Source organism: Rhinatrema bivittatum, unplaced genomic scaffold (genome assembly GCF_901001135.1).
Source record: "Rhinatrema bivittatum unplaced genomic scaffold, aRhiBiv1.1, whole genome shotgun sequence".
Taxonomy (NCBI): Eukaryota; Metazoa; Chordata; class Amphibia; order Gymnophiona; family Rhinatrematidae; genus Rhinatrema; species Rhinatrema bivittatum.
Genome location: NW_021821104.1, coordinates 1 through 107,158, shown reverse-complemented (window position 1 = coordinate 107,158; position 107,158 = coordinate 1). Strand labels below are relative to the sequence as shown.

Here is a 107,158-nt window from a genome sequence, read left to right as displayed (position 1 = left end):
AAGAAAAGAGCAAGGGCCGCAGAACCTAAGATGGCGGCGGGTGGCGCCGACTCGGGGCAGTCCCCAGGAGTGCCTCTGACGGTAGAATTGCTCAAAGAAACCCTGGATGCGGCTCTCGATGACAAACTTGCGGGCATTGCCCAAAACCTGACCGAAGTAAAAGCGACGTTGGAGGTTCTGGGCCCACGGATCGACCTACTGGAGGAACGCGTCTCCGGGCTGGAGGACCGGGAGGCGGCTCTAAACACTACTACTGGCGCTCAGGTGACTGCTCTGAAGGCGTGCCGGGACAAGATTGATGACCTAGAAAACAGGTTACGGCGGGACAATTTGCGGTTCCTGGGCCTGCCCGATGGGGTGGATGACCAAGGCCTAGGTACCTTTTTGGAGGAGTGGCTCCCTGAAGCGGTAGGTCTGCCCGACTTAAAGGGAGAATTGCGGGTGGAAAGAGCACATCGGATGGGCACTCGCAGACCCTCGGACAACCGGCCCCGGATCGCCATAGCCAAAATTTTAAATTCGGCGGTTAAGCAACGTATTTGGCTGGCTTATAAAAAAACCCCAGAGCTTCTGTATCAGGGCCACAAAATACGTATTACCCAGGACTACTCGGTCTTAGTGACTCAACAAAGGCGCAAATTCTCCCCGGTCTGCTCTAAATTGTTTGACCGTAAGATCAAATTTGCTCTTCAATTCCCTGCGGTCCTAAGAATCTGGCACGAGGGCAAGCAACACAGCTTTTCAGACCCCGAGGCAGCGGCACACTTCTTGTCCACTATTTGACATGGAGTGCTTTCCGTGATTTGTATTCTCTGCGTGAGGCTACAGTATTGGGATACTGTAACATGCATATGGTGGCTTGTTGTTTTTCATCTCCTGTTTTTTTGTTTTTTTTTGGAAGCAGCTGGTCCTACCGCACGGGGCTGCAGCTAGTTGGAGGCGGCCGCGGACCAGATTTTACAGGCGTTCTTACAGCGGACTGCTCCGCTCCTGTCCATCACCCATGCTTCTGCCAAGAGCCCAGACGCACTTTTCTGTTTACATGCGAGTTGGGTTCAGGAATAATGGCAGGGCTGGCTGTTTCTCCACGTTTAGAAGTTTTTCCGACGTACTTTGGAGCGGGGCACCCAAGCGTCCTATCAACGTGACCTCTTGACTAGACTCTTCCAGCAGGGAGAGTAGAGTCATATATCTTTAGTTTAAGGGACAGTTGGGTACATAGGTTGGGGGGAGGGGGGGAGGCTGGGAATTGGGGGGCGGGGTGGGGGGGGGTGGGAGGGGGATTGCATGGTTATGGGATAAAAATGTTTTGTATGTATGTATGCTACTGGGCGTCTACTGAGACAAATGTTTGGTATTTGACAGGGCCAACGCAAACGAACGTCATGTGGGTGCAATCAAAAGGGTTCAGGGAGGTGGGGCGGCTGGGACTCCACCCTCTGAGACAGTCTCTTTTCCACCGGTCTATTATATGTCTAAACCTGACAACTCCTGGCTAAGTTAGTGTCCTGGAATGTGCACGGGATGGGTTCACCAATCAAACGTAAGAAGGTATTGTCTCACCTACGGAGGCTCAAAGGTGATATTGTATGTCTGCAGGAGACGCACATGAATGAGAAGGAAAGTCTTAAGCTTAAGAGGGACTGGGTCGATGCCTGCATTTATGCTGAGGCTAAGAATAGAAAAGCGGGAGTAGCCATACTCATCAGCAAAACTGCTGGTTTTGTATTACATAAAACTATTGCCGATGAGGAAGGCAAGTACGTCCTGGCGACTGGAACATGGCAAGGAACACTAGTTACGATTTGTAACGTATATGCCCCCACGACCAATCCACAAAATTATCTTAAACAATTTCAAAATGTAGTGATGACTCACAGAACCGGTTTATTATTAGTAGCGGGTGATTTTAACTGTGTGGCTGACTGTACGTTAGACAGGTCAGGAGTACGGGGACAGAGTGGGAGGCCACGTGGAGAGGGAGTTGGCGCTTTTGCTAATTATTTAAAAGTGTTAGATGTGTGGCGCACTCTCCACCCCTCCGAGAGGGACTACACTTTTTATTCGCACCCTCACGACTCCATGTCCAGGATAGACTACATCTTGCTGGCCGAGGAAGGGTTTTCGAGGATTCACAAATCTGATATCGAATCTCCAGTGATATCGGATCACTCTCCTATTTCCATATTGTTATCCTTGGGCCCGCGTAGGCCTGGCTCTGTTATCTGGCGCTTCCCTTCTGAGCTTAAAGGAGACCAGGACTTTCAAAAGTTTTTAAGGGATAAATGGTCCGAGTATACAGTAAATAACAGTCAACACTCGGAGGATTCAGAGTTATACTGGGAAACTGCTAAAGCAGTATTACGGGGGGAAATTATTAGTTATACCGCATCCCGTGCCAAACGGCTTAGTCAGGAAATATTGAGGCTAGATGCTCTCTCTAAGCGGACCAAACAGCTATGGTTGCAACATCCAGGGGACGATAACAAAAAACAGTATTTCAGTGCCCTTAACCAATTGAACACGGCTCTGCATATACGAGCTAGTAAAGCATTACAAGTGGCCAGGCACAATTATTTTAAATTTGGGAATAAAATTGGCAAGCCCTTAGCAAACTTGATTCGAGCGCAGAGACCTAGAGCGGTTGTAGCCCATATGCGTAACACTCAAGGAAAAAAAGTATCTACTGTATCAGATATTTGTGAAGTGTTTCGCACGTTTTATGCCTCCCTGTATCAGGCTGACCCGGTCCCGCCTGGTAACCCAGAGCGAGATTTTTTCTCTGATATTTCACTGCCAAGTATCTCGGGGTCTCAGAAGGATTTTTTAAATCGCCCCATTCAAACATATGAAGTCACCCGAATCATTGATTCTATGCCCTTTGGTAAATCTCCAGGGCCTGATGGCTTTGCGTATGATTTTTATAAACTGTTGGGTACCCAGATTGCTGTTCCATTGACAAATTTTTATACCAGTGGTTTGGCAACAAACTCCTTCCCTAAGGATTTTAATAGTGCCCATATCATAGTTCTGCCTAAAGCTGGAAAGGATGCGGAGAAACCAGAATCTTACAGGCCTATTTCACTGCTAAACAGTGATTTGAAAATCCTTGCTAAGGTGCTGGCGGAGAGACTAAACTTAATCCTTCCACACATGATCTCTCCTCCTCAGGTGGGATTCGTTAAGGGTCGTAAGGCCACGGGCCATATATTAAAACTGCTCACGGCTATGGCCTTTTGTCAACAACAAGGTAGGCCAGCGATAGCCGTAGGCTTCGACTCGGAAAAGGCCTTTGACAGGGTGGCATGGCCATATATGTTTTCGGTTCTGTCAAGATACGGCTTTGATGGGGCGTTTGTTGATTATGTTCGATTATTGTATGCTACACCAACATCGAGGGTCATTGTCAATAACACCTGCTCTGATCCAGTGCTCATACAGAGGGGGGTACGCCAGGGTTGCCCTCTCTCCCCTCTTTTGTACATACTCTCGATTGACCCGCTTCTTCACAAGATTCAGGCAAGTGCAGAGGTGCAAGGGTTTGATATGGCAGGGCAATCATTCAAAATAGCGGCTTTCGCCGATGACGTTTTGGTTTTTCTAACTAATCCCTCACAATCCTTGCTCCCCCTACTATCTCTACAGGAACATTTTGGCTTATTTGCAGGGTTGAAGATAAATAGAGATAAATCCGAAGCGCTTGACGTTGTGGGTACAGTGCAACAAGGCTGGCAGGGAGTATTCCCCCTTAGATGGGCCCATGGGGAGCTTAAATATCTGGGAGTCCGCATCCCGGCCTGCTTGGCGGATATTTATAGGTTAAATGTAACCCCTAAACTTATATATACCCAAGACACTTTATACCGATGGCATAATTTGCCAATCTCGTTATCGGGCAGAATACATCTCTATCAAATGGTAATCCTGCCAAAGTGGCTATATACCCTTCAAATGCTACCTCTCTGCATCTCCACGTCAGATGCTCGACTTCTCTCCCGGGTACTCCAGACTTTCATTTGGGGAGGTCGGAAGGCCCGGATCCCTTTGAGGAGGTTGCAACAACCGCTAGCTGCGGGAGGGCTGGGTTGCCCGGACTTAATCTCCTATAACCTAGCCTGTAATCTCCGTCTGATCAGAGACTGGATGTTTCATACGTCCACTTACGTCCCAACCTCGACTTTCCTAGCGTGGTACGGGGTTGGGTCTTTGAACAGCCTTCTTCATATGCCGGGGGCATCCCTCCCATCCCCTTTAAAGGACCATCTGCTGGTGCAAACTTGTCGAGACACATGGTCCCGGGTGTGTCGCTTATTTCAACAACCTCTGGGAATTACTCCACTATCACAGCTGGTAGACAACCCCTGGTTTTCACCGGGAGAGGGTATATCCCCTTTTTTGAGATGGAATAGAGGGGGTCTCAAGTATATTCATCAACTCATTCACCCCCTTCATGGGGCACTCTACGCTTTTTCTGATCTCCAGCTACAATATGCTCTCCCTCGAGCTGACTTTTATGCTTATTTGCAGGTTCGGCACTTTATGCATAGCCATAAGCTCCATTGGGGGGACTCCAAAAGAACTCAATCTCTCATAGACTTATTTGCCGGTCCTATTAAAAAACCGCCTACGATATCTACTTACTATAAGGCGATACGGTCTAAAAGTAACCAACCCCACTTATTGCAAGCTTTGTTTGATAAATGGAACTCCTGGCCGAGGTTCACCCTCACCTATCCGGTATTCTTAAAGGTCTTCTCTGAGATACCACTATTAACTGTTAATGAAACCTTACGCGAAACCCAATTTAAATTTTTATGGCAAGGGTACATTACTCCAGAACAGGCATTCCGCTTCGGTATTGCTGATTCCCCACTTTGTAAGAAATGTCGACAATCCCCGGGATCTTACTACCACGTTTTTTGGGATTGCCCTGTTATACAGGTTTTTTGGGGAGAGGTGTTACAATTTTGTGCACTACTTTGGAATTGCTTGTTACCCCTAGACCCAGACCTATGGTTGTTTGGGTCCACTCTCCACTTAGGGGAATCCACCGCAAAATCAGGTATGCCGAACTTCCTTATGAAAGCGGCGGTGATTGGCAAGAAAGTCATTCTCACTAGGTGGCTAGACGGGGATGCACCGAATAAAGACCATTGGTTTCAACAGATGCTGACTCTCTGCACCCATGAGATGTATTTTCTTAAACATCACAATATAAGTGGTGGCAAAATCACTGAGGTGATATGGGCCCCATTCCTGCAATATCTGAACCCCGCCCCTTCCAAAGTTTCTGCAGGTGTATAGGGGGGAATTGCTGGATGGCCAGCACTGACCTTACATATCACAGCTGTAGGTGCTGAGAGAACCTTTTGTTTTTTGTTTTTACTCTATCTTGAGGCACACCCACCACCGCTACTACTACTAGTACTTTAGAGCTGGTTATATGAACTGAGACGCCCAACTCACATGCGCTCTGGCGTTGTTTCTAAGACATGCTTGTTTCCTAGCGACCATGCCACCCAAGGGGAGGGGGGAGGGAGGGGGCAGACAGATATTAAGGGACGGGGGAGGGGGAAAAATTCAGGGCATGTAACTCACCTTTGAGTGCATCTGCTATATGTTATGGTTGTAGTTTGGAAAAGTTCCTTTCCCATGTTTTATGGTACCCGGCGTTCGATTTTATGGTCCACTGGTAGGATGTTGGATATGGGGAACAATGTTACTGTTCTGAGGCAGATGTTTTACCTTGATGCTGATTTGTTTTCTGTTGTATGTTCCTGAATGTAAACTCAATAAATATATTACAAAAAAAAAAAAAAAACTAGTCTAAATTCAAGTGTTTGGTTTAAAGCAGAAGAGCTACCATTTAAAAGTTGAGAGAGGAAATTGAGTTTCATAATTTTTGTTTGGATTCTAGGTTAAAACGCCAGTGGTAAAGTCCGAAACCAAAGTCCTAGTGCCTGGAATTCCTGGGCACAGTGCATCTGTGAAATCCGGTTCATCTGGAACACCAGTATCGGAAGGCAAGAGGAAGCCTGGAGACAAGGAGGTAATGACCAGTGAAAGATTAAGATATTAGAATTAGAAATGTTCGTAGCATGCAGACTCCATTAACACAGTGATTCCTGACTCGTCTGGTTTTCAGGATAGCCACAGTAACATAGCATAAAGCATTTTAATGTCTTATTTGCCTTTCCACAGGGTGTCCAAGGCGTGGTACAGCAAATATAAATAGTAATTAGCTGGTGAAATTGCACAAAGGGCCACTATTTGCTCCCCCCATTCCGAGGTACACCCCAACTGCTTTCCCAGCCTGAGCTGAGATCTCTCATATCCCCAACACCCAGCCTGAGCACAGAACACTCTTCCGCTTCCCGCCGCAGCCCAACACACTCCAAACCCAATCCCAGAACTTATTACCCCCTTTCACCGGCGCACTGTCTTCCCTCCCATCACATCCATCCCAGATATTTACTTTCCTCCCATTTACAACTTTATTTATAACTTTTCTATACCGAAGTTCAAATAACAGAGTTAATTATCACTCCGGTTTACATTGCAACCATAAAAAACGGTGACAAAGTTGTCTTACATAGAACAGGGGGAGAGAAAAACTTGGATACAGCTTAAGCATGGGGAGTAACGTGTCAAAACTGGTAAGAACTGATAAGAGTTGGCTTTTTGGGGTAACAGGGTATTCCGAGGGAGGGGGTAGGAATGAGGGATTGTAAGGGGGTTGGAAGGTGGGGGGGAGGGTAGCTGAGGGTTACCATAGATTTAATGAAACTAATATACATATATTAAATAGCTTAGGCAGCGGAAGAAAAAGTGCTTAGGCATCTGAGCTTAGGAAGAGAAGGTCCGTGGAGGATGAGGCAAGGACGAGTGTTATGGGAAGGCTTGTCTTAATCCCAGCATGCTCATCTCACCCTCCACTTGACCTTGATCCAAGCAAGCTTGTTGTTTTTCCTCCTCCTACCCATCTGTCAGCTTCTCTCTGGTTCGGTGGCTCTCTTTGCCAGATTACCTATCACTGTGGCTCCACCCAGTTCCACGGTTCTCTGGTTTCCTGTACCCCTGCTGTGACAGTTCCTTTGTCCATTATATGCATAGACTCCTCGGTGAATGAGGTGTGCATGCATGCTAGTGCACACAGTGCAGCCCATCAGTCCCCATGTGCACTGGTCTTGCAGCAGATCGCACATGCATAACTCGAAATTCCATCTTGTCCTGTTCCCTGAACATACCCAGATCAGTCCAGACTTCTGGGTTTTGCCTTCCTTCTAGCAGATGAAGACAGAGAAATTTTCACAGGTACCACCTTATAACCCAGTGTGCCACCTGCCAGTCTTCAGTATTTCTCTGTTTACAGCAGATGGAGATAGTGCAAAACCTGCAGTTCTGTACCCACCCTAAAAAAAAAATAAATAAATAAAATAAGAGAAATTAATATTCTCATCAGATGTCTTGCTTCTCAGGGGATTGTTAGGTCCTGGTGAGACCATCCCCTGCGGTTGTAGGGATACAATGAGCAGGGGTTGGGAACCCCAAAATTTGCTGCTGGGGGTGATAGCTGGGGAACCAGCTCCCTCCCCTTCAGTCTGCAGCTGCGGCCATAGTTCAGGGAAGTATTCCTTCTCTTTCTGCTTTCTTTAACTTCACAAAAAAAAAAGCAGTTAAAAGTTTTTGAGACTCAGCCGGTCGGTCTGCGCTCCCGGCGGGGAGCAGAGTGACCTACTTGCGCAAGGTATCGTGCTTGGGGAGGGAAGCTCTTTTTAATTCTGATCGGGCCCTCTTTCTCCCCTCCCTCACCTATTTCGGCGCCATTCGGGGTCGGCTCTTGGAGCGGTCATGCCGCATGCAGGCTGCTGTTCTCTCTTTGGAGCACGGCTCTCCAGCCGTGCGGCGTCTGGCCCATGCGCTCGCTGCCTCCCCGGAGGAGAGGGTTCCTCCGATGCCGTGGCATCATAAGAACATGCAATACTGGGTCAGACCAAGGGTCCATCAAGCCCAGCATCCTGTTTCCAACAGTGGCCAATCCAGGCCATAAGAACCTGGCAAGTACCCAAAAACTAAGTCTATTCCATGTTACCATTGCTAATGGCAGTGGCTATTCTCTAACTGAACTTAATAGCAGGTAATGGACTTCTCCTCCAAGAACTTATCCAATCCTTTTTTAAACACAGTTATACTAACTGCACTAACCACATCCTCTGGCAACAAATTCCAGAGTTTAATTGTGCGTTGAGTAAAAAAGAACTTTCTCCGATTAGTTTTAAATGTGCCCCATGCTAACTTCATGGAGTGTCCCCTAGTCTTTCTACTATCCGAAAGAGTAAATAACCGATTCACATCTACCCGTTCTAGACCTCTCATGATTTTAAACATCTCTATCATATCCCCCCTCAGCCGTCTCTTCTCCAAGCTGAAAAGTTCTAACCTCTTTAGTCTTTCCTCATAGGGGAGCTGTTCCATTCCCCTTATCATTTTGGTCGTCCTTCTCTGCACCTTCTCCATCACAATTATATCTTTTTTGAAATGCGGCAACCAGAATTGTACACAGTATTCAAGGTGCGGTATCGCTCCATGGTGAGACCGCACCTTGAATACTGTGTACAATTCTGGTCGCCGCATTTCAAAAAAGATATAATTGCAATGGAGAAGGTGCAGAGAAGGGCTACCAAAATGATAAAGGGAATGGAACAGCTTCCCTATGAGGAAAGACTAAAGAGGTTAGAACTTTTCAGCTTTCAGATTTCAATGTGTTATCCACTATGACACCTAGATCTCTTTCTTGGGTTGTAGCACCTATTATGGAACCCAACATTGTGTAACTATAGCATGGGTTATTTTTCCCTATATGCATCACCTTGCACTTATCCACATTAAATTTCATCTGCCATTTGGATGCCCAATTTTCCAGTCTCACAAGATCTTCCTGCAACTTATCACAATCTGCTTGTGATTTAACTACTCTGAACAATTTTGTATCATCTGCAAATTTGATTACCTCACTCGTCGTATTTCATTCCAGATCATTTATAAATATATTGAAAAGTAAGGTCCCAATACAGATCCCTGAGGCACTCCACTGTCCACTCCCTTCCACTGAGAAAATTGTCCATTTAATCCTACTCTCTGTTTCCTGTCTTTTAGCCAGTTTGCAATCCACGAAAGGACATCGCCACCTATCCCATGACTTTTTACTTTTCCTAGAAGCCTCTCATGAGGAACTTTGTCAAACGCCTTCTGAAAATCCAAGTATACTACATCTACCGGTTCACCTTTATCCACATGTTTATTAACTCCTTCAAAAAAGTGAAGATTTGTGAGGCAAGACTTGCCTTGGATAAAGCCATGCTGACTTTGTTCCATTAAACCATGTCTTTCTATATGTTCTGTGATTTTGATGTTTAGAACACTTTCCACTATTTTTCCTGGCACTGAAGTCAGGCTAACCGGTCTATAGTTTCCTGGATCACCCCAGGAGCCCTTTTTAAATATTGGGGTTACATTAGCTATCCTCCAGTCTTCAGGTACAACGGATGATTTTAATGATAGGTTACAAATTTTTAGTAATAGGTCTGAAATTTCATTTTTTAGTTCCTTCAGAACTCTGGGATGTATACCATCCGGTCCAGGTGATGTACTACTCTTCAGTTTGTCAGGTCTACCACATCTTCTAGGTTCACCGTGATTTGATTCAGTCCACCTGAATCATTACCCATGAAAACCTTCTCCATTACGGGTACCTCCCCAAAATCCTCTTCAGTAAACACCGAAGCAAAGAAATCATTTAATCTTTCCGCGATGGCCTTATCTTCTCTAAGTGCCCCTTTAACCCCTCGATCATCTAACGGTCCAACTGACTCCCTCACAGGCTATCTGCTTAGACCTGCAGCAGACAGCCACACAGGAGCTCAAGATCCTTGGGCCAGTCCATTTCCCCTCAGCATGGGAATGGTGGCTATTTTAGGTGCCTTCCGTGTGGCTGAGGAGAGAGCAGCGGGGGGAGCCTCCCTCTGGAGTTATGTCCTGCCGATCTGAGGGCCTCGGGAATGTGTGCTGAGAGGTTATAAGGGGAAGGAGGTGGTCCCTCTGGGTTTGCCCCAGAGTTTATCCTCCTAATGCATCAGGCTTATTTGGCCAGCATTGATTGCTAGAGGGGGTATGCCCCCCCCTCCCCCCAGAAAACACCCCAGCTGGGGGATTCGCCGGCTGCGCTCAGAATCCATACTGTTCAGGCTCCCGGGGGGGGGGGGGGGGTTCTCAGGAGGTTTCCTCAGAGGGCTCGGACCCAGAAGAGGGCCTTGTGGAGGATCCTCCCCCTCTGGCGGATCCAGAGGCAGGAGATGACCAGGTCTAGCCCCCTGCCATCAAAGGGGATGATCCTAAGGTGATTTGCTTATTCCAGCACAATGAGTTAGCGCCTCTTATCCCGCATGTTCTGGCGGAGTTGAGCATCACGTCCCCCACTGACAGAGCCGAGCTCGGACATGGTGGACCTGGTTATGAACCTTCCCTTTACATGAGATGATGAAACAGTTGATGGTCCGGGAATGGGATACTCCTGAGATGGGCCTCAAAGTCAGCAGGGCTATGGATAAACTGTATCTGTTACCGGAGGTCATTCTGGAATTGCTGAAGGTTCCTAAGGTGGACGCGTCGGTTTCAGCGGTCAGAAAGAGGACTACTATTCCGGTCGCTGGAGTGGCAGCTTTGAAGGATTTGCAGGATCACAAACTGGATGTCCATCTCAAAAAGATATTTGAAGTCTCTGTGCTTGGCATCAGAGTAGCAGTCTGTAGCGGTTACATGCTGAGGGCCAGTTTGTGATGGTTCCAACAGATGCAGAGCGCTAGGGATCTACTGCCTCAGGAAGCTAAGCAAGCGGAGTGCTTGGAGGTTGCAGTAGCTTATGGAGCGGATGACTTGTATGACCTTCGGTGTACTTTGTCCAGAACCATAGTGTCGGCTGCTTCGGTATGGAGGCTGTTGTGGCTGCGTAGCTGGGTGGCAGACATCTCCTTCAAGGCGCAGCTCAGAGTGTTACCTTTCAAGGAAAAGTTCCTCTTCGGTGAAGATCTTAAGCAGCTGATAAAGCAGCTGGGAGAGAATTAGGTGCACAGGCTTCCGGAGGACAAGCTGAAAGGTTCGAAGGGTTCCCTGGCTCGTTCCCATTTTAGGGGCCAGCGGCAGTTCCGCCAGAGCAGAACTCCAGAACAGGCCAGAGGCAGACCTCGAGGATGTTTCAGGCTTGGTCCCATTCCTTTCGTGGCCGTAGATCCAACAGAGACGTGCCCGCCTCTGTAGCTGGTAGTGCCAAGTCCTCACCATGAGATGTGGCTGGCCCACTCCTCAGTTCCGCTCATTGGAGGTCAACTGACTTTTTTTTTTTTTACCAGGAATGGGCCAAGATCACGTCTGACCAGTAGGTTCTAAGCAACCTCCAAGGCAAATTTTACAAAGATGCCCTTTAAATATCACTCCTTTTCGGAAGCAAATTGGAAAAGCTGGCCAGTAAATGGGGCAAGTCTCCAGTTCCCCGGCTACCAGAAGATAAGAGAAAGCAGTTACAGCGCCCCTCGCCTATGAGGGGTCAATCCAGGGGCTCCCAATGCTTGTAGCCCTTACAAACGTTCGACATTTCAGAGATCTCAGTCCTTCCATAGTCAACAGCCCAAGAGAGGGTCAGGCTCAGGTTCGTCCTGAACCCCGCAATTAAAATTTGCCGACCCACCCTTGGAATGAGGAGATACGGGGTCGACTGTCCCTCTTCTACCAGAGGTGGGTCGAGGTGACTTTGGATAAATGGGTACTGGAGGTCATACGAGAAGGATATGCCCTGGAATTCCTCAGCACTCCTCAGGACGTATTCATATCATCTCCTTGCCACTTCTAGCACAAGAAGCAGGCAGTGGAGATTGTACTGCTAAGGCTCCTCAGGATGAGGGCTGTGATCACGGTACCCATGTCCCAGGAAAATAAGGGGCATTATTCAATTTATTTTGTCATACCCAAGAAAGAAGGCTCCTTTCCATCCCATCTTGGACCTCAAGAGTATCGACCGTCACCAATGGGTAACTCATTTTCGCATGGAAACCTTATGCTCTGTGATAATGGCCGTACAATTGGGAGAGTTCCTAACCTCCCTGGACCTATTCGAGGCCTACCTACATATTCCAATCCGGCAAGAACACAGTTTCCTACGTTTTTCAGTACTGGGTCAACGACATCAGTTTCGGGCGCTGCCCTTTGGCCTAGCTACCGCTTCATAACATTTTCCAAGATTATGGTGGTCATGGTGGCAGCGTTGAGGAAAGATGGGATCCTGTTGCACCCGAACTTGGATGATTGGCTGATCCAGGCCAAGTCCGTGGAAGAGAGCCTCCTGGTGACCAACATGGTGATTTCCTTTTTTACAGGAACTCGGTTGGATAGTAAACCTGATCAAGAGCAACCTCAAGCCTTCCCAGTCCTTGGAGTATCTGGGAGTCTGATTCGACACCAGGCGGGGCAAAGTCTTTCTTCCCGCCACACAGAGACAGAAGTTGATTTACCAGGTGCGTCAGTTGGTGAGCATGGTACGCCCGGCGGTGTGGAGATATATCCAAGTCCTCGGCTTGATGGCAGCAACCCTGGAAGTTGTGATGTGGGCGACGGCACACACAAGTCCACAACGCTCTCTGCTATCATGTTAGAACCCATGATCTCAAGACTATGCGGTTCATCTCCACGTACCGATGGAAGTCTGTTCTCGCCTCCAGTGGTGGTTGCAGGAAGCTCATCTGAGCAGGGGCATGTCCCTGTCCTCCCTGAACTGGCTCTTTTTCACGGCAGATGTGAGTTTCCGGGGCTGGGGAACTCACTTTCCGGAACTGAATGCCCAGGGACATTGGACGAAAGAAGAGTCCCTCTGGAACATCAACCACCTAGAAGCCTGGGCAGTCAGTTTGGCGTGTTTACCGTTCAGCCACAGACTCCAGAGTCAAGCAGCCTGTGTGATGTCGGACAATGCAACAACGGTAGCCTACATCAACCATCAAGGAGAAACCAAGAGGCAGCAGGTGTCACTGGAGATAGACTTCCTTATGGAATGAGCCGAAGTAATCTATTTATTTTATTTATTTAGGGGTTTTTTTTATACCGCATTTGAAGGTACATTATGTCGGTTTACATAGAACTGTATTAACAGGAAAAGAGAGGTACAGGAAACTGTAACATTGATATCAAAAACAGGGTTAAAGAATTTTAAGAGAAAGGAAAGTAAGATAATATGAGAGCAATGAGGGAGGTGAAACAACTGCGGGGTTACAAAAACAATGGATTAGGCATCAAACAAGATATTAATCACAAAGTATGATGGGCTAGTCATAAGCTTGTTTGAAGAGCCAGGTTTTAAGTTTTACAGATGATCTCAATCTCACACATCACAGGAAAAGACAACAGAGCAGACTTTCTAAGCAGGGAGAGTCTGGATCCAGGAGAGTGGAAGTTGTCTGCCAAAGTGTTTCAACTTATAGTAGACTAGCCGTTAAGCCCGTAACAATGGGCTCGGTCCGTTTCCTTCCCACTCCCTCCCCCTCATTCTCCCTCCTCCTTCACTCTCTCCCCCTCCTCTCACTTCCCCCTCCCTCTTCTCACCTTCCCCCTCCCTCTCCACCCTTCCCTCCCATCCAATCCCCCTCTCCCCTCTCCTCCTCCCCCCTCCTCCGCCCCTGCACCCCTCTCGTCACCTTCCCTCCCCCCTCCCTCCTCTCACCTTCCCCCTCCCCCCTCTCCATCTCACCTTTTCCCCTCCCCCATCCCCTCTCTCAACCTTCCCTCCCCCCCGTCCCTCTCTCACCTCCCTCTCTCTCTCTCACCTTCCCCTCCCTCTCTCGATCCCCTCCCCTTTACGATCGTCCACAACCAGCAGATCTCGGGGGGGGTTGCGCGCGGCGGCGCCGCCGCCACTTCTCCTCCCGCTCTTGCCGGCAGATCTCGGGGGGGGGGCGGTGTTACTCCCGCGCGCGGCGGCGCCGCCACTTCTCCTCCCGCTCTTGCCGGCAGATCTCGGGGGGGGGGGGGGGGTCACACGCCGCCCGGTGCCGCTGCTTCTCCTCCCGCTCCTGCCGGCAGATCTCGGGGGGGGGGGGGGTCACTCGCGCGCGCGGCGCCGCTGCTTCTCCTCCCGCTCCTGCTTCGCGGCCGCTCCTGCGGCCCCACCGCCATATTTTTTTTCCGGGCACGCACGGCTCTGACCAACGTGCTGGCCCGCACATGCGCGGTAGAGCTGCTCTCTACTGCGCATTTGCGGGCCGTCGGTCAGAGCCCATTTATAAGGTAGATTGCTGGGGCCTCCCATCAATTGACCTGGTGGCCGCATCTCGCAGTGCAATGGTCCCTCGATTCTTCAGTCACAGAAGAGATCCGTGGTCCCTGGTAATCAACACTCATCCAGATGTGGCCGGAAGACAAGTTGCTATATGCCTTCCCTCCATGGCCCTTACTGGGCAGGGTCATTCGCAGAATTGAACACCACAGGGGACTAAACCTTCTAGTAGCCCCAGATTGGCCCAGGCGCCTGTGGTTTGCGGACATACGGAGACTCCTGGTGGAGAACCCACTGCGCCTCCCACCGCACAGGGACCTGTTGCAACAGGGACCAGTCCTTCATGAGGACGAAGCAGTGATATTTATTTATTTATTATTTATTTGTTATTTTTATATACTGACATTTGATCTCAATTGAGATATCACACCAGTTTACATTCAGGTACTGTAGGTCTTTTTCTATCCCCAGAGGGCTTACAATCTAACAGCCCGATACTGTAAAACCGCGGGAGAGCGGACGAACGCCCGCTCTCCCGGTGCACGCACCGGCCCTTTGCCGGTGCGAGCTATCCAGTATGCTCCAGCATGCAAATTAGGCGACGCGGTGCAAACGAGGGAAAGGAGGCGCTAGGGACACTAGCGCGTCCCTAGCGCCTCCTTTTGGCCTGGAGCGGCGGCTGTCAGCGGGTTTGACAGCCGACGCTCAATTTTGCCGGCGTCGGTTCTCGAGCCCGCTGACAGCCACGGGCTCGGAAACTGGACTCCGGCAAAATTGAGCGTCCGGTTTTCGGCCCAACAGCCGCGGGCCGAATTCAAATTTTTTATTTTTTTATTTTTTTACTTTTTTTTACTTTTGGGGACCTCCGACTTAATATCGCCATGATATTAAGTCGGAGGGTGCACAGAAAAGCAGTTTTTACTGCTTTTCTGTGCACTTTCCTGGCGCCGGAAGAAATTAACGCTGACCTTTGGGTCGGCGCTAATTTCTTAGAGTAAAATGTGCGGCTTGGCTGCACATTTTACTTACTGGATCCCATGCGCATACCTAATAGGGCCATCAACATGCATTTGCATGTTGATGGCCCTCAACATGCATTTGCATGTTGAGGGCGCTATTAGGTGCCGCGGGTGGGCCGCGTGTTTTCCTCCCCTTACTGAATAAGGGGTAAGGGAAAACACGCGTCCAGAGCAGGCTGACAGTGCGCTCCGACGGAGCACACTTTACTGTATCGACCTGAATGTTTGTACCTGAGGCAATGGAGGGTAAAGTGACTTGCCCAAGGTCACAAGGAGCAATAGCAGGACTCGAACCCTGGTCTCCTGGTTCACAGTCCACTGCTCTAACCACTAGGCTATATTCTGCGGCAGTAATTGTCACCTTACTCCACACTCGGAAATTCTCCACATCCCTAGCGTATGTGTGGGTCTGGAGAGTATTTGTTGCGAAAAATGTGGTGTCCTCACTCGGATGGTCAAAATCCCACTTATTCTGGAATTTTTGCAGGATGGCTTTAATAAAGGTTTGACCCTTAACTCCTTGAAGGTGCAGATAGCTGCTCTCTCCTGTTTCAGGGGTGAAGTGAATGGGGCCTCCCTGTTGGCTCATCCTGACGTGAACTGTTTTCTGAAGGGAGTGAAGCACTTTCGATGTCCATTACGGTTGCTGGTTCCCTTATGTAATTTTAATTCAGTACTGGATTTTTTTGGAAGGTTGTTCCTTTCGACCACTATGCAGTCTTTCCTTGTGTTTATTGACTTTGAAAACGGTGTTCCTGGTGGCTGTATGCTTGGCATGTCACATCTCTGAACTGCAGGCATTGTCGTGCCAGAAGCCGTTCCTCCGGATGACTCCAGGGGCGTTACAGCTACATACTGTTCCATCTTTCTTGCCCAAGGTAGGATTGGAGTTTCATTTGAATCAGTTCATTTTGTTGCCATCCCTAGATAAATTCAAGGACGCGGAGGAATAAAGTCTCTTCCATCATTTGGATGTCAAGAGACTTTTAGTGCTGTATCTGGAAATCTCAGAACTGGTTTGTCCTTTATGGTGGAAGGAAGCAGGCCGAACCAGCTTCACTGGCTACCATAGCTCGCTGGATTAAGGAGGTGATCACGGGAGCCTATGTGGAGGCAGGAAAGCCATTACCTTCTCAGTTTAGAGCTCATACCACTAGGTCTCAGGCGGTCTCATGGGCGGAAGTGAGACTACTCTGAGCAGTGAGGTGGTCCTCCTTGAACACTACCTCTAGGTTTTATCGCCTGGACGTACAGGCCCAAGAGAGCACAGCCTTTGCATGAGCAGTGCTGACTGGACCATGGGCAGCCTCCTGCACCAATCAGGAGTAGCTTTTGTACATCCCAGTGGGCCAAAGTCCATCTGTCTACACGCTAGGAAGTGGAGAAATTGCTTTCCTGATAATTTTGTTTCCCTTAGTGTAGACAGATGGACCCAGCGTCCCGCCCTTGGCTGCCCAAGGACTGTGCCACGGGTTTTTCCATGGAGTGGGCCTCCATTCCAAGGGATTACAGGTAAGTGTTCATCCAGTCCCTAGATTAGGGTACCTATATTCTTACTGGCGTTCAGTGTTTATGGTTGGTTGAGTACAGTTATGGTTAACCATTTTTAATCACATTTTTAAGCAAGTTTTTTCACTAGCATGTGCACAGTGGCTTTTGAAGAGAGTACTGGAGGGCTGAGGTCACGGCAGGGTTATGTGTACTGTGACGTCAGCTTTGCAACCTTACTCAGTCTCCATCTGCTGGCAGGGGAGCATAACCCATTGGTCCTGAGTCCATCTGTCTATACTAAGGAAAATGAAATTATCAGGAAAGTAATTTCTCCATTAGAATTTTATTTTTATTTATTTAAAATCTTTTCTATACCATCGTTGAGCTAAATGCGTCACAACAGTTCACAATAAGGCACATAAATTAATGTTGCTAATTGTATTAAATTACCGTATTTTTCGCTCCATAAGACGCACCTGACCATAAGACGCACCTAGGATTCAGAGGGGGAAAATTAAAAAAAAAAAAAAAAATTTTTGTGCTAAACCGGCTCTGTCCCCGGCCGTCTGTGCATCTTATGGAGCAAATTAGGGGAGTGCATAACTTTTTTTTTTTCCCTCCCCATTTTGTTTTCGGGTCTGGGGAGGGCCATTTCGGTCCACTCCCCAGATCAGAAAACTTTTCTTTCTCTGGGAACCCCCCCCCCCCCCCCCCAAAAAAAAACCCCCATCCCAACCCTTTAAATTAATTAAGAACCCCCCACCGTCCCGACCCCCCAAGACCTGCCAAAAGTCCCTGGGGGTCCAGGAGCGGTCCGGGAGCGATCTCCTGGGCTTGGGCCATCGGCTGCCAGTAATCAAAATGGCGCCGATGGCCCTTTGCCCTTACTATGTCACTGGGGCCGACCAATGGCAGTGGTAGCCCCTGTGACATAGTAAGGGCAAAGGGCCTTCGGCACCATTTTGATTACTGGCAGCCGACGGCCCTTTGCCCTTACTATGTCACAGGGGCTACCACTGCCATTGGTCGGCCCCAGTGACATAGTAAGGGCAGCATGTATATGTTGAATAGTGTGGCAGATAGGGCTGATACCTGAGGAACTCCTGTTTGAAGGTTTATCTTTTCTGACATTACGTCTTTGATCTGTACTTGGAAGTATCTGTTATTTAGGTGTGATCTGAACCATTTGATTGTTTTGTTGCTTAATCCTATTTCTTCTAATCTATTTAATAGGATGTCATGATTTACTGTATCAAATGCCGCTGACAGGTCTAGCATCACTAAAATGTAATGTTTACCGCTGTCGAAACCTCTCATGATGTTGTCTGTTAGCGCAAGCAGTATGAGGTCCAGAAAGTTAAAAAAAAGTAAAAAAAAAAAAAAAAAAATTGAAATCGGCCCGAGGCTCGTGGGTTGAAAACCGGACACTCAATTTTGCCGGCGTCCAATTTCTGAACCCATGGCTGTCAGTGGGTTTGAGAACAGACGCCGCAGAATTGAGGTCTGCTGTCAAACTAGCTGACAGCTGCCGCTCCTGTCCAAAAAGAGGCACTAGGGATGCACTAGTGTCCCTAGTGCCTCTTTTTACCGTGGGCCCTAATTTAAATATTTTTATTTACTGTATCGCGCGCACAGGACACTACGTTTGCCCGCTCTCCTGTGGCTTTTACTTTATTGGCCCGTTTGTGTTCTGCTAATTGAATAGTTTTTTCTATTAATTTTGCAATTAGAGGTAGGTTTGACACTGGTCTATAATTGCTCAGGATGAGTGGATCGCTGGGTTTTTTTTTCTTGAAAATTGGTTTTACGATTGCCCGTTTTAGTGTATCTGGCATGGTTCCTTCATTTAAGGATAAATTAATGATATTTGTTAATATTGGAGAGACTGTGTTGGCCAGTTTTTTTATGTCTGTGGTTGGTATTTTGTCATATGCATGTGGGGCGGGGTTTAGCTTTTTTAGCATAACTTCGACTTCTAGTTCTGATATTTCATTGAATGTCGTCCATTGTTTAACGTCTCTTTTTTTGCATTTTAATTTTTTGTTTAGTTATCTTTGGAATCTTTGTTTTTAGGTTCGTAATTTTGTCATTGAAGAATGTAGCTATTTCATTACATCTATTCACTGGTAGGTTTTGGGGAGAGTCAGATTTCATTTGTGAGATTTTTTGCTATGGTAAACAAGGTTCTTGGGTTATTTGCGAATTTTTCTATTTTAGTGCTGTAATGTTTTTTTGCGTTGAGAATTACTTGTTTATAGTAGGCTAGGTGTTTTCTGTATTTAGTTAGGTTTTCAGTTGTTTTATTTTTTTTCCATTCTTTTCTTTTTTTCCTCAGATTTCTTTTGACTTCCTTTATCTTTTCATTATGCCAGGGGTTTGTTTCTTTGGGTTCTTTGATGCTAATACATTTTATTGGGTTTATCTCATTAGCTAAATTTTTGGTTGTTTGCATCCATGCTGTTGTTGTGGAGCAGCAGTCGGTGTAAACTATTTCTGTTAGTTTTTCTTCTAATTTGTCTTTCAGGGTTTCTATGTTATAAGGTGGGCGATATTTAAATTCAGTGGGATCTCTTTTTTGTGTCACTTGTTGTTCAGTATGTTTGATAGAGGATTGTATGAGGAATGATCTGACCAAGGGATCTGTGCATAGTCAGTTTTAACCCCTCTGCTAAGTGTTGCTCTCAGTTCCATTCATAAACTCAATATTAGTGTTTCACTATGTGGTAGTGTGATTTTTGAGGTTGGGGAGGGTGATGGTGATGGTGGGGGAGTTGACTTATTGTTGACCTAGCAGTTTCCTCCCTTGGGCATTCAGCTCAGTCGAAATGAAGACTGAAGTCCTGGTGCCATGAGCCTTCATTCACAACTACTTGGACATTTTTCCCCTATTTTATATCTCTTGATCATTGATGTGACAGGCCTGGACTGGGGGTATGCACCAAGGCTCTTTCTGGAACCCTGCAATCATGTGTGTTGAATCCAGCCACTAGGTGTCACACTTAAGCAATGACCCCCCCCCCCCCCCCCCCCCCCAAAGCCCGCTGTGAACAAACTATGTGATACTGTATGTACTCTTGCAGAGTCCAGACTAATCCTATTTGTTTCCTGCAGATCAGCATCGAGGAGCAACTAGGGGCAATGGATATTGACTCCATGAAAGCGGTGAGGAGAGGTGGTCTGCCTCAGACGGACAGCTTTGCAGTGCTTCTGGTGCAAGGACTGGAAAGCAACGATAAGAACATCTTAAATGTGAGTGTCTACAAGTTTAATGGGGGCTTCTCCAGGCATTGTAATAATGCATGAAATGCACTGGGAGACCATTTTAGTGTTGAGAGCAGGGGTACAGGTAGCAATGTGCTCTTCATTGCATGTCATGAACAGTACTTATTATGCAGACTGCATTCTTTCACACAATTGTACTGTCTAAGAAAATTGCAGAGCAGCTACTAATATGGAACTCACAGCCATTTTGTACTAAGTAGCTCTTCTGAATTTGGTCTTTTTATCCTTGGCTTACTGATTCCTTGTGGCAGAGAAATCTGTAATTTATTAGGTCTTTCAGAATTTTTTTTATTTTTAACTTTAAAAATTTCATCTATAGGACAGTAAAAACTTACAGATGTTGCAGTGATTAACTTGGAACATGTATGAGGTAGCCAGAACTGATTTGCAGAGGTCTGCAGCTCTGTCATCCTATACTAGCTCTGTACTTGGAGAATCGAACTTTCATAAGAAAATAAGAAATTGCTATGCTGGGTCAGACCAAGGGTCCATCAAGCCCAGCATCCTTGTTTCCAACAGAGGTCAAACCAGGCCACAAGAACCTGGCAATTATCCAAACACCAGTATTAGCAGAGGCCATTCCCTAAGTCAGCTTGATTAAGAGGTTAGTGGACTTCTCCAAGAACTTATCCAAACCTTTTTTAAACCCAGCTACACTAACTGCACTAGCCACATCCTCTGGCAACAATTCCCCCCCCCCCCCCCCCCCCCCCCCCCCCCCCCCCCCCCCCCCCCCCCCCCCAAATCCCCACAACCGGAGACAGTCTCTACTCAGCCGCTGAGACCAGGTAAGTAGAGAAGAACTCCAACGATCCAGAAATGAGGAAGGGCTTCGGGAAGTATTTCCTCAGGTCTCCTTGCTCAGCACACTGTACCTACTTCGTTCCCAATCTCCGTTCGGGCGAGATAAAGGGGTTCCGAGTTGTTGAGTGGCTACTCCAATGGGCTAGGCCCTGTATTCGGCGCGGTCGACTCTCCACGTGGCAATCCACGGTGGCGCCATCTTGCATGCGGTTTGGTGTGGTGCCATTTTCCCCCTTCGGCCGTTGATATGCGCAGTGCGGGCCGGCCTTCTGTGCACCTAACGTTCAAGTAAATGCGCGCATAACCGCACGCATAACTTCGCACACAATAAACCACTTACACATATGTGTATCGAGGCGAGTCTGTGCACGCACTATATACAAGAACGGCTAAACGCACAAACCGCACAGGCTATGGCACTTTCTCTGCATGGCCTGCCATATTAGAGCCGCACAGTCTGACCTGGAATCCTTCCTATATTCACTGTGAGGAAGCCCAGGGAGGGCTGGATTCTCAAATATTTTCCAAGTCCGGCCCATCCCAGTCACAAGACTGGGATGGGCCGGACTTTATCCGTTTCAGCCATGACCTTATCCGATAGCTCCCCTGCGCAATTCCGGGACAGCGTCCTCCCCAGGAGAGGGCAGTTCAGGGGCCCCTATCCCTGTTCCCCCTGGGACAAATATGGATCTGGCAGCCTTCTCTTGGTTGGAATTCTTTCAGGACCTCCAAGCCTTTATTCAGGCGCAGTCAGGCCTGGTTCCTGCCCGAGTTGAGCCCCAATGGGGAGGGGGCCTCGCTCTCCTGGCCCTGCCTGCGGGCCGCGAGACATGCCACATCTTACCAAGAGTATCCCTGACAGGGACCCAGATACCACAGATGATAACGGGGATGCACTGGAGGACAGAGAAATCCCGACAGGCCTGGAACCATACCGGACCATGCTTCGTTTCTTCCACAGAGATGAATTACCAGCACTAGTCTCCCAGACCCTGAAGACTCTGGGAGTTTCAGGCATGGACCTTATGGCGGAGCCAAAGAAGAACCCCATCCTGGTTCCCATCGTAAAGCTGCTTCTTCCCAATGCTGGAAGCCATCCAGGAAGTGATTGACCTGGAATGGGAAGCCCCGGAGGCAAGCTTTAAAGGAGGTTGGACCTTGGAAGACTTGTATCCTCTGGCCCCAGCAGTCAAGGAATGCCTGCGTTTCCCCAAAGTGGACGCCATCATCTGCGCCGTCTCGAAGCAAACAACCATCCCTGTTGAGAGAGGGGTGGCCTTGAAGGATGCTCACAATAGGCGGTTAGAATCCATCCTTAAGCAAGCCTTCGACGTGACAGCATTGACACTGCATTGCTTCCTGCTGTGCCTTAGTGGCTCGCTCCTGCTTGTCCTCGCGAGAGAAGCAGGTAGCTCTGGGATGCACACCGGAGAGGCGATTGAACCCGCCGCAGCCTTCCTGACAGATGCAAGCTCAGACCTAGTGCGTACCTCGGCCAGAGGAGTAGCCTCAGTGGTGGAGGCCAGAAGACAGCTATGGTTGCGGAACTGGTCAGCGGATGCAACCTCTAAGGCGAACCTCACAAAGATGCCCTTTAAGGGATCCTTCCTATTTGGAAGTGAGTTGGAGAAGCTAGCCAGTAAGTGGGGCGAGTCTCCAGTGCCCCGACTACTGGAAGTCAGGAAAAAGAGGTCTCAGCACCCCTCTCCTATGAGGGGTCGGACCATGGGCTCCCAGCGCTTCCGGCCCTACAGAAACCCATCGTTTCAGTCACCTTGGCCCTCTGGGAGGATTCGGTCCTTTCGGAATTGGCACCCCAAAAGAGGGATGGGCTTGATCCGAGCTTCCCAATGAAGAGAGGAGATAAGAGCTTGACTTTCCCTCTTCTACCAGCGGTGGGTCAAGATCACGTCGGACAAATGGGTACTGGGAATCATACGAGAAGGCTATGCTCTGGAATGAAGGGATTCTAGTGCACCCCTACTTGGTCAACTGGCTGATCTGGGCGAAGTCAGTGGAAAGAGAGCCTCCAGGTGACCAGCAGGGTCAGGTCCCTCCTACAGGAACTCGGTTGGGTCATGAACATGGAAAAAAGCAGCCTCAAGCCCTCCCAGTCGTTAGAGTACCTGGGGGCCCATTCCTTCAGATTTCGAATTCGGGCATGTCATTGAGGACGGTACCTTCCTTTTTACCTAAAGCGGTGTTACGTGAATCAGACAGTGGAGCTTCCAGTTTTTCTTGAGGTGGATGCATACACTCCCCATGCGTGGGAGTTCAAGCTGTTAGATGTAAGGAGAGCGTTGTTGAGGTATCTCAAGGTGACTAATGACTTCAGGAGGTCGGATCACCTCTTTGTTCTGTGGAGTGGTTCAAATAGAGGTTCGAAAGCATCTAAGATTATTATTGCATGATGGCTTAAAGAGGTTATTGGATCTACTTACATTACTAGTGGTCGTCCGGTTAATGAGGGTTTGCATGCTCATTCTATATATTCTCAGACGGCCTCGTGGGCGGAGGCTCAGCTAGTTTCTCCACAGGAGATTTGCAAGGCAGCAACTTGGAAGTCGCTACATACTTTTGCAAGGCACTATCGTCTGGATGTGGGAGGTACGGGTTCCCCATCTTTTGCTAAAAGTGTGCTGCAAGCAGGTCTCTCCAGGTCCCACCCTAAGTAGGGAGCTTTGGTACATCCTAGAAGTCTGGACTGATCTGGGTATGTACAGGAAAAGGAAAATAGGTTACCTGCTAATTTTCATTCCTGTAGTACCACAGATCAGTCCAGAACCTGCCCATTCTATTGAGGGGGAGAGTCGTCCGCTCATTCTGATTTTATAGCATTGAATACAGTATTGTTGAGATATATTTCAAGTCTTGAAATTTTGGTGGTTTGATTTTTGCTTGGGTACAGATTAACACTGAGGAACTGCAGATGGCACACATGGTTAAGTAGCAGTGTCAGTAAAACTTTCTCTGTCTCCATCTGCTGGCAGGGAGGCATAACCCAGGAGTCAGGACTGATCTGTGGTACTAGAGGAATGAAAATTAGCAGGTAATAACTGATTTTCCATTATGTTCTATGATAAATGTCATGTGGAGATATTGCTTTTCGTATGGAGGTACTTTGTGTTCGAAGAAGCTGCCTTGTGTGCAATGCTTGGCTAATCCTGTTAAAATTAATAACACCCATAAGTCTCTCCTGCTACGTGTAATTCTTTGAAAAGTTTTGGTTCCTGAAACTTTGGTTTCTGCCCCTCCTCCCTGGCTTAAAATTCAATGTCTTGAGTAATATCTGGCTCCCTGCCCTGCTTCAGCTGCTGCCATCTGGGAGACTGTGTTGACATGGAAATGTCACAACTGATCCAGGTCTCTGTTTTTCTCTCTCTCTCTCTCATTACAGAAAGTGTTTAACACCAGGAAGGAGAAACTAATAAAAAACACTGTGGCTCGACTGCCTGTGTACTCCATCGTACCCCTGCTGCACGAGGTATGAAGGAACCACTTATGATGTAGATGACTGGCTTACTTGCTCATTTCTTGAGATTTTCTCTCATTTGCATTTGAAATCGGGTGTGTAAATGGGCATCTGAAATTAGCATAACATTGTTTCCTGTTCCTATGCCGGATCAGTCCAGCAGGTGGCGCTCTTGGTTATGTAGCAGTACCTCGAAGGTTTGTTCTCTACCTCCATCTGCTGGTAGGGATACATAAACCCACTTGTCTGGACTGATCTGTGGTACTTTTAGGAACGAAAATTAGCAGGTAAGAACCAGTTTTCCTTTTCTGGTGAAGTCTCCCTTGCTTAGGAAGAGTCTGTGTAATTTAGTGCTGTGGCTTTCCTGTTTCAACAACTTAAGATGCAAAACCACTACAATTTACCAGCTGTTCATCAAATGCTGCCTAGCTGTTAGTTCTTGCTTCCTAGCACTGTTCTTTAAAAAAAAAAAAAAAAGCACCCAAATATCTTCTCTCTAAATGAATTCTAAGGACGCAGAAGAGCTGATTGCCAGAGGATCTAACCTGATAAGCTGAGTGGGTCTTGGGACTGTGTTGTCACTGGCCTGAACACAGCAGTGTGTTTCAGTGGCTGCCCGCTAATTTTATTTTTTCACAGTATCTGCATGCCAGGCCCTTTTTTTTTCTGTTAGAAAAGGAAACCTCAGTGAACATTTTCTAGCTTTTCTGTTTAAAAATAAATTTAAAATTTAAAGATTTAAGGGTTTCTCTGGGCTGGCAGCAGCTCTTAACAGTAGTCTGCAGCCTGACATGTGTAAGCAGAGCTGCCCCCAGAACATAGTGGGGTGGTGTCAGCACATTAACAAAGCCAGAATTAATACTGTTCTAAACTATTCTCCCCATTATACGTCTATGGAGAAAAATACTTAGTACAAATCACCCATATTGCTTGAAATCCTAGTTTCCTAGCATGTAACCAAATGGACTCAGGACCAATGGGTTATGGTCCTCTGCCAGCAGATGGAGATTTATTTATTTATTTTTAGATTTTTATATACCGGTGTTCCTGTATTAAAATACAGATCACATCGGTTTACATTGAAACATAAAAATTACGCCAAGAGGCGGTACATATAACAAGGTTATAAAACTTGGAAAACATGGAAAACAGGTTCGAAAAATAACATTGAGAAAATTGTATAGAGATGGAGTCAGATTTCAAAGCTGGCGTCACCTAGTTCCCTGTACGTACCTGGATCAGTCCAGACAGTGGGTTATGTCCCCAATCCAGCAGATGGAGTCAGCACAAGCTTTGAGGGGGCGTATCCATATATACTATTACCCCCTCTGCAGGAGTTCAGTATCTTCTGACTCCAGCAGATGCGAGTAGGGGAATCAGGCTTCTCCTCTTTTTCCTTCTTTCTCACTTTTTGGCTTTATTGTCTGGCTTGTTGCTGTCTTTTTCTCGTGGATCAAGTTTGTATCAAGTTTGTCTTAAGTTTAAAGAAAAAAAAAAAAAAAGGAAGGCAGGGTCCTTTCACCTTTTGGGGAGTGACTTATCTTCCTTGTCTCTTCTCTGCGGCCGTGCTGTTTATTTCTCTTTGCAGCCAGGGGTAAGTTGGTTTTATTCCTTTGTAGTTTTTCCTTCACAGCACAGCCCCCGGTGCCCGCGAAAGCCGGTGGAGCCGGCCTCTTCGTTTTACACTCCCTCACCCGCGGCCATTTTGCAGCTCCTCGTGGGCTGCTGCGGCGCTTAGGGAAAGACATCTGGGGCGGGTTGTGTGGCCGGGAAGGCCCCCCCGCGGCACCCTCCTCTATTTTTGGACAGTGGGCAGTGTGGGCCGCCCGGGCCCCCCCGCAGCGGCGCTTTGTGCGCGTGGCCCCCCCGAGGCTTTTTCTCATTTTTGGCGCCGTTTTTCCTCTCTCCTCCGGCGATGCCGCGGCCGTCACGCTGTGCGGCCTGTGGCGTCCCGGATTTCCCGGGAGGGCATCTGTGCACGATACCTTCCCGGGGGGGAAGGTACCTCACAGTCCCTTACTGATTTCTCTTTTTTGCACGGGCGGCGCGGGCCGGTCACTCCGCCATTTTTGGTGGGAACGGCGGCCATTTTACATTCTGAGCGCCCTGAGGCGCAGGCCACGAGGGAGAACGGCTCTCTGGAGGATTCTACAAGCGGGGGTGCTCCCCCGATTTTGGTGCAGGAACCAAGCACCCAGAGCCAGGGAGCAGGAACCACGCCGCCCCTCGAAGCACACCCGAGCAGGCCGGGGTTCTCTCCGGAGTTTATCCTGCTCATGCATACAGCTTATCTGCAGGGGCTGGAAACACCTGTGGGACCCCCCCCACCTAAGATCCCACGGATGTCGCCCTCGGCGCCGGCCCCCCCCCCGACCCTCCGGGAGCGGGGGCCTCCCGCCCTCCCACCCGGGTCCGATCTGCGCCCGCGGCAGTGGGGGCGGTGCCAGACCCAGCGGGACAGGGACCTGACCTCCCGGACGGGGGTCAAGGGGACGGCACGCAAGAAGGGGATGATCCGCGTACCCTACGCCTCTTCCAGAGGGAAGAGCTGGACGACCTCATCCCGCAGATCATTCAGGAATTAGATCTGGACCCGCCACCGGACCCGCCTGCCCCAGTAGCTCCCGCTGTCGTCACTTCTTCAAAGAAGGGAGATCCAGTCCTGGTGGCACTTCGGCCGAGGGCCCTGGCTTTTCCCATTCATGACTCGTTTTTACAACTTCTCACCAGGGAATGGGACACCCCGGAGGCCTCCCTGAAGGGCAGCCGGGCCATGGAAAAGCTGTACCCGCTCCCTGAAGATTTTCTGGACCTCATCAAGGTCCCAAAGGTGGACTCCGCAGTGTCGGCAGTCACAAAGAGGATGACTATCCCAGTAATGGGAGGTGCGGCATTGCGGGACACACAGTTCCTAGCATGTAACCAAATGGACTCAGGACCAATGGGTTATGGTCCTCTGCCAGCAGATGGAGATGGAGTCAGATTTCAAAGCTGGCGTCACCTAGATATACCCCTGCAGTGAACTCAGCCCTCCAGTATTCTCCGTCTCCAGCAGATGGTGGACATACCTCTCCCTATGGAGATTGCTGTACTTTTTGGAAAGAGAAATTCTACATTTAAATTGGAGAAAAAATTGAGCCCTGCTCTCTGATGGCGATACTTAAAGGTCCCTCCTCCAGTTGAGAATTTGAGGCGATTTCCGAGATCCCTCAGAGGTGTACCTTGGTCCGGTAGCCGGTTCCTTAAGCAACTGAAAGGCAGCGGGTGCAGGAAGCCGAGCACAGCGGTGATGGCCAAAACCCTCTTCCCCTGCAGCCAGAGACAGTCTCCGTATTCAGACAGTATTCAGACAGCCCAGGTAAGTAAAAAATTTAAAAATAAAAGCGAGAAGATTTTCCTCCTGATTCAGAGACATTTTGAGGGGTTTCGGTAAGACTTCCTGCGGTCTCCTTGCGCCATACTGACGAAGTTCCCAATCCTGTTGGGGTAAGGGGATATGGGCTTCTGAGTGGGTTGAGCAGCCTCCCGTGAGTTAGTCTCCGCTTTAGGCTTGGTCACACTGCGTGGTAGCCCACGGCGGAGTAATCTTGCGCACATCTTTCTGCGGGCCGTATTGCCCTCATAGAATGTTGGTACGCGCAGTGCGTTGGCTCTGCACGCACGCCACGCTCAATGCATGGGCTGTGTGTGCACCTCACTGAGCCCTGCCTAGGCGTGCGAAATCTGAGCATAGAAATTTTTAAGCGTGATCTGATCGAACACACAGTTACAGCCGCTAATGGTGCTGGCAGCCAAGAAACAGAAGCGCCTTTCTCTTTGTGCTGCTTGTCATATTAGGGCTGCACAGTCTAACCTGGATTCCAACTTAGGTTAGCACTGTGAGGAAGCCCAAGGAAAATTGGCTTCCCGGACTTTGCTAAGCCCGGCTTCTCCCAGTCAGAGGATGGATTAGCCACAGCCTTAACTGGAAGTACCCCGGATCTGAGTACTCCCTTAACTGGGTCATCCATGGGAGAGGGAAATTCAATAGCTTCTACCCAGTACCTTCTGGGCTAGACATGGACCAGGCTGCCTTCTCTTGACTGGAATTTTCTAGGGTCTACAAAACTTTGTACAGGCACAATCTACTAACTTGCTTGCCCCTGTCCGAACGGAATCTCAGCCAGTAAGCCCTCCCTCTCCCAGTCCTATCGGCAGACGTCGAGGCATGCCTCGCCTTACCAAGGGCATCCCCAGTAGGGGACCCAGATGACTCAGACGAAGAGGATGATCCAGACCCCTTAGAAGAAGGGGAAATTCCCCCTGGGTTGGAACCATATTGAACCATGTGCAATTTTTTCATAGAGATGAATGCGGCCTTGGTTTCCCAGACCCTGAAGACGCTGGGAGTCCAATTTAATGATGGAACCAAAGAGAATCCCATTTTAATGTTTAAAACAATTTTTATTGAGCAACAAAAAAAACACAAGAGCAAGTTGCCCAGGCTATGCAAACACTTCCACAGCCTAGAAATATCATGACAGTGATATAAACGTAGGCCCATTATAGATCCTGTGATGGTCGCCCTCCCCCCCCCCCCCCCCCCCCTTTCCTGGATTCTCTACTCCCTCCCCTCCTAATTAGGGGTGGAGATCAAAGACCATGCCCAATCCCCATGAGTCCCACAGCACCCAGTTTCAACTGAGCCAAGACGGGAAAGGTCTCCCTTCAGTCGTTCAATAGCAAACTCCACGCTTTGTGAGATAATGATTGTATATTTGCATTCCATATCTTCAAAAACTTCCGGCGATGTACTGGTGACGATCTCGATGCCAGACACTCCATGTCCATTAGTTTATGAAAGGCATTACGCCATATCCAATATAAATGAGATTCCGATGAGCGCCACTGAAATAGAATCATTTTTTTCCCCACCTGACAGGCTTTGAGAGAGAGCAACCGAGAGTTGGAGTCCTTTATCATAGAGGAAGGTATAAAACCAAACAGGGTTGACGGCGAGAGCGGAACCTGGATATCCATTAAGACCTCCAAATACAGGACAATCTTGGTCCAAAATGCTTGAATCTTTGGACAATCCCATTTTGATCTCCCTACAGAAAGCCTCTTGCTACTTTCTAGTACTGGAAGCCATCCAGGAGTTGATTGACCTGGAATGGGATGCCCGGAAGCAAGTTTTAAAGGGGGACGAGCGTTAGAAGCTCTATACCCACTGGATACGGCAGAGAGAGAGCATTTGTGTTTCCCTAAAGTGGATGCGCTGGTCTGTGCTGTCTCTATGTGAACAACTATCCCGGTGGAGGGAGGAGTAGCCTTAAAGGATGCTCACAATAGATGGATGGAGTCTGTCCTTAAGCCTTTGACGTAGTAGCAATGACCTTGCAGATTACTTCTTGTTGTCCCCTGGTAGCTCATTCGTGCCTACTCCTCTCAGGAGGTGGATGACTCGGGTGAATTCCAGAGCAGTTATGGAACCCGCCGCCACCTTTTTGGCGGACGCCCAGCTCGGATCTAGCCAAACTTTGGCCAGAGGAGTGGCCTCAGTGGTGGCAGCCAGAAAACAGTTATGGCTGCAGAATTGGTCAGCAGATGCAACCTCCAAAACCAATCTTACAAAGATGCCCTTTAAAGGATCTCTTCTCTTTGGAAGCGAATTGGAAAAGCTGGCCAGTAAATGGCCAGAGAATCTCCAGTCCCCCGGCTACAGGGGGGACTGGAGATTCTCTGGCCCCTCGTCTGAGGGGCTGATCCAGGGGCTCCTAAAGAAATTTGTTTTCGCCCTTAAAAAAACTCAACATTTTAGAGGTCTCAGCCCTTTGGGAGGTCTTCGTAATAGACAGCCCAAGAGAGGGCCAGGCTCTGGTTCATGTTCGTCCTGAACCACCGAATGAAATTTTGCTGACTCCCCCTTGAACAAAGAGAGAGGGGGTTGATTGTCAGTCTTCTACCAGAGGTGGGTCAAGATCACTTTGGACAAATGGGTACTGGAAGTCAGAAGGATATGCGCAGTAATTTCACAGCACTCCTCAGGACATATTCATGATGTCTCCTTGCCATTCCCAGCACAAGAAGCAGGCAGAGGATCTGAAAGGAATCAATCAACCTTTTGTGTGTGACTCATTTCAAAATGGAAGCTCTGCATTCCGTAATAGTGTCAGTACAAGCAGGGGAATTTTTCACATCTCTCGTCTTGGCGGAGACTTATCTACATATTCATTCCCATTCTCCAAGAATTTCAATGTTTCCTACACTTTGCCATTCTGGGGCATTATTTTTAATTTCAGGCCTGCCCTTTGGGCTGGCTACTGCATCCAGGACCACCTTCAAGGTCATGTAGTGGTGTCTGTGCACAAGGCAGGCATTCTATACCATCCAAATCTAGACGACTGGTTGATGCTGGTCAAAAGTACAGAAGAGTCACTTGACATCTAGCAAGTTTTTTTCCTTCTTTTAGGAGCTGAGTGGTGAACTTGGCTAAGAACACTCTACAGCTGACTCAGGCACTAGAATATCTTGGCATGAGTTTAGGTATGGATCAGGGCAGGGTGTTTCTCTTTGTGAGGACTTTGTACCACTAGTTCCCTGGCTGGAGTTGTCTCGGGATGGCTTGCACCCACCCAGATGGGCAGTCCCCAGGATAGTGCACTTCCTGAGCCCTGCCTCTGAGATCCCAACAAGCCTTTATTCTGGCAAAATCTTATTGTCCTGAAAGCAGGCCCGGGAAAAGATCTGCATTTTTGCTTTGTCCTCCAGTAGTTTATGCACTTTGGGCGGCTGAGACGGGGATAGTCTGAAGAGGTTAGTATCATCCGCCTATTTGCGGATGTTACTAAGATATGTAATAGAGTGGATATGCCTGAAGGAATAGAGAGAATGAAAAGTGATTTAAGAAAACTGGAAGAGTGGTCGAAGATTTGGCAGCTAGGATTCATTGCAAATAAGTGCAGATTTATGCATCTAGGGTGTGACAATCAAGAGAGCTGTATGTGATGGGGTTTGTAAGACTGTGCCCAGGCCAGGAGAGAAATCTTGGGGTAATAGTGTGTGGAGATCTGAAGATGGCGAAACAATGTGACAAAATGATAGCTAAAACTAGAAGAATGCTGGGCTGCAAAGAAAGAGGAATAAGAAAAAGGTGATAATTCCCTTGTATAAGTTGTTGGTGAGGACTCATTTTGGAATACTGTGTTCAGTTCTGGAGGCCATATCTGAAGTGGGATAAAGACAGGATGGAGGTAGTCCAGAGAAGAGTGATCAAAATGGTGTGGTTTCTGTGTCAGAATACCTATGAGGAGAGGTTGAAGGATCTGAATATGTATACCCTGGAAGAGAAGAGATGCAAGGGAGATATGATACAGACCTTCAGATACCTGAAAGGTTGTAATGATGCACAATCGTCAAACCTTTTCCATTGGAAAAAAATCAGTAGAATTAGGGGTCACAAAATGAAACGTCAGGGAGGGAGACTCAGAACTAACATCAGGAAATATTTCTTCATGAGAGGGTGGTAGATGCCTGGAATGCCCTTCTGGAGGAGCTGGTGAAGACGAAACAGTGAAAGAATTACAAGGCACAAGGGATAAACACTGTATATTCCTAAAAACTAGAGGATGGAAATGAAGAAAAGAGTTTATGGGGGTAACTTGCTGGTGCAGCGGTTACCACCCTTAACAATTAAGCCTACATACTGTTAAATCAACTCCATCATTGCTCTCTGCTTCAACGGCAAGGGGTAACCCGGAATTGGATTCAGACAGTAACCAACAAGGGCCTTGACTTTTACAATTTGGGAAACTGATAATCATGGGGGTAACCTGCACAGCAGATACTACCATAAGCTTGTTCGGAAAACTGGATGGACCATTTAATCTTTTTCTGCCGTCATTTCTATGTAGGCCAGACGACCTATGTGAGGATTTGAAGGGTCTTCGTGTCCTGCTGTACCATTCATGAAGTGCAGCCTATTCAGGCTACAGTATCCCATACTTTGATTTTTCTGCAGGAGGGTTTGGTCTGGCCTTGAACTCTGAGAGTGCAGATAGCTTTGGGCTGTCTTCGGGGTACAGTGCGGGGATATCATCTGTCCTCGCATCTGGTTGTATTGCGATTTCTTTGGGGAGTGAAGAATTTGTGTTATCCAGTGTGAAAGATCTGTAATTTTTGGAACCTTAATCTGGCACTTAAAGGAATGTGTGTGGCTTTGTTGGAACCACCTGAGAAGGGCAACTTTAACTCTTAAGGTGGCTTTTTCTGGTGGCAATTTGTTTGGCCAGGCGGATGTTGGAGCTCCAGGCATTGTGTGTCAAGATCAGTTTCTGCAGATTTCAGAGTCGGGGATGATGTGCATGATGTCCTCTTTTAGGCCTAGGATGATTTTGGCATTCCATCTTAATCAGATTATGGAACTTCTAGCCTTTGCAGATTTGGATTTCTCTGTACCTCCTGCAAGAGAACTGAGGCTCTTGGATGTGAGACGCTCATTGGGGAGGTATCTGAATGCTGCTATTTCTTAGCGTGTAGCCAGATGGACTCAGGACCAATGGGTTATGTGTTCCCCTGCCAGAAGATGGAGACGGAGTCAGGTTTCAAAGCTGACGTTACCCTAGATAAACCCCTGCAGTGACCTCAGCCATTCAGTATCTCTGTCTCCTAGCAGATCTAGATTGTGCCTTCCCTATCGGGAACACAGTACTCTTTAGAAGAGGAAATTTTACCTTTAAATTGGAGAAAGATCGAGCCCCACTCTCCTGCAGTGATTCCTAATGGTCCCTCCCCCAGTTGAGAGTGTGGTTTTGTGCGGCGCCATTTTCCCCCATAGACTGTAGGTACGCAAGGTGTGGGCCGGCCCTACTGCGAGCTTAAGTGCTTGCTCACCTGTGCGCTTAAGTACACTCATACATTCGTGCACAGCCAGATATTTATACTTACGCCATAGGGCGGATTTGTGCACGCTCAAGTTCAAGTGCTAGCCAGCTGAATGCACAAGCTGCACTGAACTATGGCTCCAGCAGCAAAGAAGCACAAGTGACACTCTTTGTGCTGCCTGCCATATTAGGGCTGCACAGTCTGACCTTGAATCCTTCCTGTGTCAGCACTGTGAGGAGGCCTGGGGAGGGCTGGATTCTCAGAACTTCTCCAAGCCCAGCCCCTCCCAGTCGGAGGACAGGTTGGCCATGACCTTATCTGGTAGTACCCTGGATTTGAACAATCCCGGGACCGCGTCCTCCTCGGGAGAGGGCAAAACTGGCCTAGGCATGGACCAGGCAACCTTCTCTTGGGTGGAATTCTTTCAGGGCCTTCAAACCTTTGTTCAGGCACTGTCAGCTGCTGCCCCTGCCTGTACTGAGTCCCACCAGGGAAGGCCTTGTCCTCCCAGCCCTGTTAGCATGCCTCGGGACATACCTCTCCTCACCAAGGGTATCCCTGACAGGGACCCAGACACAGACGATGAAGGGGATGCAGGCTTATTGGAGGACAGGGAAATCCCTCTAGGCATGGAACCATACCAGACCATGTTATGGTTTTTCCACAGAGATGAATTTGCCAGCCCTGGTTTCCCAGACCCTGAAGACTCCAGGAAATCCCGGCACGGACCCTATGTCGGAGCCAAAGAAGAACCCCATCCTGGTGTCTCTACAGAAAGCCTCTTGCTATTTTCCAATGCTGGCAGCCATCCATGATTTAATTGACCTGGAATGAGATGCCCCAGAAGCCAACTTTAAAGGAGGCCGGGCATTGGAGGCCCTTGTACCCTCTGGATAGAGGCCAAAGAATGCCTGCTTTTTTCAAAAGTGGATACCATGGTCTGCGCTGTTTCGAAGCGAACAACTATCCTAGTAGAGGGAGGCGCATCCTTGAAGGACGCACAAGATGGGCGGCTGGAGTCCATCCTTAAGCAAGCCTTTGATGCAACAGCAATGATGCTGCAGATCGCTTCCTGTTGTGCCGTGGTGGCTTGCTTGTGTCTGCTCGAGAGAGAGAGGCAGGTAGCTCAGGAACATATTCCAGAGACGCGATGTAGCTCGCCGCAGCGTTCCTAGTGGATGCAAGCTCTGGCCTAGTGCGTACCTCAGCCAGAGGGGTAGCCTCAGTGGTGTCGTCCAGAAGCAAACTATGGCTGCGAAATTGGTCAACAGATGCGACCTGTAAAGCAAACCTCAAAAAGATGCCCTTTAAGGGATCCCTCCTATTCGGAAGCGAATTGGAAAAGTTGGCCAGCAAATGGGGAGAATCTCCAGTGCTGCATCTACCGGAAGTTAAGAAAAATAGGTCGCAGCAACCCGTGCACATATGAGGGGTCGGACCAGGGTCTTTCAGTGTTTTCAGCCCTACAGAAACTTGCCTTCGAGAAGGTCTGTCCTTTCGAAGCCATCAACCAAAAAGAGGAACTGGTTCGGGCTCAGGTTCGACCCAAACTCCCCAATGAAGTTTGGCCAACTCATCCACGGGACGAGGAGATAGGGGGCCAACTCCCTCTTCTATCAGCGGTGGGTTGAGATCATGTCGGACAAATGGGTACTGGACATCATACGAGAAGGATATGCTCTGAAATTTTGCAGCATCCCTCGGGACATGTTCATGATGTCTCCTTGCCACTCCCAGCACAAGAAACTGGCAGTGGAATCTATGATAAGGCTCATCATTTTGAGGGCTATAACTCTGGTACTTACACCCCAGGAAAATAAGGGGAGCTATTCCATTTATTTCATTCTACCCAAGGAAGAAGGTTCTTTTCGCCCCATTGTGAACCTCAAGAGCGTCTAATCATCATCTGCGGATAATTCACTTCTGCATGGAAACCACTCAGTCATAATGGCCATACAACCGGGAGAGTTCTTAACCTCCCTGGACCTCTCGGAGGCCTACCTTCACATTCCAATCCACCAGGACCACCAGCGTTTCCTACGCTTTGTGGTACTGGACCGCCATTTCCAGTTCCGGGCGGTAACTTTGGTCTGGTAACTGCCCCCAGAACATTCTCCAAAATTATGGTGGGGGTAGCAGCGGCTTTTGATGAAAGAAGGGATCCTGGTGCACCCTTACCTAGATGACTGGCTGATTCGGGCAAAGTTTTTGGAAGAGAGCCTCTGGGTTACCAGCAGGGTCACATCCCTGCTTCAGGAACTTGACTGGGTTGTGAACATGGACAAGAGTAGCCTCAAGCCCTCCAAGTCCTTAGAGAACCTGGGAGTCCGGTTCAACACCAAGCAGGACAGTCTTCCTCCCCCACTCGAGGATAAGGAAGCTGATGGGCTGGGTGTGCCAGTTGATGAACACAATGTGCCCCAGGGTGTTAAGCTATCTCCAGGTCCTGGGCCTGATGGCATCGACCCTAGAGGTAGTGCTGTGGGCGAGGGCACACATGCGGCCACAGCAACGCTCCCTGCTGTCACATTGGAATCCACTGTCGCAAGACTACTCGATTTGCCTCCACCTACCGATGGAAGTATGTTCTCAGCTCCAGTGATGGTTACAGGAAGTTCACCTAAGCAAGGGTGTAAGCCTTTCCCCATCGAACTGGCTAGTCTTTGCAACGGACACAAGCCTCTGAGGGTGGGGGAGCTCACAGTCAGGAATTGACAACCCAGGAGCGATGGATCAAGGAAGGGGCGCACTGGAACATAAACCACCTGGAAGCCCGAGCTGGCAGATTAGCATGCCTACAATTCAGCCACAGACTCCAGGGCCAGGCGGTCTGCCTGATCTGGACAACGCAACAATGGTAGCCTATATCAACCGCCATGGGGGAAGCAAAAGCCACCAAGTGTCTCTGGAGATAGATCCCCTTATGAAATGGGCGGAGTTAAATCTACAAGAGGATCTCTGCCTCTCACATCGCAGGAAAAGATTGTCGGAGAAGACTTTCTCAGCAGGGAGAGTGTAGATCCAGGAGAATGGGCGTTGTCCACCAGAGCTTTCCAGCTCCTGGTAGATCGCTAATGCCTCCCATTCATTGACCTACTGGCCACATTTATTTATTTATTTATTTATTAAACATTTTTGTATACCGGCATTCGTAGGACACATCATGTCGGTTCACAATTAACTGAGAAAGGAAATTACATTGAACAAGGGGGTTTAACTGGGAGAAATTGGATAATAATTTGGATAATAAATTGGATAATAACATCACACAACACAAAGGTTCCCTGTTTCTTCAGTCGCAGAAAAGATTAGCACTCCCAAGGGATTGATGCCTTGGTCCAGACCTGGTCAGAGGAGGACTTACTTGTACGCCTTCCCTCCGTGGCCTCTGCTGGGCAAGATCATTCGCAAGATTGAGCACCACAGAGGATTAGTCCTTCTGGTGGGCCCAGATGCCCGCGGTATGCAGACATGCAGAGGCTTCTGCTGGAGAACCCCCTATACCTCCCTCCGCACAGGGACCTTCTCCAACAAGGTCCGATCATTCACAAGGACCCAGCTCTGTGTTGTCTTAAGGTCTGGCCCTTGAGAGGGCTCACCTGATGAAGCGTGGATATTTGGCAGCAGTAATTGCCATCTTGCTCCGCACGCAGACGTTCTCAATATCCTTGGCGTATGTGCGGATCTGGAGAATATTTGAGCCCTGGTGCGAGGAACACGGGCTCTCTCCTTGCTCGATCAAGATCCCCATGATTCTGGAATTCTTACAAGGCGGCCTGCACAAAGGACTGTCCCTCAACTCTTTGAAGGTCGAGGTGGTGACTCTCTCCTGTTTCAGAAGCGAGGTGAACGGAGCCCGCCTATTGACACATCAGGACTTGGCCCGTTTCCTAAAACGAGTTAAACACCTCCAACCACCCTTAAAGTGGCCGGTCCCCCTTTGGAACCTCAGTCTAGTATTGGACTTCTTAGCAGGGCCTTCCTTTCGGCCTCTGCTTCTATCTCTATGCATGTTAACGCTGAAGACTGTATTCTTGGTGATGATATGCTCGGCTCGTCGCATCTCTGAACTACAGGCGCTGTCATGTTGGGAGCCGTTCCTCTGGTTAACTCCAGGAGCGTTGCAGCTTCGCACCGTCCCTTCCTTCTTGCCAAAGGTAGTCTCATAGTTTCACCTCAACCAGTCGATTTCCTTACCGTCCCTAGATAGACGCAAGGACTCGGAAGACTACCACCTTCTACATAACTTAAATGACAGTAGGCTGTTAGTACGGTATCTAGAACGTACAGAACCGGTGCGCAAGATGGACCACTTGCTAGTTCTCTACAGTGGAAGGAAACGAGGTGAAGCAGCTTCACGAGCTACCGTAGCTCGCTGGATCAAGGAGAAGTGATCATAAGAGCTTATGTAGAGGCAGGGAAGCCTTTACCCCTTCAGGTAAAACTCATTCCACTTGGACCCAGGCAATATCTTGGGCAGGAAGCTAAGCTACTGTCTCCCGTTGACATCTGCCAAGCAGCGACGTGGTCTTCCTTGCACAATTTTGTCCAGGTTCTATCGCCTGAACATCCAAGCCCAAGAAGATGCAGCCTTTGCGAGGGCGGTGCTAACCAGACCACGGGCAGCCTCCCGCCCCATTTGGGAATAGCTTTTGTACATCCCATTGGTCCTGAGTCCATCTGGCTACACGCTAGGAAATGAAGAAAATACTTACCCGATAATTTTGTTTTCTTTAGTGTAGACAGATGGACTCAACATACCGCCCACAGCTGCCCTGAACAGCTGTATTTTAGATGCATTTTAGATGCTGTATTTTAGATGCATCTAAAATACATATTTTAGATGCACTGTATGTGCGATGTATTTTAGATGCATCTAAAATACATATTTTAGATGCACTGTATGTGCGATGTATTTTAGATGCATCTAAAATACATCGCGCACTGTATGCTGGGATTCAGCGCTTATGTTTGGTTGAGTACAGTTACAGCCACCAGTTTTAATCAAGTTCTTAATCAAGTTATAAATTGTATTCAAGTTTTTCAATAGTATGTCCACAATGGCTTTTGAAGAGAATATTGAATGGCTGAAGTCACTGCAGGGATGTATCTAGGGTGACATCAGCTTTGAAACCTGACTCTGTCTCCATCTGCTAGCAGGGGAGCACATAACCCACTGGTCCTGAGTCCATCTGTCTATACTAAGGAAAACGAAATTATCAGATAAATAATTTCTCCATTTTTTACATCCCGCAGAAGCGCCAGCTTTAGCCGTTCATGATTATCAAAACCTGTGCTCGTAACTAGCGCCTGTTTTGCCATGGGTTTTATTGCATTGGCCCCACTGAGAGGACTAAGATATGTGATTTCCTAAAGACAGTCACTTTTATCCAACCCTTCCTATATCTAAATGGTGATCCTGATCATAGCCATCTGGCCACGGCTCCATCTTGGAGGAGGAGAGGAAAAACCTTCTGATTAAGATGAAACTGTGATATTACCTTAGGAAAAAGAGATGGAATGGTGTGACTAGATATTGTTTCATCTGAAAGTCTCAACAAAGGTTCCCTGCACCACAAGTCCTGCAATTCTGATATCTGTCTAGCTGAACAGAGTGCCACCAAAAGCAATAGTTCAAGAGTTAGATCCTTAACCAATGCCTTTCTGAGCCGCTCAACAGGAATGGCCAGTGAGACATTTAAGAACCAAATTTAAATCCCCAGAAGGAACTAATTTCCTCTTGGGATGCCAAATATGCTTTGCTCCCATTAGGAACTGATATGGCCAGGGGTCAGTGTGGGGCATCAGTGGCCTGTCCACAAGGTAACCTCCGAAACAGGCAATAGCCAATACCTGTACATTCAGGGTATATAAGAACCAGATCCTTTTCCAAATCCTCTTGTAAAGAAAGCCAAACTAGATATCACAGATGCTTTCAATGAGTTCTGTCCTTATCTGGACAGCAGAGATCAAAAAATCCCCCTCACACTCCCATTCACCAGAAATGTGGATTCCTTCCTGGAGCATAAGAAGGTAGCCAGTACCACCGCTTCCCTCCAAACCACACACACACACATGCTAGTTTTGTTTAATCAGCCATGCTGTAAACAAGATGTCTGACAAAGGTTATGCAAAGTAATATATCCAATCCAATTTTATTGGTATTCCACTTTTCTGGAACTTCTATAAACATATGACAGCAATATGCTTCAAACAAGTAGAATATAAAATATTTCAAAATGTAATGTTTTATCTGTCCATAACTTAAATACTAAAATATACTGCAAATAAAATAAAATACAGTATGAAAATCCATGAGAAATAAAACAGATACAAAAACTGGTCTGTTACTATGTTAAGCTATATTATGTTAGAATTAAGCTTGTGCAAAGAGAAATCCCTGGGATAGAACTTAAGACCTAGAAAAAATGTGTGACACTTATTAGACTTATAGATCTGAAGATATACTCAGAGCCAAATGTAATGAGTTATTAAAGGATTTTTAATAGGTGCAATCCATCTTTTTCTGAGTGTAGTCAAGAGTAAGAACAGTCTTATTACAGGAAAAAAAATCTCAGTCCCCCCAACACGTCTGTGTTTCATGGGCGGCTGCTTCGGGAGGGACAGGCAAGAGAGAGTCTTTGTAAATAAATCTAAAAAATAAATTCAGAAAATACACAAATAGTATAGCATACAGATCAAAGGTGGCTAAAAGCGACTGACAAACTGCTGCTGATAAAACTTACAGGACTGGGCAAACAGCATAACAGACGAGTGTGGCAGACAGAGCACTGTAGAAAGCAGTTGATTAAATGTATACCAGCTACAAAAGCACACCAAAAGTGGATAATCTAAGGGACCAATCAATCAGCATTTACCTGAATGGTAAATTATGCTGCTGATTGGATATCAGAGGGGACAGATAGAGATTGCCAATCAGAGAGTGAGTATAAAGAACTTATCAATTGGTGAAAGCTACAGTTGTTGCAAATTGTCTTTTGTTCCCAGTGAGTCCCCTTAGACTTCCTTTTGGCTTGCCTCCTACCATGGTAACACAGATTTTTTACTACTTTTTTTTTTTTTTTTTAATTCACATTATGAAAAGCTAGTCATGTAGGGATCATTGCTACCTTATGTTTTTTCAGAGAAAGGTAAGTTTACATGAAATTCATTATTCTGGAATTCTATTGGGAAGGAAATTGTAGTTTAATGTGTACACTGTAAAAAAAAAACAATGACTGTGTTCCTTTTAGAAGCTAGGTACAGTGCTGGATCTTCTGCATTTGGGTTTTTTTTTAAATCCGTTCTTTTATTTACAGCTTACCACGAGGTTGCAGGGGCACCCGTTCAGGTGAGAGTGGGCTGACTTTGGGAACATGCCTGTTTGCATGCCTGTTTGCATGGTGTTGCTATTGTGCTATTGCTTCTTGCATGTCTTTCTCCTCGTTAAAAAGTAGATCATTAGCTGAGCCGTACAACATGGACAGATTAGTTATGCCGTCTTTTAAACTGTTTCGCAAAGGTGAAATGTTCCCTGTATTTGAATGCTGAGTAGAACACTGGATGCGTAACACTTTTCAGGAAGACCTCTGTTTCAGGGCAGGCAGCATTCCCTCAACTTACTAGAGTAGTCCAGACTCTTGGGTTTATGCCACCCTGCCAGCAGATGGAGACAGAGGAGCACAATGTTTCAGTGACATTTCTGCTATAAGGAATGGTACAGTCAAAGCACTTGCTAATATTCTCAGTCTTCAGCAAATGGTGGTACAAGTATGGACTGGTGCAGCAGGATTAGAGATTTTTTGTTCCGCTCCCAGGATAGCAGACTACGGGCTCTCTCTGGTAGAGCAGATTCTTCAGCTCCCCGGGCAGCAAGTTTGTTTTTGTTGTTTTGTTTTTTTGGGTTTTTTTTAAACTTGTTCCCCTGTTTGAGCAGGCCGACGCTGTCAAACGTGCTGACAGCCAACGCTCAATTTTGCCGGCATCGGTTCTCAAACCCGCTGACAGCCACGGGTTTGGAAACCAGATTCAGGCAAAATTGAGTGTCCAGTTTTTAACCTGTGAGCCGCGAGCTGATTTAAAATTATTTTTTTATTTTAATTATTTTTTACTTTTGGGACCTCTAACGTAATATTGCCTTGATACTAAGTCGGAGGGCGTACAGAAAAGCAGTTTTTACTGCTTTTCTGTACACTTTCCCGGTGCTGGCAGAAATTAATGCCTACCTTTGGGTAGGCGCTAATTTCTGAAAGTAAAATGTGCGGCTTTGCTATTAGGGTGCTATTAGTTTCGGGGGGGTTTTCGACGCGCGATTACCCCTTACTGAATAAGGGGTAAAGCCAGCGCGTCGAAAACGCGTGTTAAGTGTGTTCCGCCGGAGCGCACTATACTGTATCGGCCTGTTAGGTTGTTGGCCCCTCCATCCAGTCTTTCCTCTTATTTTTTTATTAGCTCGTTTTTAGTACTGCATTGTAAACAACAAAATAAATAAAAAGGCAGCCAGAGAGGGACGGTTAATGTGGTGTGCAGTTGCAGTGCAACATTCCAGTGTCCTACCTCCTTACTAGTCTCATGGGGGGAGGGGTGGCGGGTTTAAACCTGACCAGGCAGCCCAAATGAGTGAGTCTGTCACTGGCATGGAGGAGCATTGGAGCGGTAATGATGCATGGGAATCATGGCCAGCACTGTGTTCTTCCCATTCTGGCAGAGGGGAATCAGCCTCAAGGGAGCCAGTTCTGCAAAATCCTGGCTCCCCCATGCCTGCGGGAAAACTTCAAGGCAGGGTGAACAAGCAGCTCTTGCTGCCATGGCAGATTGCAGCTGCCATTTTAAGTTTTCACGTGGTGCAGCTCTGGACTCTTTGGGTCCAAATCTTCTTCTGGCTGAGTTCCTAGGTGCTCTTGTGCTTTCTACAGAGAGAGGGTGCCAGGGAGCCTTATTGAAGTCTTCGTCCTCTCACCCAAGGACACTTTGATTTTGTGCTGGTAATGCACCTGGCTTTTTGTGCTGTATGGAAGCCTGGTGGGCACAAGTCTCATAGGCCCTTTGACCTCGTTCATTCCTGAGCCTCCCTTCACGTGCAGATCTGCGCCCAAGTATTGAAGACTATCGAGAAACTGTTTGGATTTGTTAAGAGTCCCCCTTTTCCAGGATCCATCTTCAAATCAACAGTGATGGGGCGGAAGCAGATGCCACTAGTCTCCTGGGCTCATTAGAGGAGGGGGAGAGATAATCTTCTGAAGGTGAGGACTCCTACATCAGACTTTTATGGAGGGAAGAGCTTGCTTCTATCATCTCCCAGGTGGATTCTTTGTTCTGTATGTCGGTTTCAAAGGTCAAGGAGTCTCCTGAAGAAAATCCTGTCCTGGAAGGAGTCGGCAAGCCACCTAAGACCTTTCCCCTCCACATGGCTGTTAAATGCATAGTCTTATCTGAATGAGAATCTCCCAGCAGGAGAGCAAGACCTTGCCAAATTGTATCCTCTGCCTTCAGATGACAGGGAAAATGTATTTCGGATTCCTTAAGTTGATGCCCTAATCATCACAAAAATCAACTCCACAGATCATTGAATTTTAAGGATAATTCTCAAGCATTTTCATCTAAACTTTTAGGGTCTGCCACCTCTTACTTCATCTTGTCGTCATTTCTCCTTGAACCAACTACAAATCTTGAAGAATGAGCTAAACTCCCTACTATCGGCTCATACAATAGAACTAGTCCCAGTAGCAGAAAGGGGCAAGGGACTTCACTCAAGGTTTTTTTTTTCGGTTTTTTTTAAGATTTACTTATTCAATTTGTACAATTCAATAGACTCAAAACTCAAAGCCCCAGTCTGCTACTCTCACACACACATGCATTCCCATTCAACATCTCAACCCTTCATAAAGTGCATATAATATAAAATAAGCAAACATGTTCTTCTGTTACCATATTATATATACAATCAGTGAAATAATCAGCAAAACATTTTACAGCATTTTACGCACCAATGACCAAAGCTGGAAATAATCCGTTAAAGGCCAGTTTACTCTTAGGATTGGTTAACTCTTTTTCTCTAGCTGACTCCATCAGTGTGTTATGTTGTCTGAGGCCATACCATGTTTTAATCACAGGAACCTTCTCAGTATTCCAAGACAAAATCACCTTTTTAGCTAATAAAAATGATGCTGCCTTAAGAGATTTCCCCCCTTTGGGTAAAGAAAAATCCCCTTCATACAGACATAGAGAAGCTTACCAGACCAAACAATCTTAGGTGGTGGTTTGTTTGGTTTTGTTTTTTTTGTGTGTGGTTTTTTTTTTTTTTTTTAAATCTGTTTATTGAGCCAACAAACATAACACACAACTCAATCTGATACATAGCAGGTTGGGACATAGAATCATAACAGAAAAATATCCCAAAAATAATAACAGAACCCTCAACACACACTCCACAATCGTACCCCATTCACCCACTCACTCCATTGTCTTAAGATTGGGAAGCGATGATAGGTCCAGCTTGAACAGATTCGAGGAGATGGCTCACTCCACGTTTCCGTAAGACTTTCCCCCATAGCTCAAAATAACCCTTAAAAGCTATAAAAGCCCTTTCTGCCTCAATTTCTCAATCTGTGCAGTGTTCCACATCCGAGCTATCCACTGAGCAAATTCAGGGGCATCACTGGTTTTTCAACATAATACAATTTTCTTAGCAAGCAACTGCTAGAAACCTCATACCCCCCACAGGAGCCGAAAGCTCCTATCAAATGCAAGTACCATATTTTTCGCTCCATAAGACTCACCTGACCATAAGACGCACCTAGGATTCAGAGGGGGAAAATTTTTTTTAAAATGGTGTGCTAAACCGGCTCTGTCCCTGGGCGTCTGTGCATCTTATGGAGCAAATTAGGGGAGTGCATAAAATTAATTTTTGTCCCCATTTCATTTTCGGGTCTGGGGAAGGCCATTTCGGTCCACTCCCCAGATCAGAAAACTTTTATCGTTCTCTTTCTGGAAAAAAAAAAAAAATACCAACCCTTAAATTTAATTAACTAAAAACCCCCACCCTCCTGACCCCCCCCTCCCCCAGATCGCTCCCAGACCCCTCAGCAGGGGTCTGGGAGCGATCTCCTGCACTTGGGCCGTCGGCTGCCAGTAATCAAAATGGCGCTGACGGCCCTGCACCGGTAGCCCCTGTGACATAGTAAGGGCAAAGGGCCATCGGTGCCATTTTGATTACTGGCAGCCGACGTTATAAACTCGCAGATCCATCAGCTCTATCCCATCCTTTTTCTTATCTAGTCTCAGCACATCATAATGGATCCACGCACTTCTATTATTCCAGACAAACCAGCCCACAAGTGAGCAGAACTTTCAAACCCTATTATCAATCCACAATGGCAGAACTACTATATTAACCAGAGCACTCCTCTCCATCAATGATAGTGGCAGAGATCTCCACCGCTGGAAAAGGGACTTTGTGTCAAAAACTGTGTCAAAATTAAGACAGCACAAATTCTGCGGATTACCAGTGAAAAGCAATAAATCCTCTGCAAACATGCTAAGTTTTATTTCCTTGCGCTTGACCCAAATCCCTAGAAAAGAGCACAAGCCACGAAGCTTAACTGCCAATGGTTCTAATCCCAACACAAAAAGCAGAGGAGATAAAGGTCAACCCTGTCTGGTTCCCCTTCCTAGCTCAAACGCTTCCGACAAAGATCTGTTAACCAATATCTGCGCAAGCGGTCGATGATATAAAAGGCTAACCCAGCTTAAAAAAAAGGGTCCAATATTTAATTTCTCTAGCACCCACTGCAAATAGGTTCACTCAACACAATCAAACGCTTTTTCAGCCAATAGCCTGTCCCTATTCCCAGCTTTAGCTGTTAAAATAGCTGTGTAAGCCTTCAAAACATTTGAATTTGCTAGCCTCCCCTTAACAAAACCTGTTTGATCAGAGGAAAGCACAACCCTATCCTCGCATTCAACCGAGAGGCCAGAACAGCCACCAGGATTTTTATATCTTTGTTCAGGAGAGAATTAGGCCTATAAGATGCTGTGAACAGGGATCCTTGCCAGGTTTAAGCATCAGAGTGATAGTCACTAGATTGTGGCCCTGCTCAAACTCCCCCTTCTCCTGTGCCACATGGAACATATTTTTAAGCGGAGTAAGACAAAAATCCCCTATTATTTTGTAAAACACGGGCCCGAGCCCATCCTGCCCTGGCGCTTTCACTAGTTTCAAATGCACGATAGCACATCGGATTTCCCCCTCAGATATGGGAGCCCCCAGTGCCAGTTGGTCGCTGTCACTCAACCAAGGCAACACTAATCCTTGGAAAAAGGATTCCCTACCGGCTTCATCACTAGGCCCTGCCACATACAACTTTTTATAAAATATTTCAGAAACCTGGAGGATATGCAGTATATAGGAATAAGATTGCGAATCATAATATATGCGGGACACAATACCTTTAGCATGGGAACCAAATTTTACCAAATGGGCCATCAAACTGCCTGATTTATCGCCCCATTTATAAAGTTTATACTTAAGATACAATAAATTTTGCTTAGCCCTCTCCTCTAAAATAGCGTTAAGCTCTCGTTTGGCAGCAAATAACTTCTATTTTGATAGCTGTGACAGCTCTTGAATATGTAAATGCCACAGTGCTGTGATCTTTTTAGTCAATTCCAATACCCTGGCGTTTCTTGTGCAGTTTTTTTTACTCCGCCTAAGTAAGCAATAATGTGTCCACGCATGACCGCTTTAGCTGCATTCCAAAAGACTTAAGGGGTCTGTATCAGGAAGCATATTAAAATCCACGTAATCTTTCCATTTATTATGTAAGTAGGCAGCAAAGCCTTTATCATGGTATAGATGTGGGGGCATCAACCACCTACTGGGGCCACGAGTAACAACTGTCAATGCCACCACAGTCATCACCACAGCATGATCAGAAAATGGGACATCCCGAATAGAGCTAGAAAGAAGCTTGCTAAAGAGTGTTTCAGAGTCTAAAATAAAGTCAATACGAGAATAAACATTATGCACATGAGAGTAGAACGTGAACTCTGTCTCATCCATGTACAAAGAGCACCAACTGTCAATCAGTTGCAGCTCCTGGTACACACATCCCAACCTCATTGTTCGCCTGGTTCCTTCTGGGAGTCTTTGCTGGCTTGCCTTCCAAGAGCGGGTTGTCTGTCAAATTAAAGTCCCTCCCCTAAAATGATAGCGTAGTCTTTCCAAGTGGCCAGCTTTGTGAAGAACCCATGAGAATATTGATTTGGGGGCATTGATGTTGGCCAAGATAACTTTCCAGCCTTGCAGCCTCCCCACAACTATGAAAAACCTGCCATTGGAGTCTGTGAGGACTTTCCTTTTCAAAAGCCACATTTTCATTAATAAGGATCGCAACTCCCCCCTTCCTAGCAGTAAATGAAGAAAAGAAACACTGGCCAACCCACTCCCTGTGCAACGTCTGGTGCTCCCCATCTTCCAGATGAGTTTCCTGAAGAAAGGCCACATTCGCATTCCCCCTTCTTATCTCATTAAGTATTTTTTTTCTTTTAATAGGGGAATGCAAACCATCTACATTGTTAGAATTAATAGTGTTTATGGTCAGGATCTGTCCCAAATGCTTTACCAAAGCTGTTTAAGCAAGTTTGAAGACAAGACCCCCCCCAACTCAGGTCTCTCCCCAGATCCTCAAAAGGCCATGTCCCAAACCCAAAAGATAGCCAACCACACACACATTCACAACAAACATATTCACACCCACACCCACCCCCCAGTATCAAAGATAAACTCTGCATCTCCTGCCCAAGAAACCACCCCCGTGTCCCTGATGAGAAATTGTGGTTCTCAAACTTCGCCAACAGTTAGACACTCTCGAGCAGGATCCTCCCGAAGCCAGCAGCACAATGCAACTCTTTCAGGCTCCGAACCAAACTTCGAATAAGCTGCAAGTCCAACCAGCAGACCTTACCGAAACTCTCAAAACAGGTTCACCTCACAGGCGTACTGGAAATAAATTAGCACTGGTATCAGACAATCTTCCATGCTGCCGCTTTCCAACAAGATAAGGGCAATTGTAGAGAAAAAGAATACACTTCTCAAAGTCACTGAATGATGCCGCAAAAAGGAAGGAGGGTGGCACACCAGTAAAAGAAAGGGGGGAGTCCCCAAAGAAAGAAAAAAGGGACTCAGATTCTTAGTCTTGAACCCCCAGGCCCAAAACAAATAAAGGGACAACAACAAATGCTGGAAACTTCAAAAATAACGCAGCCCAGCTCCGCAACTCAGCAGCCACAAAAGGGACCCAAACCAGCAGCTGAAATCAATCCTGGAAAAGCAGCAAGTCTGGCATCCATTAGAGGATCTGTAGTCAACCAAGCTGGGCCACTAACTCCTTGGCCTCAGCACCTGTAGCTAGGATCTGCGACTCCCCATTGTAGAAAACCTTAAGCCGAGCTGGGAACTGTAAGGAAAAGCGTACAACCTTGTGAAACAGCTGAGTGCAATTTGGCATGAACTCTTTGCGGGCAGCCAGGACCCTAGCCAAAAAATTTAGAAACAGGAGCAGCTTACTATTCTCATAAGAGAGAACCTTGCTTTTGCGATAGGTGGACAATAACTTTTCCTTGTCGGTGAAGTTAAAAAAAAAAATAGCAATCACCTGCCTGGGCCGATCATGAGATGGACCTCCAGCTCCCAGCCTGTGGGCTCTTTCTACTAAGATCAGCCGAGCCTCTACACTGACATGAAGCACCTCTGGAAGCCATCTCTCACAAAAATTAATCAAGGCCTCTCCTTGCATGGACTCAGGGACCCTCAGAATCCGTAAATTATTATGCCGGCTTCTGTTTTTGAGTTCGTCTAATTTGAGCTCCAGCGCTTTGTTCTTTTCTTGCAATTCCACAGCAGCAGTTTCCAATGCGAGCATGTGGTCATCATGCCCAGAAAGCTTACGCTGCATGCTGCTGATAGTGGAATTAAGTGTTCGCTTTATTGCGCAACTCGTCCAGAGATGATTTGAATTTTCTGTAGTTGACCTACTCATCCATTATATCTAAATTCGTGAAAGGAGCATGGTATATCAAACCTCTGCAGAAACCACTGGTACCATGGATCTTGAATGTTATCCTTTCTCAACTCATGAAGCCTCCTTTTGAATCTTCAGAGTCAGTATTTACGTAAATTCTTGACATGGAAAGTACTGTTTCTCAGAGCAGTTACATCAGCTAGAGAAGTCGGTGAACTCCAAGCTCTCGTTCACTATCCTCCGTACATCAAATTCTTCCATGACAGAGTGGTCCTCTGCACTCGCCTGAAATTTCTGTTAAAGGTTGTCTCGGCTTTTCATATCAATCAGTCCATCGTGTTACCCACCATCTTTCCAAGACCTCATGGCCCATGAAGGGGAGAAAATCTTTCATACTTTGGACTGCAAAAGAGCCTTAGCTTATTACACGAAAAATATTATGCCACATCACAAATCTTCTCAGTTTGTATCCTTTGATACTAACATATATAGAAACATAGAAATGACGGCAGAAGAAGACCAAACGGTCCATCCAGTCTGCCCAGCAAGCATTCACTTTTTTTTTTTCCCATACTTATCTGTTTCTCTTGTCCCTTGTAAGTGACTTTTTGTTCTATTTCCCTTCCACCTCGCCATTCTTTCCACCCCCACCATTGATCTATTTCCCTTCCACCCTTCCAAACCAGATGTACTAATTGCCAAGCGCACATTGTCCGACTGGATAGCAGAATACATTCAGAACTACACCTTGGCAAGCATACAGGTCAAAGACTGTCAAAGCACATCAAGTGAGAGTTATACATCTTCAGTCACTCATCTGTGACAAGTATCCCTGGAAGACCTCTGTAAAGCTGCTGCTTGGACGTCTATTCACACCTTTACATACCATTAATGTTTTGACAACCTCTCAAGGATTGACATTAAATTTGGACAAGTGGAGTTTTGCAAAACCTATTCTTGCGGTAGTCTACTCTCCGCAGTGGAATCCAGGTTTTTAATTCAGTAAATGCTCTGTTACAGCACTCAGCATGGAATTCCTCACATATAATGGCTAATTCACCCTGCTTATCAATGGAAAAAATAAGTTTTCTTCCCATAAACAGTGTTTTCCATAGATAACAAGATGAATTAGCCATGGAATACCACCCCACCTCCCTGAAAAGACAACTACATAGCTAGATTTAGTTCTGATATAGACTGAGGAGTTTCACGATACAACACCCATGCAGAAACTCCTGCACGTGCTCAGAATTCAAAGCTCTCCTAACTTGGAGAAATGTCTATTGCTGCCGGTTGATGTCACCACATTTAATGGCTAAATTTATCCTGCTATTTACGGCGAAACACTGTTTATGGTAAGACAACTTGCTTTATTCAGAATAGATATTCCCTAGAGTTCACTGCTCCCTTCTCAGATAACTCTGTGGTGTTCCTCTGTGTGTAAGAGTCCAAAGGGATAGCAGTAAATGCTACTCTGGAGGCGCTCAAGTATTTGGAGACCATGGTCCCAGTTCTAAGTGATGGCCAGGGCCAGTACTCCATCTACTTGTGGCTATGAAAAAGGATGTCCTTCCCTTACCAGTTCTTTAAAGGGGTAGACAGTTACAGCTAAGAAGAAATAACTTTACATTTTCAAGTTCTGTTCTGTTTTAGGGTGTGCAGTGTTAAGTTTAGGACTTTTGTGCCTACATGGAATGTTTGTGAAATACATGTGTAAATGGCAGTGAAGGATATATGTTTGTGGGAAGGTCTTGACAAGAGATTTTCCTATTCTCTATACTTTAGCACAGTGTTTCCCAACCCTCTCCTGGAGGCACACCTAGCCAGTTGGGATTTCAGAATGAATATCCATGAGATAAATTTGTATGCAAATCTATCTCATGCCATAGCCATTATGGATATCCTGAAAACCTGACTGGTTTAGGTGTGCTTCCAGGAGGAGGTTGGGAAAACACTGCTTTAGCATCTAGAACAAGGAGCTGGTTAGGGGAGCGTTGTTCCTGGCATTTTGTGTACTTTGCTGCTGTCCTGTTTGTGGTGCAGTCAAGTCGAATAGCGCAGGACACAGTTTCATATACAAAATCTGTGCTACCTCAGGGCATTGGCAATTTGGTTCCTTTGTAGTAGAGCTGGAGGGATTCTGTATCCTAGCATAGAAAAAACCGTTCATGCCCATCGCTGACAGGAGTGTATACCTTCCCAGCAGGAACATGGTCAGCAGCTTCTAAGCTTTTCTGGGCCACACTGCTGATCTGTTAGCCCAGGCCTGCTTTCTGCTCCTTGGGCTGCACAGGACTTGGCATGTAGTAGAGATGGTTGGGAGTCCCAGCCATTGCACAACAGCAGCACCTACCAGTCGGCTGAAGAGTGACTAGTGCCAGGTTCTAGAGGGTCTTGTGGTCTGTGAGCCTTAGCTTAGAGGACCTTTGGTGCAGTGGGTAGCTATGTGCAAGCGTACGAATCTGGTAGCTGTGCTTGAAGGCACTTGGTGCTAGGCTCTGATTAGGCTAGAAATCCAAAAGGGCAGGAAGAAGATATGGGCCCCAAAATAACAAAAATTGTTTTCTGTCTCAATTATTGCACCAAAGCAATTAACATGTCCTCTCCTTGTTCCCGATTTGCATCTGTCACCTCTATCACCTTCACTGTGTCATGGGAGGCTAAAGCACTTGAAAACTGAGATGGTAGTACTGCCTCCATTTTAATGCTCCTTTTTACAGTTTAAATTTAAAAAAAAAATTGTCAAACAGAACCCGAGACACCTAAAACAGAGCCTTAAACACCCCTGACTTAGTACAAGTGGCAGAGTGCACTGAGATGTGTCTGAATGTCAGGGACAAGAAGCCACATAATCATGGTGCTAGTGACCATTGATTGCTGGAGTTTCTGCAGAGAAAGAAAACTTGGTGCCTTCTGAGGGAGAAATTGACCTGCCCAGATGAAGAATACTGTGCAGAACCTGCTCTGTGCTGCTAATAGTGTCTACCTGTCCGGACACTAGACCTACTCATCAAAGGCAGCAAATTGCCACGGTGTGATAGAAAATAGGAGATTTCTCAGTAATGGAGTTGCACAGGGTTTATTAGGCATAGAGCAAGAGAACAAGCTTCAATCTTTCTGATATCAATCCGCCTGTTTCCTCTTTAGGTCTTATTTTTGCTGTTCCTTTTTTTTTTGTCAATGCATTTTTACAAAATTTTTGCAGTCTTTCTGAATGGATGGGGGGTGTGTTTTGTTTTGTTTTTTTGTCCTTGCCATTTACTTTGAAATATCTTCTGTGATGCCTTTCTACAACTGTTAATGCTAAATTTTCAATTTTCTCTGGGGGCAAGCAGTTCACCTGTTACACAAACTACCCTTTGTCCCTTTCTGGAGTTCAGCTTATTAGTTTAATGATAGGACTACCGCATGCTGTGGATGTGTAGCTGTGCAGGTTCAGCTGGCTGTGTCCAGTGGAGTTAAAGAATTTTTAAGAGAACTCTAGTAGAAGCTTTCTGATTTGATCACCCAATTCTGCGACTGGTGAGCTGCTGTCCACAGAGAACACCTGTTACAGGTAACAGGTCATTTTATATTAGAGCTACTCACCGATCCTCAAGAGCCACAGTCAGCTCTGATTTCTAATATAGCCCAGACTTACAAGGTAACATGGCTCTTCAAATAAGTGCAAATAATATCTTGAAAACCAGTCCAGTTGGCTAATCTCTAGGACTTAATTTGCCATTTCCTAGCATATAGCCAGATGGACTCATGACCAATGGGTTATGCTCCCCTGCAAGCAGATGGAGACGGAGTCAAATTTCAAAGCTGACGTCACCCTAGATACAGCCAGCAGTGATCTCAGCCCTTCAGTATTTCTCCGTCTCCAGCAGATGGTGGATGTATCTCTCCCTATGGGAATTGCTGTACTTTTTGGAAGGAGAAATTCTACATTTAAATTGGAGAAAAAATTGAGCCCCACTCTCCTGCGGTGATATATAAAGGTCCCTCCCCCAGCTGAGAATTCCTGAGGCGATTGCTGAGATCCCTCAGAGGTGTGCCTTGGTCTGGTAGCCAGTTCCCAGCATGGACTTTGCTGCTTAAGCAGCTGAAAGGTAGCAGGTGCAGGAAGCTGAGCGTGGCGGTGACAGCCGAAGCTCTCTTCCACCGCAGTCGGAGACCGTCTCTGTACTTAGCCGGTAAGCGCTGAGCCCAGGTTAAAAAAAAAAAAAGATTTACCTCCTAATTCAGAGACATTTAGAGGTGTTTCGGTAAGACTTCCTCCAGTCTCCTAGCTCAGCACACCATACCAATGATATTCCTGATCTCGTTGGGGTCAGGGGAAATGGACTTCTGAGTGGGTTGAGCGGCCCCCCAATGGGCTAGACTCCACTTTAGACTTGGACGGCACACCGCATGGTAGGCAGAGGCGCTGCCATCTTGCTTGCGCATCTTTGTATGTACCATATTGCCCTCCATAGAAAGTCTGTAAATGCAGTGCGTCCGCTGTGTGCATAACATCACGAACATAAATACACAACCTGCTAAGTGCAGAATACAGGTAAAGCCAGGCACATGGGCTGTGCATGCTCCTTGCTGCGTCCCACCTAGGCGCTCGAAATCTGTGCGCATAAAACTTTAAGTGCGAGCCGACAGAAAACACAGTTACTGTCGCCAATGGCTCCGGCAGCCAAGAAACGTAAGCGCTTTTCTTTCTGTGCTGCTTGCCATATTAGGGCTTCACAGTCTGACCTGGATTCCTCAGCTCTCCCTGAAGAAGCCTAGGGAGAGCTGGCCTCCCTGGACTTTGCTAAGCCCAGCTCTTCCCATTCAGAAGATTGGCTAGACACAGCCTTAACTGGAAGTACCCCAGATCTGAGTACCCCAGGGACTGGGTCATCCATGGGAGAGGGAAATTCAGTGTCACCAACTCCAGTACCTCCTGTGCTCAGCATGGACCCGGCTGCATTCTCTTGGGTGGAGATTTTCCAGGACCTTCAAGCTGACTATATGGAGCTATCTCCAGATTGCTTCTTGTTGTACCCTAATAGCTTGTTCATGCCTACTCCTCTCTCAGGAGGTGGATGACTCGGGAGTGAATTCCAGAGTAGTAATGGATCCCACCGCTGCCGTTTTAGCTGACGCAGGCTTGGATCTAGTCCATACATTGGCCAGAGATGTGGCCTCAGTGGTGGCGGCCAGAAGACAGCTATGGCTGCAGAATTGGTCAGCAGCCACAATATCTAAGGCAAATCTTACAAAAATGCCCTTTAAAGGATCACTCCTTTTCAGAAGTGAATTGGAAAAGCTGGCCAGTAAATAGGACAAATCTCCAGTTCCCTGGTTTTCAGAAGATTAGAGAAAGCAGTTACAGCGCCTCTCGCTTATGAGGGGGTCGCTCTAGGGGCTCCCAATGCTTTCACCCCTACAGAAACTCAAAATTTCAGAGGTCTTGGCCCTTTGGGATGTCTCAGTTCTTTTGTGGTCGACAGCCCAAGAGAGGGGCAGGCTCAGGTTCATTCTGAACCCCCCCCCCCCCCCCAAATGAAAATTTGCTAACCCACCCTCAGAACGAGAAGATAGGGGGACAACTATCCCTCTTCTACCAGAGATGGGTCGAAATCACTTTGGATAAATGGGTACTGGAGGTCATATGAGAAGGATATGTGCTGGAATTTCACAGTACTCCTCTGGATGTATTCATGATGTCTCTTTGCCCCTCCTAGCACAAGAAGCAGGAGGTGGAGACTATTCTTTTAAGGCTTCTCAGGATGAGGGCTATAATCCCAGTACCTGTACCACAGGAAAATGAGGGGCGTTATTTCATCGTAGCCAAGAAGGAAGTTCCTTTCGCCCATCCTGGACTGCAAGAGCATCAACAGACATCTATGAGTGAATCATTTCCGCATGGAAACATTAAACTCTGTGATAATGGCCATACAATTGGGAGAGTTCTTAACCTCCCTGGATCTATCTGAGGTCTACTTACATATTCCAATCCATCAAGAACACTGTTTTCTAAACTTTGCGGTACTGGGTCGCCATTATCCATTCCAGGCACTGCCCTTTGGCTTAGCTACTGCCCCCAGAACATTTTCCAAGATTATGGTGGTCGTAGCGGCAGCATTGAGAAAAGAGGGAATCATAGTGCACCCTACTTGGACGACTGGTTAATCCGAGCCAAATCCATGGAAGAGAGTCTTCGGGTGACCAACAGGGTGATGACCTTGCTTCAGGAACTCGGTTGGGTCGTAAACCTGGACAAAAGCAGCCTCAAGCCTTTCCAGTACTTGGAATATCTGGGAGCCCGGTTCAACACCAAGCAGGGCAAGGTCTTCCTTCCAACCATGCGGATAAGGAAGTTGATGTCCCAGATGTTAGTTGATGAGCACAATACACCCGACAGTGTGGAGCTATCTCCAAGTTCTCGGTTTGATGGTGGCAGCCCTGGAGGTGGTGCCCTGGGCGAGGGCACACATGCGACCATTTCGACACTCAATACTGACACATTGGAACCCATAGTCTCAAGACTGTTCGATTCGCCTCCACTTACCAATGGAAGTATGCTCTCAGCTCCAGTGGTGGCTACTTGGAAGCTCAACTGAGCAGGGGTGTACCCATCTCCTCTCCGAATTGGCTGGCCCTCACAACAGACGCGAGCCTCCAGGGCTGGAAGCTCACTGTCAGGAACTGATGGCCCAGGGACACTGGACCAAGGAAGAGGCCCTCTGGAACATCAACCAGCTGGAAGCCCGGGCAGTCATATTGGCATGCCTACAATTCAGCCACAGACTCTAGAGTCAAGTGGTCTGTGTAATGTACTTAGACCCAGAATTGAACTTTAAAAAAACATGTATCAACAAAAACCAAAGAAGTTTATAAAAAATTATTAATGCTGAGAAGATTAAACCTTTACTTCACTTGAATGATTTTAGAAATGTACTTCAATCTCTCATCTTTACGGGCACTTATTATTGTAACACACTGTTTCTTGGTCTTCCTCATTCTACTTTACGACCTGTACAAATACTACAAAATTCGGCAGCCAGGATTTTAACCAGGTCACGCAAACAGGATCATATCACTCCTAAACTAAAATAATTGCACTGGTTACCCATTGAAAAAAGGATTCATTATAAAACATTATCTATTCTGCATAAAGCGATCCACGGTGATCAAGTTGAGTGGCTAAATGCATCCATACGGCTTCACACACCACAGCGCAATTTAAGATCAGCTAAAAAAGGGCTTCTATCAATACCATCACGTTCTTCTGCCAAATTGACATCGGTAAGAGAGAGAGCAATTTCTCTAGCGGCCCCCAAATTATGGAACACATTGCCAATGGAATTAAGGCTAGAAACCAATCTTAAGGAATTCAGGAAAATGCTCAAAACTTGGCTGTTTATCCAAACTTTAACGACGGCACAGGCTAATTGACAGGCAATCTATCTTTGATTCACTCTACATGCATTCACAAACAAATACAACAATGTTTCATTTTGGATTTATATTTTTTCTTTTAATTGATTGTTGTTTTAGTCGAGTTTTAACATTGTACTTAGAATTAGAGTTTTACATTAAAAATGAGTTTATTGCATTTTTAGTTGTATTGAATTTTATTTTATGTACTGTTTTACATGTAATTTAATCATTGTAAACCGATGTGACGGTATTCTCCAAACACCAGTATAAAAAAAAATGCAACAAATAAATAAATAATGTCAGATTGTGCAACAGCGGTAGCCTGCATCAACCGCCAGGGTGGAACCAAGAGCCAGCAGGTGACACAGGAGATAGATCTCCTTATGGAATGGGTGGAAATACATCTAAAGATGATCTCAGCCTCTCACATCGCAGGAAAAGACAATGTCAGAGCAGACTTTCTAAGCAGGGAGAGTCTGGCTCCAGGAGAGTGGGTGTTGGCAAAGGCCTTTCAGCTGGGGAGTCCCGTCAATCGACCTGCTGGCCGCATCTCACAATGTGAATGTTCCCCGATTCAGTCGCAGAAGAGATCAGTGGTCCCTGGGGATAGACGCTCTCATTCAGACCTGGCCGGAAGAAGAGTTTGCTATACGCCTTCCCTCCATGACCCTTTCTGGGCAGAGTCATTCACAAAATCAAGCACCACAGGGGATTAATCCTACTAGTAGCTCCAGATTGATCCAGGCGTCCGTGGTATGCAGACATGCGGAGACTCCTGGTGGCAACCCCCCTGTACCTCCCACCACACAGGGACCTGCTACAGCAGGGACCAGTCCTTCACCGAGGATCTGACTCGATTCTGTCTTACGGTCTAGCCCTTAAGAGGACTTGCCTAATGAAGCAAGGATATTCTGTGGCAGTAATTGCCACCTTGCTCCGCGCTTGGAAGTTCTCTACATCCCTAGCATATGTGCGGGTCTGGAGAGTATTTGAGGCCTGGTGCAAGGAACATGGTGTCCCCCCTCGGGCTGCCAAAATCCCACTAATTCTGTAATTTTTGCAGGACAGCTTGAATAAAAGTTTGACCTTTAACTCCTTGAAGGTCCAGGTAGTGGCGTTCTCCTGTTTCAGGGGAAAGGTAAACGGAAACCGCCTGTCAGTTCATCCGGACGTGGCCTGTTTTCTGAAAGAGGTGAAGCAGCTCCAGCCACCCCTATGGGGGTCGGTTCCCTTGTGGAATCTTAGTCTAGTATTAGAATTTTTGGCAGGGCCCTCCTTTCGGGCGCTGCACAGTCTTTCCTTGCATTTATTGACCTTGAAAACAGTGTTCCAGTTTGCTATATGCTTGGCAAGTCGCATCTCTGAACTACAGGCATAGTCGTGTTAGGAACAATTCCTCCGGATGGCTTCAGGAGCGTTACAGCTTCCTACCGTTCCATCTTTCTTGCCCAAGGTATTTATTTATTTGCTGATTTTATATACCATCATTTGGTGTAGCCATCACAATGGTTTACAACAGTAATAAAATTACATTAAATTAACTAAATCACATTAATTCAAAATAAAATAAAGTATTAAAAGATAAATGTTAAAATAACATGACTTAAGATCAATACGGTAATTATAAAATACAATAAAATTATCTTTAAGAGCATAAAATTGAAGAAGCGCAGTAGTTCGTAAAATGAATATAAAGAAATAAAGAAATGGTTCTTAAGGGCGTTATAAAGCAAAGAATAAGACAAAAAAGTAACAGGATGTAGTGTATGAGTGTCTCATTGGGAATCATTGAAAGCCTTCATAAAAAGCCAGGTTTTGACCTCTTTTTTTGAATGTTTTTAAATTGGTTTGTAGGCGTGTTTCAGTGGGGAGTGAGTTCCATATTTTTGGGCTTGCAAGAGAATTGCACGAGTGAGTTGTGCCGAGCATACTGAAGGAATGGATAATAAGCCTTTATTAGCAGAGCGAAGGTTTCTTTGGGGTAAATGAATTTTAATTGCTGTGTTTAGCCAGTCTGTCTGTTCTCCTTAAATGACTTTATGAAGAATTGTTAATATCTTGTATTCTATTCTGAATTTTATGGGGAGCCAGTTTGGGATATCAAAATTGGTGTTATATACTCATGTTTCTTAGTGTCAGTTAAGATTCTAGCTGCTGAATTCTGCAATATTTTTAGTGGATGAATTGTAGATGAAGGCAATCCAAGTAATAGCGAATTACAATAGTCAATATTTGCAAAAATGAGAAGCTACAATACAGTTCTGAAATTGGAGGGGTTCAGAAAGGTTTAATCTCCTTAAAGTTAATAATTTGTAGTATCCTTAATTTTTGTAGCGATGTGCATTTTAAAATTCAGTTCACTATCTATAATTATTCCCAAGTCTCGTAGGTAAGGTACAGGATGAATTTCTGATTTATGGTCTTCTGTTTTCAGTGATGGCAAGAGAGAGAGAGTGTATTTAGGAATATGACCTCAGTTTTGGAAATGTTTAATATGAGTCTAATGTGTGTTAATAGTTGTTTGATAATGGATAAAAACATGGCAGTCTTTTTATATGCTGAATCTATGGAATCAATGATGGGGATGAGTATTTGTATATCGTCGGCGTATATATAGTGTGTGAGTCTAAGACCAGTAAGTAAGTGACAGAGGGGAAGCATATATATGTTAAATAGCATAGCAGAAAGTGAAGAGCCTTGTGGAACACCAGTTTTAAGCTAAAGTGTTTTTTGAAAGAACACTTGATTTTTACCTGAAAGTTACAATCTGAGAGAGAGGAAGAAAACCATTGAATTGTTTTGTTTGTAAGCCCAATTTCTGTAAGTCATTGAAAAAGGATGGAATGGTTTACCATATCGAATGCTGCTGAAAGATCTAGTAATACCAGTAGGTAATTTTGTCCATTGTCAAATCCTCTAAGTATGGTATCATTTAATGCGAGAAACAGAGATTCAGTGCTGTAATGTTTCCTGAAGCCAAACTGCGATGGGTATAGTATGTTGTTTTTTTCAAGGTGTTCTGTCAGCTGTTTGTACAGTTTTCTCAAGGAGTTTTGCTAATAATGGAAGATTCGAGATTGGACGGTAATTGTTAAGAATATCAGGGTTAAGATTATCTTTCTTTAAGATTGGCTTAATCACCACAGTTTTCAAAATGGAAAGTCTCGGAGTTTTATTTGAATCAGTCCATTTCTTTGCCATCCCTAGATAAGCACAAGGACACGGAAGAATACAGCTTCCTCCGTCATGTGAATGTCAGTAGACTTTTGGTGCGGTATCTGGAAGTTTCAGAACCGGTCTGAAAGATGGACTGCCTGTTTGTCCTTCAAGCTGGAAGGAAGCAGGGTGAACCAGCTTCACGGGCTACCATAGCTCGCTGGATTAAGGAGGTGGTCACGAGAGTCTATGTGGAGGCAGGAAAGCCATTACCTTCAGGTTAAAGCTCATTCCACTAGGGCTTAGATGGTGTCTTGGGTGGAAACTAGACTGCTGTCTCCTGTCGATACTCCTGAGCGGCGATGTTGTTTTCCTTGCACCCTTTCTTCAAGTTCTATTGCTGGGACGTACAGGCCCGAGAGGATTCAGCCTTTGCAAGGACGGTGTTAACCGGATCGCGGGCAACCTCCCGCCCCAATCTGAAGTAGCGTTTGTATATCCCATTGGTCCTGAGTCCATCTGGCTACACGCTAGGAAATGGAGAAATTATTTACCTGATCATTTCGTTTTCCTTAGTGTAGATGAATGGACTCAGCATCCCACCCACGGCTTCCCAAGAACAGTGCCAAGGATTCAGCCCTGGAGTGATTATTGATTCCAAGAGATTACAGGTAAGCCACCTTCCAATCCCTAGATCAGGGCAGCTATATTCTTACTGGGGTTCAGTGTTTATCATTGTAGAGTACAGTTACGGTTATCCATCTTTCTTATATTTGAACCATATTTTAAGTCGTTTTTTTAGTAGCATGTCCACAGTGGCTTTTGAAGAGAATACTGAGGGGTTGTGGTCACTGCAGGGGATGTATCTAGGGTGACATCAGCTTTGAAATCTGTCTCCATCTGCTGGCAGGGGAGCATAACCCATTGGTCCTGAGTCCATCTGTCTAAGGAAAACAAAATTATCAGGTAAGTAGTTTCTCCATTCCTCCTTTACCAGTTTCAGTATGATGCCTGTATGGCGTTCTGGTGAAGATCCACATGGCAGTACCCCTGATTTACTTGCATTCATCATAAAGTGATAGGCTGAGTGGGGGGTCAAAGGAAAGAATATGAGTTATGTTTTTAGTGTCAGATGATTGTACATAAAGTGCTCCGGGTTTTTTTAAGAGACCAAAAACTGACCTCAAAATGGGGAAAAAGTCACAAGAAATAAATTCATTTAGATATTTGACATTTCATTTTTCACGTGCGATCTTTATGGGTAGCTTGGTCTGTAATAAGATTCCTCTGTTAATTTCCATTTTCTCCTCCTAGTGCTTTGTTAATGGTCCGATGGTTAAAAGCTGTTTTCGTTCTGCACGCGTCCTACCTTTCCACCGTGAGTACCTGTTTTCATCGTCACCCTCCTTTTGGTGTCTTACATAAATGCTCACTATGGAACTTCTGACACTTGCTGATTCCTCATAAAGTGTAGATACTCGCAGGTTATTGTCTGTGCTTGCTCATAAGCACCTGCTCAGCAAGACATGCGAGCGTTAGTGCTTTTCCAGCCCTTTGGTAAATGCTTCTTTCTCCATTAGCAAGCAGGACTTAATTAGTCATGACACAAGGATGTCATCATCTAAGGCCACCAAATGGATTCATCTCCTCTAGTTCAGAAAAGGTTTTACTGAGCGTGGTGGTTCCCATGCCTTGTGAATCCCCTTAGTGTTTATGTCTGAGCTTCCTTATGGACATGTGATCCTCATTTTTTTTTGCATTCAGAATCTCCCTCTGCCTTGACATATTAGTTTTTACCTCGCTGCTCCTGCGGCCCCTCAGCAACTGTTATAAGTGCTACTAAAAAAAAAAAGGTTCATCAAGTTTGCATTGTCCAGGGAAAGACCTAAGGAGAAAGTTATATGATCATTGATTTCAAGTCCTGTGGGGTGCTGTATGTCTGTTATGAATTCCCATAAGGTGTGCTTTAAGTGCCTGGGACTCAGCCATGATGTGGCTAACTGTTAATCAGGTTCCCCGGACTCCTGCGATTGTGCAGCAAAGGTAAGGGATGAAAAATTCAGCCTTTGCCGCAGGATTGGCCAATCCTGGCCAAATTGCGGTGGGTGACTGTGGACAGTTTCAAAACAAAAGCATTGGTGGCAATGACGGCGTATTTCCCCCCTCTCCCATCCACTCTAAAAGAGTAACATTGGTGACAATGGATGGTGCAATCTACCGTCTTCTGCTCCACCCATATCCCCTCAGTCACTGGCTTCTGTCATTTCAAAACAGGAGGAGAAGGATGACAGCCTTTCAGATTCTCTGGCATGTCCTCTTTCCTCCCTTGTTGGGGCCTAAATAGCACACTTTGAACAACTTGTTTCAGAGCACAGCACTCAGGGCTCGGGAGGGGAGGAGGGAAGATATACTGGAGGAGCTGCAAAGCTACCATCGTTATCCTTTTCGAAATGATCAGAGCCAGTGAGCAAGGGGATCTGGAGGGGGTAGGACGGTAGTGAACCAGAGATTTCCAGGAAGGAGTGGGGTAAGTGAACTGAGGAAAGTGAGGGATTCGGGGTGGGGGGGGGGGGATGGAACCCAGGGTGAGAAGGGGGTTTGTGGAGGAAAACCAGGTGAATGAGGGGCTTGTGGGATGGAACCCAGGGTGAGTGAAGGGTTTGAGGAAGAGTGAGCCAGGGCTGGGGGAGGAAATGAACCACATGGCAGGGTTTGTTTGGGGGGGGGGGAACCATGTGAATGATGGGTTCATAAGGAAGGAGGGAGAACTGGTTTTATGGAGAGGAGAAAAGGATCCAGGGTGAATGGGGGGGAGCAAGAAGAACGGAGGGAGTGAAATGGGTGAGTGGGAGGATCAAAGTGGCTTTGGAAGGGGGAATAAAGGAAAGAGGGTATGGGAGTGTGATGAAGTGGGGGGCCTTTGGCTTCCCTCTTAGTCATTCCAATTTTCCCTCCTCCCCCACCCCCCCTTCTTCCCACTTCCCCACCCCTGATACTCCTTCAGTCCCTTCTCACTCTGACCTGCATCCCTTATCTGTCTAACCATCTGCTTCCTTCTTCAATTCCCTCTTCTGCAGTCTCTTCTTCCCATTCCCAGATCCCTTTTCCTCTAATAAAGAACCAAATAAATTAACTGGACAGAGAAATTTCAGAAAATGACTATTTATATAAAGTAAAAAAATAATTTCCTAGCATGTAGCCAGATGGACTCAGAACCAACAGGGTATGCTCCCCTGACAGCAGTTGGAGATAGAGACAGATTTCAAAGCTGACGTCACCCTGCATACACCCCTGCAGTGACCTCAGTCCTCCAGTATTCTCCATCTCCAACAGATGGTGGACGTGTCTGTGCCCTTTTGGGCAGTCTAACCTTAGTTTGAAGTAATCACAATTAATAAATATTTGACTTTTCAAGGTGAACGGTCTCATTTTTTGTTTTTTACCCATCTGTGGCTACACTTGACCAACCCAAGAAGGGAGGCTGCTATCACCCCATCCTGAACCTCGAGTGTCAACCAACATCTACGAGTGAATCATAGTGAATCATTTTCACATGGAAACATTATACTCAGTGATAATGGCCGTACAGTCGGGAGGGTTCTTAACCTCCCTGGACCTATCCGAGGCCTACCTACATATACCAATCCTTTAAGAACATAGTTTCCGTCGCTTTGTGGTACTGGGTCACCATTATCTGTTCTGGGCACTGCCCTTTGGCCAAGCCACCACCTCCAGAATATTTTCCAAGATTATGTTGATCGTAGCGGCAGCATTGAGGAAAGAGGGAATCCTGGTGCAACTGTACTTGGATGCGCCAAACACACTTATGGGCGCATCTCCATGGGTACAAGAACACTATACTTGGATTTTGTAGAAATTATAATTTTTTATTGAAAAATTTAAGTATTCTTGGGAGATGCTGGATGCCATTTCTCTGACAAGCTGACCAACCAGCATCTGTTTTGTATACATGAACTGATTTTTCTTTTATAGGTAAAATACAATACAATACTAGGTCAGAAATTCTGAAGTTGCGTGATCACTTGGAGTATCATTTACATAGGCTGTCATGTCTACAGCATGATTGTTATCCCTACATTATCCTGACCAGTTCTCCAAATTGGGGCCCATTTACCATCACTCTTTAGATGATCCTTTGTTCTGTTAAAATCTTGCTGTTCGAAAGGTCCGAATGAGAGAGAGAAGAGATGGGTGAGAAGTCACTTTGCCTTGCAAATTACCTTTTGGAGCCTTTGAGTTGCGGGAAACTTTACCATCAGCTGTTCCCAGTTGCCGCTGACGTCACTTGGGGGAGGGTCCGGTAAGGTTCAAAACTGGAACCCCCTACGGTGCGCAGCCGACGTTTGCTCGCTGCCGAAGTGGCGTGCGGCTTTGTCAGAAAAAGAAGAATGGTTTTCTGTTCGACTTTCTTCTTAACCATAGCAATTGAAAAGTTAATCGTAAGTAAAATTAAAATCTCCCTCTCCTGACCTCCATGTAAGACATTGATATTTGGTAATAGTGTCACAAAGAACAGGAAAGTGTTTAATACCCAATGCCTCATACAAAGCGGAAGGCCCGCATAAGGGAAACGATGGCTTTGTCTCCCATATTGGGTCAAACCCAACCTCAGATATCCACGTTTTTTGTGCCTGCAACAGGATTGAACCCGGAGGACAGGGCCATTGGAGAGACAGACTTGGAACGAGAGTCAATCTCTCCGGCCGAAGCTATCTCGTTGAGCCCCGGGGCTCCCACTACTCCCACTCCACCAATATCATCTAAAGGAAATAATGGACCCTTGGCTTTAGAGCCAAGTAATATTACTAACTTGGGTGTAGGGATGAAGAACATTACTGCTAAGGGTGGTGAGGAGAAGTCTAAAACAGATGTGATTATATCTTCTAGTGTCTCTGAAGTTATCATGGATGTTATTTGGGCTGCTATTAAATCTCTTGAAAATGCGATAATAAACTTAACAAAAATTCACACTGATAGTCAGCAAAAGGTTATAGCGATAGAAAAGATAGTTACTGTTAATAATGAAAAATTGGATAAACAAGAAGCAAGACTATCCAAATTGGAAGAAGTTCAAAAAAATGTAGTTAAATCAGAGTGTTTGAACGAAAAAAGATTTGAATATATGAAGAATAACTTAAGATATTCTAATTTGAGAATATTAAATTTTCCTTTTCAAAGAGCTATAGCCCCAAAAGAAATGTTTAAGGAATATTTAAAGCAAATATTGAAGATGCCAGAACAGGCTATTCCTGCTTTTGCAGAAATTTATTATATTCCAAGTAAAAAATTAAAAAGAGATAAGCAGCCAGAACAATCCATTAATTTATCAGAAATTTTAGAAACGTCAATTGAAACAGATACTAGAGAGGGAAACCTTATTTGTCTCTTTCATATTTCCACCAGAAAGAGATACTGTATTGTGTTTATTTTTACGTAATAGGGACCAGAAATATCATGGCCAACAAATTTGGGTGTACCCTGATTTATCAAGAGAAACAATTGAGGCGAAGAGAATTTCTTAAATTAAAAAGTGATTGTTTGTTAAGAGGAGTAAAGTATTATCTTCGATATCCATGTAAATGTGAAATATGGTATGAAGACAAGAAATATCTTTTATGAAGTCGCAGCGTGGCAGACATTCCTAGACACACACCCTTTAAAGGCAGTTAATGCGTGAGAGCAATCAGTATAAACTGTTGCATTTAATTTCTTTAGTGAGTGTGATAACTCTGTTTCTTCTGTAATACTCGCTCAAATAACTAATTCAATGTCTTACAATTTCTTATGGAATGAGTTACTATATACGGACTGTAAAGGCAATTAATGAGTAATTATATTCAATATGATACAACTATTATATCTCGGTATGATATATATTTTGTTTTTATAATCAGTAAAAAATTGATAAATAAAGAATTTAAAAAAAAAATCTTGCTCTTCAGGGCAATCGTTACATCTTAGGCTGTGTTTACAGGTGCTCCTGTAATGACATTCTTGCCTGAGGTTCTGACCGTTGGCTTCTGCTCGTGTGACCCTATAATTAGGCATCACAAATTGTCGCAAGCTTCTACTGCTGTCCAGGTGTCCTTGGAATTCCTCCAGGTCAGGCTCAGTGTAGGGCATTTAAAGTTCACATAGCCAGAAAGTCTAAGATAGCAGAGGATACTCCATGTTGGTTTCATGCTCAGGCACACACATCCCTGGTTGATCCGGGTCAAATCCTTGGAAGAGAATCTCCGGGTGACCACCAGGGTGACCTCCTTGCTTCAGGAACTCTGTTGGGAAGTAAACCTGGACAAGAGTAGTCTCAAGCCTTCCCAGTCCTTGGAATATCTGGGAGTCTGGTTCAACACCAAGCAGGGCAAGGTCTTCTTTCCAACCATGCAGATAAGAAGTTGATGTCCCAGATGCCACAGTTGATGAGCTCAATATGCCTGATGGTGTGGAGCTATCTCCAAGTTCTCTGTTTGATTGCAGCAACCCTGAAAGTAGTGCTGTGGGCGAGAGCACATGAGACCACTTTAACACTCACTGCTGTCACATTGGAACCCCCAGTCTCAAGACTATTTGATTCGCCTCCACTTGCCGATGGGTGTGTGCTCTCGGCTCCAGTGGTGGCTGCAGGAAGCTTATCTGACCAGGGCTGTGCCCCTGTCCTCACCAAACTGGCTGGTCCTCACTACAGACAGGAGTCTCCGGGGCTGGGGAGCTCACTGTGAGGAACTGTCGGCCCGGGGGATGTTGGACCAAAGAAGAAGCCATCTGGAACATCAACCACCTGGAAGCCCGGGCAGTAAGATTGGCATGTCTACAATTCAGCCACAGACTCCGCGGTCCGCGTGATGTCAGACAGTGCAACAACTGTAGCCTATGTCAACAGCAAGTGTCACAGGAGATAGACCTACTTATGGAATGGTTGGAAATATATATATATACAGATGATTTCAGCATCCCACCTCACAGGAAAAGACAACATCAGAGCAAACTTTCTAAGCAGGGAGAGTTTGGAACCAGGAGAGTGAGTGTTGTCTGCCAAAGCCATTCAACGGATAGATCACTGGCTCCTCCCATCCATTGACCTGCTGGCCGCATCTCATAATGTGAAGACTCCCCGATTCTTCAGTGCAGGAGAAATCAGTGGTCCCTGGGGATTGACGCTCTCGTTCAGACCTGGCTGGAAGAGGGCTTGCTATTTGCCTTCCCTCCATGGCCCCTGCTGGGCAGGGTCATTCGCAGAATCAAGCACCACAGGGGATTAGTCCTACTAGTAGCTGCAGATATGGCCTAGGCGTCCGAGGTATGTGGACATGCGGAGACTCCTGGTGGAGACCCTCCATGCCTCTCACTGCACAGGAACCTGCTACATCAGGGACCGGTCCTTCACAAGGATCCGACTCAATTCTGTTTTCCGATCTGGCCCTTGAGAGGGCTTGCCTGATGAAGCGAGGATGTTCTGCGGCCGTAATTGCCTCCTTACTCCATGCTCGGAAGTTCTCTACGTTCCTAGCGTATGTGCGGGTCTGGAGAGTATTTGAGGCCTGGTGTGAGGAACACAGTGTCCCTCCCCAGGCATTCAAAATCCCACTTATTTTGTAATTTTTGCATGTTGGCCTGAATAAAGGTTTGGCCCTTAACTCCTTGAAGGTGCAGGTAGCGGCTCTCTCCTGTTTCAGGGACGAGGTGAACGAAACCCCATTGTCAGCTCATCCGGATGTGGCCCATTTTCTGAAAGGGGTGTGACGTACCTTTCGCCACCCCCTACAGTGGCTGGTTACTTGTGCAATCTTAATCTAGTATTGGAATTATTGGCAGGGCCTTCCTTTCAGCTGCTACACAGTCTTTCCTTGCGTTTATTAACCTTGAAAACTGTGTTCCTGGTGGCTATATGCTCAGCACGTAGCATCTCTGAACTGCAGGCATTATCATGCCAGGAACAGTTCCCCTGGATGACTCCAGGAACATTACAGCTTCTTGCCCAAGGTAGTCTTGGAGTTTCATTTTAATCAGTCCATTTGGTTGCCGTCTTTGGATAAGCTCAAGGAAGTGGAGGAATACCGCCTCCGTCATTTGAATATCATTAGACTTTTGGTGCGGTATCTGGAAGTTTCAGAAATGCTCGGAAAAATGGACTGCCTGTTTGTCCTTCATGGTGGAAGGAAGCAGGGCAAACCAGCTTCACGGGCTACCATAGCTCGCTGGATTAAGGAGGTGGTCATGAGAGCCTATGTGGAGGCAGGAAAGCCATTACCTTCTCAGGTTAAAGTTCATTCCACTAGGGCTCAGTGGGTCTCATTGGCGGAAGTTAAACTGCTGTCTCCTGTCGATACCTGCCAAGCAGCAACATGGTTCTCCTTGCACACCACCTCCAGGTTCTATTGCCTGGATGTACAGGCCCGAGAGAACACAGCCTTTGCAAGGGCAGTGGTAACCGGATCGTGGGCAGCTTCCCGCCCTGGTCAGGAGAAGCTTTTGTACATCCTATTGGTCCTGAGTCCATCTGGCTACACACTAGGAAATGGAGAAATGACTTACCTGATAATTTCGTTTTCCTTAGTGTAGACGGATGGACTTCTGCCCTCGGCTGCCCAAGAACTGTGCCAAGAATTCACCCGTGGAGTGGATATCGAGTCCAAGAGATTATGGGTAAGCCTTGATGCAGTCCCTAGATCAGGGCACCTATATTCTTGCTGGGGTTCAGTGTTTATGACTGGTTAAGTAAAGTTATGGTTACCCATTTCTAATCATTTTTAACTATTTTGAATAAAGTTTTTTCACTAGTAGTTCCACAGTGGCTTTTGAAGAGAATACTGGAGAATACTGGAGGGCTGAGATCACTGCAGGGGGGGTGTATGAAGGGTGACGTCAGCTTTGAAATCTGACACTGACTCCATCTTCTGGCAGGGAAGCATAACCCATTAGTCCTGAATCCATCTGTCTACACTAGAGAAAATGAAATTTATCAAGTAAGTAATTTCTCCATTAAATTGCCATAATATTGCCAAATTATGTAAATTTGCTACATAATTTTTGCAGAATTTTGAAAATATGCCATAGAATTTGCAGGCTCTTATCGTAGAATCTTGAAAAATATGCCGCTGGAAACCAGGGACTCTTAACTATTACAGCTGTGGTTGCATGTACCCCAGGGAACAGCAGTCTCATGCCTGGAAGGTGTGAGATCTCTAGTGAGCACCAGTGTTCCAGATTTCTGGATAAGCTACAAATGTATTGGGCATCAGTTTTAGAAAAGAAGTGGCCCTGAGGATAGAGGATTGGGGGCTTTTACAGCTCCTACAGCCTCCAGACTTCGCTAGTACCTCTGGTTAATGAAAATACCCGTGACCTCCCCCTATGTGCTTGAATCGCAGCTTTAGGGTCTGCATATAAAGTAAATGAATTACCTTAAGAAAATTTCCCATGAACCCCATTCTTTCCAAGACTAAAAATAAATGCCACTCTACTTGATCGAAGGCCTTTTCTGTTGAAACTTATCACAAAAGGGAGACCTAATTTAATAGTTTGATCCATAACTGTTAGCCCCAAATCAACATTTATAATGAGTGGTGATGGCGAACAAATCCCACCTGCATTTCAAGTATTAAGCAAGATAGTACTAATGTGCTAACCTATCAGCATAAATCTTTGCTAATAATTTGATGTCAAACTTCAGTAAAGAAATAAGGCAATAAGATGGCAGGTTGGGAGGGACCCTTCCCTGGTTTTGGAAGCACTATCAACACCAAGTTGGAGGCCATAAAAAAAAAAAAAGCCTGTCCTCGATAGAGATGAATAGGAAAATAAAGGGTCCACAATTTTATTTACCAGAGTATGGAGAAATTCTACACTAAACCCATCGGGGCCTGGAGCTTTGCACAGACCTGCCTTTTGTATGCCCACCTGAATCTCTTCTTTAGAGTGTGGTGCATTCAGCCTCTCTAGCTGATCCGCCTACAACCGGGGAAGCTAAATCTCATCCAGAAACTGACGGACTTGCCTACTCACCCTCCTGGGTTGTATATAGCTCTCGGTAAAAATCCTCTAAATTCTCCAATATATTCTGTGTACCATTTACTAAAGCTCCCACAGAATTCTTTAAAGTCATAATATGGTTTGTTCCCCTACTACCTCTAATCAAATTAGCCAATAATTTCTGAGGCTTATCACCAAATTGACACAGTTTGTATTTAAAGTAAAACAGATTTCTTAGCCCTCTGTTAATGGCCATCTGTGTTGCTATAATTTTTTCATTATTCTCTGGGACTTCTTGTGAGATATTTTGTTTTCCTTTTGTAATTGCTTTTCCAATCAAAATAATTCGGCATCAGATTGAACTTCCGCTTTTTAATTGTGTATGCTTTGATCTTACTCCATAGAACCACCTTTGCTGTTTAGGGTTATCCAAATGGCCACTATTGTGAAACACAAAATAATCCCATCTATTCCTAAGAAAGCTTTAAGAGTTAGGAAACTGAGCTAAATACATGGGATACTTCCATATTCTTTGACTTAGTGATTCCCTGCTCCATTGCACCTGTAATCAAATGGAAGCATGGTCAGATATCTCTATGATTAATCCCAGCTGCTATAATTCGTGAGAAAGTATCTCGGGTTAATCAGTAATCAGTTCTTGCAAAGGTGGCATGCACCATTGACAAATGAGTGTAATCACGCTCTAGGAGGTGCAGTATTTGCCATGAATCCACTGTTTCCAATTGATCATTTAAAAATGGAATCCCTTTTCATGAATTAATCTTTGTCACTGATTAACTGTGGGATTTATCCAGTAAGGGATTAAGAACAATATTGAAATTTACCACAAAAATTACAGTACGAGAGTCATATATAACTAGTTTCTTAACTAGACCTGTAAAAAAAGGAATGATCATAATTATTGGGGCCATAGACATTACATAATACTACGGGCTGCCCTAAGATCTTTAAAAATGCCCTTAACTTGGAAGGGGGCAGTTGTTATGCACTAAAATCACTATACCAACTCTCTTCATTGCAGCAAAAGGCAACCAAACATTTTTTTATTTTATGTGCTCTGCATCGGAAAGGGGCATTTCCTGCAATAGGATCACATCAGCTTTCCACATTCCAGGAAATCACTATAAGTGGAGCATTATTCATTCCACCCCACTTAAAAATTTCCCTCTTTCAAAAACCAAAGAACAAGAATGAACAGTTTCATCATGTAAGCAAGAGTCCCTCAGCCTACGCCCCCACTTCTAAATTGTACTTGCCCAAATCCTTATATTTAGATAAATCCAAGTGTGTGTAGATCGGCTACTGATCTACACACACTTGGCTAGATTGTTTTAATGCCTGATCTTTTTGAGAGTAAGACTATTTGTTAAAGTAGTTTACTAGTGCTCAGAATTGTCTGATGTATTAAGTACCAAAGAAACCCTTGAAGGTGGCGAGAGTAAGGAAGAATTGGTTGGAGAGGTGGATCAATACCATGATCTTAAGAGAGTTTACCTTGATAAATAGTGCACTCCATGACTGGTCAAGGCAGTGATGAGTGAATGTGTAACTGGCTGTGTGGGACTGTAAATAGTTCATTGTTACAAGATCATCTATAAATTGTCTTCAAAGGTCTGTGATAAAGTCAATATAAAAAAAAATTAGATCCAGGACAATATGAAAGACCTATATCAAATTTACCTTTTCTGGCTAAACTTATAGAAAAGGTGGTGAGTAATCAGTTGTCAAAATTTTTGGACATTCAATTGGGTTTTCGTCCCAGTCATACACTGAATCGGTTTTAGTGTCTGTCTTATGTATTTTAGATTCTGGCCAGTCTTTTTTTAGTCCTGCTAGACTTATGTAGTGTGTTTGATTTGGGAGCCCATCATATTAAAAGTAGGGATTGTTTGTGGACTGCTTCCTTTTTTCCGGATCAATCATATTTGGTACAATTTTTCTTCCCCTTTTTCATTAAGGACCTTAATGCCTTGTGCTGTTATTGTTTAATATTTTTATGCAATCTTTAACCTAGGGTTTATGAAGAAACTAGGTGTCTGGCATATTTAGGCTGACAGCATTCAGTTCTTGGTTCCAGTTGATGAAGATATTGAGTCAGCATTGTTTTTGAATTCCTGTTTGATTGAATTGTTTACCTGGTTTCAGAAGAGAAGTCAGTTGATGCTCAACAAGTGCAAGATAGGAGTTACCTATTGGGAATAATTTAAAAAGACTTCTTTGTTGGCTCTTCAGCTAGTGCTGGAGGGGCATATTATACCATTCTCTGCAAAGGTTAAGAGTTTGGGGATAGTAATTGATTCTAGTTTTTCTTTCAAACTTTTGTAGTTTTGCTTGCTCAAGTCTATTTTCAATAAAAATGGTTTGTCAGTTATGTACATATTTGGATCGTGAAGCACTGAAATTAGTGGTTTATGCATTTGTCATTTCATTGTTCAGTTATTGTGATATTTTGTACTTGGGAATACTTGGTAAATTGATTTATAGGCTTCCGATGACACAATATGACTGTCTGAGTGATTATTAGGAAAATCTAAATTTTGAGAGAGCTACCTTTCGGCTCCAAATGCTTCATTGGCTTCCAATGTGGACAGAGCCAAATTTAAATTAGCATTTTGGACTATGAGGGATCATGACCCATTGTATCTATGGGAAAAATTCAAATGCTATCAGCCAGGATGAGCACTGAGGTCTTCCCAAGGGTGTTTTTTGACTTATGTCTCATCTTCAGAGCTAAGACTGACACATTTTGCAACTAGGGCTTTTTCACAGATGGCGCCTTTGCTTTGGAATGCGCTACCTGCGCAAACTAGACTAGAGTTACACCTTTTAAAGTTTTGTAAGCAGGGTAAGAACTTTCTTTTCCTGAAGTAGATGTAAATGGGTTTAGAAGGGCAATTTTGAAGCAGGTTTTTGAAGCAGATATTTGGGGTTTTTTGTTCTAATTCTTGCTATTTTTATGTGTTTGGTGGATTGTTTTAATTTGTGCTATTGATTTGTTTTGTTTACTGATAATGATTATATACATTATGTAAACTACACTAGTTTATTACTAGTAGACAGTATATAATTAAATTGCGCACTGTTGTGCACTAGGGATGTGCATTCGTTGGTCAATTAGTTTCAATGGTACGCACGTATCTCATGAATGGAGGTGCACACAATGGATAGTATGTACATACATCTGTTGCCAGACTACATACACGCACTATCCATTTGTGAAATACATGCGTACTGCTGAAACAAATTGATCAAGAAATACACATGCTTATTGTGCATTGGCTGGTTTACAGATTACAGACTGTCGAGGCTCATTAAGTGAGAGCTATAATGGCGTCAGTGGCTCACCTCAGGGCCACTTATATTGAAGACTTTTGCAAAGCTGCGACTTGGTTGTTGTGCACACCTTTACATTTCCCATTAATGTCTGGGCATCATATCAAGAGATGACAGTAGTTTTCAACAAGCAGTTCTGTGCAGTCTGTTCACCCACTTGTCCACTCTCCACTGATGTGGTCCGGTTTTCTTTTTTTTTTTTTTAAACTATTGCTACACTGTGCAACCCCCAGCTTGGGATTCTCCACATGTCATGGCTAATTCAGCCCTGCTTCTCAATAGAGAAAACTAAGTTTGCTTACCTTTGACCAGGGCTCTCCATAGATAGAACGAATTAGCCATGCTTATTACCCACCTGCCTCGCTAAAGTTAAGCTCACGCGACAATGCTTGGAAACCATTGCACATGCTCAGTAAGACTATGACTGAGCTAGAAGAGATTGGTCCACTCGGTGCTATTGGATGACATTCATATGTCATGGCTAATTCATCCCAAGGGGCAATTTAGAAGGGGAAGAATCTGTTAACTAAGATGCCAGGATCTAGCCCCCACCCCTGTCCTGTACAATTTAGGAGGAACATATTTTGAATTTAAAAAGTGAGTTGTCTGTCGTTTTTTTTTTCTTTTGTCTAAAGTTCCATTTATCCTTGGAAAGATCTCACTGATGTGCCAGTTTTGTAAAGATTGGGGACGTGGAGAGCTTTTAGGTATATTTAAGTCTCCCTGCTTGCCCACCGGCTGGTGTTTTCATACTCTTGCAGTGAGAGAACAACAGATTCAGTATATCTTGAAGTTGATGCATCATAGAGAATTGCTGATGATATGCTTTGCCTTAGACTACCTCGCATGTCACACACTCATCAACACTGTGCCAGAGAATGTACCAGGAGATCATACAGAAGTAAATATGATTGGGAGTCAGGATGAGCTCTTGTAAGGGAAGATGGCAGAGTGATGCTTTAAGGCAGTGTGACTGCTTTGCTCTACAGAAAGATGATTGTTCTAAAAATGCCCATGTCCTCTCTATCCTTGCAGGGTGCATTGAGCAATATGTTTTCTTGTGCTTTTGTCACAGATGCATGGACATGGAGCTCTGCCTTGCTATAGCAGATATTTGCTGCTTCTTTACTTTTACCAGCGAATGTCTGCTATAAGTGTTCTGGTCGTCATCATTCTGGGAGAGTGTTTGGGAGGAACACATTAAAAAAACCACTTTCTTTCCTCCGTCTAGACTTCAGGGCATGTCCTCTACTTTTGCAGGTTCAAAGACAACAGCACTGTGGATTTTTTTTAGATTCTGATCAAGTGATCTAGCGTTGCTTCTCTGTATCCAGCTAAGGAATCTTCCAAAGCATTGAAATGGAACCTGCCATGCTAGGGAGCATCACCTTGAAGTCCAGACTGGCAAGAGAATGAATAGAACACGAATTGACAGAGGGAAGACAAAATTCCCGGTCAGCACAGTTCTTACATGTGTTTCTCCCTTATGCAGTTGCCAGACTTGGTGCCACAGCTGGGAACGTTGTACCAGTTAATGGAGAATCGCGTGAAGTCCTTGCAGAAACTCTCCCGCCTGCATGGGAAACTCTACCTTCTGATCACACAGGTGAGGAAGGGGGTGGGGATTGGGGCTTCACACGTCAAACTCTGAACAGTTGTGAAGATTGAGCAACCTCATGAGATGAGTGGTAGATAGTGATATGGACAAATAGAGATTTTCATTTCAGACAGATCTGTTAGTCTGTGTAACCTTGTGCCATTCAGATCTGGCTTTGGTTATTGCCGTTTGAAAGCCTTTGATGTATGAAATCAGTTGGTGGTTTCTGTAGGGATGTCAACATGACTATAAAGGCACCTCCACGGTTTGGTGCAGAGTGTGGTGCCATTGCTGCAGAATGCGAAGAGAGACTAAGCCTGTGCAGTTGCAGAAACTGAATTACCTTTGCATTCTGAGGTGGTCCCTCTGGAGCTGGCTGGAGAAGCTTGCATTGCTGCTGCCCGTGTTGTATTTGTTCTGCAGATAAGCAATGGGCAAATAAAATCTGTTTTCCTCTGCAGGCCAGTCCATACAAGTGGGTTATGCATGCCAACCAGCAGATGGAGACTGAGATCAACTGACTTGCTGATGCCACACTCATATAGCACTGCACTGACATCAGTCTGCCAGTATTCTCCATCTCCAGCAGATGGTGGATATGCATAACATGCTGTGGATGTAAGCCTGTCAGGAGTGGGACAGGCAGGCCAGAGGCAGAATCCTGAGGTGGATTCTCCCTCCCCCAGCTAAGTGCTCCGGCAAAGTTAATTTGGAGTTGGAAGGGGAGCCCGGAGGTGAAGGCGTTAGCCCTCTCCCTCCAGTAGAAGTTTCACTTCCAGGATAGATAAGGAAGCCTTATGCTCATTTCTCTTTCTCCCCTCTTTTACCTTCCTTTGCCTTCTTTCCCCTTCCTTGATGATGGTGTCCAGATTCCCTGCAGTGACTGGGCTCTGTTGTGTCAGGCAGGCAGGGGACTGCAGTAGTTTGGTATTGACAAGAGTCCCTTGAGCACACACGGGAACTTTCATTTTAAAGGAAAGAGCACAGCGTCAGCATCACACAGCTCGGTGCACTCGTGTTGTGAGCAGCAGCAGGAGCACAGGTCCTTCTCTGGCAGTGTTTCTTGTGCCAGCATCAGGGAAAGTCAGGAGCCTTCCTTTTGTGGTGTGTGCATGGCAGCAACAAGGCTGCTGAGGAGAGAACCACATGTGGCTGTAACCAATTGGTGCAGGTAAGATGGCGCCGGGAGGCCAGCACAGGAAGAGACTTCTGCTCTGCATGGCTTGCCACATGCAGGCCGTGCAGCCAAATCTCTCTCAACTTGTGCTCCAAATGCACCTTGGCAATGGAGGAGCTGGCCCCAACAGACTTTGCTCTAGCAAGGGGCGGGGGGTCTCAATCAGAGACCGTAGAGGTAACTGACCCCCCACGGAGAGAGGCAGCCGCCTGAGATCTCTGGTGGGGAAGATCTCGGCCTACCGCCCTTGTTGCCGCAACCTATGGAAGCCTTGGGTTCTGGCTCAGAAGTGGACTTACCTGCTACTGGGCATGGACTTAATCTACCCTTTCGTGGGTGGAATTTGTTTTAAAGTCTACAGACTTCTTGCACAGTCCAGGATGTGCAACACAGGGAGGGAGCCAAGAGAACTCCCCCACTGGGACAGTCCTTCTCGAAGAGCCTTAAACGTTCAGCTCCGCTCTCTACTCTGTGACACAAGGCACAGAAAGGAGGCAGGGAGGACCGGGAGGTAGCAGAGAAGGAGCCAGATGTGTCAGAGGACTTCTTGGATGATTTCAGCCCAATCCTGTAGGCTCAAGGGATCCCACCTTGGAGGAGAGAGAATCCTCTGGATGTGGAGGCTCCCAAACAAAGCTCAGATACCTCCATCGGGATGAATTTCCAAGGATGATAGCTCAGTACCTGAGGACATTAGAGCCAAATGAGGAAGAACTGGTTGCCTCTCAGCCTCTGAAAAAGGATCTAATCATGGTCAGTTTGTGAAAAGTAATGTGCCTTTTTTTTTCCCCCTCCATGAGGCAGTAGAGGAACTGATTGATTTGGAATGAGGAGCACCAGAGGCAAATTTTAAAGGGGGATGGTCCTTGGTAGGGATCTACCCTCTAGACCCTTGGGTATAAAAGCAGTTTTGTTTTCCTAAAGTGTACTCTGTGTACTCTGTGACTAAGAGGGCCACCATTCCGGTGGAAGGTGAAACTGTGTTAAAGGATGCTCAGGACTGGCAAATCAAGGCTATCCTGAAACAAGCCTATGAAGGTAATGAATGTGCAGATTGCTGCATACTGATGCATTGTGGTGCGCGTGTTGGCTTTCGATTGACTCAGGAAGATCCCGAGGGTCAGGAAGATAATATGTCTTCCTGGGAGCCTGGAGCCCCTTTCTTAGTGGGGGCGGGCTTTGATCTGATGCGCAGGGCCTCTAGGGTGGGTTGCAGCCAGGCATTTGCTCTGACTGTGCAGTTGGTCAGCTGATACCTTTTCTAAGTTGAATTTAATTAAATTACCCTTAGGGTTGTCTTTTGTTTAGGGAAGAGTTGAAGAAGATGGCAAATAGGTAGGGTGCTTCCAAGATCCCTCAGTTGCTGGAAGACAAGAAGCCATCTTCGCAGTCTTCCTTCCCTGGAGGGTGCTTTCAAGATTCCCAGCAGTTTTAGTCAAGCAAGGTTTTGGGGAGTCAGATCTTGTTCCTTTAAAAAGTCTCAGGCCCTTTATACAAAGAAGCCTAGAAAGTATGGGATCTCTTGTTCCAGTGCCTCTTGTTTCTCCCTATGAAATTTTGGGGATCCATCCTCTGGTACTGGAGATAGGCGATCATCTTTCTCAGTTTTATCAGAGGTGGACTCGTATCATTTCTGATTAGTGGGTTCTAGACATGATCAGGAACAGCTACACTCTAGAATTTATCTGATCCATTACAGACTCATTTATGGTTTCACTGTGCAACTCCGGAAAGAGGGACTCTGTGTGTGCCACTCTACAGTGGCTTATTGTGTTAAGAGCCATGGTTCCTGCTCTGAAAGACCAGGATGTAATTGATGGTGGTTCCAACTATTTAGTGGTTTCCAAGGACGGGTCCTTTCACCCCATTTTGGATTTGAAAGGGGTCAACTGGATTCTACGCATCACCCACTTCAGGATGGAAACTTTGTGGTCAGTGATCATGGTGGTACAAAAGAAAGTTTCTCAAGTCCCTGGATTTTATGGAGGCTTATTTTCATATCCCCATCAGGAAGGAGCATCGGTGATATTTGCGCTTTTCATTGCTCAGCTATCATTACCAATTTCAGGCATTGCCGTTTGGATTGACCACAGCTCCCAATACCTTCTCAAAAGTAATGGTGGTGGAGGCAACCATGCTCCGCAAAAGAGGGCATCCTAGTCCAGCCTTATCTGGATGACTGGTTAATCGGGGCAAAGTCAGCCGGGGAGAGCTGGACTGTGTCTTGCAGGGTAGTTCAGTTGCTGCAAGAGCTCGGATGGGTAGTCAATCTATCCAAGAGCAGCTTGCAACCTTTGCAAGCTCTAGATTACTTGGGTGCCTGGTTTGATACAGCACAGGGCAAAGTGTTTTTACCAGAACAGCATATCCAAAAGCTTTGGGGACAGATCTGAGCCCTGCGATTGGCGAACTGGCCATCAGTGTGGGCATACTTGCAGACGCTGGGTTCCATGATGGCAACCTTGGAGTTAATTCCATGGACTAGGGCACATATGCGACCACTTCAGAGAACCTTGCTGTCAAGGTGGAACCCTCAATCATAGAAATACACGATCAAGCTTGTCTCCCCTCTGTTGTGAAATAGGAGTTACTCTGGTGGCTGCAGAGGTATCATCTCACCATGAGAACAGATCTGGAGACCCCCTGATTGGATAGTGGTCACCATGAATGTGAGTCTCCAAGGAAGGGGGGTCTCATTGCCAGGAGCTTGGTAGCACAGAGGCTGTGGACCCCGAAGGTGATAGGTTGGTCCGTTAACAGATTGGAAGCTCAAGCTTTACTGCAGTTTGTGGACCAATAGAGCGGGAGAGCAGTGAGAATGATGTTGGACAAAGCCATGGCGGTGGCCTACATAAATCAACTGACCACAGTTATGTATGGAAGTTTACGACGAGATTTTAAATAAATAGAGGAACTCTGTGTCAGCAGGTTTCTCAGGGAGTGAATGTCCTTTTGCCATGGGTGGAACAGCATCTCCGGATGTTGTCAGCATCTCACATTACAGGAGTTGACTACATTCAGGTGGATTATCTCCGTCTTCATGTCTTAGATCCAAGGAATGGAAACTGGCAAACAAGGCCTTTCAGCTCGTTGTCTACCGGTGGGGTTGGCCCTGTTTGGATCTGATGGTAAGCCAGGAGAATATGAAGGTGCAACGATTTTATAGCTGTAGGCTGCACCCTTAGGTACTCTGACTCAATGTCCAAATTTGGCCGTGAGGCCAGGACTTAATATGTGTTTCCTCCGTGGCCAATGATCTGCAGATTTCTGCAGAAGATAGCCTGTCACCCGGGATTGGTCCTTATGGTGGCCCGGGATTGGCTGCAGAGGCCGTGGTATATGAACCTTCAACAGCTGGTCATGCCGTAGCAACTTCCATTTTGCAGAGACCTTCTGAGGCAGAGAATCCTCCACAAGAATCCCGATCAGTTTTGTCTTATGGTTTGGTCCTTTTTGTCTTATGATTTGGTCTTTGAGATGGCAAGATTGCTAAAATGGGTTTTCCTTAGCAGTGGTAGGCACTATGTTGCGAGCTCGAAAGTTTTCTGCATCATTGGCATACATGCGGGTTTAGAGATTTTTTGACCATTGATGTTTAGAACAAGTGTGTCCCTGCTAGAGCAGCGGTTCCTTTAAGTACATTTTGGCAAACTCCAAGTGGGCTGTCATGTGTCTTTTACTGAGGAGTGGCTTTCGTGTGACCACTCTAACATAAAGGAATGATTGGTGGAGTGCTGCAGAGATGGTTGTCCTTCTGGAAGGTTCTCCCATCACATCGTATTCTTGGTCACTTCTGTGACCAAGGCCCTTCTCCCCATTGCTCAGTTTGGGCAGGCAGCCAGCTTTAGGAGAAGTCCTGGTGATTCCAGACTTCTTCCATTTAAGAATGATGGAGGCCACTGTGTTCTTCAGGACCTTCAGTGCTGCAGCAATGTTTTGTACCCTTCTCCAGATGTGTGCTTTGACATAATCTTGTCCTGGAGGTCTACAGACAATTCCTTCGACTTCATGACTTTGATTTTGCTCTGACATGCACTGTCAACTATGGGACCTTATTTGCCTTTCCAAATCATGTCCAGTCAATTGAATTTTACCACAGGTGGACTTCAGTCAAGTTGGAGAAACATCTCAAGTGGAAACCAGTAGCACCTGAGCTCAACTTTGAATGTCTAGCAAAGAGTCTGAATACTTACATAAATGTGATATTTCAGTTGTGTGGTTTTTCTTTTTTTTTTTAATTTGCACAAATTTCTACAAACCTGATTTCACTTTGTCATCATGGGTATTGTGTGTAGCTTGAGGAGGGAAAAATATATATTCATTTTAGAATAAGGCTGTAATGTTCCAAGATGTGGAAAAAGTGAAGGGGTCTGCATACTTTCTGAATGCACTGTAACTGTAATACAGCACAATGTGATGATAGCACAGATTCTGTGGCCAAAATGAAATTCTACATACAGAAAATCACAGAAAGCCTGTGCAGGGATAGTAAGGCTTTATCTGGCCTTTAAGTACCAACTCCAGATCTTAAATGCAGAAGTTGCAAAGAGAATTCGGTCCATAGTCTCTAGGCCACACCTGCAGCCTTTAAAACCAGGATTTTGCATTTCATTTTAAAAAAACAAAGTGGTAATATGTTTGGTGTAAGTGCAGCATGTGTTTCTTTGCAGATTTCAGCATCTGAAACACGTCAGGATGTAACAGACGTAAACCAGACAGCAAAACTTGTGTACGAAGAAGGTAGGTGTTGACTTTCTGCTGTCAAATCTTTGATTTCTACGGTTTGGGAAACTGATAAGCATGGGGGTAAACTGCGTGGCAGATGCTACCATAAGCCCGCTGGGCAGACTGGATGGACCGTTTGATCTTTTTCTGCAGTCATTTCTATGTTTCATTACACTTGATTGTATCAATCATTAGTGTACGTGTATAAAACCACATTACATGTCAATGTATTACACAAGCACATTTAAACAATAGATTGTATGGCCGCAAAGATGTACACAAACATACTACATTCATACACGCACAGAGAAGACAAGCTATGGCATGTGATGTCCTGCGTTAACAGCATATTTGTATTTTAAAGAATTTGGTATATATTCACAAACCGTAAAAGTCAAAGATTTGACAGGCATCTGACTGTTAAATAACTGTATTGTGTAATACATTTTTTGCCCGCATTTTGAACTTGTATTAGGTTGTATCCTAGTTATTTGTTAAAATACAATATTGTACTATATTTGATTGATTGTTTTAAATTGAGTATAACAGGCCATGCTCATTTATTTTAACAGGGATAGCTTTTGAATAAAATTGGTTTTTATTATCTTCACATTAGTGCATTTTTCCCTTTTTGGGGTTTCTTTAGTAAATAACACAGAGCACTTCACATAGCATATATATTGCCCAATCTGTATGATCAGGAGTGTAGTGTCAATGGTAACTGTGTACTTGTGTGTGCAGTGTTAAAACTTGTATGGTATGGGCTGGCCCTGTGGCTCAGCTGCATTGCTTGGAGCCTTGGGCACAAACTGCTTACGTTATGTTGCATAGACATTGCCCTTGCTGCTATTGACACAAGAAGTGCACTGAGGAGTTCAGCCTGGGAATCTGTCTAGGAAGTGAAACATATTGGATGGGAATAGTTTAAAAAAAAAAAAAAGGTAGCAAGCTGGCCCGGTATCTCACTGGCAGAGCTGCGCACTGCCACACAGAGGAGCTGGGTCTGCTTTCCGGGGTTAGGTGTTCCAAGCTGGCAGGGGTTGGAAATGCTGCAAAGTAGGTGATCTCAAACACTTAAGTGTCAAGACTTAAGATCCGTGATTTCAGGCTTCTGGAAGGGAACCCTTGGTACATGGCCCCTGGCTGAGAACTGTCACTACAATGTCTGGGCTAAATTAGATTGAGAGAGGGATAATTTAAAAAAAAAAACCACCACAAGATTGTTGTAAATGAAGGTTCATAGTGTTTCTGATTAAATTGGAAGCCCAAAGAACAACTAAATGCAGAATTAATAAACTCCTCTCGGTCATCTGTTCTCCAAACTGAAGAGCCCTAATCTCTTTAGCCTTCCTTCATAAGGGAGCTGTTCCATCCCTTTATCATTTTTGTAGGTTATCTTTGTTACCACGGTGCTGCAGTTTCCTCGCGTTCTCTTAAATGTTTCAACATTGCATGGGTCTTCATCAGTGCTTTGTGTTCTAGTGATCCGTGTGATTTGACGTATTCTCCTTCCTGTAGGATAGGATTGTTTTCCATAACTTCTCCCTATGAAATTTGTTGCTTAAGATTTTTTGAAATTTGTTTTATTTTAGGTTTTATTTTATTCAAACTTACTCAACCATCTTCAAAATTACAGCTTAGGAAAAAGGACTGTCATCCGCAAATTGAAGATATAATCACCATCTCCCACTCCCAAGGGCTGATTTTAGGGTGGGATGGACCCAACTCCTGTGGGTTCAAAAGTGGCTGTCACGCCGCTTCTGCAGCTCGCAGACCCTGCGGCAGAACAGGAAGTGCTGGGGAGGGGGAAACAACATCTGCCCTGATTCACCCCAGCCCCCACAACATCAACTGAGCTACTTACAGTGGCCTCTTTGAACTTAAACTGTTCTTGTGTCTTTAACCATCCTACCTCTCTTCGTAGAGTCCTCTGATGAAGAATCTGAAGATGAGATGATGGAGAGAGATTCAGATGTAAGTCAAACTTTGTATGTTTCTCTTTGGTTATCTTAGCTCTTTCAGTAGCTGGGCTGGATATGACAGGTTTCGTTCAGAAAAGCTTTGTATATCCTAGCGTGTAGCCAGATGGACTCAGGACCAATGGGTTATGTGCTTCCCTGCTAGCAGATGGAGACTGAGTCAGGTTTCAAAGCTGATGTCACCTTAGATACACCCCTGCAGTGACCTCAGCCCTTCAGTATCTCTCCATCTCCTAGCAGATGTGAACGTGCTATCCCCACACCAGCATTGGTGTTTAGCAGGGTTGCAGTACTAATTTGAAGAAGAAAGTTTATCTTTAAATTGGAGAAAGATTGATCCCCACTCTCCTGTGGTGATACCTAAAGGTCCCTCCCCCAGCTGAGAATTCCTGAGGTGATTTCCGAGATCCCTCAGAGGTGAGCCTTGGTCCTGTAGCCAGTCCCTGGCATGGACTTTGCTGCTGAAGCATCTGAAAGGAAGCAGAGCATGGTGGTGATGGCCTAAGCCCTCTCCCCCCTGCAGCTGGAGACCGTCTCTGTACTCAGCCGGTAAGCGCTGAGCCAAGGTAAGTAGAGAAGAACTCCTCCCATTCAGAGACGCGGAAGGGCTTTGGTAAGTCTTTCCTCCTGTCTCCTTGCCCGGCGCGCCATACTGACGACGTTCCCGATCCCGTTAGGGCAAGGGAAGGGGGTTTCCGAGAGGGTTGAGCGGGCCCCTGATGGGCTAGGCCCCGTTTCAGGGTCGGTGGTCACTCCATGTGGCAGGCCGCGGTGGTGCCATTTTTCCCCATTGACCGTCGGTACGCGTGATGCAGGCCGGCCCTGTGCACCTAATGTGTGCATAAGTGCACGCACACCTGTGGGCATAACCACGTGCATACTTGTGCGCACGCACAACCAGACGCTTATACTTACGTGAGTCGGGGCGATTTGTGCGAGCTCGAGCTTGTGCTAATCAGCTAAACGCACAAGCTACTGTGAGCTATGGCTCTGGCAACAAAGAAGCACAAGCGGCTCCCTTTGTGCTGCCTGCCATATTAGGGCTGCTCGGCCTGACCTGTGTCAGCACTGTGAGGGAGCCCAGGGGGGAGGACTGGACACTCAGAACTTCTCCAAGTCCGACCCCTCCCAGTCGGAGGACAGGCCAGCCACGACCTTATCTGGTAGCCCCCGGATCTGAGCAATCTTGGGACTGCGCCCTCCCCAGGAAGAGTGCAATTCAGCAGCCCCTATCCCCAGTTCCTCTAAACAGCAGTTGTCTGAGCATTTGAAAATGAAGATAATTCACTCTGGCAAAGCAGGAGAAAAGGCTATTAAAAAAAAAATAGATAGATAGATAGATATAGATATATACTAGGAACTGTACCCGTTCTACGCCCGGGTGGCGAGCCTTTTTATTGGCACATATGCTCTTGTATGGAAGCGTTAGCCGAAAAGGAAAAACTAAATTGTTTTCAACTAGGGCAAGGGACTTGGAGGCACATTTGCTAAAGCCAGGGCTGGCAAAGTTTATATACCAAGCTATCTCTCGCACTCCCCCACACCCCCTCTCCTCTCTCACACACACATTCTCTCTCACCGGCATCCCCCGCCCCTCATATAGGCTCCCTCTCTCTGAAACTCACACTCGAGCATCCCCCCCCACCCACCCTCTCTTACTTCCCTTACTCTCTCACACCCTCCCCAACCCTCTCTTACCAACCATGCTCTCTCTCACACACATTCTCTCTCACCGGCATCCTCCCCCCCCACCCATGCTTTCTCTCACACCCTCCTGCTCTCTCTCACCCTCCCTGAAACACATTCTCTCTCACCTGCATGCCGCACTGTTCGCAGCAAAGATGAAGGCCCGGCGAGCCGTTCGCAGCACACGGGGGCCTTCCATTTTTGCCTTGAGCAGAAAATAGCAGCGGAGACCCCGGCATGCCGTGAACGGAGCGCATCCCGCAGCACCCGCTCTGTTAGGCGAAAATGAAGGCCCGGGCGCGCCGATCGCAGCACACGGGGGCCTTCCCTTTTCGCTGCAAATGGCGCACTGGCCCTCATCTTCGCCGCAAACGGAGCATGTGCCGCGGGGCGCGCTCCGTTCACGGCATGTCGGGGTCTCCTCTGCTATTTTCTGCCTGTCCCGCGATGGCCGCTGTCCTTCCGGTTTTGAATAGTCTTCCGACAAGGTGGGGGAAATCTGCAAGGTGAGGGAGGAAATCTGTGGGAAGGAGGAATTCTGGGCAAAATCTGTATTCCGCAGTAGCGCTGAATTCCCCCAGGGGTACCTCTTGTAGCTGGTGGTGTGACATGGCCGCTGTATGGCATGTTTGAGCCTCCAAGGCAGCCAGGGGAGCCGCCTGCGCCATCTGTCAGCAGGCTGGGGAACATGCGCGAGCACTGACGGACACACTACCAAGCCAGATATATTATGGATTCTCCAAACACTTCTAGTTAGCAATTTTACCAGTCAAAAGCATTGCTAAGGAATGGAAGTTGCCTCAGCTTCAACAGTTCCATGCAAGATCTGGAAGAACAAGAAAGCAATCTCTGAAAGAACTGCCTGAAAACTGGTTAGATCTGCAAAACAGAATGCAAAGATTGCTGCAAATGACTTGCTGAGAAGTTTAGTTAACATCGGAGTAGTTGACCACAATACAGCATTTCTTATATAATAATGATCCAGCTGGGAGAGTTATAATAAGGAAACGTTTTTACAACCTCATCACTAAAATATGCAACACAGAAACTTGATAAGCCTGAAATTTTTTGGAACAAAGTACTTTTTGGACTTAAAAAAACAAAAATTGAACTGTTCAGCCACAACCAAAAAGATGCATTTGGAGAAAAAAAAAAGCACCTTGCCCAGCTGTTGAGTATGGGGTGGATCTTTTATGCTTTAGGCTTATGTGACAGCCAGCGCCGCAGGAAATGCTGTGTGTAGGTAGAAGTATGGATTCAACTGAATGGCATATTCAAGAAGCTAATGTCCCACAGAGATTGGATATTTCATCAAGACCACGATCAAAACATACCTTGAAATCAACCAGGAAGTACTTGCAGGGGAAAAAAGATGGTTTTGGAATGGCCTTAAGTCTGAAAGATTGTGGGGAGATCTCAAGCAGTGTGTGCAGGGAGACTTAAGAATCTTTCTGAGCTATAAATATTCTGTGACGAGTTGGGGAAAACAAGTCCTGGCTACAGGAACAGTTTTGAAGTTATTACTGCCAAAAGGGTGTCCAAACTTTTGCATATGCTGTATTCACTGTTTTTATTTTCAATCTGTTAAAATCAGCAGATAGTAATTTAGCATTAAAAATTGCAGAAAGATGTCATGATTAACTTCTTACCATGTAGAGGTTTTGTCAACTTTTGTTCACATAGCGATTCATTGAAATATGCAGTTTGACCAGGGGCTCCTAAACTTTCGCTCACAACTTTATACTATAGGACAGGGGTCAGGAACCTATGGCTCGCGAGCCAGATGTGGCTCTTTTGATGGCTGCATCTGGCTCGCAGACAAATCTTTAATAAAAAAGTAAAAATCTAACAAAACCCCCCACCCTCCTGACCCCCCAAGACCTGCCAAAAGTCCCTGGTGGTCCAGCGGGGGTCCAGAAGCGGTCCGGGAGCGATCTGGACTTGGGCTGTCGGCTGCCAGTAGTCAAAATGGCACAGACGGCCCTTTGCCCTCACTATGTCACTGGGGTCGACCAATGGCGGCGGTAGCCCCTGTGACATAAGGGCAAAGGGCCGTCGGCTGCCATTAAGGACGAATTACCAGCCCTCGTGTCCCAGACTATGAAGACACTATATCGGAACCAAAAAAGAGTCTGTATCGGAACCAGAGCCTATATCAGAACCAAAGAAGAACCCCATGTTGGTGTACCTCTGTAAGGCCTCCTACTACTTTCCTATGTTGGAGTCCATAAAGTAACTGATTGACCTGGAATGGAATGCTCCAGAGGCCAGTTTCAAAGGGGGACGGGCCATAGAGGCCCTATACCCGCTGGAACCCACAGCTAAGGAACTCCTACGCTTCCCTAAAGTGAACGCTATGATCTGTGCAGTCTCAAAACGCACTACGATCCCTGTGGAGGGAGGAGCGGCACTGAAGGCTGGAAGCCATCCTTAAGCAGTATCAGCAATGACGCTACAAATTGCTTCCTGCTGCACATTGGTGGCACGGTTCTGCTTGATCCTCGCCAGAGACGCAACCACGCCCAGAGAAGAGATGGAACCTGCAGTCTCCTTCCTCACCGATGCTACTGCAGACCTCGTGTGTACCTCAGCCAGGGGTGTCGCCACCGCAGTGGTCGGCTGACACAACTTCCAAAACGAACCTCACAAAAATGCCTTTTAAAATATTTCTCCAGTTCGTTCCCGAACAGGAGAGGTTAGGCAACAAATGGGGCGAATCCCCAGGACCCCAATTACCTGAAGACAGGAACAAAAGAACATATCAGTGCTCCTCTCCCAGAAGAACCAAGGGTAGAGGATCGCAGCGTTTTAAACCTTACAGGAACACAGTCCCAAGCACCTTGCCCTTCAGGAAGGTCTTATTCCTTTTGGAACAAGCACATTGAGAGGCACAGGGGCAGGCTCAGGCCAATACCCCACAATGAGAAGATGCAGACCCATCCACAGGAAGAAGACATAGGGGACAGGCTTGCCCTCTTCTACCAAAGATGGGTCGAGATAACATCGGACAAGTGGGTCCTAACCAGTGTTCCCTCTAATTTCTGACATGCTATGTGCGCAAAAATGTTGTTGTATGCAACTTTTCTGAAACTTAATTTAATGTTGTGCGTCCAAACTTACAACTCGGCCTACTGGAGTTAAAAAAGAAGTGAAGACCAAATGAAATGTTACCATGTTTATATACTAAAAGAAGCTGCTAAGGTATAGCAAGTAGAAAGCGTAACAGTTTATTTGTTTTATACCATATATACTATGCAACTGTGCCTCATAACTCAGTTCACAACTTCACAGTCCATAATATTTACATTTTTCCCCTGCGGTCTTTGACATTTGTCCATTCTTTATGGATTCTGTCAAGATCTACCGTATTTTTCGCTCCATAAGGAGCAATTTCTTTCCCCTCAAAAGTGGGGGGAAAATGTATGTGCGTCTTATGGAGCGAATATTAAAAAAGAAAAAAAAAACTAACTACAAGCCCCCACCAAGACTTGCCAAAAGTCCCTGGTGGTCCAGCGGGGGTCCGGGAGCGATCTCCTTCACTCGGGCCGACGGCTGCCAGTATTCAAAATGGCGCCGATAGCCTTTGCCCTTACTAAGTCACAGGGGCTACTGGGGGGGTCAGGAGGGTGGGAGGTTGTAGTTAATTAAATTTAAAGGGTTGGGATGGGGAATGGGGACAAAAAAACATTTTATGCCCTCCCCTAATTTGCTTCATAAGATATACAGATGCCCGGGAACAGAGCCAGTTTAGCACACCTTTTTTTTTTGTTAAATTTTCGTGCTCTGAATCCTAGGTGCGTCTTATGCTCAGGTGCGTCTTATGGAGTGAAAAATACGGTATATTTCCGCCATCTACTTGATAGTTCTTCACACGCATGATCATATCCAAATGCTCTGTCTGTAACAGATTCCGCGATTTAGTTTTTGGAGCGTTCATTAAACTGAAGCCACATTCACAGTCTACACTGGATGCCATGAATGTTCCTCCAATATCCATCAACACAGCGAGGTCTTTGAATTGTTCATTTTGAGTTACAAATGACAACATAGATGACAAATTTGAAACAACTTTGTCTTTGATTTTCTCAGCAACAACGAATTTGAAGTCGTTGTATTTATCAACTACTGTTAACTCCTCAGGCAGAAACTCTTTATATTGAACACAAAGTGATTTTATGTTATCAATTCTGAAATCGAAGTCACAATTGACAAGTGACCCAATATCAAATGCAGCCCATGAATGTACATCCTCTTCTGGAAACCTTTCATCCAGATGGACACACAAGAGATAAATGTGATCAGCGAGTTTGTGTCGACTGCACTATTGGTTGGTACCTGTAATAGTGCTTTAACACTTTGACTCCACTGAGGTGAGCTTGTTAGATATTAACTTCTGATCTTGTTCAGTTTGCCTCGAGCTAGATGGTGAGCTTCTAGAGTTGTTAAACCCTTCTTCTGAAGAAGACAATGAAGCCAAATCTGATAGAACATCAATTCAAAATTTCTAGAGCTACCCTAAACTCAGAAATGCTCAGCTTCTTGAAACAGTATTTGGCAATTGGGTCTTTTCCCCGCTCTTCCTCGAAATATTGTAACAAAACAGCATAGTTTCGAACTATAGCTTGCACAGTAAAATGCCTCGACAGCCATTGCACTTCATTTAAAGGTCTGAATGCCACTGAATCATGCTCTGAGGTGTCAACGATTTCTTGAAATTTAACTCTTTTTGAAATAGATCTACTAAACATCGAGCACACAGTTCTGATCAGAGTTTCAATGTTTTGCATCAGTTTGACTTCTTTCCATGTATCAATTATTCCTAAATCTTGCTGAGTTAGGTGTGGGATTTCTTTTTTCAATTGTGCTGCTACTCCATTTTTTCTTCCTAACATAACAGAGACTCCGTCCAATGTAAACATAACTATCTTCCTTAAATCAAGCTTGTTTGCTGTATAAAAGAGTTTGATGGCAGATACACTTAAAGCAGCATTGCAATGTTCTAATCGCAAAATGCCACCAAACAATAAATTGTAATCCAAAGCATTACTAGGCCGATACTTAAAGTATTAAGCATTTGGTCAAAGATATGTCAGTGCTTTCATCAACAGTTAAAGTGTGGAGCAATGCCGAAGAAATTTCTTGCATTATATCATTTTGAACAATGCTGTTGATGACGTCAAGAAATTCAAATGCGCAATTTTTACTTCTCCAACTATCTGGCAGCTTTACAAATTTGATGGCTGGCAAGACGCTGTCAGTCAGGACCTTTATCTCATCTGGATTTGAACGCTTCCGTTCTACAACGATTTGCCTCCTTTGCTTTTCTTCTGGAGTCTCTAGTAACAGGTTTTTTCAACCCACCGCGAAATAGTGGATTCATATTTTTCAATTTTGTTACACTGTCAATGTGAGATTTACTTACTAGATGTCTTTTGAGGAAATCCAGCTTCCAGACCTCGTTCCAACTTTTACCCGTAGAAAACTCTCCTACAGCCAGTGGCGGACTCACGATGTCGGACTGGCCCGAGTATTCGCCAGCCCAGGACACATCACGTGGTCTGCCGAGCGCGGCTCTGTCACGGCCGCGCACGGCAGATCACATGACTGGAGCGATCGGCCCACCGGGGGATGTCCGATCCCCCGATAGGCCAATCCGCCCCTGCCTCTACAGCTTTCGCTTCAGCGCAGATCAGACAAATGACTCCTTTATCTTCATCATACGAAAAAAATTTCGTACAGGGCTACACGAGTTAGGCAATGTGACTTCGCGATATTTAGTTTCAACAGTCTCATCTAGCCATTCGGATTTAAAATGATGTAGCTGTTCTCTTGCGTTTAAACACCTTTACTCATTTCGGTTTTTGTTTGTTCAAATCTTATTATCTTAATTGTAATTAACTTAAATATTATCAACCTATTTAAACTTAACCAGTTGACACTATCTTTTTCTAATGTTCTTTATAAATGATTTCTATTACCACATGGCATCATATACACTCAGTCATCTAGCTGCTGACGCAGAGCATAGATTCTTGTACGCGTGTGTATTGTGTAGCCTAGCAATGCTAGCATCCCTCCCATCTGCACTGTGTAGCTGTATCCTGAACCGCTGCAGCTATGCCATTGGAGGTTGGGAGTATGAACTCTCCCTGACCTCATCCCATTAATGACCTAGCAGGCTAGCAGTCAGTTCTAAGTAACAGGTGGTATCCTGGCCTCTGTCAGAGAGCCGCATCAGTGTGTGCACTTAGGCCTAAATTCACTGGGGTTACAGAAACTTTGGAGCAAGTGTTTAAACCAATACTATGGACTGTGTAGAGATGAGTCAGAGATCTCTTAACCCACAGAGTGGCACAGACATTATGTAGCGCACGTTAGGTGACTCCCATCATTGCTGTGCAAGTATAATGATTTTATGCCTAATAATTTGCCTAGTTTTTGGAAAAACTCTAGTACTAAAAACCTCTGTGCGCTAAACTTTATACCTTGTGCTCGGCCTTCACGGGCCATGTGCGCGCGCACATGCACACAGCTTAAAGGGAACACTGGTCCTAACCATCATTCGAGAGGGTACTCTCTGGAATTCCAAAGCTTCCCTCCAGACAAATTTATGAGATCACCTTGCCACTCCCACGCCAAGAGACTGGCGGTGGAAACCACACTAGCAAGACTACTCAGCCTGAAGGCAATAGCTCCGGTGCCTACGCTTCAACAAAATACTGGCCACTATTCCATCTATTTTATCGTTTCCAAGAAAGAAGGAACATTTCAGCCCATCCTGGATCTCAAGGCTGTCAGCCGTTACCTGAAGGTTCCACATTTTCGCATGGAAACCCTATGCTCCGTTATAATGGCGGTACAACCGGGAAAATTCCTAACCTCCCTGGACCTATCCGAAGCCTACCTTCACATCCCGGTCCATCAGGACCACCAGCGCTTCCTGCGTTTTGCGATACTGGTCCATCATTATCAATTCCGAGGGTTACCCTTCGAACTAGCCACCGCTCCCAGGACCTTCACCAAAATTATGGTGGTGGTGGTGGCAGCACTGAGGAAAGGAGGAGTCCTGATACATCCTTATTTGGACGATTGGCTGATCAGAGCAAAGTCTCTGGAGGAGAGTTGCCACGCGACCACCAGAGTCAGGAACCTACTACAAGAGCTCGGGTGGGTCGTGAACACAGCCAAGAGCTGTCTACAGCCCTCCCAGTCACTAGAATACCAAAAGGAGCAAAGTCTATCTCCCCCCTCCAAGGAGAAGGAAGCTGAGGGGCCAATTACGAAAACTGTTGACCTCGGTTCGCCCCAAGGTATGGGACTACCTTCAAGTCCTCTGCCTCATGACATCAACTCTGGAAGTTGTTCCGTGGGCAAGGGCCCATATGCGACCGCTACAACATTCCCTACTGTCACGATGGAACCCAGTGTCCTAGAACTACTCAGTTCGCCTCCAGACAGAGGTTCAGGATTAACTTCAATGGTGGCTACAGGAAGAACACCTAAGCAGAGGCGTAAACCTATTCCCACCGAATTGGATCTTGCTCACTACGGATGCGAGCCTGCGAGGATGGGGAGCCCACTGTCAGGAACTGACGGCCCAAGCACAATGGAACAAGGAAGAGGCGGGATGGAACATAAACTGCCTGGAAGCTCGAGTGGTCAGACTAGCCTGCCTATGATTCAGCCACAGACTCCGAGGCGAGTCCGTCAGAGTCATGTCAGACAACGCGACAACCGTTGCCTACATCAACCGCCAGGGAGGAACCAAGAGCCAGCAGGTGTCTCTGGAAACAGACCCCCTCATGGAATGGGCGGAATTAAACCTACAGGTGATTTCGGCCTCCCACATCACGGGAAAAGACAACATCTCAGCAAAGAGCATAGACCCGGGGGGGGATGGTCACTGGCAGACATGGCCTTCCAGCTGATAGTGAATCGATGGGGTCTCCCGGTTATGGGCCTACTGGCAAGTCGTCTCAATGCCCAAGTCCCCAGGTTCTTCAGCCGCAGACGAGAACCACAATCTCAGGGAATCGACGCTCTTGTCCAGAACTGGCCAGAGGAAGACCACCTGTACGCCTTCCCACCCTGGCTACTACTGGGCAGAATCATCCACAAGATAGAACACCACAGGTGACTAGTTCTACTAGTCACCCCGGATTGGCCAAGAAGGCCATGGTACGCGGACATGCGAAGACTACTGGTGGGGAATCCTCTGCGTCTACTGCCATACAGGGACCTTCTTCAGCAGGGACCAATTCTCTTACGGTATGGCCCTTGAGAGGACTAGCCTAAAGAAGCGCAGCTACTCAAAAGCCGTGATTGACACCTTGCTCTGAGCACGCAAGTTCTCCACATCTCTGTCTTACATACAGATCTGGAGAATATTCGAAGCCTGGTGTGAAGACCACGGTCTCCTCCTGAGGACAGCCAAGATTCCCAAGATCCTGCAATTCCTACAGGACGGGATGAAGAAGGGGTACTCCTTCAAGGTCCAAGTTGCTGCACTTGCGTACTTCAGGGCCGAAGTGGACAGTTTCAGACTATCAACTCATCCTGATGTGTCTTGCTTCCTGAAAGGAGTTAAACAACTCTGACCATCCCTGAAATGGCCAGTGCCCTTAGGGAACCTCAACTTAGTACTTGACTTCCTAGCAGGGAATTCCTTCAGACCAACACGCGGCCTGTCTCTACGTCTCCTGACCTTAAAGACAGCATTTCTGGTCGTAATATATTCAGCTCGGCGCATCTCCGAACTTCAAGCACTATCCTGTCGGGAACCGTTCCTCAGGTTCACCCAGGCACTATACAGCTGCATGTACGTACCTTCCTTCCTTCCTTCCTACCAAAAGTGGTTTCCAGATTATCTCCATATGAGCACAAGGATTCGGAAGACGCCACCTTCACCACCTGAATGTCGGCAGAATCCTAGTCCGATACCTCGAAAGATCAGAACCCCTGTGCAAAACAGATCACAGCGGGAAGAAACAAGGGGAAACGGCATCGCGGGCAACCATAGCCTGCTGAATCAAAGAAGTAATCAAGGCAGCCTACATAGAGGCAGGAAAACCACTAGCTCTATAGGTCAAGGCGCATTCTACAAGGGCCCAGGCAGTCTCCTGGGCTGAAACCAGGCTGCTTTCGCCAGCCGATATCTGATGGGTGGCGACATGGTCCTCCCTACACACCTTCTCCAGGTTCTACCGCCTGGATGTTCAGGCCAGGGAGGATACAGCTTTCGCAAGAGCAGTACTAAGTGGGCCAAGGGCAGCCTCCCACCCTGTAGGGAAGTAGCTTTTGTACATCCCATTGGTCCTGAGTCCATCTGGCTACACGCTAGGAAATGGAGAAATTACTTACCTGATAATTTCGTTTTCCTTAGTGTAGACAGGTGGACTCAGCATCCTGCCCACGGCTGCTCCAGAAATCAAGAACCTCAGATATCATATCTCAAGACTAAGCAAATACTGGTAAGCCACGGCCTACCTCTAGTTCAAGACACCCGCAGTTGCCCAGGTGTCGGCGTTTATTGTTTGAATGCACTGGTGATCTCCAGTTCCAAAAGTTTTATATATATATATATATATATCAGTTGAACCAGTTCAAGGTTAATAAAGTGTGATCAAGTATTAAGCAACATATATCCACACTGGCTTTTCGAAGAGAATACTGAAGAACTAAGCACGCTGCACGGGTATATGTAGGCTGACGTCAGCTTTGAAATCTGACTCCGTCTCCCATCTGCTATCAGGAGAGCACAATACCCATTGGTCCTGAGTCCATCTGTCTATACTAAGGAAAACGAAATTATCAGGTAAGCAATTTCTCCAGTTGTCAACCTTGTTATGTTCTTCCCTTGAAATAATGTTACATGGTTGATTTGCCTGAAAAAGGTTTATAGAATTCAGCTACGTTTGGGCAGTTTGTTTTGAATCAGAGTATTTTGGAAGAACAGAGTCCATGCCATTCTACAAGTACTGTTTCCTTATTGACTCCCAGTGAACAAAATCGCCACAAGTGCTGATACACAAGCCAAACTTAATCAGCCAAATATGTTTAAAAAGTGGGAAAAAAGGCCAACAGCAGATGTAGGGCATGCACAATGTCTTTGTACCACTTAAAATCAGTTGTAAGTCTGAACTTTTTTTCCTAGGACAACTGGGAAGAAGAGGAGGAGAGGGAAGAACAGGACGTGAGCGCTGACAAAGAAATCAATGGCGATTCCGATCCAGACCCGGGAGAGGAGAGCGAGGAGGAGGAAGAATAGTGGGTGCCGGTGTTCTTTCATCCTCTATACGTTCGTCACGAGAAGTGGGCCACCAGACATCTGAGCCACCGGGTCACTAGGCGAGAAAGCTGCTGACTCGTTCTCCCCAGGAGAGAGTAGGCCTGAATCGCTCCCGTCTTCAGGAGAGCCCGGGAACAAGTCTGCACATTTCAGACCCCAGAGCGTTCAACCATGCTGGCCTTTTCTTTTGTTACATCTCTCTCCATGCCTCTCCCCCTCTTTTTATACTTCCGTCTCTCTGCTCTGCTTTTTTTTTTCCCCTAACACTTCTTGTTTAAAGGGGGAGGGGAAAGAAGCGTGTACTTCTTCAAGCATAAGGTTGTCTCCTCCGATGGAAGCCGTCTATTTCTATGAGGAATAAACTCGCCACTGCCATCCAGTGGTGTGTAAACTATGGGTCAGGCTTTGTTGAGTTAAGGAAGATTGAGAAATTCAAAGGAAAATGGGTGTACGAAATCAGACTTTTTTTCTACTTTTAGTTTTCAATTAGAGGTAGCAATTTCCTCCTCATTCTATTGGATAACAGGAAAAAAAATTTTTTGGCAATATTTGAAAAATCACAAAAGGATTCCCCCCCCCCCCTTTTTTCTATTTTCTATTGTTCGTTTTGTCTAAATCTACTTTGAGCTGCCGAGACACATTTAATTTTATTCAGACTCAGATTATTTTGTGTATATATATATAAATATACATACACTTGTGTATACAGGGAATCGTGGTATTTTGCTTTCTTATGCTTTGAAATTTTACCAGAATGATCTCTGGATCATTAAAGAGAAAAAAAAAAAACTGAGCCTGTACATATATTAGGGCCAAGCGATGAAAGACCTAATCTGAGCGTAAGATTGAGGAGAGGAGATGCTTACGCTTGTGAATAAATAACAGACTACATGCAGTAGTTTGAACTTCTGTATTTTTTTTTTAAGTTGTATGTCTTGGCAGTGGAGTTGGAATTGCTGTTTTCTCAGGCAGTGAGAGCAGCATTAGTGTATAAACCGAGGGAGAGCCACAGCAGAGCTCTGCAGCCACGAGAAATAATGTACAGTATGTTTGTCTATAAATGGAGCTGTTTCTGGCAACCAAATACCACCGCCTTTGTAAAGTGAATAAATATAATTCTCCTTTAAAACCCCTGATGGTCATGTAGTGTTTGAGGAGGCGTGCAAGAACATGGAAGTGCTGGTACACACCAGTAGAAAAGTTTAGACAGGACTTGTGGTGTTCTGCATGGACGAGCAGAATAAGTGGGTGATGTCATCAGATAGCGCCAGCACAGAATGTGCTGACTCAGAACTCAAAAGACCTAGAAGTCTTTTCTGAGCATGTGTGGGTGTTCAGCTCTGCATAAAGAAGGGATTATGTGGCTGAATTGCCCCGTCTATGAGAAGAATACCTGTTACAAGTAAGAAACTTAATTTTTTTTCATAGGCAGAACTGAATTCAGCCACACAAGTGAGGATTCCCAAGCTGACATTTGAAATAACTGAATCCTCCTGTAACTTTAATGATCTTAATGTTTTATAAGATGTTGGTTCCCTAGCTTTGAGTCATTCTGTAACAACACCGTACCTTTACCCTACTGCTGCACAATGCTAACCCTCCCATTCAGCCAAGGACTCCTTCCACACCAAATATTGTATTGTTAAGCTTATTAAAGGGTTAATCATAGAAATCTAGAACATGACAGATGGAAGACTATGACCCATCTAGTTTGCCCATCCATACCACCTGTTCAGCTTTATATAGTGCCTTCCTTTTCCTCAGATGTCCTTTGTTCTTGTCCCATGTGCTGTTCAATTCTGATACTGCCCTCATCACCACTTCAAGAGGGAGGCTGTTCCATGTATTGACCACTCTTTCTGTAAAGAAATATTTCCTTAGATCACTCCTTTTCACCCTCATCCCACGATCCCTCCTTCCAAAACCTCCTTTTTGTTGTGAGAAGCTTGCCTCCTATGCATTCATTCATTCGAGCTATTTAAATGTCTGTCATCTCTCTCCTTTTCCTCCAGGGTATACACGTTTAGATTTTTAAGTCTGTTCCCATGTACTTTATGATAAAGACTGTTGGCCATTTTAGTAGATGCCCTCTGGACCAAATCTATTCGTTTATATTCTTTTGTATATGCAGTCTCCAGAATTTTTTTTTTTTATAGTCTGCTTTTCAGACACTTTCAAAGCGGATTACATTCAGGTTCAGTAGGTATTTTTCTGTCCCCCAGAAGCTCATAATCTGTTTGTACCTGAGGCAATGGAAGGTAAAGTGAGTTGCCCAAGGTTTCAAGGAGCAGAAGTGGGATTTGATCGCTGGCTTCCCTGGTTTGCAGTCTGCTGCTCTAACCACTAGGCTGTTCCTACACACAGTACCCAAATAAAGTTTTACCAGAGACTTATACAGAGGCAATATCGCCAACATCTATTTTATCTTGCTACACCAATCCTGTCCAAAACATGAGTTATGTCCCCTACACCAGATAGAGAGGCAAAGCGCACAGATTTACATCGTCACTTTGTATAGGTGGTGCAACAATGAGAAAACCCAGTATACTCTGCCTCCAGGTGATGCAGCAGGATTTCTGGAAGGCACTGATGACTGCATAGGGCCAGGCCCCTGCTGTGTTCAGGAGAGCAAGCCCCTTTCAGAGGGTTCCCAGTCCCAGAGGGAACTTGGTAGAGCCTGAGGAGTGAGGGGAGAAAGGGTGTATCTCCTTAAAAAAAAAAAAAAAAAAGTTGGAATGGGTAACTTGTGTGATTTGGTTTTACAGGCTTGATGAGAGAAGCCTCCTGCCTATTCTCCCATACCTCCTAACCTCTCCTCTCTTAGCTTCTCCTCTACTTTGCCTGGCAGAATTAAAAAAAAAAAAAAGAAGTCCAGGTCAGTTTTTTGTTTGGCAGGGAAAGCCTTCAGCTAAGACACCGGGTAAGTACTCCCAGGGAAGGAAGGACTGCGCCAGGGCTACTTTAGGCTCCATGGAGAAGCAGGACTTCATCCACTGCTGCAGAGCACGCAGATGGCCTGCTACCTCTGAATCCTTTAGGCTCCATGTGTGTGCAATCAGGTGAGATTCCAGGGGAGTGCTCTGTGGGCCCTGAGTTGTCAACTACTGCTCCATTCACAGCAGGAAAGCCTCCCTCAGTCGTTCTGCGGTTAAAACCCATGTGGGGAAAGGTCTCAGATGCTGTGGGAGTGGCAGCCATTTTAAGTCTCCTTGCGCCAAAATTACACTAAGATATTAAGGTTTAAAGCTTGTGAATAACACAAAAAAACTACTGTCCCGACCGACGCAGCAGTGTTTGGCGAAACATGGGTCTGTGTCGGGGGACCCCTTGTGTTTGAAATTTATGCCTCTAAGCAAAGGAGTATGCCGTTATGATGAAATAAAGATTTGTCCCTATGCAATCTGGACTGATTTAATACTTCTGCATCCCCTTGATGATTGGAGCCAGTTTGTCAGCCATTTATGAGTGCTTCAGGTGCTGCGCACGTTGGCATGGACTTGAGTTTGGGTATCTCCTTGTTCTGGCCTCTGCTGAGGGCCTTTCCATCTGGGCTCCCTTAGGTCAGACAAAGGATTATGGGGATTTTTCCCTGAAGTTTTATTGGTTTTGGTATCAGATTTTTTGTGCTGTACAAAGCACAAGGCTTCTGTTGGGGTCACTGATTTTTCTTCTGGGGGACCCAGCTCCCCATAAATAACCCAGGGAGATGGCAGATCCTTCCTCGCCTGACTTGGAGGAGACACAGGAGGAACCAGAGGATCATCTGGACTCTGCCAGGAGAGGTATCCTCTGATATGGAGGATGATTTTGCTATTCATCTGTTTCATAGGGAAGAGATTGTGGCATTGATTGAACAGGTCACTTGCCTCAGGATAGCAAATCCCAAGATGAAGAAGTCTCCTGTTGGGGACCTCATTATCAAGTGGGTCCACAAATCCACCAGAGCTTTTCCCTCTATATTCCAAGGTGGAAGAAATGGTACTGGAGGAATGGGAGGCTCCAGAAAATGGTCTCAAAGATGTAAAGAATTTCCTTAAGTTGTATCCTCCTCCAGATGTGATTTAGCATCTGTTTCAAATACCTTAGGGCAGATGCCCCGGTCACAGCAGTCACCAGGCATATTACTGTTCCATGGAAGGTAGCACTTCTCTAAAGGATCCCTAGGGTAGAAGGATTGAATTCCCTTTGAAACACAGCTTTTCCTAGCGTGTAGCCAGATGGACTCAGAACAAGTGGGTATAGTGTGCTCGTGCTAGCAGTTGGAGACGGATCTGACGTCAGCACGGGTACATATACCCCCACAGGAAGTGAAGCAACTCAGTAATTTCCGTCTCCAAAGCAGTTTGGAGCGCCTGCACACTCGCTGAGCGTGTTTTCCAAATCTACTTTCGACTTACTAAATTTCTACGAAGCTACAGACGGCCCCGCACTCCTGTGGTGATACCCTCAGGTCCCTCCCCCAGTTAAGTTTCCCGAGGCGATTTCCGCGATCCCTCGGAGGTTTAGGCCTCGGTCCAGTGGCCGAATCGCGGCAGGGATCTAGCCTCCGAGCGAGAAGGGCTCGGGCTCTGGCTGAGAGGTGCTCGGTCCCGGCGTGGACTTCGCCCCAACGTGACGAGTTCGGCGGCTTAGAGGCAGCGGGTGCATTTCCTCGAGCGCGGCGTGAAGGTATTTCCCCTCTCCCCCCGCAGCGGAGACCGCCCGGGTTACAGCCGGGAAGTGCCGAAGATCAGGTAAGGCGTACATCTCTTACTTTTTGGTCTCGAGGTACGAGGATCGGCGGCGTTGCCGGTGGACGACACGCCGTGGAGGTCGCCATTTTGTCTGCCTTGTTAAGGTATTAAGCGCCCAGGATAGGCGCCTGTGGAGGGGCGCACAACGCAGCATATACATTACTAAGCGTATGTTTTGTGCGCATATTGTATATTATTGAGCGCATATCGTATGTTCTTGAGCGCATATAGCTGAACGCATATTCTTGAGCGCATATTGTAGTTCTGAACGCATATAGCTGAACGCATATTCTTGAACGCATAGTGCCAAACGCATATTCTGGAGCGCATATGTTATATTTGAGCATATTGGATATTATTCCCGCATATGCTGAACGCATAGGCTTGAGCGCATATTGTACGTTATTGAACGCATAGTGCTGAACGCATATTCTTGAGCGCATATTGTATATTTGATCGCATATTGTATATTATTAAGCGCATATATTGGTATAAGCCGGCGCCCTGCATTGCAGCGATGGAACACTTGAACGCCCCGGCATTTCCAGGGGGGCCTCCTGATTCCGGCGTGAAAGCTCTTGGCCTATGCTCAGCGTGCCAGCTTAGAGCCACGCAGAGCGAGGAGCCAGACTCCCTTTGTGCCCAATGTGAGGAGGCCGTGGGAGCCTCGGGCCAGGACCAGTCTCAACCGAGGTTTACCGACAGTTCCCCAGGGGCCACCCCGGATCTAGCGGGGCGCCCTGAACAGCCAGGAATTCCGGGGACCTAGTACCCCGCGGCTAGAGACCGCTTCCATTTCCTGGGTTGACTTATTTAAGGGGATCCACGCCTTTGTACAGATGCAGTCAGCGTCCCATCCAGGCCCTGCTGCCGCTCCGGCTGACCTTACCCCTGGCCCTTCTCGCCCTTATTGCGGGCATCCGCCTCCGGGCAGTCCCGCTCATGCGGACCCTGATGTCTCGGAGGACGAGTCAGAACCCCCCGATGAGGGGGAAATTCCCTCGGGGATAGAGCCATATCGAACTATGAGGCGGTTCTTTCCCAAGGAGGATCTCTCCGACCTGGTCTCTCAGTGCCTGACGGAGTTGGCTATTCCAGGCCCCAGCACCATGGAGGCATCTACGCAGAACCCCCTACTGGAGGGTCTTCGTCCCACAGCCCGCCATTTCCCCTTCCTGCAAGCGGCGCAACAGCTGATCGATCTGGAGTGGAATGCGCCGGAGGCCTTATTCAAAGGGGGTCGGGCCCTGTCCGGCATGTACCCCCTGGACCCGGCAATCAAGGATATGCTGGCGTGCCCTCAGGTGGACGCCTTAGTTAGCGCTGTGGTCAAGCGCACTACCATTCCAGTGGAGGGGGGGCGGCCCTCAAGGACGCTCATGACCGACGCCTGGACGCCATCCTGAAACACACCTTTGAGGTAGCAGCTCTGTCTTTGCGAATCGCAACCTGCTGCACCGTGGTAACGTTCCTGTTTGTCACAGGTCAGGAACAATGCCCCGGCAGCTGACATGGAGTCAGCTCTCTCGTTCCTTACGGATGCCGCCTCCGACCTAGTCCGTACAGCCAAGGGGGTCTCATCCTCAGTAGCAGCCAGGAGGCAGCTCTGGATACGAAACTGGTCAGCCGACCCCTTCTAAGACACGTCTCACTAGAATGCCGTTCAAGGGGTCTCTTCTGTTTGGCAGCGACCTAGATAAACTGGCCAGCACATGGGGTGCCTCTCCAGTACCTCGACTGCCGGAAGACAGGTCCAAGAGGAACCAGCGCACCTTTCCGAGGCCCTCCAGAGGTAGAAGCTCCCAACGCTTCTCCCTATAGGAGTCGCTACCAGGCACCTCGTCCTCAGGCCAGGAACCAGTCCTTTCGGACCAAGCAGCAAAGAGGGGAGCCGGCTCGGGTTCGGGTCCCGGCCGCACCCCCCAATGAGAATCAGCCGATCCATCCAGGGGTCGAAGCCATAGGGGGCAGGTTAACCCTCTTCTACCCCAGGTGGGTCGAGATTACGTCGGACCAGTGGGTCCTCGCCATCATGAGAGGGGTATTATCTGGACTTCCATCACATCCCTCCGGACAGGTTCGTGGAATCTCCGTGTCCAATCCACAAGAAATCAGCTGGAAGCTACCCTGGCGAGGCTCCTGTCCTTGAAAGCCATAATCCCAGTACCTGCATGGGAAATGGATTCTGGGCACTATTCCATTTATTTCATGGTACCCAAGAAAGAGGGCACTTTCCGGCCCGTATTGGACCTCAAGTCAGTCAACCGATACTTAAGGGTCCCGAGGTTTCGCATGGAAACTCTGCGCTCAGTCAAGACCGCAGTACAGCCAGGGGAATTCCTCACGGCCTTAGACTTATCAGAAGCCTACCTGCATATCCCGATCCATCGGGATCATCAGCGCTACCTACGCTTCAAGGTTCTGGGACAACACTTCCAATTCCGGGCTTTGCCCTTCGGGTTAGCCACGGCGCCGCGGACCTTCACCAAGGTGATCGTAGCAGTAGCAGCAGCGCTCAGACGGGAAGGAATCCTTGTCCATCCCTACCTAGACGATTGGCTGATCAGAGCGAAATCACGAGAGGAGAGCCATCGGGCAACCGACAGAGTGATCGCCCTTCTGGAAAGCCTGGGATGGGTAGTCAACCTAAGCAAGAGTTGCCTACAGCCTTCCCAATCACTGGAATACCTGGGAGTCCAGTTCGACACCCAGGCAGACAAAGTCAGCCTCACTACCAAGAGGAGGTTAAAACTCCAGACGCGTCTACGGTCCCTGATGGGAGCCAGTCGGCCCATAGCTTGGGACTATCTGCAGGTTCTCGGTCTCATGGCATCCACCCTGGAAGTGGTACCCTGGGCAAGGGCCCATATGAGACCACTACAACGCTCCCTCCTCTCTCGATGGAGCCCTCGCTTCCGGAATTACTCCGTGCATCTACCTCTACCAGCCAGACTGCGGACCCAGCTACGGTGGTGGTTGCAGTCCGACCACACGAGCAGGGGGTCGAAGATGTCCTCCCCCACGTGGACTCTGCTCACCACAGATGCCAGCCTGAGGGGATGGGGAGCACACTGCGAAGAGCTTACCGCCCAAGGGCGTGGAACAGAGAAGAGTCGGGGTGGAACATCAACCGTCTAGAGGCACGGGCAGTCCGATTCGCATGCCTGCGATTTGCCCACAGACTGAGGAACAGAGCAGTCAGAGTGATGTCCGACAACGCCACCACGGTGGCATACATCAATCGACAAGGCGGAACCAGAAGCCAACAGGTGTCCCTAGAGATAGCCCCGCTGATGGCTTGGGCAGAGGCGAATCTCCAGGACATCTCCGCTGTCCACATTGCTGGAAGAGACAACACCGCGGCCGACTTCCTTAGCAGGGAAAGCCTAAATCCGGGAGAGTGGCAGCTGTCCCCCACAGCCTTCCAGATGATCGTGGATCAGTGGGGGATTCCGGACATGGACCTGTTAGCGGACAGGTCCAATGCTCAAGTACCCAGATACTTCAGCCGCAAGCGAGATCCGTTCTCTCACGGGATCGACGCCCTGGTTCAGCCATGGCCTCCAGGGACTGCTATACGCCTTTCCTCCGTGGCCCCTGCTGGGGCCCTGCTTCACAAGATTCAGAGACACAGAGGCCTAGTTCTTCTAGTGGCACCAGACTGGCCCAGAAGACCTGGTACGCGGACATGAGAAGACTACTGGCAGGGGAGCCCCTTCCCCTGCCTCCTCTCAGGGACCTGCTTCATCAAGGTCCCATCCTCCACGAGGATCCGGCTCAATTCTCTCTTACGGTCTGGCCATTGAGAGGGCTAGACTGAAGAAAAGAGGTTACTCGGAGCCGGTGATAGATACACTCCTCCGAGCTCGCAAGTTTTCCACATCCCTCACCTACATAAGGATCTGGAGAGTATTTGAAGCCTGGTGCGACACTCATGGCACCAATCCACATGCGACCACAATCCCTATTGTTCTGGATTTCCTACAGGATGGGCTTCAGAAGGGTCTCTCCCTAAGCTCCATCAAGGTTCAGGTGGCTGCGCTGTCTTGCTACGGTCCCAGGAGGGATGGCAAGACCATTGCCACGCACCCAGATGTTTCCTGCTTCCTGAAAGGAGTCAAGCACATTCGTCCACCACTGAAGTGGCCAGTGCCCCTGTGGAACCTCAACATAGTTTTGGATTTCCTCGCAGGATCCACCTTCAGACCCCTTCGGGGCCTGTCTCTCCGTTCGCTAACTTTGAAGATGGTGTTCTTGCTGGCAGTGTGTTCCGCACGCCGCATCTCAGAGCTACAAGCGCTGTCCTGCCGTGATCCCTTTCTCAGAATCACTCCTGAGGCTATCCATCTTCGCACGGTTCCCTCCTTTTTACCTAAAGTGGTCTCACAATTTCACCTCAACCAAACCATATCTTTGCCAACCACGGCGGGCTTGAAGAAATCAGAAGAAGGGCGTTTGCTACGCCATCTCGACATCGGCAGATTGCTACCCAGATACCTGGAACAGACAGAAGCAGTAAGAAAGACGGACCATCTGTTCGTCCTTCACAACGGGAAGAAGCAAGGGGAAGCGGCCTCTCGGCCTACCATAGCCCGTTGGATCAAAGAAGTTATCAGAGCGGCCTAGTAGAGGCCGGAAAGTCACCACCTTTACAGGTCAAGGCTCATTCTACCAGAGCACAAGCAGCATCTTGGGCAGAATTGAGGATGCTGTCGCCCGCAGAAATATGTAAGGCGGCGACATGGTCCTCCCTCCATACCTTTTCCAGATTTTACCGTCTGGATGTCCAGGCCAGGGAGGACACAGCATTTGCGAGGGCAGTCCTACGCGGTCCTCAGGCAGCCTCCCGCCCAGTCCGGGAGTAAAGCTTTTGTACATCCCACTTGTTCTGAGTCCATCTGGCTACACGCTAGGAAATGCTGAGATTACTTACCTGATAATCTCCTTTTCCTTAGTGTAGCCAGATGGACTCAGCATCCAGCCCGGCTGCCGGTGTACATGGGCTTCACCAATTCAAGGTAAGCCATGTCAGTTTCTTACATAAGAGCGTCCACTCTACCAGGTGTCGACGCCTTCGGTTGGAAACGCTGGCGGTCTCCAGCTACTATCAATCGGTCAGGGGAATCCTGTTTCTAATTCATTGATCGGTCAGTACACATATATCCATAACAGCTTTTGCAAGGAAGATTACTGAGTTGCTTCACTTCCTGTGGGGGTATATGTACCCGTGCTGACGTCAGATCCGTCTCCACTGCTAGCACGAGCACACTATACCCACTTGTTCTGAGTCCATCTGTCTACACTAAGGAAAAGGAGATTATCAGGTAAGTAATCTCAGCATTAGCTGTTCAAATTTCTTTTTTTTTTTTTAATTTAATATTTATTAATTTTTCAATATTCACATAAAGCAAACATTATACATTGCGTAGGTTAATATTCACCAAACATTTTTAATACAGAAAACCTTTCATTTCTTACTTAGTTTAACTCAAGTTTTCACCTACTATTCCAAGTAAAGCGGGGGAGATTAAACATGGCGGATTACAAGAAATCATAACACAAAGGTCATTAAACTTAAGCATTTAGGTCGTCATGTGAGTGCGCAGAATACTTATATCATGCTACGACTACTCCAGGTTTGGGGGGTTACTAGGCCCTAGAAACTTCTGCAGTTGAGCCGGTTCAAAGAAAATATACTTTGCGTCCAGGTGTGTGATAACGCACTTACTAGGATACCTCAAACTAAAACTGGAGCCCTTAGATACAACTTCGGACCTTAAAGATAAAAATTTTTTACGTCTCTCTTGTGTAACTCGAGAGATATCTGGATAGATCCAGATTTTACCACCATAATACACCTCCTCTCTATTCCTCATAAATCTCTTTAAGATCAAGTCTCTGTCTGAAGAAAAAGTACATGAAAGAAAGAGAGTCATTCTTTTCTTAACCTCTGAATCCACCGACAGTTCCAAGATCTGGGTTAAATTCAACGAATTCTCTTCATCTTTTTGTATCACTTCCTTTGCTTTCTCCTCTTTACTCGGTATATAGTATATTTTTGATATCACCGGTATTCCTTCTAGAGGAATCTTCAGTATCTTTAACATATAATCCTTAAACATCTCATAAGCGGATATCTCTTTTATATAGGGAAAGTTCAGTACTCGGAGATTTAAATACTTTGTTTGATTTACCAAGTTTTCTAGTTTTTTGAGATTTATATTTTCCACTCTCAAAATCTCAGCTTGAACTTTTTCCACTTTACTCAGTCTTTGTTCCGTCTCCTGCAAACTGTCCGTGTGCTCAGCCAGGTTTTTCTCAATTTTCAAGATTTTATTATTGGCTTCCAAAGTAATATTTGTCAGGTTAATTACAGCTTTCTCCAGGCCCTTCATTGCATGTCAAAGGGACTCCATAGTTATAACATTCGGCGTCTCAATCGGTGTATAGCTTCCCAGCATAGGTTTCTGAGCTTGTTCTCCCCCCCCCCCGGGGCTTTCTCTCTCACCACCTCCCGGATAGCTCTATCCTCCTCTTCTCTGCTGGCTCCATGTAAGTCCTTTATATTAGGGGCATCGTTTTCAGTATTTTCCGAAGTAAAATGTAATTCCAAAGGACTTACCCCAGCGAGCACAGCTTCAGGGGGAACCGGTGAGGGGGGGGGTCGTCGGAGCGCCGGGACTCAAGGTAACATCTTCAGCCAGCAATGCCGAGATCCGCCCGAGGTCGGCTTTTGCAGCGGCTGCTTCTACCAGCAATCTTCCTGCAGCTTCAGTGGCGAAAAACATCTCTATCCGCGTTTGGCCCGGCTCAGAGATTGGCGACGAAGAAGCCGCCGCTTCTCTGAGTTTGGCTTTTCGTTTTGTATGCGGCATTTCTTAGTAAGAAAATATTTTTAAGAATAAACGAGGAGAGAGTGTTTCACCAACTTCTCACATGGCTCACATCTTGAAACCTCAGCTGTTCAAATTTCTGTTCGTGCTGGATTTGTGGTTAGGGTGCTTTTGTACTAAATTCAACAATTATCCAAAAGTGAAGAAGCAGCTAGAATGGAATCAGCTGTGGCTTTCCTGGCTGACGCTTTATATGATCTCCAAATTTCTTACATAACACAAGAATTGCCTTACTGGATCAGACCAAGGGTCCATCAAGCTCAGTATCCTGTTTTCAACAGTGGCCAATCCAAGTCACAAATACCTGGCAAGTACCCAAACATTAGATAGATCACAAGCTAATATTGCTTATTAATTACCGTAATAGCAGTTTATGGATTTATCCTTGAGGAACTTATCCAAATCTTTTATTATTTTTTTTTGTAATTTTCTTTATTGCCAAACAATTACAAATAACAAGCATAGTTACATCATAGAGCCAGTCTTAGTTGATAAGAACACCAAGAGTCTAAATATAATATAGAATACAAAACTTAGGGGCAGATTTTAAAAGGGCCGCGCGTGTAAATCCTTCCGGATTTACGCGTGCAGGGCCCTCGCGCACCGGCGCGCCTATTTTGCATAGGCCACCGGCGCGTGTAAAGCCCCGGGATGCGCGTAAGTCCCGGGGCTTTCGAAAAGGGGCGAGGGGGCGTGCCGCGGCGTTTCGGGGGCGGGCCCGGGGGACGTGGTGCCGGCCCGGGGGCATGGTCGAGGCCTCCGGACCAGCCCCCGGGACCGGAGGATGGAGCGGGGCTGCTGGCGATGCTCGCAAAGTTATGCCTGCTTTCAGCAGGCGTAACTTTGCCGACAATGGTAAGGGGGGTTTAGATAGGGCCGGGGGGGTGGGTTAGGGAGGGGAAGGTGGGGGGAGGGCGAAGAAAAGTTCCCTCCGAGGCCGCTCCGAAATCGGAGCGGCCTCGGAGGGAACAGGCAGCGAGCGCTGGGCTCGGCGCGCGCAGGTTGCACAAATGTGCACCCCCTTGCGTGCGCCGACCCCAGATTTTATAAGATATGCGCGGCTACGCGCGTATCTTATAAAATCCAGCTTACTTTTTAAAAATCTGCCCCAGAGAGCATAAGCTAATAAGAGCAAAGATTGTGTGAATCTCAAATTTATGTCCAATACTGAAATTTGTAACTAGATATACCCAGGTTATCCTGTATCTCCCCCCCCCCCCCCTTTGTCTATACCTCCCACCCCAACTCCCCTATATATCACGCAACAGATTGAAACCATTCCAGTGTTGAAATGAGTGCCAAGTTCTATGAAATTTTTGCAAATTAACTCTCCTCATGGCAGTAAGATATTCCATGTAGTAAATCAATTTTAGTCTCTGAAGGACTGCAGATAAGGGAGGCGCTCGAGCCTCCTTCCAATGTTTTGCAATCTCCCCTCGAACAGCATTTGCTATAGCCCTAATAAAGTGCTGCTGCTCGGTTGGCATTAGCCAACGGGAACATTCAGTAAAGCCTCCTGTGGACTCAATTTTACATTGACATGTAGCAGACCCTGAAACCATTGTTCCACCTGTACCCATAAGTGTCGAATAACTGGACATGTCCACCATATGTGGTAAAAGTCACCTTCCTGACCACAGTTTCTCCAACAGAAGTGGTCTCGTCTAATCCCCATTTTATTTGGCTTATATGGAGTTAGGTACCATCTGAACAACAGTTTGTAACTATTTTCCACCATTTGTGTGCAGCCAGAGAACTACGACTTATTGCCAAGAAACAAACACCCATTCTCCCTCCGACATAGGGGCTCTCAAATCTTTTTCCCATGCTCGTATATGACCCACAGTATGCAATAAAGCCCCATTAAGAATAGTATAAAGTTTGGATATATAGCCCCTTTTACCATATGAGC

At 46.4% G+C, this 107,158-nt stretch overlaps 1 protein-coding gene across 1 annotated transcript; it reads left to right on the top strand.

The window, feature by feature from the left end:
* Positions 1-5,910: 5,910 nt before the first annotated feature.
* LOC115082453 (WD repeat-containing protein 43-like) lies at positions 5,911-94,475 on the top strand. The gene is made up of 9 exons (XM_029586682.1): positions 5,911-6,049; positions 19,936-20,073; positions 24,308-24,394; positions 40,564-40,595; positions 60,139-60,202; positions 73,661-73,774; positions 79,613-79,682; positions 81,592-81,641; positions 93,486-94,475. The coding sequence occupies exons 2-9, from the start codon at positions 19,963-19,965 to the stop codon at positions 93,597-93,599; spliced, it is 642 nt and encodes a 213-aa protein (XP_029442542.1). The 5' UTR covers positions 5,911-6,049; positions 19,936-19,962; the 3' UTR covers positions 93,600-94,475.
* The last annotated feature ends 12,683 nt before the right edge of the window (positions 94,476-107,158 follow it).

Excerpts from the sequence above, each read along its gene's own strand:
- LOC115082453 (XM_029586682.1), top strand. The coding sequence starts at position 19,963 with ATGGATATTGACTCCATGAAAGCGGTGAGGAGAGGTGGTCTGCCTCAG. Across the intron at positions 24,395-40,563 it reads TCGTACCCCTGCTGCACGAG|CTTACCACGAGGTTGCAGGG; the intron begins GTATGAAGGAAC and ends TTTTATTTACAG. Across the intron at positions 40,596-60,138 it reads TTGCAGGGGCACCCGTTCAG|TGCTTTGTTAATGGTCCGAT; the intron begins GTGAGAGTGGGC and ends TTCTCCTCCTAG.